This window comes from Nilaparvata lugens, chromosome 7 (assembly GCF_014356525.2).
Source record: "Nilaparvata lugens isolate BPH chromosome 7, ASM1435652v1, whole genome shotgun sequence".
Lineage (NCBI taxonomy): Eukaryota > Metazoa > Arthropoda > Insecta > Hemiptera > Delphacidae > Nilaparvata > Nilaparvata lugens.
In genome coordinates, this window is record NC_052510.1 from 3609393 (window position 1) to 3731288 (window position 121896).

At 34.2% G+C, this 121896-nt stretch overlaps 5 protein-coding genes across 10 annotated transcripts in view; 4 read left to right on the forward strand and 1 right to left on the reverse strand.

The window, feature by feature from the left end:
- Window positions 1-23316, forward strand: part of LOC111059558 (dual specificity protein phosphatase 10) — a 249354-nt gene extending 226038 nt beyond the window's left edge. For all 4 annotated transcript variants that reach the window (XM_039433439.1, XM_039433441.1, XM_039433440.1 and 1 more), the window contains one exon: window positions 19518-23316. In XM_039433439.1, coding sequence (XP_039289373.1) covers window positions 19518-20026 — 509 coding nt within the window. In that variant the 3' untranslated portion in view covers window positions 20027-23316. The remainder of the gene's footprint in view (window positions 1-19517) is intronic.
- A 2273-nt stretch (window positions 23317-25589) lies between these two features.
- Window positions 25590-47909, forward strand: LOC111057988 (prostatic acid phosphatase). 3 transcript variants are annotated; one of them, XM_039433447.1, is made up of 7 exons: window positions 25590-25854; window positions 33823-33921; window positions 35426-35671; window positions 37632-37814; window positions 40059-40185; window positions 46101-46300; window positions 47693-47909. In XM_039433447.1, the coding sequence occupies exons 3-7, from the start codon at window positions 35441-35443 to the stop codon at window positions 47843-47845; spliced, it is 894 nt and encodes a 297-aa protein (XP_039289381.1). In that variant the 5' UTR covers window positions 25590-25854; window positions 33823-33921; window positions 35426-35440; the 3' UTR covers window positions 47846-47909. The 3 variants fall into 3 exon arrangements, with proteins under 3 accessions (XP_039289381.1, XP_039289379.1, XP_039289380.1); XM_039433445.1 differs by lacking the exon at window positions 25590-25854 and adding an exon at window positions 26909-27174; XM_039433446.1 differs by lacking the exons at window positions 25590-25854; window positions 33823-33921 and adding an exon at window positions 26932-27174.
- Window positions 47910-57338: 9429 nt separating this feature from the next.
- On the reverse strand, window positions 57339-118076 carry LOC111057986 (60 kDa SS-A/Ro ribonucleoprotein). Its single transcript, XM_022345475.2, has 11 exons — window positions 117926-118076; window positions 104445-104644; window positions 100480-100672; window positions 98728-98874; window positions 95150-95379; window positions 92890-93110; window positions 88456-88570; window positions 81585-81731; window positions 74864-74986; window positions 67714-67925; window positions 57339-58877 (listed from the first exon to the last, which is right to left on the reverse strand). Exons 2-11 carry the CDS (start codon window positions 104613-104615, stop codon window positions 58745-58747), a joined length of 1692 nt encoding a protein of 563 aa, XP_022201167.2. The 5' UTR covers window positions 104616-104644; window positions 117926-118076; the 3' UTR covers window positions 57339-58744.
- Window positions 114458-114793, forward strand: LOC111061826 (nucleolar protein 58-like). Its single transcript, XM_022349520.2, has one exon. The coding sequence runs from the start codon at window positions 114458-114460 to the stop codon at window positions 114791-114793; it is 336 nt and encodes a 111-aa protein (XP_022205212.2).
- A 23-nt stretch (window positions 118077-118099) lies between the features above and the next one.
- Window positions 118100-118969, forward strand: LOC111057985 (probable small nuclear ribonucleoprotein G). The gene has a single exon (XM_022345473.2). It carries the CDS (start codon window positions 118441-118443, stop codon window positions 118669-118671), a length of 231 nt encoding a protein of 76 aa, XP_022201165.1. The 5' UTR covers window positions 118100-118440; the 3' UTR covers window positions 118672-118969.
- Window positions 118970-121896: the final 2927 nt, after the last annotated feature.

Sequence of the window (121896 nt, forward strand, 5' to 3'; positions counted from 1 at the left end):
AATTTATAATGACAGTGGAGAAAGATAATAATTTATGAAATTTTTGAAAAATATAATTTCTTGCTCAATAGAATATAGTTGATTATTTTAAAGGAGAATGAATCGTTAATATTACATCAATAAACTTGTATATAGATGGAATTGACAAGACAGAGGATCGGCAACGTTGTTCTGCTATCTTTCTTCACTGCCATTATAACGTGGACCTCACTTCCATAGTCTAGTGTAGTGAGGTCCACGTTATAATGGCAATTGAGAAAGATAGCAGAACAACGTTGCCGATCATCTGACTTGTCAATGTCTTCTATAGACGGTAGCTGATACAGGTTTATTGATGTCATATTAACGGATCATTCTCGTTTAAAATAATCAACTATATTTTATTAAGCAAGAAATTATATTTTTCTATAATTTCATAATGAATTTCCATAATCAAGGTGAAATATTTTTGTTAATTATTATTAATTCTACATTGTTAAAAGACGATCTGGCAACAGAGTAAAGCGAGAAAGAGATAGCGCTATCCGCTTTGTTGAATGATAGACAAGCATATAGTGAGGTCCACGTTATAATGACAGTATTTGATCAACTTTGGTTTTGCTATCCTTGTCAATCATTCGACAAAGCCGGTGGTACTATCCTTTTCTAGGTCCACAACGATGCCAATTAAGTTTTTGACAGTGTAGAAATATAATTAAGTAATGCAGAGAATCGGCATCGCTATTCTTCTATCTTTATCCACTGCCATTATAACGTGGACCTCACTATAGTATCACGAATTCATTGAAAAGTTACATACATGTCTCAACATCTATTATGACGTCATCTCTCCCGTGTAAAAATTCAAAACTTGAAAATCTTGTAAATTAAAATAAAAATAATTATTAATTTATATCTTGTAAATTAAAATAAAAATAATTATTAATTTATAATGTTCAATTTTGAACAATATCCTGTCCTAGAACCGATAATTTTCAGTTTATCTGTCACTGCGGAGCTCGACCCATTTTCAAGCACAAATCCACACCATTAAAGCAGCTACCACCATTCTAAATATTACTGGGTGACTCATCTAACTCCCTCCACCCCTCTACTCCACAACCCAACAGTTGCGTTCAACCACCTCACCTACCCCTCCTCCTCCTCCTCCTCCTCCTCCTCATCAATTCAGATCATATTTAAAACATCATTTAAAAATATCTTCGACGAGTTCATCCGCTAGCATCTGCCCGTTTTGGAATAAGGAATCGTCTACTCTTTTAGACTTAGACAGCCTGGTGCCAAGCTTAGAGCTACTACTAAATATAGGCCCACACTGCTAGATGACTAATAAAAAGAGAGAAGATATAAAAATATAAAGAAAGTAAGAGAGATTAAACAGAGGAGAGAAGGATTTTTATTCATTTATTGTACAAAATACTACAATCATAATATAATTATGACTTTGAAGGGAAAACTAGGCTGAGCCTGTACTGTTTCTCTCCAAAAATGTTGATAAAAGTTAAAGTTGTCCTAAGGTTGAGGTTATGTAATAACACACTGCTTCGTCACTTGATTTTTGTACAGGAATAATGATTTGAAGGTTTAGAATTTTAAAATACATTTTAGAATTTAAATTTTCCAATACATGGAGGCCAGGGCACAAGGCAGACGACCGATAGGAAGACCACGGGTGACATGGGAGGCAACTGTTTCACGGATAGCAGCAGAAAGAGGCAAGACCGTGAATCAGTTGAAGAGAATGGCTACGGACAGAGAGCAGTGGAGAAGATGGATCCGAGGCGACCACCCAACGCTGTGAAAACGGCACATTGGGATAGATGAAGAAGAAGAAGAAGATTTAGAATTTTGAAGGTTGATATAATACTACAAATGAATCACAGAATGTATCACAATGAATAAAAAACTTGAGAAAGATTGCACTTATTTGAAAAAAATTTTGAAAGGAGGGATGTAAGTAGAGAGATATTATTGGAAGATTTTGAGTGGATTGATGAAGAGGAATATTAAACATTTGAGTGATTGTATGAGAAGATAATAATATTTTAAAAAATATAAATAGGCTCACACTGCAAGATGACGATTGAGGAGAGAGATGAAGAAGAAGAAGAAGAAGAAGAAGAAGAAGAAGATGGGAGAAGGATTAAAAGGTGAGAAATCATTTGAAGAAGCATTATTGGAAGAGTTTTAGGAGGATTGTAGGAGGATTCTACGAATTGTAGAACAAAATTGAAGATGAAAAATATTGTGGAAGCTGAAGATACAGAGAAGGAGAGTATGGAAAAGCTAAAGAAGGAAAAAGACAGATAAAGATGCGCAGAGCATAGAGGAGATAAAGTGGAAAAGAAACAGATAAAGGTAAGCTGAGTATGGATAAGATAAAGAAGAAACCAGACAAGAAAAAACTCAATAAATTGAGGAAAAATTAATAGCAATACAGCGCTAATTCGTATTATCTGTAATATAATAAAGGAAAGAACTAGCTTTAATACGGGATAGGAAAATTGCATAGCCATCACTAGAGCTGCTTTATGTATGTAAGCAGCATGAGCACATTAAAAAGTTAATGATAATTAAGTAATCTATACTATAATAAAGGAAAGAGCTGACTTATACATGTACAAGATAGGAAATTCTGATGGAGAGGAACAGATGAGAAGCAGAGTATAGAGAATATAAAGAAGAAAAGTGGCAGATAAAGAGAAGCAGAGCATAGAGAAGATAGAGAACAAAACAGACAAGAGAAAAAACCAATGAAATAAGGAGATACATCAATTCATTTGGAATAAATGTTCAAGAAAGTAAGACATATGTAAGGCTGAATAAGAATGAGGGAGAATGTGTAATAATAATGTAAAAGAAAGATAGAAGAAAAGTGAGATTTAAAGGTTTCTAGCTGGTGATTCCACTTTTCGTTGGAAACCAACCACTCTATTCTTAACAGATTCTTCAATTCAACAAAAATGTATTTGTTGCACAAACATAGTTTCTCCAAGTTACAACAAACTATGTCATTTGACCAAGCTCATCAGCCTACTAGAAACATGTTGACATTAGAATACCCGTCTCTAATGAGTCACTGATCTATTTTTAGACGATAGAAATAGACTATTTTCAAACACGACTATTAAAATTAATTCCAAACACGGAGATCCTTGACTACTCAAAGTCTATATTTGAATAAATTCTAATCCTTACTGGATTCCACATTACAATAAGATAACTCGATTTAAACAAATAGATTAGAGACTAATATTGATTACTAGCAGGTAACCCGTGCTTCGCAAGGGTCCAATTAAAAACTTCACAAACTGAAAACTTCACCTACTGATGTATTTAAAATTGACCTATAACCATCCACGGTAAATTAAGAATCAATATGCAAAATTTCAAGTGAATCAGTCCAGAGTCATTCTTGAATAATTTCCTATCCCGTACGTGTATAAGACGATTCTTTCCTTTATCCTATACTATTAAACAGAATAAATACAGAATAAATTATCATATAAACAGAATAAATTTCTGTTTATATGTTTAGATGTTTGTATTTCACCGGATCTCGAAAACGCTCTAACGATTCTCACGAAATTCAGAATATAGTAGGTTTATAATATAAAAATTCGATTGCACTAGGTCTCATCCCTGGGAAAACTCGCTGAAGGACATTAGAAGGATAATTATTATTCATCCTTGGAAAAACAGCTGATAATAATTATTTCGTCGTATGTTGATGATGGAAGTGAGTGAGCGAGTTCATGTGTGTGGGACTGTGTCAAAATTATGACTCAGCTGTTGAACTTTTGTAATCATTCAATCAGGTACTTAGTGCCGGTTGCAAAAAAGCCGGGTTATTTTCAATCCTGATTAATTCCAGTAGATCCATCTTTTTGAAATGGTCTTCTCTGATTTGGTTCACGTGAGATTAATCAGGACTAAAATTTAACCGGCTTTTTTGCAACCGGGCCTTTGTGAGGGAAATTCTTGCATTCCTCAGGCGTTGTTTTTACCTGCATTATATCTATTGTCTATGAATAAATGAAATGAAATTAATCTCAATTTACTGTGATTAGATAGAACATTTCTGTATGAACTATGAATGTTATTATAATTTCTTCTCTCGTAATAAATTTTTCATGCTTCTGTACTCCAGAGCGAAGCTCGGTCCCCGATATTTATTATTATAGATACTATATAAGCATAAATAATATACTAAATGAATAAATAATAAGTGACTTTCGTTGTAGATGGAGAGGAGAAATTAATTATTAAATGACTCACCAAGCTGGCTGATTGTCAGAAGGTGAATAGGCTAAATCTGAATGTCATCTAGATTATGACTCAACTATTAAAAACACTACAGTATAAACAATAGTTGGTAGACTGCCTCAATCACATTGAATTATATAACGTTAATCCTTGGTTGTGAATGAGAAGACAAGGCTAGACCAGATCTTAAGCAATTATATAACCACAAAAAGCACCTGGTGACAAATCAATCTTAATCACAAACCAGTTTCATTACTACAGCTCAAAAAAATGTAATCCAATTTGATGTTATTCGACAAAAAATCATTATTTTCCTTAGTTTATTGTTAAAGTTAGCATTCATTCTATTTATGTATTATTTTATTATTTGTAGGCACCTGCTGTAAAATCTTTCAGGTTTAGCGGAACCAATTTTGTAATTCATTTTGCTGAATAAAATGATTGATTGATTGATTGATTCTTAATAATCATACAAAACTATTGATAGATCTTTTATGTCTTGACAAATGAATATTACACAAACCAGTTTCCACTACAACTCGAAAAAATGTAATGTAATTTAAGGCTGTGCAAAGGCTGAAAATAACTTTTTACTCATGATATTTTTCAAAGTTTTTCGATTTGTATATCATCAATCTATCAAAATGAAAAAGTTTTCTCAGGAAAACATTTTTTTTCGATCATTACTTTTTGAGATATGAGCGCCTAAAGTTTACATTTTTGGGACAGAACATTTCAAATTCGGTACTATATAAATCCATGAGATTTAGAGGATGGATTCTTCATGGTATTGTTGTTCTAGTAGAACAAAAAATTTCTGGAAATCTCAATTTTGGAAAAGTTATTCAATTTACCGAAAATAAACAAAAAATTCTGGAAATCTCAATTTTTGGAAAAGCTATTCAATTTACCGAAAATAACTCAACTAAAAGTTATTTTTAGTGAATTGAATAACTATCTTAAAAGTTGATATTTTCAGAAAATTTTTGTTTCACTAGATCAACAATACCATGAAAAATCTATCCTCTAAATCTCATGGATTTATCTCTTACCGAATTTGAAACGTTCTGTCCCAAAAATTTAAACTTTAGGCGCTCATATCTCAAAAAGTAATGATCGGAAAAAAAATGTTTTCCTGAGAAAACTTTTTGATTTTGATAGCTTGATGATATACAAATCGAAAAACTTTGAAAAATATCACGAGTAAAAAGTTTATTTTTAGCCTTTGCACAGTCTTAATTATTCGGCATCTTTAATTGTTCCTAATTTTATGTTTTCACAATAATTATACAAAACTACTAATAGATCTCGTATGTCTTCGAATAGTAAGATATGATTAGTTAAGATGAAGTATTTTGTTAATTATCAATTCTACATTGTTAAAAGACGATCTGGCAACAGATCAATGCGAGAAAGAGATAGGGCTATCCGCTTTGTTGAATGATAGACAAGGACAGCAATACCATTGCTAATCAAACACTGCCATTATAACGTGGACCTCACTATAGTGTTTCATTCTATAATTATTATTAGGCAAAAACCGTAAAATACTACTTTGCTAAGCTATATACGACACGCTTCTTTGCCTGTTCTTAAAATAGACGTTTTTTGAGTTCAACGATAGGAGAAATATTGAAAATGTCAAGTTCACGTCAGGGTGACAGATGACAGAAAAACTATTTGGGCAGAAAAAAGGGGACCAGATTGAAAACAGCCTAGATGTCAACGTTAAAATAGCGGCGGATTTCGGTTGAACGTACTGAGGTTGATTAGGGTGAGTGAGTGAGAGAGGGGATGACACAAGTTGGCAAAAGGAGGATGTGGAGGAGGAGGATGAGGAGGAGAGATTGACAAGAGAGGGACAAAAATAAACGCAGCCCAGATGATGCGTTTTTAAAGCCAGGAAAGACCAACTGAGAGAATGTAGAGCTCATCACTCCTCTGCTACAAATAAGGAAATCTCTGCTTTGAATAAGAAAACCTCCTTAACTTGACAAAAGTCTTGGAAAACTCTTCAAATCCTGGATATTACCATAGAAAAAAGATAGAATAATTTTATGATATGGCTGCTCAGTACACTTTTATTATTATTTAAATTGGATAATCTTTTTCAATATAATTGTTAAGATCATTATAAGAGTGAGAAAAAGTGGCAACTGAAATTTTTAAGTGGTCTAATAAGCGAGTTATGGGTTGTTGAAGTGCTAACTCCGTTTTCTTTCCAGATCATAAACGGTTTCGACCATATTATTAGAACTTCTCTTAAAAATTCAAAAAATGTATCTTTCCTAACTAAAACATTTATTCCCCATATCGTTTATTAATAAAAAAGTAACATTTCTTGTAAATTTGATAACTTGTTTATTTTGGCATAAATCGCGAAAAACGCATATTACAAGAAATAATATTAGAAAATGAATATTATACTTTTTATCAAAGAGGAGAATCTTATACTTTTTATGTACTTCTATGTTCTTTTATTCAATCGAGAGATGAAACCATAGAGTATATTTACTTAGACCTATTTTGTATTTTTAAATTGAATTATAAAAACACACATTAGACTTGCACATTGCACAAGCCTCGGGCATATGTGAACATCATCACCAACTTGAAACAAAACCGACAGAACTTCTTGAAAACTGTGTCCAATGACGCATTCAAGATATATTTGTATTCAAAAAAATTTTCTTTGTATTTGAGGATTGATTTCTATTCCTGAAAAACCTAGATCCAAACCATATAATAATAATAATAATAATAATAATATCGAGTGACCTAGCTGGCTCAGGTCTGGTGTCAGAGTTTTCAGGTCGCAACTGATCAATTTCAGGGCCTCTCACATGACCTAACCATATTATGAATAAACCAGAAAAAGCTTTAATTAGTAACATATATTCGTACTTTTCAAGAGATTCAAATTTAAATTTCGTCTTTCGTAGTTGATATCGTTCCTTTTGAAGAGATTGATTTATTTATTTCCTAGTTGATATTTTCAGTTTTGACTGGCTCAAAATAGTATATTTCGCACCTAGGGTCGAAAATGAGATATTTCCGGCTCGAAATCGGTTTTTAAGTCCGAGGCCGTAGGCCGAGGACTAGAAAAGATTGAGAGCCGGAAATACATTTTTGCCCATGGTGCGAACGCTATTTTTCGCCACACCAAAAAAAAACTTCCCAATATATAAGAAATTAAAAAATAAATAAAATTCAAACAGCCTATTTTGATAGTTTGAATCTTGGTTATGACAACTTTCACTGTCAATTAATTTCAATATTACTAATTAATGATTTACAATAGTGACAATATTTTTATATTATTAATATTTCGAATAATTGTTTGAATTTTTATAGCTCGCGCTTTGCGCCTGGTGCAATATCTCATGGATAGATGGATGAATAGAATTTTCATTACTATTGTGAAATAATGTGATTAAAAATTAATATAATTGCATATTTCACAGTTTTGTCTCAAAATATATCTAAAAAATTGATTGAAATTTAAATTACGGTAACTAATATAAAAAATAGCTAATAAAAGTCGAAATTCATCGACAAAAAAAATGTCACTGACCGAGGTTCGAACCTAGATCATGTTTGTAATTCACTGAGCTTAGAGCTTTTGAGTACACGCCTTACACTCTCGGCCATTGCACCTTTGATCGATCTGGCCTGTAAGTCAGGTAACGTATGTAGGCTACTATAATATAGTGTAGCCTATAGCGGCAAACTTTAAGCAGGTTTGCCGGCATTTTCACAACAAAATATTGCTCTGAAAATAGTTAAATCATAGAGAAAACATTCGAAGATTCAATCTTGAGTGGGCCTAATGTTTTCTCTATATGGTTTGATATTGAAGAAAAATTATCTAAAAGTTTTAATAATGAATTACGGAAAAATTACTAGGAATTTTTTAGTCAAGGCTGAGTTTCACCAGTAGGCTTACCTTAAACTTTAGATCTCTGCTGTATTTTCCTATTATATTGTTGATTGTATTGCATTAAGAAGTGGAATTCGATAATGAAAAAGAAACAATTATTACTCTACCTCACTTTTAAATATCGATACAATTATTGTACTTTGATTTCAAATTCGATTCTTCACTTTTAAAGACTTGCGATACGTACCTTTCTGACAATGGACAATGTAGCCAACATTATATTGTTGAGGCTATGGATATATCATCGTATTCTATTGTTTGATATCAAAAACACAATAATAAATATTAAATTATGAAACAGTAATTTATAAATATATTATTATAGACATAATACCGCGATTCACGATACATAATTATATAGATTATTACAGTCATTATGAGATTATCTCTCCATGATTTTTGTGAGATCGGACACGATCAGCTGTTATTCAAGGTCATTTTACAGCCCTAGGGCTGTAAGTTTTACCGGCCTGGTCGGAAAACAATCACTTTCGGCCTCCATATGACGCACGTAAACCAGCTCATTACATCCAAGTGTGGCGAAAAATAATTTACTTTACACTTCCTAGTTGATATTTCGAGACTTTGACTTGCGTTCAAAGGACGAAGGCTGGTCCCAATTTAGATCGAAAAAACTGAACTAAATATTATCTAAATACGATCAGATTTAGCTGATCTTCTATTTAGAACACAAATACACACACACACACACACTGTTCCAATTACCATTAGGGGAAGCAGTATCATCACACTCAAAAGTCCACTGCTACGTACTGCTCATCTCTGGATTTAGACACACACACACGATAAAGAGGGACGAGAAAGAAGACGAAGAGGAAGAATAAGGGTAGGGGGAGTGGAGTGGCAGTTTTGAACAGCAGTTGAAAAATAGATTATGTGATTTGAACACGTGGGTTTGAAGTTTCAACGTCCCTCTTCCAAATTTTCTTCTTTTTCTTCTTCTTCTTCTTCCTCTTCTTCTACTACTACTTCTTCTTCTTCTTCTTCTTCTTCTTCTTCTTCCCTTCTTCCCCTTCTTCGGTTTCTTCTTCTTCCTCTTTTTTTTATTAGTTTTTGATGAAGTACTTGGCCAGTGAACTACCCTCCGTAATATGTTTCCTCTCTCTTATATGTAGTCACTCTCTCTGTCTTTACTGGCTAGAGTATTTGGCCTAGTTGTTACTGACAGTGGAGATTAGTATATTTTGTAAACAAGCTTAGCAGAATATTCTATATTTTATTTCTGTAGTTAACACCCTAAGGACCGTTTGCACAGTCAAAGCTTAAACTGAATTGAATCAGCTGGTACGTATTTAATCTGGTTTAAAATTAAATTTAGTTTTAAATGTCACTGTGCAAACGGCTCTAATTTATCATCATATCTAGAAATTATCATCATTTTTCAACTTATATCTATCGTTGGTTCTCGTATTCGCCTCAGTCTGTTCTGAAAGTTTCCTGGAGAAATTTCCAAAGAAAAACATTATAAATTTAAAAATTATATTTTCCAACACTATGAAACCTCGAACAATTTATTCATTCTATTCTATTCCTCAAAATTGAATGACTATGACAAAATTTATGTATATTATCTATCTCAAGACTATCATATATCCTATGGAGTTCTCAGAAATTATAGTATATCCTATCACAGCTTTTACTATCACCAACAGACGACAAATAATTGTTATCAGATGTTTTTCCAAGGATGAATAATAATTATCCTTTTAATGTCCTTCAGCGAGTTTTCCCAGGGATGAGACCAGTGCAATCGAAACTTTATATTATAAACCTTCTATGTTCTGAATTTCGTGAGAATCGTTAGAGACGTTTTCGAGATCCAGTGAAATACAAACATATAAACATCTAAACATTTAAACATAAATAAACAGAAGTTGCTCGTTTAATAGTATAGGATTCAAGTAGACAGCTGACTCCTATACGCACATGGGCGCCGAAGGCAACATATGTATATGTGTTGAAAAGAGAGAGTATATATAAGTATACGCGTAAAAAGAGAGATAGTATAATATATATATATATATGTGTGTGAAAAGAGAGAGAATGTTGTATGCTGACCTTCCTACTCAGTTTAGTATTATTGTTGAGTCGAAGCATGAGTCATACGAAGCATGAGATGCGAAGTACGGTTGGAAGGTCGGCTCCTATGACTAAGTTCAGTTGCTTCTTAACAGGAAGTTACTTGGGCCACTTGTCTACATTCGAACAAAGTAACATATACACACCTGAATTATTGTGAATAATCGTATACTCAGTCAAGTCAAACTAGAATAATACAACTATAATATTATGAAGGAGTGAATCTATATATATAAAAGCGAAATGGCACTCACTCATTGACTGACTGACTCACTCACTCACTCACTCGCAGAACTAAAAATCTACCGGACCAAAAACGTTCAAATTTGGTAGGTATGTTCAGTTGGCCCTTTAGAGGCGCACTAAGAAATCTTTTGGCAATATTTTAACTCTAAGGGTGGTTTTCAAGGGTTAAAGTTCGTCTTTTAGCATGTATATTCTTCTTATTCTCTTAATTATAATTGAAAAATGTCCATACCATATGTTAATATAGAACTATAATCTAGAGAGGCTACCTCTTCGAAACAGTTGTTAACTGGTAACTAAATTAATAATTTTGTCAGGTTGGCATTAAGTTGAATTGACTTTGTTAGGTTGGCACCTAATTAGTAGGAAATTCATGAATGACGCATCATCATGTCTGAAGTACTTGAATGATCAGCTTGAAATTTTCCATATAGATTTTTATTTACCAAGGATGGTTATAGACCTATTTTAATTTTTAATCATCAATTTATTATTATATCAGTAATTGAAACAAAATAATTCAAATTGTAATACAAAGTCTACGTGATATATAAGCCCAAAAAATGTTATATTGTGAATCATTACAATTCATTCATATGATTAGTAATTGTATTTACGAATAAATAAATAAATTGTTAATACTTTTCACGTAGATTAAACAAACAAGTAAATGAATATGTGCTCTTAATATCAGCATGGAACCATTAAACTAAATTCAATCTATTTGTGCTTAAAACAGCCCCTTGCGAAGCACGGGTAATACACCTGCTTAGAATATTACAAGATTAACGAACTGTTCCAAGGAGACTTATTAAATAAATCTAATGAACCATTACCTAAGATTTAACGGTCCATTTGATTTAATAAGTGTCCTAGAAACCGTTTATTAGAATAATAATTATTATGAATATTCAAATACCCAATCAAGTCAAACTAAAATATTAGGTGTAATGATATGCAAAGTAGTTAATATTTAGTAAACTTTGAGACAATGATAACTTTTAATTTTTTTCGAAAATCTAGTCTACACTTCACTCTAATCCAACCTGCCAACCTCATTTCGTTCAATTTTTGAACTCAGCAAGTAAAAATCACGTCACCGCTTTTAAAGATTCAAAATAGAGATGACCCAACTTTAGTGTACAACTTTTGGCTCCTACTCTACTACTTATCTCTTCTTCTTCTTCTAGCTTCTTCTTCCGTCTTCTTCTTCTTCTTCTTCTTCTCCTTCTCCACCTTCTTCTTCCTCCTCTCCTTCTTCTCCACCTTCTTCTTCCTCTTCCTCCTCTCATTTTATCTTGATCTCTCAATCTTTCGGAACACATCCTACACTCGCGAAAATAATAGTGACTCTCGGGTGGATTCCAAATTGTAAGTTTTATTCCAGTGTCGTAGTGTGGAGGTGGAGCATTGTATTGGAGGAAGGAGCAGCAGGCTATTAAATGATGCAGATCGCAATAATTGATTGTATTGCTGCCGCCCGCCTCTGTTCAATATCACACATTATCAGACATTAACTGCTGCTGCTGACTGAGTGCAAAAATCTAAATTTTGTCTGAACAGAGTGCAAGACTCTATTTGCAGGCACTGATCTCACACGCGGTGGGTTCGAAAATAACTGAGAAAGAAGAAGTCGAAGAAGAAAGATAATGAGGGGTAGCAGAACAATAAGAAGTAGGAGATGAAGAATAAGTAGAAGAAGAAAGATAACGAGAGTAGCAGAACAAGAAGAAGTAGGAGATGAAGAAGAAGAAGAAGAAGAAGAAGAAGAAGAAGAAGAAGAAGAAAAAGAAGGTGGAGAAGAGAAAGACGAAAAAGAAGGAGAGGAGGAAGAAGAAGAAGATAATGAAGAAGAAAGTTTGAGTTTGTTGTCAGGTCTATCAATAACCCCAGTTGTTTTCTTTTATTCGATTCTCTGTGAGAGTTCCAATTAAAAAAATAGTTCCAAATGTTGTTTTATTGGGGTGTTGGTTTTAGTTGAGAATACTTATTTTATATTAAAATTATTTTGAAAAACTATGACAGTCATTGTTAACGTTCCAAGGGTCATATGCTAACACTACATTTAACGCTAAACCATGTTTACTTGTGGATATGGTTTCATTTATCATAATGTGTTTCATACGGGGTTTAAACAAACAGCTGACATTTCTCCGTTTAAACCAAGTAAATGAATATGTGCTCTTAATATCAGCATGGAACCATAAACTAAATTCAATCTATATGTGCTTCAATCAGCCCCTTGCGAAGCACGGGTAATACACTTGCTTGGAATATTAAAAGATTAACGAACTGTTCAATGGAGACTTATTAAATAAATCCAATGAACCATTACCTAAGATTTAACGGTCCATTTGATTTAATAAGTGTCCTAGAAACCGTTTATTATAATAATATTATGAATATTCAAATACCCAATCAAATTAACCTATTTCGGACTATGTAACCCTATCTAAATTAACCTATTTCGGACTATGTATAACCCTATCTAAATTAACTCATTTCGGACTATGTATAACCCTATCTAAATTAACCTATTTCGGACTATGTATAACCCTATCTAAATTAACCTATTTCGGACTATGTATAACCCTATCTAAATTAACCTATTTCGGACTATGTATAACCCTATCTAAATTAACCTATTTCGGACTATGTATAACCCTATCTAAATTAACCTATTTCGGACTATGTATAACCCTATCTAAATTAACCTATTCGGACTATGTATAACCCTATCTATATTAACCTATTTCAGACTATGTGTAACCCTATCTAAATTAACCTATTTCGGACTATTTATAACTCTATCTAAATTAACCTATTTCAGACTATGTATAACCATATCTAAATTATCTTATTTCGGACTATGTATAACCCTATCTAAATTTGGGAGAGAAATAGCACAAGGTTACCTTATTTTTTCTCTCCCTATTGTATGAATTTGCAATAAACAGAGATTTGTATTCAACGCAAATTAGTTCCCAAGTTGAAGTTACATAACTGATCCAACTGATTGTTCCCCACACCCTTGTCTAAGTAACTCATCCCTTGACTAACAGACACCCTCTTTAGTATCAGACAACCCCTAAGTTCTACCAGACTATCAGTTACATAAACTATTGTAGGGATTTACTGTGCTGTCAAGCTATATACTTGAGCCACTGTAAGAAGCGACATACATCCAAGGATTTTACCTTGTTACTTATGTAAACCCATGTCGATTCTTATATATTCCGACTGTATAAGTAATGTTCTAAAACTCATTCTATAGTATTATATTTTCCTTGTAGTGTTACATATTTCGGACTATGTGTTACCGGTATCTAAATTTGGGAGAGGAATAGCGCAAGGTTACCTTATTTTTCCTCTCCCTATCATTTTGATAATGTACTTATTGTATAATTGAATAAAGAATATATAATTATATGTTCCTGAGTAGTGTTATATGGATCTGCTATCATCTAACACTAGTGGGTTTTAAAACATAGCGACCCGATTTCAGTTGTTCCTCACTTACGTTTCACTTTGCCGGCTTCGTCTGGGATTAGTTTCTGCTGATCTTGCTAAAATAATTTGCGGGTTTCCGTCTTGGTAATGCTTCCCTTCACTCTGCCTTCCACATTCCTTTCTATTCCCTTCCTATATTTGGCGACTAGAAATCCAATAAAAAGGGAGAAATTCGATTTGAGAGTATCATAGAAGCTACGGGAGTGTCCCTATTATTAGAAGTAGATTAATTGACCGAACGAAGTGAGGTCTAAGATTCAAGTCGACGGTTTGGCATTTCTCTTAATGTTTAAATGTTTATATGTTGCGCATTTACGGCGAAACGCGGTAATAGATTTTCATGAAATTTGACAGGTATGTTCCTTTTTTAATTGCGCGTCGACGTATATACAAGGTTTTAGGAAATTTTGCATTTCAAGGATAATATAAAAGGAAGAAGGAGCCTCCTTCATACGCCAATATTAGAGTAAAAATCAGACTATAGAATTATTCATCATAAATCAGCTGACAAGTGATTACACAGATGTGTGGAGAAGCCAGTCTATTGCTGTATTTCCATAAGGACTATAGTTTCAATCAGGTACTTGTAGATGAGAGTACTGCGTGATGTCTACTGTTCACAGAACAACTAGTTTTTTATCCATATGCCTGTATCACTATATTACTGTATGAATAAATATAACTGTATAAAGGCGACTATAATGAGGTCCACGTTATAATGGCAGTGTTTGATTAGCAATGGTATTCCTATCCTTGTCTTTAATTCAACAAACCGGATAGTGCTATCCCTTTCTCGCTTTGCTCTGTAGCCAGATCGTCTCTTAAGAATGTAGAATTAATAATAAATTGGCAAAATATTTCATCTTGTTATGTAATTCATTATGAAATTATTAAAAAATATAATTGATTGCTTAATAAAATATAATTGATTATTTTAAACTAGAATGAACAGTTAATCAATAAACCTGTATCTGCTACCGTCTATAGAAGGCATTGACAAGACAGAGGTTCGGTAACGTTTTTCTCCTATCTTTCTCCACTGCCATTATAACGTGGACCTCACTATACAAATCAATTATGGGAAAAAATTCTATTTGAGAGTAGGCCGGCCTATCATAGGAACAACGGGTGTGTCCCTATTAATGATAGTGAACTAATTTTCGGCCTCTTTTACTATATTACTGTTTAAATATAACTGTATAAAGGATCTAATACTGTATGACTGTATAAAGGGAGTGGTCTCTTATTTGTTTTATCAGTTCCGCCCAGGAAGTCTTATCATAAATCATACAGTACGATCGGAAGTACGGTACTGAAGTTGAGATTTCAATGAAATCATCATTGGTAGTTTTTTTCTCTGTTCTACTCTCTCCTTCTTCTTCTTCTTCTTCTTCTTCTTCTTCTTCATCTTCATCACTATAATTCTTCTATCAGTTCCGCTCCAGTTGTTCCACTATAAACTGTTTCTCCTCTCTCTTTTACATTCTTTCACTCTTCTATTTTATTTTGTACTCTTCTTAGTTCTTACTCTTGATTGCGTTGATTATGTTCATTTACATTTTTTCGTTCTTGTGTTTTTTTCGTCTTCTAGGATTTCGTATTTCTCTTCGTATTCTTCTTCTTCTCTCCTTGTATATCCTTCTCTAGACCTTCCTCCCCTTGCCTGTTCTATTCATCTTAATTTCTCCCAAGTCATTTTAGGTTTTCTCATCCATGTTTAATCTATATTCTATTTTCTTATTTCATGCATGTTTCGATTGTTTCTTCTTCTTCATATCCTATTTCCTTCAAATCTTTTTCCAGTCGTTTTAGGCTGTTTCTAATCCAGGTTTAATCTTAATTCTATTTTCTATTCTCTTTTTTCATATGTTTCATCTTCTTCATATTCTATTTCCTTCATATCTTTCTCTGTCGTCTCCCCCTTTTCTCTTCTCCTCCTCTTAGGCCCAGTTGCACAACAGCCGGTTAAATTTTAACAGTGATTAATTTCACGAGAACCAATCTGAAAAGTCGTTTTTGAAAGACGGCTTCTCTGATTGGTTCTCGTGGAATTAATCACGGTTAAAATTTAACCGGCTGTTCTGCAACAGGCACTTAGTCCCCATCCTTTTTATTTTTTGTATTTTTGGTACTTATTTCGGTACCCTTATTCTATTTATACATTTATTTACTTATTTATTTTATACATTGATATATACATTATCATTCTCAATTTATTATACATGATTGGGGAAGAAACAACAGGCTTAAAGCCCAAAACTGTTCCTTTCCCAAATTTAGATAGAAATTGTCCAAAAATAGGTTATGATTTTTCTTATCTTTTACTTCTTTTTACCATTTTTTTGGCTTCATTCTCACTCTTTGAATACTTCTTTCCTAGTTATTTCTAGAGAAAGTTCAACACATAATATTTTTTATTAACACATCAATTTTTTCTCTCTTCAGTTCTCATTTTAAACCTTTAAAACTTATAAATCAACTTTCTAATCGTTCTAACCATTGATTGCGGTCGTTTTTTGTAGCTCAGTTGGGATATTTTGCGTTGTTATAATTTGCGGTTGGCAACAGTGCAGGGCACGTGTTTTGCCGAGTCATGAGTCATCATCTGTCAGACTTGATCTTGTCATCATTACATCTATCAACTTCACTTCACTTCAATCTGTCAGTATTAGTTAAAATGTGGAGCATTGATGCAATTCATAGAGAATACTGACAGTGGAAATAAATTTATCTATCACATCGTTTCACTTTAAACTGTCAGTAATAGTTAAATGGGGAAGCATTGATGCTATTCATAGAGAATACTGACAGTGGAGGTGAATCTCTCACTTCACACTTGGCATGCAATTCAATACCAAATCGTGTCTTGTTATTTATACATATATAGCTATTTTAAATAGCTTTTTGAGGCTATAGTGAGGTCCACGTTATAATGGCTGTGTTTGATTAGCAATGGTATTGCTATCCTTGTCTATCATTCAACAAAGCGGATAGCGCTATCTCTTTCTCGCTTTGCTCTGTTGTCAGATCGTCTTTCAAGGATGTAGAATTGATAATTAATTTCAACAAAATATTTCATCTTAATTAGGAAAATTCATTATAAAATATCATTTCTTGCTAAATAGAATATAATTAATTAATGAACAGTTAATATTACATCAATAAACCTGTGTCAGCTACCGACAATAGAAGGCATTGACAAGACTGAGGATCGGCAACGTTGTTCTCCTATCTTTCTACACTGCCATTACTAGTAGTTCTGTGAACAGTAGACCTCACGCAGTATTCTCATCCACAAGTACCTGATTTAAACTATAGACCTTATGGAAATACAGCAATAGACTGGCTTCTCCACACATCTGTGTAATCACTTGTCAGCTGATTTATGATGAATAATTCTATAGTCTGATTTGTTTTACTCTAATATTGGCGTATGAAGGAGGCTCCTTTTTCCTTTTATATTATCCTTGAAATGCAAAATTTCCAAAAACCTTGTATATACGTCGACGCGCAATTAAAAATGAACATACCTGTCAAATTTCATGAAAATCTATTACCGCGCTTCGCCGTAAATGCGCAACATATAAACATTTAAACATTAAGAGAAATGCCAAACCGTCGACTTGAATCTTAGACCTCACTTCGCTCGGTCAATAATGTGGACCTCACTATAGTTATATAGCTGTGTTGAAGATGGTTATGTATTGCTGGCTATAGTGTTATAAAAGCAATGTTAATGACTAATTTCCACATAGGTTATATAACTGTATTGAAGTCAGTTATATTATGTAGTTGTATATATATGTTTTGAGGCTATATATAGCTGTGTTGAAGATGGTTATGTATTGATGGCTATAGTCTTATGAAAGCAATCTTAATGACTAATTTCTACATAGGTTATATATAGCTGTATTGAAGTCAGTTATGTGTAGTTGGTGTTGGCTATAGTTCTAGGAAGATGCTAATGGATAATGCAGTCGGAATTTGAGTGATGATGACATTGGAATTGTAAAATAGGCTCAATTTGAGGTCAAATTTACTTGCGTAAGCAGATTGAATTGATATTTACAGTGATTTGAACTTGGATGAATTATATGAGTAATGATTGAGTTATGGCATTATAATTTATTGGCATTGATCTTGTTCGAAATTCTTGTGGGAATTTAAAAGGGAAGATTTATATTTTTTAAAACAATAGTTCAACTTCGGAAAATTTAATAATAAACCTGATTCTTTTTCTTCTAATTTCCATTCCTCTTTTCCTGCATGCAATTTTTTTTATTCTCCATCCTCTGTTCTCTCCCCATTTTCGTGTTTATCCACTTCTCCCTCTTACCCTTTTTCTTTCTTTTTCACATCATTCATTATTCCTATGTCTTCTTCCTTTTCTTTTTTTTACGTTATACATCTTTTATTCAAATTTAATTGTCATTTCCTTGAATAATTAAATGATTATCTTTTATGGAATATTAATGTCACTGACATCATGTTCATAATTTTCTGCTTTTTGTGTACCTTCAATTTCACCAAAATGCTGATTCTTCTGAATCCCTTAAATTTTATATTTGTTTTCTAATGTCTAATCCATTTTTCCAGTTTATTGTACATTATTTACTATCACAAACATGAATCCCTGTACTTTAGATTGTACAGATTTTTGAATCTGTACAAACTGTTCAGGAGCTGAACAAATTTTTGAATCTGTGTACTACAGATTTTTGAATCTGTGAATACAGATTCTCAGTGCCGGTTGCACAAATGCCGGTTGAATTTTGATTGTGATTAATTTAACGAGAGCCAATCACAGAAGGCCTTCTTTTTTATAAGACTGCTTCTCTGATTGGCTCTCGTGGAATCACGATTAAAATTTAACCGGCTTTTGTGCAACCGGCACTTTGGCTTGAATCTGTGGTACTATTCACTCCAGTTCACTGTACACTACTTTCACTAAATTATTGTCCTTCTCACTCTCTCTCTCCCTCTTCCTTCTCTCTTCCTTCTTCATCATATTATGTATCTTAATATTTTTCAATTGTAATGAGGTTATACTTTTTTTGTCTTACTTTTATATTTTTCAATTATTCTTAACTTAGTTTACTTATTATTTCTTCTTTTGTACATTTAGAATAATATTTTTTTCATTTATTAATTTATTATCATTTTGTAAATTCGCAATGCTGTAATGTTGTAAATGCAATAGGTTTTTCAAGACCTGGCATGTGATAAATAAATCAATCAGTCAATCTCTCTCTCTCTCTCTCTCTCTCTCTCTCTTCTCTCTCTCTCTCTTTCTCTCCATTGTGCATTAATGTATGATTATTCCATAATGTGGATTCCATCTGTACTGTATTATGTATTTTCAACACTCTTATTATTTTCATTTTATTGTAATACTTTATATATTGTTATTGTGTATCATTGTTACTAATGTTTGTGTATTTGTTGTGTGTTGCAGAAGAAGCAAGAACGTCAGGCTCGAGCGTGTTGGTCCACTGCCAGGCGGGCATCAGTCGGTCACCCACAATGGTCATCGCCTACATCATGAGGCATCGTCAACTCGGCATGATGGACGCCTACAAACTGGTCAAATCCGCACGGCCCATCATCTCACCCAACTTCAACTTCATCGGACAACTGCTCGAGTTGGAACAAGGCCTGCGAGCCGAGCTGGAACAAGGCCTGAGGAAAGCTGCGGCCGAACAAGGCCTGCGCGCCGAGTTGAAACAAGGCCTGAGTGCCGAGCTGAAGCAAGGCCTGCGCGCCGAGCTGGAACGAGGCCTGCGTGCCGAGCTGGAACAAGGCCTGCGGACGGCCGCTGTCAAACAAGGCCTGCGAAACGAACAAGGCCTGAGGACCGCGTCGGCTGTGACGTCATCTAGCGACTGCAAGCCACTTATGCACCATCAGACGTGGACGACCATTCAGCCAGTGAGTGAGGAGGTCACCTCTGGATGTAGCGTTTAAGATTCTATTAATCATTTATTGTAATTTTTTCAAAAGGAACCGAGGTGGTTTCTCAGAGAGAATCAAGGATATTTACTGTAGTTTTCTGAGAAAAACTAGGTAATTGTTGTACTTTGTCGAAGAAAATTGATTGTAAACACTTCCTACATCAAGGAAGTTTGAAGAATATTGTCAAAACCTTAAGAATTCCTGTCAGATTCGAGTGAATTCATTGAAGTTATCAAAGAAAATTGATTGTAAACTTCGAGTACATCAAGGAAGTTTGCAGAATATTGTCAAAACCATGAGAATTCCTTTTAGATTCGAGTGAATTCATTGTAGTTATCAAAGAAAATTGATTGTAAAACTCTGAAACTCTGACAAAATCAAATGAGTTTATGAAACCAACAGATTTGTTCTAATTCTCAATAGAAATCGAGAATATTTATTGTAGAGTCAGAAAATATCGTGAAGGTTTGTAAATTTGATCGAAATTGAGTGAGTTTTGCAAATACTTGAGGGAATTTAACTTGAGTTCAAGCAAAATGAAGGTTTGTAGATCTTTGATCAAGGAAATGTTTGTATACGAAACAACCAAGAGAATGTAATGTAAACCAAGGAATATTAAGATAGTTGGTAGATTTGTGAAAGGTCAACCAAATTTTGAAAAGTTCTCAAAGGAAATTGAGGGAGCTTGTTGTAGTTTTTGTAGATAATTGAGGGACTTTTTTCACAGTTTTTGTCAACAAAGTCAAGAGAATTTGTTGTGATATCTGTGGAAATTGAGGAATTTGTCAAAAATATAAAGTAAATCACTTATATTTCTCAAGTTTTGCATCTTTGAGTAACATGTATTGAGTAAAAGTGAGCTTCAGTCTGATGCTTGTACTAGAAATTTAATTTAAAATAAAGTTATATTTTTTAAGAATATTTATTGATTAACACTATAGAAATAAGAAATTGAAATTATAATTTAATCACCTGGAAAAAAATGGAAATCATTTCATAATTTATGATGAAAAGTTGAATGTGGACCTAGAAACCCAGATAGATATTGTATAGAATTGGAAGATATGTTTGAAAGTAAACATTTTTCAAAATTGTTCATGATGAAAATAAGTTAATGGTGAGACATTTTTTTTATTATTTTCTAATAGCAGCAACGTTCTTGTATCATGTTGAAGTTGTATTCTTGTCAAATTCTTCTTGAAAACTCAATTTTTTGTTTTAATTTTCAAAATCAGTTTCTAGTTCTACATAGTTTTGTAGAAATTTAGTTGATAACTTCACTACTAGTCATCAGAAAATCTAAAGGTGCGTACAGATATACGGGCCGCGAACATGAGCAATTCACTTTTAATCAGCTGACTATATCTGTATTTTTACAGAAACGGTAAGATACAGATATAAAAAGCTTGTCATCAGCTGATTAAAAGTGAATTGCTCATGTTTGCGGCGCGTATATCTGTACGCACCTTTAGACAAGTTTCAGGCATCAGACTGAAGCGTTGTATATCAAAAGGCCCATATGCTTAACAGCAGTTTAATCATAAGCCCAGTTTAAACTTAAACCATCAGCTGACCCAATTGAAGCATCATAATAAATGCGACCAACGCTTGATTTAATCCTGGATTAACTTAAACTAGATTTAAACTGCTGTTTAGCATACGGACTGGTTAAGATAAGATATCCTCGCGCTGATTGTAATCGATTTGAGATTAAGATAATCTAAGATTTGTTTTAAGTCAATGAGCCCCATATTGTCAGGGGTAAGCCTTAACAATTTCCCGATCTTCTGTCAGTCTTGTCGGAAGTATAATAATTATTGTCATGTATATAGAAAACTCGGAATGTATATTATTTTATCTCTTTGTAAAATGTTGTATTGAAACGAAAATTTGAGTGGAGATTTTAGACAACTTGCCTTATCAATTTGACCAGCTGTAGAAAGCTTAATTTATTTTTAAATATTTAGTGATAGCCCTTGGAATCGTGTCTGATAATCATATTAAGAACAGGACTTAAATTGAAATTCAGATAAGAAAACTTAGTTTCATTTGAAATTTCAGGTTTTATCATTCTATCTTCAATGAGAAATATTCTTTTCAACAAATCATTTTTCTTATTGAACTTGATTAATGTATCATCAAAAGTATGATATAGCTTACTAAGAAACAATTTGAACAATTCAACACACTGTTGATAAAATATATTAAATTTGTTTCTTAATCCAATTCTGATATTCATTTCAGTTTATTACTAGTTTTCATGATCATATACTGTATTTTCATCACAAATCATGAACTTTTTCTGAATATTTTTATTCCACCGAAAATGAAGCACATTTTTCACAATCATTTTTTTCCACTTTCAGTTATTTTCAAAAATATATCTAACTTCAGTTTCATATAATAACATGTGATTGTTCTTATAGACTTTGCTGGCCTTTCTCTGGACCAATATATACAGCTTTAACGCTTTTCTAAATAAATGAATGGGTGAATTTTCACAAGAAACTCGTTCATTATTGGTTAAATCACAAAAAATATAGAATATTTCTGTTCTCTTGCCTTGTATGAATGTGAAATTTGTATGATGAAATTGTAAATCTGATTGTGTTTTGACTCTTGGATGTGAGTAACAATACAAGATTGAAGGGTTATTGCTTTAGATAATAATAATACGTAGAAATGAGTCATCAACTATTATATTGTTGTAGTTTCTAGGTGATAATCTTATTAATATCATAGACACTGTGGCCTGTATTTTCAAGTATGATGTTCCATGTAATGATTTTGAGTTTTTACTATTGTATTTTATTTTGAGTCAATTTTAAACTGATTTATGTATAAAATATTGTAAAACTAATTGGCAAGCCGGTTTGGTTCAAGTATTATTATGAAAATGTGTGAAGGAAGTAAACAAGGATTTGTTTTATGAAGTGTAAGATTTTCCTTTATTTATTGACTGTATTAATATAATAATTATGTCTACACAATCGTTTAATATTGTAGGAATTTGTATTATATATTAATAATTCACTTGTGTATATTGTTTTTGTGGACCTGTCAATGGAGCCTGTATAATCACAATAATATTCTAAACTATATCAAAATTTTACACATCTTACCATTTTCATAAAATCAAACCAAATAAATGAAGTGTTGTTGTATATGGGAACGTGTGTTTATGGAATTTGTAGACTTCATCAGTTAGTGCGTATTATTAATATTTGGAAAGTTTATTTTATATCTTGAAACCTATTTTTTGTAAGAAAAATAAAATGTTACCAAAGAGTTTAAACTTGAAATGATGTTGTTTTATAATTTCTTTCAGTTTACCTCAACTCCCATCCTTATTTTCCTGGATTTAATTCCTTCATAAAGCCATGCTTTCCAATACATTACTCACCTTGGATTTTAGAATACCAAAGGTTCTTATGGACGTTGGACGTGTTCATACATTAGCAGACAACATATTGTGAAAAATCCCATAATATCCAATGTTATTCATTTCAACCCAGCAGAATAGAAACTGATTGGAAAGTTCAGCTTATTTCCAGATGATGTGACAGATGTACCTGAAGTTCTTATGGACGTTTTCACACATTGGTAGGCAGCATATGTGTGAACACTCACATAAGATCCAATGTTATTCATTCCAACCCAGCAGAATAGAAAGTTCAGCTTTATTTCCAGATGATGTAACAGATGTACCTGAAGCTCTTATGGACGTTTTCACACATTGGTATAGTGAAGTCCACGTTATAATGGCAGTGGAAAAAGATAGGAGATCAACGTTGCCGATCCTCTGTCTTGTTAATGCCTTCTATAGATGGTAGCTGATACAGGTTTATTGATGTAATATTAACTGTTCATTCTCATTTAAAATTATCAATTATATTGTATTGAGCATGAAATTGTGTTTTACAATAATTTTATAATATCAAGATGGAATATTTTGTTAATTGATTATTAATTCTACATTGTTGAAAGACGATCTGGCAACAGCAAAGAGAGAAAGAGATAGCGCTATCCGCTTTGTTGAATGATAGACAAGGATAGCAATACCATTGCTAATCAAACACTGCCATTATAACGTGGACCTCACTATAGGCAGCATATGTTTAAACACTCCCATAAGAATCAATGTTACTAGTAGTTCTGTGAACAGTAGACCTCAAGCAGTATTCTCATCCACAAGTACCTGATTGAAACTATAGACCTTATGGAAATACAGCAATAAGACTGGCTTGTCCACACATCTGTGTAATCACTTGTCAGCTGATTTATGATGAATAATTCTATAGTCTGATTTTTACTCTAATATTGGTGTATGAAGGAGGCTCTTTGTGCCTTTTATATTATCCTTTAAATGCAAAATTTCCAAAAACCTTGTATATACGTCGACGCGCAATTAAAAAAGGAACATACCTGTCAAATTTCATGAAAATCTATTACCGCGTTTCGCCGTAAATGCGCAACATATAAACATTAAGGGCCGTTTGCACAGTCAAAGCTTAAACTCGATTTAATCAGCTGGTGACTTTAACTCAAAATGAAACACATTATAACAAACTAGACTTGATACGGATTTAATCCAGTTTAAAATGAAATTTAGTTTAAACTGTCACTGTGCAAACGGCCCTAAGAGAAATGCCAAACCGTCGACTTGAATCTTAGACCTCACTTCGCTCGGTCAATTAATTTCTACCCAGCAAAATACAAACTCATTGGGAAGCTGGGCTTTTCAGATGTAAGATGTAACTGATCTACTAGTAGTTCTGTGAACAGTAGACCTCACGCAGTAATCTCATCCACAAGTACCTGATCGAAACTATAGACCTTATGGGAATACAGCAATAGACTGGCTTCTCCACACATCTGTGTAATCACTTGTCAGCTGATTTATGATGAATAATTCTATAGTCTGATTTTTACTCTAATATTGGTGTATGAAGGAGGCTCTTTGTGCCTTTTATATTATCCTTTAAATGCAAAATTTCCAAAAACCTTGTATATACGTCGACGCGCAATTAAAAAAGGAACATACCTGTCAAATTTCATGAAAATCTATTACCGCGTTTCGCCGTAAATGCGCAACATATAAACATTAAGGGCCGTTTGCACAGTCAAAGCTTAAACTCGATTCAATCAGCTGGTGGCTTAAACTCAAAATGAAACACATTATAACAAACTAGACTTGATACGGATTTAATCCAGTTTAAAATTAATTTTAGTTTAAACTGTCACTGTGCAAACGGCCCTAAGAGAAATGCCAAACCGTCGACTTGAATCTTAGACCTCACTTCGCTCGGTCAATTAATTTCTACCCAGCAAAATATAAAATAATTGGAAAGCTGGGCTTTCCTTCACAGATGTAACTGATCTTTAAGAGCGTCACTGATGTACTTAACAAGGAGTTAATGGCAAACAAACGTTTATCACAATGCACCACTAATGAGGACCCGAGTAAACATTTTATACTGACACTCACCCTGTCGGCATTGGTTGAATGAGCAATAAATCGATGTTATACATAAGGAATGCTGACGATTCTAAGTGATATCGAAAGACTTAGAACCGATCTGTGATTTGCACACTATCATTTCATCTGAATGACTTGGTGCGGTGACAGTTTCTTGTGTAGAAAGGGAGATTATTTCTTGTGGAAGAGAGATACTGATTTCCTGTAGAATATAGACGCAGTTTCTTGTGAAATATAAATCTGGATGAAGCGCCATGAGAGTGGAAGTTGTGGCAACTTTTACTCTAAATTTGTGCTTAGTTCTGATAGATTTGGCACCAGGATTAGTGTTGGATAAATCGACTGTCAAACTGTTAATATTGTAAGTACTTCATAATACCATAGAGAAACAATAGCATAAGTAGATATCCCATGGTATAGGGTGTTTATGTCGCAAATTTTACTGTTATCTCAAAGCCGATAGTCCACATAGTTCTATCCCGTGAAGCTGTGTGACGCTGGTAGTCTATCATATTGTGCCGTTCATACAGTCTCACCCCAACAAAACAGTAGAATTCGACAATAATCAACAGTAATCGGCTTGAGATAACAGTAAAAGTTGCGACATAAACACCCTATACCATGGGATATCTACTAACGCTATTTTTTCTCTATGATAATACACGATTCCTATATAAAGGTGTGGTTTTGTTTGCTTACGCGATTAGTCTTAATAGAAACTATTTTTTCAGTGTGTTTCACGATGGTTAGTTAGTCCATGGGTTTAATAAATTTACTGTTAAAAAAATCGTTTAAACTTCGTGATCTTATGTTCTTTCATGCGAGAAACACGAATCTGGAATCATATTTGCAAAATTCCTCACCGTTCAGGAGTTATGACCACTTGAAAATTTTATGTTTGCAGCTTTATTACTCATCCTGTATAGTGACTGGGGGTGCCAAATTCAACTCTGACCTTTCTCATGTCAAGCTTCATATTTGGTGCTCATTTCAGCCAAATCTGAGATACTCTTTGTCTCAGTGTGGTTCACAATGTGTATTTCAGTCCATGGGTTTGATCAATTTTTTGTGGAAAATAAAAATCGCTCAAACTTTGTGGTCTTATGGTTTTTCATGCTAGAAACACGTATCTGGAATCATATTTGCAAAATTCTTCACCGTTCAGGAGATATGACCATTTGAAAATTTGAAAATTTTATGTTTGTAGCTTCATAACTGATCTTTAAGAGCGTCACTGATGTACTTAACAAGGAGTTAATGGCAAACAAACGTTTATCACAATGCTCCACTAATGAGTACCAGAGTAAACATTTTATACTGACACTCACACCTTCGGCATTGGTTGAATGAGCAATAAATCGATGTTATACATAAGGAATGCTGACGATTTTAAGTGAATATCGAAAGATTAGAACCGATCTGTGATTTGCATACTATCATTTCATCTGAATGCTTTGGTACGGTGACAGTTTCTTGTGGATAAGAGGAGATTATTTCTTGTGGAAGAGAGATACTGATTTCCTGTAGAATATAGAAGCAGTTTCTTGTGAAATATAAATCTGGATGAAGCGCCATGAGAGTGGAAGTCGTGTCAACTTTGACTCTAACTTTGTGCTTAGTTCAGATAGATTTGGCACCAGGATTAGTGTTGGATAAATCGACTGTCAAAGCTGTTAATATTGTAAGTACTTCATAATACCATAGAGAAACAATAGCATAAGTAGATATCCCATGGTATAGGGTGTTTATGTCGCAAATTTTACTGTTATCTCAAAGCCGATAGTCCACATAGTTCTATCTCGTGAAGCTGTGTGACGCTGGTAGTCTATCATATTGTGCCGTTCATACACTCTCACCCTAACAAAACAGTAGAATTCGACAATAATCAACAGTAATCGGCTTGAGATAACAGTAAAAGTTGCGACATAAACACCCTATACCATGGGATATCTACTTACGCTATTGTTTCTCTATGATAATACACGATTCCTATATAAAGGTGTGGTTTTGTTTGTTTACGCGATTAGTCTTAATAGAAACTATTTTTTCAGTGTGTTTCATGATTTGATAAATTTACTGTTTAAAAAAATCGCTCAAACTTCGTGAGCCTATGGTATTTCATGCGAGAAACACGAATCTGGAATCATATTTGCAAAATTCCTCACCGTTCAGGAGATATGACCATTTGAAAATTTTATGTTTGCAGCTTCATAACTCACCGTGTATAGTGTAGCTGGGGGTGCCAAATTTGGCTCTGATAATTCTCATGTCAAGCTCCATCCATGGTGCTAATTTCAGCCAAATCTGAGATACTCTTTGTGTCAGTGTGGTTCACGATGTGAACCACAGTCCATGGGTTTGATCAATTTTTTGTGGAAAATAAAAATCGCTCAAACTTTGTGATCTTATGGTCTTTCATGCGAGAAACACGAATCTGGAATCAGATTTGCAATATTCCTCACCGTTCAGGAGATATTCCAGCCAAATCTGAGATACTTTTTGACTCAATGAGGTCCATGAATTTTATCAAGTATTTGTGAAAAATAAAAATTGCTCAAACTTTGTGATCTTATGGTCTTTCATGCGAGAAACACGAATCTGGAATCAGATTTGCAATATTCCTCACCGTTCAGGAGATATTCCAGCCAAATCTGAGATACTTTTTGTCTCAGTGTGGTTCATGAAATCCATGGACTAACCATCGTGAAACACACTGAAAGAAAAAGTATCTCAGATTTGGCCGAAATTTGCACCATAGATAAAGCTTGACGTGAGAAACTTCAGAGCCAAATTTGGCACCCCCAGCTACACTATACACGGTGAGTTATGAAGCTGCAAACATAAAATTTTCAAATGGTCATATCTCCTGAACGGTGAGGAATTTCGAAAATATGATTCCAGATTCGTGTTTCTCGCATGAAAGACCATAAAATTACCAAGTTTGGGCAAATTTTATTTTCCACAAAAAATAACTGAAATACATATCGTGAACCACACTGAGATAAAGAATATCTCAGATTTGGCTTAAATTAGCACCATGGATGGAGCTTGACATGAGAATTGTCAGAGCCAAATTTGGCACCCCAGGTACTAAACACGGTGAGTTATGATGCTGCAAACATAAAATTTTCAAATGGTCATATCTCCTGAACGGTGAGGAATTTTGCAAATATGATTCCAGATTCGTGTTTCTTGCATGAAAGACCATGAGATCACTAAGTTTGAGCGAATTTTATTTTTCACAAATACTTGATAAAATTCATGGACCTCATTGAGTCAAAAAGTATCTCAGATTTGGCTGAAATATTTCCTGAACGGTGAGAGATTTTGAAAATATGATTCCAGATTCGTGTTTCTCGCATAAAAGACCATAAGATCACGAAGTTTGAGCGAATTTTATTTTTCACAAATCAATGACAAAATCCATGGACTTTTTATTTAACCATCGTGCATACAGTGAGAGAAAGAAGTATCTCGGATTCTGCTGAAATTTGCACCATAGATGAAGCTTTAACTGAGAAATGTCGGAGCCAAATTTGGCACCCCCAGCTACTATACAGGATCAATTATGCGGCTTCAAACATAAAATTTGCAAATTTTCAAACAGCCATATCTAATGAACGGTAAGGAATTTCGCCAATGTGATGACATTATATTGTTTCTCTTATCAAATAATTATATCATTGATGAGAGTTTGAGCGATTTATTAATTTTTGGATTCATTGAAAATGAAATTCATTACCTGTTACATTTTTCTGCTGTGCTGTTCTATTTCTCATCTAATACAAATGAGCTCAGTAGTCACAAAAATCCTGAGAAATTTGAATTTCCCGCTCAGTTACAGTATTATATCATAGAGAAACAATAGCTTCAGTAGATAACCCATGGTAAAGGGCGTTTATGTCGCAACTTTTACTGTTATCTCAAGCAGATTACTGTCGATTATTGACGAGTTTTACTGTTTGACCGGGTAAGAGTGTATGAACGGCACAGTATAAGAGACTACCAGCGTCACACAGCTTCACGGGAAAGAACTACGTGGACTATCGGCTTGAGATAACAGTAAAAGTTGCGACATAAATACCCTATACCATGGGATATCTACTTATGCTATTGTTTCTCTATGATAATACACGATTCCTATATAAAGGTGTGGTTTTGTTTGTTAACGCGATTAGTCTTGATAGAAACTATCCTTTCAGTGTGTTTCACGATGGTTAGTCCATGGATTTGATAAATTTACTGTTAAAAAAATCGCTCAAACTTCGTGATCTTATGGTCTTTCATGCGAGAAACACGAATCTGGAATCAGATTTGCAAAATTCCACATCGTTCAGGAGATATTCCAGCCAAATCTAAGATACTTTTTGACTCAATGAGGTCCATGAATTTTATCAAGTATTTGTGAAAAATAAAAATTGCTCAAACCTTGTGATCTTATGGTCTTTCTTGCGAGAAACACGAATCTGGAATCATATTTGCAAAATTCCTCACCGTTCAGGAGATATGACCATTTGAAAATTTTATGTTTGCAGCTTCATAACTCACCGTGTATAGTGTAGCTGGGGGTGCCAAATTTGGCTCTGATAATTCTCATGTCAAGCTCCATCCATGGTGCTAATGGATGTTTACCTCTAATTTTATTCAAAATTACCTCTTGCATGTTTCTGTTGCCCTGGTATTATTTCAGTTGGTTTTAATTTTGTACCAGGGAGTCAGAAAACTTGAAGAGGTAGCAGGTTTTTTGCAACGCCTTCCAATGCACGCATAGGCAACCCGCAACACTGATATAGTTTGTGTACCTCTTCAATGTTTCTGATGCCCTGGTAGAAATCTGGTCATTTCTAATATGCAAATGAGCTACTACTTTACTATTTGAGCGGGAAATTCAAATTACTCATGATTATTTGAGCGGGAAATTCTAAATTCTCATGACTAGCGGGAAATTCAAAATTCTCAGGATTTATATTATTTGAGCAGGAAATTGAAATTTCTCATGATTTTATTCTATTTGAGCAGGAAATTCAAATTTCTCATGACTAGTGGGAAGTTGAAATTTCTCATGACTAGCAGGAAATTCAAAATTCTCATGATTTATACTATTTGAGCGGGAAATTAAAATTTATCATGATTTATACTACTTGAGCGGGAAATTCAAATTTCTCATGACTAGCGGGAGATTCAAATTTCTCATGACTAGCGGGAAATTCAAAATTCTCATGATTTATACTATTTGAGCGGGAAATTCAAATTTCTCATGATTTATACTATTTGAGCGGGATCATATTTGCAAAATTCCTTAATGTTCAGGAGATATAACCATTTGAAAATTAGAAAATTTCATGTTTGCAGCTTCATAACTCTTTGTGTATAGTAGTAACTAGTGGTGCCACATTTGGCTCCGACATTTCTAACAAATAGTATAAATCATGGAAATTTGAATTACCTGCTCAAATAGTATAAATCATGAGAAATTTGAATTTCCCGCTCAAATAGTATATAAGTCATGAGAAATTTGAATTTCCCGCTAATCATGAGAAATTTGAATTTCCTGCTCAAATAGTATAAATCATGAGAAATTTGAATTTCCCACTCAAATAGTATAAATCATGAGAAATTTGAATTTCCCGCTCAAAGCATGTTAGAAATGACCAGATTTCTACCAGGGCAACAGAAACATGCAAGAGGTACACAAACTATATCAGTGTTGCGGGTTGCCTATGCTTGCATTGGAAGGCGTTGAAAAAAAACCTGCTACCTCTTGAAGTGTTCTGACTTCCTGGTACGGAATTAAAAACCAACTAAATACTTACTACCAGGGCAACAGAAACATGCAAGAGGTACCGACTGATTTGAGCGGGAAATTCAAATTTCTCATGATTTTTGTGATTACTGAGCTCATTTGTATTCTAGAAATGTAACAGGGAGCTAGAACTTAGCAAGAGGTAGCCGAAGCTGATTATTGCTTACACACATTAAATACTATGTGTGTTTGTTTCAGTTGATTGATATGTATTTATTTTCAATGTTATCAAATGCATCTTGTTGTATTTTCAAGATCTATCATCATTTGATACCAAAATCAAACAAATCCAACCATCCTTTCAGAGTTTTCCTTGGGACAAAAAGTTGTCCTTAAAGACAAAAAGTCCTTAATTTTTTGTTTGAGAGAAACTGAGGTATCTCAGATTTGGCTGAAATATGCACTATTAATAGAGCTTGACCTGAGAGTCTAGGCCAAATAGCCCCTAGCTACTATACAGAATGAGTTATGGAGCTCCAAACAAAATTTGCATATTAGTAAAAAATTAGAGTATGGTCAGGTAAAATATTAACTGCACGAATGAATCCAAACATCAGAATAATATATTATTTATTCATTGATCATTTGTACAGTGTCACTCACATTCAACAAGCAAAAATATTTTCTCAATCACGACATAATATTTCAAACCCGATTACAAAATCTTGATGAGTGATTTTGATATGTACAATAATAATTGAAATATCAGATAAAGTTTGATCAATTTAGTGCCGGTTGCATAAAATCCGGTTCAAATTTAATCGTGATTAATCCAACGAGAAGCCGTCTTATCAGAAATTCATTCTCTGATTGGCTCTTATGATTGGCATTATGCGTTTCCTGCATTGCAAGCACATCAATCTCTTACTTTAACATTACTGATAAAAATTCTGTTTTAGCTTTTGCTCAAGCCCTCTACTGTCAGTGATGACGTCACGACGTAAACAGTGTACGTGTGTATCGGAGCCATGCATCACTCCCATATGACCGCTGGGCGCTAGTTGTTTATGTCCGTAATAATAGCATAGTCTAGTCTGGAGAGCACAAATGCAAAAAAATCTGGTGTGGCGCACTCACACAACTTTCCTTGCTCATATTTGAAACTATGATCAGACTTCTGTATATGTGTATTATATATGATTGTTTTCAGAGTACTTTTTCTTTGTGTGAATTGTGAAATTCGATGATTTTTTTAGTCGTCATTTTTTTAAAGACGTCAAAACAGCTGTTCTACAGATGAAATATCTCGACTATGTGTTCTTTTTATGAACTGCGCTACCTACCCACCTCATGCACGAGAAGGAGGTTACTAAGTCCATTTCCCAAGGATGGGGTGGACCCCCATTGGTTTCCCAAAAAGAAGACTCATGCCAGTTGATAGAGCTAATGAATAACTATACAGGGTATGAATTTGAAAAAAAATCGGTCAAGTTATTTTTGAGAAAATTGTGAAAAACATGGTTTTTTAGTACGCCGCCATTTTTCTCAAGAATATTACGGAGCTCCTGCAATTTTCCCAGAAGAAAAACTCATGTCATTTGATAGGGCTTATAAAATAGCTATCCATGGTATAAATTTGAAGAAAATCGTTAGAACCGTTTTCGATAAAACCGTGGATTTTTAGTCATTATCCGCCATTTTTCTCAAGAATATTACAGAGCTCCTGGAATTTTCCCAGAAATAAGACTCATGCCAGTTGATAGGGCTTCTAAATAGCTATTCATGGTATAAATTTGAAGGAAATCGTTAGAACCGTTTTCGAGAAAACCGTGAAAAACATGGTTTTTTAGTCATTATCCGCCATTTTTCTCAAGAATATTACGGAGCTCCTGAAATTTTCCCAGAAAAGAGACTAATGTCTGTCGATAGGGCTTATAAATAGCTAAATAAATAAATAGTTATAAATTTGAAGAAAATCGTTAGAGCCGTTTTCAAGAAAAACGTGAAAATCATGGTTTTTTAATAATTATCCGCCATTTTTTCCGCCATCTTGAATTGAATTTTATTGAATTTCTTATTGTCGGATCCTCATGGTATAAGGAGCTTAAGTTTAAAATGTATACTCAATCGGTTAATTAGGATTTAGGAATGGAGTTATCGTGTTCACAGACATACACATACACACACACACACACACACACACACACACACACACACACACACACACACACACACACACATACACACACAGACCAACACCCAAAAATAATGTTTTTGGACTCAGGGGATCTTGAAACGTATAGAAAACATGAAATTAGGGTACCTTAAATTTTTTTGGAAAGCAATTATTACTTTCCTTACCTATGGTAATAGGGCAAGGAAAGTAATAAACCGTCATGCTGAGAGTAAAAGGGCATTTATTCATCTTGTTCAGCATGACGGTGCACCATCTCATTTCCACGGAGAAGTTTGGGATTTTCTAGACATTCACTTCCAATAATTGTTATGCTGAGCTTTATTTTGTTTTTTTTTCAAGTGCATGCATGTGTGAAATAAATTTGAATTTGATTCTTTATTAGTTGATAGTTTTTCAGACATGGAGCTAGAACTCCCGTGGCTAAGATTCCAAAAAATGCTGATTTCAGCGATCATGTTTGGGTAGAGGGTCCTGGTCAACTTACCAAGGTATGGTAATTTCTCTGCAAAAGGTAATAAATACATGACATGTTCTATGAAAGTACATAAATTTTGGAATTCATAAAAACCTATAATATATATTGTATTGTATTTCTCTTTTCATCTTCTGTTGTATAAATAAATAAATTAATAAATAATTAGAAAAATTCTAGGTCCGAGATTAACTGAGAATGGTTATAGATTACAGAAAAATAGCACAGTTGAGCAACATTCAAATATTGTAACAGACATGAGAAAAAGACGTCTAAAATTCCATGGTCATATCATGAGGCTCCCTGACCATAGAATCACAAAAAAATAGTAAAATATGTAGCTTCGCTTGCCTATGGAGGAGAATGGATTAGGAATGTTAAGAAAGATCTAGTTTTGGCAGGAATTACTGATGATGAAATTAAAAATAGAAATAATTTCAAAACAAAAGGGAAATTATTCCAGAGATAAAAGCACCAAGAGTTGGCACAAGATGGAGTGAAGAAAGAAAAGCTGCATTTTCTCGGAGAATGAAAAGCTGGTGGGCGAACAAGGAAACTGCCAAGTCTAATAAAAATCGATGATCATGATTTTACTCAGCGTCTTCCACTTCGGGAGCTCTACGACTAATAATAATAATAAATTAATAAATAAATAGGCCTATATCGTAAATAAATAAAAATACACTTTATATACTATACCATAGTATATAATAGGAACTATACCATGACTATTATTACACCTTTGCAGTTCCATATCCTGAGGAAAACCAAAAGTATCTCAAATTTGGCTGAATTTGCACCATAAGAATAAAAGCTTGACCTGTGAAATGTTAAAGACAAAATGCTGGCGCCCTTATAGTGAAGTCCACGTTATAATGACAGTGTTTGATTAGCAATGGTATTGCTATCCTTGTCTATCATTCAACAAAGCTGATAGCGCTGTCCTTGTCTATCATTCAACAAAGCGGATAGCGCTATCTCTGTCTTGTTTATTTGCTCTGTTGCTATATCGTCTTTTTAAGAACAATACAGCTAAATCTTTTTCTATTCTAAATTTAATAGTATTCCCTATAATATTAATTTTTTGAATATAAACCCCTTAGAAAACATATTCACCTTTAAATTTGCAATTTTAAAATCATTTTTGAATATAAGGTTTAGAAAAACAGAGAGGATTTTAGAACAATGTAGAATTCATAGTTAATTGAACAAAATATTTGATCTTAATTATGAAATGATTGAAAAATATAATTGCTTTCTTAATAAAATATAATCTATTATTTTAAATGAACAGTTAATATTACATCAATAAACCTGTATCAGCTACCATCTGTAGACAGCATTGACAAGACAGAGGATCGGCAACGTTGTTCTCCTATATTTCTCCACTGCACTGTCATTATAACGTGGACCTCACTATAGCTACTGTACAGGATGAGTTAAAAGTTTGTAAGTTAATTATAGTAAATTATGAGTTTTTTTAGTTATTATGTTCATATTATTATCCTCTGTGTTTCCAGGAGGGCAAGCTACAGATGTACAGAGTGGGAACACAGCTGAGAGACTTATATGACGGATTTGTGGACACAATTTACTCGGACAAAGAGCTGTTCGCCACCAGCACTCAGGTGCCGCGCACTTTTATGAGTGCAGCCTGTGTGTTGGCAGGCCTGTACGAGCCAGACAGACATCAGAAGTGGAGTGAGACGATTCTGTGGAGTCCAGTGCCTGTATGGACTGATGACCACTACATCGACCAGGAATATGTGAGTTGTGACCACATATTAGTTCTGCGAACAGTAGACCTCGCTCATGAATACAACTCAATTAATGAGAAGGGCCATTATGAAAGTACAGTACCTATATTATAAAGATTTAGCAATGTCATCTAATATTTTTTCCATTGAAAATGCTAGTGACAATGTTCCCAGGGACATCGGACTTATAGATTTCTTTCGCGGAAGTACCTTCACATCATCTCCTTATTTACAATATTAACTTTTTCATAAGATAATGGTCAACTGACGGAAAAATGGAATATATGCAGTAGGCAATTTAGACGATGAATCGTTCCACAGATGATAGTGAGACAGAAAATGATAAGATGGGTTTGTTGGTGTCAATGACAGGAGGCTGCTAATGATGGTTATTTTAATGAAAAATGTTTTTAATGTTATAGCTTGTTATGCCTATGCAGAATGTTAAATGCTCACTACTCGGTTTCCGATCTCATACTAAAAGGAAAAACAAAAGCTAATAGTTTTCCAGAAACTATTCGTCTATGAAACAGGGAAATTTCGTGTTGAAAAGGGAAAAAATTGTGCAGTCAAGTGAGACGTTTTCTACAATTAATAAATGCAGCACATTTTAGAGCACAAGTTCTATTATAAAAAATAAGAGCCATTTTTTTACTTATATTTATTTTGGGCAAGATTTACTCTTAACATATTGTAGATACAATGATCTTTCATTTTGAAAAGAATAAAAACTGCTGTATCTTGCAAAATAACGGCGCTAGATACGAAAAAGTAACTTTCTGGAAGGAGGTTGGTCTACGGTTTCTCAAATTACAAAAAAACCGGAGGTCTTATCAAAAATCGTTACACATAAGTTTCTACGCCTTGTTTCAAAGAACTTGTATACCAAATTTTATCCAAATCAGACAATAACTGCGACTGTAACTGCGGTACAAACAAACAAACAGACAAAAGCTGATCGAGTCGAAACTAAGACCTCAGTTTTGCTTCTGTATGGTAGCTTTACTACCATAGCCACCTCTAATACAAGGCCTTGGCCTACGATATTGCAACGTCGCAGTGTAGGCCTAGAATCTAATACATGATTGGTAAAAAGATTTTTAAAAATACCAACTGATCTTTTTTACCAATCATGTATTAGATTCTAGGCCTACACTGCGACGTTGCAACATCATAGGCCAGGGCCTTGTATTAGAGGTGGCTATGATAGTATATAGTGTCCCACGGAAGGTGTAACAGCCGATTCTACATTGAATCTACATTGATTCTACATTTTTGCTACAAAAAATGTCCAGTAAAATTTTCTTATATCAACGTTATTTTTGAGATATATCGATTTTTCCATATCTTCTTAAAATGTATGAATTCAGGGTTACTTGTATTTATTCATGAACCGTTTCTTTGAAATAAATAAAATAATAGATGAAAAATACAAGTTATAATTTGTATCAATTTCAATCTATTATTTTATTAATTTAAAAGAGGGTACTTTAATTCTATTTTATAAATAGATTATTCCATATTTTTGAAAAACGTCAATAACTAGAAAACTAACAATTAAAATCCAATGAAATAATTGGAAAGAGGGAGAAATTTCCAATAAGATTAATATAATTTGTTTCTTCGTGTGATGTTTCAAAACTTTTTATGGTAGGTTATACGGTTTTTGGCTTTGAACTCAACGAATGTATTTTTTTCAACTTCAAGTTTAAAAACGTAAAGCAAAGGAACTAGTATTTATAAGAATCTTATTGGAAATTCTTCCTCTTCACAATCATATCTTTAGAACTGGATTCTGGATGATGAGTTTTTGGTTATTGACATTTTTCAAAAATATCGAAAAGTTGTTATATATCTACAATATACTTTTATTATTACCGTATATAATTTATGATTTGAATTATTATATTTCCATTTTTGTTGTGTATCGAATAGGTACCTAATCTATTTGAGACCCATGTTTTTACAGTTAGTAAACGCGAAAAACAAGTGCCCCAATTACGAAAAGGACCAAGCAATGTCCATATCAACGTTGAGGAGAGAAAATATGCAGAACTATACAGATATTTTCGATTATGTGAGCTTGTATGGAGGAAAGCGCATATACGACTATTTCGATTTGTTCGAAATTTGGGATAATCTTGAATGCTTGGTAAGGTAACTACAATTCTATTATTAATTGAAAGTTATTTACTTTAATAGATACCTTTTTCAATTGTTTGTATGATTTAGAATTTAAAAAAAAACATTGATAGTGGTATTGACTCAATACTTTTATATTACTAATATAATCAATGCCTTTGTTTTATGGAGAAATAGCACCACATCTTCTCCCATACAATATTTTTTTTATTTAAAATCGACTAAATTTTAAATAGAAGAATTTTTGGACAAGCATCTTCTCATTAATAATATAACCAAAGACAACCTTGAATAATCTGTGATAAAACTGAAGGATCAAACTAATCATCACTTTCTTATTATGGTACTGGTAGTGTTTGTGATTATGTATAGTGAGGTCCACGTTATAATGGCAATGGAGAAAGATAGGAGAACAACGTTGCCGATCATCTGTCTTGCCAATGCCTTCTATAGACGGTAGCTGATACAGGTTTAGTGATGTAATATTAACTGTTCATTCTCGTTTAAAATAATAATAATTATATTTTATCAAGCAAGAAATTATATTTTTCAATGATTTCACAATGAATTTTTATAATTAAGATTAAATATTTTGTAAATAACTATTAATTTTACATTGTTAATTGTTCTTTGTCCTCCAGTTGATTGTAAATGATAAGTAAATAAATACATTTTATAAACATGAAATATTTTGTTAATTAATTATTAATTCTACATTGTTAAAAGACGATCTGGCAACAGAGCAAAGCGAGAGAGAGATAGCGCTATCCGCTTTGTTGAATGATAGACAAGGATAGCAATACTATTGTTAGTCAAACACTGCCATTATAACGTGGACCTCTCTATATAGTATTATATAATGATGGATGATTAATTGAGAAGGTTGATAAGAATTTGATTGAAACGTCTCTGGATACACATCTGATTGATTTTTCAACATAGCGTACTTTTCTTATCATTCATATTTTTATAGCATTTTAATTCCACATTCCTCTTGTTCAGAAATACTGGCAATCGTTTTGTTTTTTTAAGGAAGCAGTCATTGGTAAGCTAGTCAATAAAAGCTTGCCTCAGTCGAAAAGCACAACTAATAAGATTGAATTTCATGAAAAGACAGTATCTCAAGAACCTATCATATAAAATCGTATTCCTCATAATTTTCTTAGGCCGGTTACAGAGCTCGACCGACCGTCAGTGCGTATGTACCATCCTGACCATACGCATCCGTACATCAGTTTTTCTGACTCACAAAATGGACGCCTTTACAGATTGTTTAATTGCAGCTTATTATCTTCGTAAACGAAAGATTAAAAGATGTAGATATCAAGTTCACCCGATGGTCGCCCAAAGAGTATTTCAGAGGGAATTTAGTATCATTATAATACATCATTGCTTGGGGATGAAGATACATTTTTTAACTGCCTCAGAATGTACATCAGAAATTTTGATGAATTATTTCGAGCTTGTATCACCATTGAGAATACTTGCCGTCACTTTAAGCTACGTATCAAATAAATGTAGATAATATTAATAATATATGATTTTTCCAATAAAAAATTAGAAATGATTGAAGAAATGTATAGAAAAACTCAAATATGACACTATTAATTGAATTCATTCATTATGCTATTCAATTCAATATCAGCTGATTGTCGGGCAGAGGTGTCAGCACATTGGTTATGTTGCGATCGGGCTACTGATCAGTACAGCTCTGAAAGCTTCTATTTGTTTCAATAGCGCGTCAGTCGACCGATGTAACGGATGCGCACGAGCTTGACCGATGGTCTTCGTACGCTGTGTGAAACGCATGGTCCTGACCGTGCGCATGCGTGCCGTCAGTCCTGCTCTGTACGGATACATGGAATATCTATGGAAAAGACAAGCGCGACTGACGTACGCACTGACGGTCGGTCGAGCTCTGTAACCGGCCTAAATATTATCATTGATGATATGTGATAATCGTTGAAATACAGAAAAAATAATTGATCCTGAATTTTTAAAACACTTATGAAGTGAAAATGCACTTACCTAGTAGGCCTAGTGACGATCGTTTCGACCTGGTGTGGGTTATCATCATCATCATCATCATCAGACTGTCTGATTGTATCTCCTCATCACTTCATAAGCGTTTTTAAAATTCTAGGTTTATTTCATCAGTGAAAAAGTATGGGTATGCAACAGAGTAAATAATAATTTATTATTCATCAATTATTATTGATGATAAATAACAATAATATTGCAGTTTTTGATTTAGAATCACAATCATCTACCCCTGCCATTGTGGGCTTCTGAGGTTTATCCGGAAAAATTGAGAGAAATTCAAGCAAAATTGTTGAGATCTTACATTGTTGGAACGCCAAGAATGGTCAAGTTGATGGCTGGTAAGACTAGTTTACAAACAAATAATAAGAATATTTATAGGAAATAGTATTATTACCTACTCAAGTATTATCTAAATCCAGGCCTCTACCATTCAGTTCATACCTGAGCTAATCAATAACAAAATTCATTGAATGATATAAGAAGGAGCTCCTTCACCTCATAGTGCATGAATTTCAAGCAGTAAACTCCGAAATAATTCATAAACCGTTAAGCATATGGAATGATATTATTAGTAAAAAGATTTTTACCATTATAGCAAGATTTGAGATTAAATATTATTTTAATTGACTGAGCAAAGTGAGGTCTAAGATTCAAGTCGACGGTTTTGCATTTTTCTTTATTTATGTTTTTATATGTTTATATTTATGTTCTGCATTTACGGCGAAACGCGGTAATAGATTTTCATGAAATTTGACAGGTATGTACAAGGTTTTTGGAAATTTTGCATTTCAAGGATAATATAAGAGGAAAAAGGAGCCTCCTTCATACGCCAATATTAGAGTAAAAATCTGGTGTGGCGCACTCACACAACTTTCCTTGCCGTTATGAAAATTGATCAACTGACGCTAGTGTTCCCGCGCATCTAAATTAGTCTACTATTCGAAGATCTAAGCCAGTTGGTGCCAGGCAATAACGCTGCAGACACATGGGAGTCTGCTATCTGTTCATAGTGAAAGATTTAATAGAATCAACACTTGCCAACAGTTTGCAAATTGAATAATCTTATTTTCTCGAACTTCGAGCTTATTTCCAATTTTAGGTGAAAATGTTACTGGACATTAATTGTAGAGATTTTCATGCCCAATCTTTTCCACTTGGATTTTTTTGTTTAAACTGTATCTGAAGCCTGATAATTGGGAATCTAAAATCAAACTTTGCATAGATGGGGCGGAGCTCCTGAAATTTTTACAGATATGGGACTAGTGGCAGTTGATACGGTAATGCTTATCAATGACTTTTTTAGGTATGAATTTGATCAAAATCGTTGGAGCAGTTTCGAGAAAAACGCGAAAAACCCTGTTTTTGACAACATTTTCGCCATTTTAGCCACCATCTTGAATTGCATTTGATCGAAATTGTTCGTGTCGGATCCTTATAGGGGAAGGACCTTAAGTTCCAAATTTCAAGTCATTCCGTTGATTGGGAGACGAGATATCGTGTACACAGACGCACATACACTCATAAGGTGCGTACAGACTTTCGCTCTGCTCCGCAACCGAACGTCACTCCAGCAGAGCGATTGATGATCGACCGGCGAGCAAGAGTGGTTCGACCGGGGAACGCGAGAAGATCTAACATCTTCCGTAACGTTCATGATTGGTGCGTGGGCGGAGCGACTGTGGTTCGATGGTGGTACGAGGGCGGTACGAGGGAGGAGCGTGCTCGGTGCGGGTTGGAAGCGCGAATATGTGTACGCAGCTTTACACACACACACACACACACACACACACACACACACACACATACAGACCAATACCCAAAAACCACTTTTTTGGACTCAGGGGACCTTGAAACATACAGAAATATAGAACTTGACCTCTTTGTCCAAGGTATGGGAGAGAGCAATATATGACCCCTTGCTGGCTCACTTCCTGAATAACAATCTTTTAAGTGAGTGTCAATATGGTTTTAGAGCTGGAATGTCAACCGTAGATGCATTGGAGAGTTTCATCAGTGATATCTATTCATCATTGGATCAGGGTGTTAAGGTCATGGGGTTTCTCGTTGATATGCAGAAGGCATTTGACAGCCTGAACCACAGCATTCTCCTAAGGAAGCTTCATTACTATGGAATTAGAGGTAATTTCTTGTCGATGATTGAGTCTTATCTTAGTAACAGAAGCCAGATGGTTGAAATAGAGGGCGATAATGGTGTTGTCATTAATGGTAAATTCAGGTCTGAACTTCGTCCTGTTGGGAGAGGGGTCCCACAGGGATCAATTTTGGGCCCCCTTCTGTTTCTGATTTACATTAATGACCTCCCTGCAAATGTACATCATGCCAAATCAGTTCTCTTTGCTGATGATTCAAATTTCCTAATAACAGCTAGGAATAGTGATGAACTTCAGCTGACTGCAGACTCTGTGCTTAGTGAGGTGGCTCAGTGGTGCAAGGCAAACTTGTTGGAGGTAAACATTAAGAAAACCTCATTTATTGAATTCCAGATACAGCGATCACAGCTGGGCTCTTTTCAGTTTGATATTGATGGTGAGGAGGTTCAGCCCTCTACCTCGGCAGGGTTCCTGGGAGTGACTGTCGACCGGAATTTGGCATGGTCAGTTCATGTGGAATCACTGATAAAAAAACTCAATTCAGCAGCCTTCATTATCTCAAGATTATCTGGGGTTCTGGCAAGAGATGCTGTGATTGCTGCCTACCATGGGTATTTTGAGTCACTACTCTCATATGGCATACTGCTTTGGGGTGCTTCAAGAGATGCACTGATGGTTTTCAAAGCCCAGAAGAGAACTGTTAGGATCATATTTGGGAAGCCCCATAGATTTTCTTGTCGGTCCATTTTCAAGTCATAAAGAATCATGACAGTTCTTGCTCTTTATATTTACAACCTGGCTATTTTTGCTTATAAGTCACATGACAGTTGGACAACAGGATCTGATATTCATGATCATTTCACCAGATCAAGAAATGTTGTAAGAATTAATCAGCACCGAACAGCATTTTATGAACAAAGTACGGAGCATAAAAGTATAAAGGTTTTTAATTCATTGCCAACCCGGTTAAAGGAGGCTCAATCACTTGGCCTGTTCAAAAGAATGACTAAGGACTGGTTGATTGAGGAGTGTCCGTATAGTTGGCAGGCACTCATAAATTAAATCCTAGGCCTTCCTTTCAACATTTTCAAGATTAATTACTATGTGAAAGAGGCTGATAGACTGACTATATTTTAGTACCGTACTCTACTATTCTAATTTTATCTATAAATGTTTGTTTTTTGTGTTACTGGTATCTATAATAGTGTGCATCATAGTCATAGTTACTTTTGTCATCTTAATATAATGCATTGTTTACAAATAAGAACTTGTATTGCTAGATTAAGTTATGTTTTTATTGACTGATTTTTGTATGACAATTATTATTGTCCATGCTTTTCTTGTAATGGCCTATGACATGTATAAACAAATAAACAGGAAATAAATCAGTTGTCGAGTTGACTATAAATTGCATGCCATGACGCATGCAATTCAATATCTCAATGTAACTTGGTAAAAAATTAACAGCTGTGTAGACTATAAAATGCATGCCTCATTGAATGCAATTTTTATGCACTATTAAATAGGATGCAAAGAACTTATAACAGATCGACTGGGCGCCTAGATGTCTTCTGGTTTTCTCGCGCTAAATTCCGGAAAGCGTTATATGATAATTAAATTTTGTGAAAGCATGATCTGATCAAATAAATAGTTAGTGTATCAGTGTGGATGTGCTTATGGTTTGGGACGTCGTTATAACTGCGCGAGGTCTACTATTCACAGAACTACTAGTAATAATAATAAATTTGACTTTATTTCTGCGTGAAAATATACAGAACAATTAGTACCGGAATATCTTATGTAACTGTTCATTCTTAAAAAAATTGTCTTAACTTTATTTTCATTTCCTACATTTCAACTTGAAAATTACCTAAGTGAGGGTCGAAACTAGTGTTGTTGAACTATTTCAACTTTTTTTTAAATAAAGGGTTCTACAAGATTTTGATATTGTTTTTATTAATCTTTTCATTCTTATTTAAAATAATCAATTATATTCTGTTCATCAAGAAATAATATATTTCAATGATTGACTAAAACATCTTCATAATTATTGAGATTAAATATTTTGTTGATCAATTCATTATTTCTACATTGTGAAAAACGATATGGCAACGTTGCGGAGTTAGAAAAGTAATAGCGTTATGTGCTTTGTCGAATGGTAGACAAGAATAGCAAAACCAATGTTAATCAAAAATGATACTGCCATTATAACGTGGGCCTTACTGTACTAGTTCAAAGCTCAGTGAATTATAAAAAGTAACAACTTAATATAAAAAATAAAAGGTAATCAACTGTGTTCAAATTCCAACACAGGTACCGGAACGTTCTGTACAAAAAATGAAATCTATATTATAAATAAAAATCGAGCCTCAAATTTTGACATTCAATAGCTTTTTTATGTGTGCACCGAATTTGATTATTTTTTTCATTCGTGTTCGTTATGTTCAGGACCAGGTTTTATGGCCTATCAAAATTTATAATCCGACTTCAGGACTCTTTCCTACGGTCCTACAAAGTTTACATGTAATCCTTATGGGAGATTTGTGAGCTGGCCACACACAGAAATAAAAATCAGCTGTTATAATCATTATTGTTTCATCCAACAGCCGTCGGTAGATAGTAGACAAGAGTGTGTGCTGCTCCATAACCACCCATGCATTTTTTTTCTAAAAACAAAATGACTGTTCTGTGTGTAACCATCCAGCAGTGCGGCCTCAGTTTAGACTTACATGCTCTAAAGACATTGCTCTGTTTCGAATAATTGTTCTGTCTTCGGTGTTCAGAATTAATTGATTTTTAGAAAATTATTTATTTTTCCTACAGTTACGTTGAAAAGTGGCCATTGCTGCACTGATTACAGAACGCAAAGAATCACTTTTCCGCTCTAGTGCGGCAAAAATTTTTCTGCACTCCAGATTTGCAACATGGCAACGCAAAATACTTAGTAGGTTATATGGAGCACCAGTGCAGCAAAATCAAAATGAAGTTGGTAACAGTGACTGCTGTGGCTGCTATAGTGAGCAGAGGTGCAACGAAGCACAACGAGCTAATTATTACTATTATATATTATAACCAAGGACAACATTTTAATTCAATTTGACAATAAATTAAGGTTTTTATCAATAATAAAATTACACAGAAAAACATTTGATGCATTTCAGGCAATTTTACCCATAATTACCCACTTTTCATATTCAATGGTAACTGTAGGAAAAACTTAATGTGCGCAAAGTTCCTCTGCTGCACTCAAGAAACCTTTCCGCCCTCGCCTACGGCTCGGGCGTAAACGTTTCTTTCGGTGCAGCAAACTGTCACTTTGCGCACTAGTTGCACAAATAACTATTGCAGTTGGAAAATTATCTATATAAATAAAATGCCGCATCGCGTCTCCTCAGGAGTGCATTCAGCTACAGTTTGGCATGAGATGCATTAAATATTTGGCGGTACGAAGTTCGCCAGGCCAGCTAGTTTTAATGAAATTAAATCAAATTAAGATGGGATCTTCCATCAACAACTAAAAGTAGCTACGATGATAGAAGAATGCTTTTTATAGATTCATAAGTTTCATAACTTCGAATGAATAAAGAATAATGGCGAAATACACTACACTAATTTGTAGCAAGAAGCAGACTCCACTAGACATATCAAAGCCCCACTAATGACGCAATCAAAATATTATGAATAGACTGCTCTTTGAAATAAGACAACTTAATAACAAAAGCTTTAGAAATGTGTTAGAAAAATTTCTCGTTGATAATCCCTCCTACTCTGTCAAATAATATATGGAGAATAAATTATATCCAAGGGATTTTGAAATTAATGAAAAATAAGGTATATTCTTGAATAATTTGTTTCATTGTATATTATGAATTGTATGTAATGTATATTTGAATTTGAGTCCAATTTACTGTGACTGTTTATTGTAGTGTTTTATTGACCGTTTTAATTGTGATGTATTGTATTGTGTTGACTGGCCTATATGTCAAATTGTGATGTATTATTGAGACTAATAAAGATATTTTATTCTATTCTTTATATGAAAAAGATGGAGAGTTATTGGTCTTTGTTTTGGAGTTATTTGTCTGAAAAATAATATGTATTATAAAATGTAAATTGGTGATGTTTGTAATGTATTTTTGCAGGAAATTACATGAAAAACCTTCACGACCAGTTTGAAATGGCCAGAGAGGGCAAACAGACTCACAAGTTGGTTTTGCATGCTGGCCACGACTTCTCAATGACCTCAGTGATGGCGGCTTTGGGTATTTTTGAGCGAATTATCAACCCAAGTGATGCTGTTATCCTGGAGCTCCACGAGACTGCAACGGGCCATATTGTTCAGGTGAACAGCTATCAAAAACTAACAAAAATATTATCGAATAAAACGTTGTCACAACCAGTAATCATTGGCAAATATACAAATGAAATACAGTTATTCTAAACTTATGCCAAGACCAAGAGGGTTATGTAACAGTAATTATTGTTTGAAATAATTGACCGAGCAAAGTAGGGTCTAAGATTCAAGTCGACGGTTTGTCATTTCTCTTAATGTTTAAATGTCTACATGTTGCGCATTTACGGCGAAACGCGGTAATAGATTTTCATGAAATTTGACAGGTATGTTCCTTTTTTAATTGCGCGTCGACGTATATACAAGGTTTTTGGAAATTTTGCATTTCAAGGATAATATAAAAGGAAAAAGGAGCCTCCTTCATACGCCAATATAAGATTCAAATTCAAAATCTGGTGTGGCGCACTCACACAACTTTCCTTGCCGTTATGAAAATTGATCACCTGACGCTAGTGTTCCCGCGCATCTCAAGTCTACTATTCAAAGATTTGAGCCAGCTGGTGACAGGGCAATAACGCTGGAGACACACGAGGTCTGCTATTTCTTCATAGTGAATCATTTAATAGAATCAACAGTTGCCAACAGTTTGCAATTGAAATAATCACATTTTCTCGAATTTCGAGTTCATTTTCAATTTTAGGTGAAAATTTTACTGAACACTAATTGTAGAGATTTTCATGCTCAATCTTTTCCTCTTGAATTTTTTTGTTTAAATTGTATCTGAAGCCTGATAATTGGGAATCTAAAATCAAACTTTGCATAGATGAGGCGGAGCTCCTGAAATTTTTACAGATATGGGACTTGTGGCAGTTGATATAGCTTATCAATGACTATTCTAGGTATAAATTTGATCAACATCGTTGGAGCCATTTTCGATAAAATCGCGAAAAACCCTGTTTTTGACAACATTTTCGCCATTTTAGCCGCCATCTTGAATCGCATTTGATCGAAATTGTTCGTGTCGGATCCTTATAGTGTAAGGACCTTAAGTTCCAAATTTCAATTCATTCCGTTAATTGGGAGATGAGATATCGTGTACACACACACACATACACTCATACACACACACACACACACACACACATACAGACCAATACCCAAAAACCACCTTTTTTGGACTCAGGGGACCTTAAAACGTATAGAAATTTAGAAATTGGGGTACCTTTATTTTTTTCGGAAAGCAATACTTTCCCTACCTATGGTAATAGGGCAAGGGAAGTAAAAATCAGACTATAGAATTATTCATCATAAATCAGCTGACTATAATACTATATTTTCGTGTTAAAACTAGATGTAACATAACATACAGCAGTTCGTAATGGATAGAAAAATTCAAGTAAATCATAATTCAAATGTGAGTAACATAAATTGATTTTTTTACAGTTTCTCTACATCGACGTGGGTGGCAGAAGAATCTCAACATTCAACATTCCCAGATGCGGCAATCCTTGTTTTCTAGACACTTTCATTAATATTACAGCGCCAATCATTTTCTCAGACTGGAAAACGGAATGTGGCAACAAAATTGATACATAATATCTGCTGCCTGCTAAATACATTATGGATAAATAAATGGATAAACAGAAAAATAAATTAAGATGAATATTGTTAAATCCTACCATAGAGAAACGATAGCATAAGCTATTGTTCCTCTAAGATCCTACGTCTCCTATTACACTAGGACGCCAGGTTGAGACACCACTATAATATACGGAGTGAGTCATATGTATGGAAACCCTTCAATAAATTGGAGACTGTTGTAGATATAATACTGTAACTTTCAGGATAAGTTTATTGGTCGAATACTCCACCTTTTGACGTACAACTGAATTTCAACCCCTCATAAGGGGGTGACTTAGGAGTAGTGACTCAAATATTTTAAATATGAACACCTATTGTGTGGTACATAATTTCAAAGGCATTTACAAAACAAGAAAGATAACATCAATTAAAATATTCTATGATACTTGTATCCGAAATGGAATGAATGAGCGACGCGAATTCTATGTTTCAAGTAAATCGGCGTTTGTTTGTTTGTACCGCAGTTACAGTCTGATTTGGATAAAATTTGGTATTCAAGTAGGCCTACTTTGAATGAAGTTTTAGTTTCTAAGTAAAAGAGGGGTTGTAACTCAAATATTTTAAAAGCTTACACCCATTGTGTGGTACATCATTTTTAAGCCCTCTCTAAAACAAGAAAGATGACATCAATAAAAATGTTCTAACTTATGATACTTGTGTACAAAATGACGGCTGATTGAAGTTTTAGTTTTTAAAGAAATAATTGAATAAGTTCAATCAGCCCCCATTTTGGATAAAAGTATCATAGAACATTTTTATTGATGCCATTTTTCTCGTTTTGAAAAGGACTTGGAAAGGACTTTTTCTCGTTTTGAAGGAAAATGATGTAACACACATGAATGTTTGCATTCAGAATATTTGAATTAAACCCCATTATTTCCTTAAAAACTAAAACTTCAATCAGCCGCCATTTTGGATACAAGTATTATAGAACATTTCAATTGATGTTTTTTTCTTGTTACAAAAAGTTCTTTAATATAATGTACCACACAATGGGTGTTTACATTTAAAATATTCGAGTTACAAACCCGAGTCACCTCCTTATAAAAGGTTGAAATTCAGTTGTATGTCAAAAGGTAGAGTATTTGACAAATAACTTATGCTGAAAGTTACAGTATTATATCTACAACAGTCTCCAATTTATTGAAGGGTTCCCATACATATATGACTCACTCTTATTTATCTCTTTCCTGTATAGGGCTACTTGTAATATAAATATAAAGAAAATAATTGAAAATCTCAGTATAAGTGACTTGAAAATGGCATAATTGACCGAAACATGTCGTGATAAAATATTTTTAAAAAAGGGTACTGAGATTTTCAATTATTTTCTTTATATTTATGACTCACTCTCTATATATAGGTGTGCTGATTAAAAACGAGTCCTATAGTGAGGTCCACGTTTCCAATTGCAATGTAAACAATGCTTGAAGGAATAAAAACATTCTTATTCTTCTTATTCTTATTCTTATAATGGCAGTGTTTGATTAGCAATGGTATTGCTATCCTTGTCTATCATTTAACAAAGCGGATAGCGCTATCTCTATCTCGCTTTGCTCTGTTGCCAGATCGATTTTTAACAATGTAGAATTGATAATTAATTAACAAAATATAATGGATCAATTTTCTTCGGTCTCACTCAAATTGTGAGATTGCTGAGTCTCACTGCATAAATGCAACACAACACAACACAAAAATCATCAACTTCTCTTATAAATTAGAAAAATAGTAATTGAGAATATTTCATCTTAATCATGAAAATCCTTTATGAAATCATTGAAAAATATAACTTTTTGCTTAATAAAATATAATTGATTATTTCTAACGACAGTCTATAGAAGGCATTGACAAGACAGAGGATCGGCAACGTTTTTCTCCTATCTTTATTCACTGCCATTATAACGTGGACCGCACTATAAACGTATTTGAATTTGATATAATTCTGGTATTAAACCTTAGTTTGAACTAGATATTATAAGCAAGTTTGATTTAAAATCGAGGAGTTTCATTTCATATCCAAACTCCAGATTTAATAAATCAAAATACCATAATAAAGCGGCCTGCACACAGGGACAGTAGTAGGGCAGCTTAGCTTGCACTAGCTGCCATGGGAACACGGAATTAGAGATGTTTGAAACTGAAATGTACACGATATTTCCAATTCCGCATTCCCGCCGGAGCTAGAAGAAAACTTTGATTGTCTCTGTGACATCTACACAAGTCGGGCCTTTTTTGAAGTTCCCGACTCATATATATATATAATACAAAACACTATAATCATAATAATATATAATTATGACATTGGAAGAAAAACTAGGCTGAGCCTGTACTATCCTCTCCAAAAATTTTGATAAAAAGTTAATGTTTCCCGATCAATATGATAATCTATAGTGAGGTCCACGTTATAATGGCAGTTGAGAAAGATAGCAGAGCAACGTTACCGATTCTCTGTCTAGTCAATGCCTTCTATAGACGGTAGCTGATACAGGTTTATTGATGTAATATTAATTGTTCATTCTGGTTTAAAATAATCAGTTATATTTTATTAAGCGAGAAATTATATTTTCAATGATTTCATAATAAATTTTCATAATCAAAATTGAATATTTTATTAATTCTATTAAATTATTAATTCTACATTGTTAAAAGACGATCTGACAACAGAGCAAAGCGAGAAAGGGTTAGCAATATCCGCTTTGTTGAATGATAGACAAGGATAGCAATACCATTACTAATCAAATACTGCCATTATAACGTGGACCTCTCTTTATAATAAATTGTGTTTTTCAATACCTTCCTCAGATAATCAAGAGAAAATTGTGTTTTTATTGCTTTTATTAATACCTATTTGCTTGAAAAAAATATTTACGTTTCTTCAATTCTTTTGATGGGCATCAGAACGTTTTCATACTTCTACACGTTTCTCAAACTTCAAAACATTGATAGATAATGTTATTCTTCTAGAGACAATTCTTCTTCAGGGAAACTGGCTTTCCGATTCTCCTGAAATCGATGAGATGATTAGAGATCTGTGACATGTTCATTATTAATATGGAAAATTGCATGACAAATTTATTTAAAAAATTGTACAAATATACAGAGTGTTTACGAACTTCCTACCAAAACTCTAAGGCATTGTTCCTGGGAAAAAAACATATCTAAATATCATATTTAAATTGTCCGGAAGTCTTCAGTAAGCCTACTCACACAGCGGCCATTTTGATTTTTTCACTAATTATTTTTCTCTAAATAATGGTTGAACATACGAAATTGAAACTTTGCACAATCATTCATCACAACTAGACAAAGCTACAGAAAAATTAAAATTTTTTAAATTCATAAAACAAAAGGCGGCCATTTAAAATTTTGTTTCTCAAATAACTCAAAAACCGTTGGTTTTACAAAAAAATTACAAGAATAACTTTTTTTAGTAAATTTAATTACCTATCGATTGGTACCAGATTATTTAAGATTGGGCCAATATTAACTTAGATATGGCCGCCTTAGTGATAGGTGACCACTGAAAGTTTGCTGCAATGCAAACCAAGGCATATGCTAATAGAGCCGCCTCAATGATGCAACAATATCAATGAATGTTAATAGTAAGCGATTTTAGGTCATTTCAAACAATAAAATAACGTTACCATAACCCTCTAAAGGTGGGTCACCAACCACTAAAGCTGCCATATATCAGTTAATATTGGTCCAATCTTTAAAAAAATCTAGTACCAATCGATAGGCAATTAAATTTACTAAAGAAACTTACCCTTGTAAAGTTTTTGAAAAACCATCGGTTTCTAAGTTATTTAAGAAACAAAATTTTAAATGGCCGCTATTTTGTTTTATGAATTTGAAAAATTATCATAATTTTTTGTAGCTTTGTCTAGTTGTGATAAATGATTGTGCAAAGTTTCAATTTCGTATGTTCAACCATTATTTAGAAAAAAAATTAGTGAAAAAAGCAAAATGGCCGCTGTGTGAGTAACTGAAGACTTCCGGACAATTTAAATATGATATTTAAATATGTTTTTCCTACAGTTACGTTGAAAAGTGGCCATTGCTGCACTGATTACAGAACGCAAAGAATCACTTTTCCGCTCTAGTGCGGGAAAAATTTTTCTGCACTCCAGATTTGCAACATGGCAACCCAAAATACTTAGTAGGTTATATGGAGCAACAGTGCAGCAAAATCAAAATGAAGTTGGTAACAGTGACTGCTGTGGCTGCTATAGTGAGCAGAGGTGCAACCAAGCACAACGCGCTAATTATTATTCATTATATATTATAACCAAGGACAACGAGGACTTTAGGATTTTAGGATTAAGGTTTTTATCAATAATAAAATTACACAGAAAAACATTTGATGCATTTCAGGCAATTTTACCCATAATTACCCACTTTTCATATTCAATGGTAACTGTAGGAAAAATTAAATGTGAATACGTGCGCAAAGTTCCTCTGCTGCACTCAAGAAGCCATTCCGCCCTCGCCTACGGCTCGGGCGTAAACGTTTCTTTCGGTGCAGCAAACTGTCACTTTGCGCACTAGTTGCACAAATAACTATTTTACCCTAGATGATTGGTAGGGAGTTCGTAAAAACCCTGTAAATCTACAACACATAATGTTCAATGAAAAATAATAGTAATGAAAACACAATAATATTTTCTAGTATCACGAATTTACTTTGGATATATTATCAAAATAAATTCGAGGTATTAGTCAATATTCTTGTGTTTTATTATGGATAAGTATCACTATATCTCGCCTATTAAGAAAATCTAATAATAATATTGATAAAATATCGCTGCTCGCCATAGAAATAAATAGTTAGAGAACTAGGGTATAAAAACCAATGATACACTAATGATTATTTGAGTATAAACAATTAACAAGATATCCCTGCTCCCCATAGAAATAAATAGAGAACTAGGGTATATAAATCAATTATACACTAATGATTATCTGAGTATAAACAACAATTAATAAAATATCGCTGCTCGTCAAAGAAATAAATAGTTAGAGAACTAGGGTATAAAAACCAATGATACACTAATGATTATTTTGAGTATAAACAATATCTATGTATTTATACCTATGACTTTAACAATCTGTAAAAATATAAAACCTGTATTTTTCAATTTAGCATGTTTCAGTTTATATGAATAACAATTAAAAACTGAAATAAATACCAACATGGAAAAAAATTACAGTAAAATATGAACAATGCCATAATACACACATTATTAAAAACAAGTTAGGCTACATGAATCATATGGATTTATAATAATATAAAAAGCATTAGTTTAAATGATTAAAACACACCGTCAAATAATATACTAGATAATATAATATTATTTATGTTTAAATAATAGTTGAAAATATTACGTACTAAATAATATTGTTACTCAATAAAACATATATTAATTCACAGTTTACATTAATTAATTAATGCCTTTACAGTCTAACTTCGAGTTATTATTTCTGTATACTATTTAAATAAACTAGAGTTAGGTGGCAGTATTACAATAGATAACAAGGTGTTACCTTTTATGGAAAGATAATAATCCTTACACAAAATGGCGACTCATGCACACGTTAAGGCAACCGGTATTTTAAAATTGAAAATTAAAAATAATTGTAGGCACTAAAAGCACGGTGAATCACAGAATAATAATTGTACAGTTGCATATTGTAATTGCTTATGTGTTTATGTCTCTGTTGAATAAATGGATAAAATAAAGTTTAATTATTAGTTTCATCAATATCATTGTAGCCTACATCAAATACAGTAAAGTGTGAAAAAGCGTTCGTAATTTGTCTAATTTATTTTGTAGAAAGTTAAAATTACGAAAGAAAACATTATTTGAAATAATTTCAGTTCAGAATATTTCAACTTTGTAGGCTACCAAAAAAAATAGTGTAGAAATTAAAAAAAAAATTGAAATAATTTTGAAGAATTATAGTTGAGAATATTTCAACTTTGTAGGCACTAAAAAAATGTGTAGTTTTTCAAAATTTAAATTTGTTAAGAATTGAAATGAATTTGTACTGCACTGAGTACATTAAAAAATAATCCTGATTGCTGATTTAAATCAATGGCAACATAGAAATACGATAACTTCATTTTATGAGTTATTCAGTTTATTTACAAAAATATTTATATTTTTTAATGTTTGTCTAATCATTTGAAAAATATTTGAACTATGGGGTTATTGATAATGCAGTTGCATTACTTAAGTTTTAATTAATCTATGGATATATTTTTCTAGTAATGAATTACAGTATTAATCAGTTACTGACAAGTCGCCATCTATTTGACCAGTGGTTAAACTTTAATCATCGGTTAAACCTTAATCATAGTTTGAAATTTAATCAGTGGTTAAACTTTAGCCAGTGGTTAATTTTTAATCAACGTTTCAACTAACAAGACCTATCTTTGAAACTGCTCATGCTATTTTCAACATATTTATATATTGTTATTTGATAATTATACAAAAAAATAAACAATTATATCACAAGATGTACAGATTAAGGCATTGTTTGGAAACTTTATAATGGATGGTTAATACTTTGATTCTGATCAATCATAGTTCATCTCAATCAAACGGCTAATCAAGACATTTTCCAGTATTTTATCAACTTATCAGGATTTTCGAGATCATATTATGATTGTGTTGAATAAATAAATAAATTGATTGAAAAACTGTTGAAGAATCAACAAGGTAGTAGCAAAGTTTCTGGAATTATTCTTGCTGAGGGTGATGCCCACAAAAGTTCTGGACTTGTGCGTAGGCAATGGGAATAATCATAGAAAAAAGTCCTACCGTATAAGGTAAGTTTTAAAGTAATGAATATGATTTTTTTTTACTATTTTTTAATTAGTCATTTTTCAAATCTTGACAAAAACTATTGTTTTCCTACCAGCGGAAAATAAGCCCTAGGCTAGTGTCGGCTAAGGTTAATGACGACGATAGATGATTGTACATCATATTTGAATTTTGTTATCAATTCGGATCTTAATCTTTCTAAATTCAAAATTAATTGTTTCAAGTGTTTTGTGAGAAAATTAGGCAAAATTTTATAAAGTGAAGAAAACATAACCTATTTTCTGGACTATTTCAATGAATCAAAATTCGGGGAGGAACAGTTTTGGACTGTGCCTGTTGATCCTCCCCATATTATTTCACATAATAATTTTGTATCATTGAATCAATAAAATAATAATAATATTTTTTAAAATTGTGGTAGAATTTTCTTGTTAGGTTTCATGTTTGGGAGTAAATTAATTAAATAAATTCAAAATTCTAGCAGAAAATTTTTTTTTTGGACTTGAAATTGTGTGTAAATCAAATCATGAGCTCTACATAACCTCTGGACTGTTCATTTTTAATTAAGGTTTGGAGGAATGCCTGCATTTTCCACCTGGATTGTATCTATTGTATATGAATAAATAAATAAGTTTTAGGTGAGTTCTGAACCACCAATAAGATATTATAAATCGATTAAAGATAATACAGTGATAATATATTTTTCTGCACGTACATAACATAGTATGTTTCACAGTCGTCATAACAATAAAATAAATATTTCATTAAAGATTGAAAGTCTCAGATTTGAAACGATGAAGATAAGAGGTTTTGTCTTCTTCAACTTGAAATATATTTAAAACCTTTGAATTAAAAAAGTCTAAAATAAAATTATATGATCTCGAAAATTCTTCCTATTTATTCTTCACTCAGTGTCATACTTAGCCAGCTAGTTTAAATATTCACTCCACTACACTAACATGCATTTTCAATACAATAATATATGAATATATTATCATTATGCATACTTGGATATACCCCTTTTTTTGGATTTTATTTATTTTTCGTACTAAATTTCTAATACGCTTAACTTAGCAATAATTATACGTTGATGAAAAACGTTCTTCGTTAACGTTGGTTCATTAAAACATTTGTGTAACATACTTCGAAATAACTTAATTAAAATAGTGAGATAATAGAGAAACATAGCGAAGCGAAAATTGTAGCTAAATTATCACAAATTAGATTCAAAATTTATCAAATGAAATTCTGAATTTAACAAGAAAAGAATTGGAACGTTCTCGAGAAACCAAAATTTAAGACAGTTACTAGATTATTTACAAAGGTGGAAGCATTTAGGCCTACTATGGGAAATCCATTAAAAAACTCACTTAAAAGTCGACAACACACACCCTGTATAATAACTTTCACACAAGGTTAATCCAAAGTTAATAGATATCTATTATCTATTAAGCCTCATTCACACTATTTCGAGAAATTCGACATCTGATATTAAATTAAAATAAGTATTACAAGTTCGATTTGGTTTATTAAGTTAGCTGATTTATCCAACAATAAAAACTCCAGCCTTCTGTTAACCAGAACAGAAAATAAATATTTTTACAGAACCTTTGAAAATTAAATCCTACAAAATTAACTATAAACCGTTTTAATAATTATTATTAAACGAAAATCCCAATTAAATGCTGTAATTCACCCCGAAGACTTCTGCTACTGCAAATATTGACAACAGGAAGTCTTCGTGGTAAATAAAATTATATCAATTAATTTGGATTTTCGTTTAATAATAATTATTAATTCATTAGCATTTGAATAATTGCAATATCAAGGTAATTTCCATCTATAAACCGTTTTCATACGGTTAGAAACTCAGTTCAGTATTCATTCAGTTTACGGTAAGGGAAACTTAATTATCCTGTCATTAAACGTTAGTTAATCTGACATAGAAATCATATATTTTTCAATGTTTTGACTAAATGATCTTCATGTTAAACCAGCATGTTAACTCATCCAAGTATTACATACATTGAATATTCTAAATATTCCTGTAAATAAACGGTAATATAATCGGTATAAGTTATATGGATACATACGTTAAATAGGCCTACATTACAGTATTAAATACATTAAAAATCCTAAATATTCATATGAATCAACGACACTATGTATCCTTATAACTTAGGCATAGTCACTTTTTCGTATTTACATAAAAATTAAAAATCAAATTACAGTTTTCTTCAACTTTATGTTATTTCTCACAATATGTTCAATTAATCAACTAATTTTTATTCATAAAATGTACAAGTACATTGAATAATTATTGAACATGTTTCGACCTTTAATATAATTTCCCAGTAAATGTCATTTTCATTTCTGAAAATTACATTAAAAGTAGAAACATGTAAGGAATAAATAAAAAAAAGGGTTCTTTGTTTTTTAATTTTTATGTAACTTATGTATGCTGTAAATTATATTAATAAAATATGCATTTTATGTATTCACTAAAACCCACTGTGATTTCAAAGTCTATTGAAAGTATTTATAGTCTAAATTAAAAATATTCATAACTATTAAATAGTTTTGAAACATATAACAGGAACAATGAAGTAACTCATGTGTTGAATAAATAAATGAATACTTCATCAGAAATCAACTCAGTTGAAAATATCAGTTAAAAGAAAATCATTAAAATTGATAAAAATTCAGTAAAGTAATTTATGTGTTGAATAAATAAATAAATACTTGATCAGAGATCAACTCAGTTAAAAGAAAATCATCAAAATTGATAAAAATTTAGTAAAGTAATTCATGTGTTGAATAAATAAATATATAAATACTTGATCAGAAATCAACTCAGTTAAAAGAAAATCATCAACAATGATAAAAAAACTTGGGGTTTTAAGATTGAAAATATGAATTAGTTTTCAATAAATTCAACAGCTTAATCTACTCTGATAGAGGTTATTTTCAACTTGGTGAATTTCACAAGTATGCTCAGAGCTTCAATAAAAACTCTTTTTTTACAAGTTCTTAAAAGACTATAACTTCATTCGAGCTTTAATATACAATATTTGTTGAACGTTAATTTTTGTGAACTTCAAACCTTTTAAACTTCTGGTCTTCAAGTTTAACTTCATAAATTCTACTTTGATATAATTTGTGTGATTATCTAAAATCAATGATTAAGTTTTCCTTGCCCGAAGTTTACACTCAATTCTACTTTGGAACCAGATTTTCCAATAGCTACAAATGTGCTTCACACTTTCTTTCACAGTTAAACTCGGGGAATTTCCTTATGAACTTTGATAAAATTTGTTAACATCACGTTTTAACTACAAAAATAACTCAAGTAAACAATGAATATAGATTGTTTGCCACAAATAATGAACTTCCACTTTCCACTTTCTTCCACAGTTCAACTCTGGAATCTTCATATAGAACTTTGATAAAATTTGTTAAATTGACCTTTTAACTCAATAATTAACTCAAGTCAAACTTGAATATAAAATGCTTAATAAAAATAATAAACTTCCTACTTACTTTCACCGCTAAACTCGGGAAACCTCATACTGAACTTTGATGAAATTTGTTAACTTGACCTTTTAACTCAATTCAACAACCTTAAATATAGATTGTTTTGTTGGCTACACATATATGAACTTCTCACTTATTTTTAACGCTGAATTCAGCAAACTTTGACAGACTGTGTTAACTTCAAATTTTGACTCAAGAATTTGCTCAAATCAACCGTTTGTATAGATTGCTCTAGCCACAAATATGAATTTCACTCTTACTGTAAACTCCGAAATGGTAAACTTCACTTATAACTGTGATGGACTTTGAAATAATTAACTTTACTTTGATAGACTGTGTTGACTTTACTTTTTGACTCAAGAATTAGCTCAAGCCAACAACCTTGAATGTTTTAGCCACAAATATGAACTTCTCACTTACTGTAAACTCCGAACTTCACTTATAACTGCGATAGACTTTGATGAGGCTCGACTAAAGTGTGTGGCTCGAGCCCTTAGAAGGCGCCTCGAGCGAATGCCTCGATCACTCTCGGTACGTTCTTGTCAAATCCATGTATGGCCAACAGTCCATTGCCCCTCGATTTGTCTGCTACCTTAGCGGGGCCGTTCAGATGCACGTGAACCAGTCTGAAAAACAAACATGTCACTCGTAAATATAATTTAAATTATAAATATTAATAAACTAGCCGTCAGGCTCGCTTCTCTCGCCATATCCATCTAGCCAGGAGGCTCCGCCCCCTGGACCCCTGACTGGATCGTTCAAAAATGAGATCAGCGGGCTCGCTTCGCTCGCCTAATTTTTCAATTGGGCATGCTTCATTCCATCAGAAAGTCAAAGTACTGAGAAAACGCAGAAAAGCTGAGAAAAACGTTGGAAAAACGCTGATTTTGGGCGTATCTTTGATTAAATTAGTCACCTCATCACAAAATTTTTAGACCCTAGCTAAACCTCTGTACCAAATTTGAAAATTTTATTTATTTATTTATTTATTTATTTATACGTGGATACAATAACAAATCATATAAATATGATTGGGAAGGAACAACAGGCTTGACCCAAAACTATTCCATTCCCAAATTTTGATTACATGTCCAAAAAATAGGTTATATTTTTTAATATTTTCTGTCTATTACTTGATTAAATAACTGAGAAAACGCTTATTTTGGGTGTATCTTTGGCGTTATTTCAAATTCCTTCTAACACAACATTATTACACTCCAGCTGAGCTTCTGTAATAAAATTTAACATTTTCTGTTCATTTGTTCTCGATAAAGCTGAGGAAGCGCAAAAAAAACGCTGGAAAAACGCAGATTTTGGGCGTATCTTTGACGTTATTTCAAATTCCTTCTAACACAACATTATTACACCCCAGCTGAGCTTCTATAGTAAATTTGAACATTTTCTGTTCATTTGTTCTCGATAAAGCTGAGGAAGCGCAAAAAAAAAAAACGCTGGAAAAACGCAGATTTTGGGCGTATCTTTGGCGTTATTTCAAATTCCTTCTAACACAACATTATTACACCCCAGCTGAGCTTCTGTAGTAAATTTGAACATTTTCTGTTCATTTGTTCTCGATAAAGCTGAGGAAGCGCAAAAAAAAAAACGCTGGAAAAACGCAGATTTTGGGTGTATCTTTGACGTTATTTCAAATTCCTTCTAACACAACATTATTACACCCCAGCTGAGCTTCTATAGTAAATTTGAACATTTTCTGTTCATTTGTTCTCGATAAAGCTGAGGAAGCGCAAAAACGCTGGAAAAACGCAGATTTTGGGCGTATCTTTGGATTTTTTCAAATCCGTTCTTAGTGCGCCTCTAAAGGGCCAATTGAACATACCTACCAAATTTGAACGTTTTTGGTCCGGTAGATTTTTAGTTCTGCGAGTGAGTGAGTGAGTCAGTCAGTCAGTGAGTGAGTGCCATTTCGCTTTTATATATGGATGTAGAAGCTATAGTGAGGTCCACGTTATAATGGTAGTGGGAAAATATAGGAGAACAGCGTTACCGATACGTTAAGCCGTCGGTCCCGGCTGCCTAAAAAGCAGTCGTTAGGTCAGAGGCCCTGAAATTGATCAGTTGCGACCTGAAAATTCTGACACCAGAACTAAGCCAGCCAAGTCACTCGATATTATTATTATTATAGGGTTGCCGATTCTCTGCCTTCTGTAGAGGATAGCTGATACCGGTATATTTGATGTAATATTAACAGTTCATTCTTTTTTAAAATAATAAATTATGTTTTATTCGCCAAGAAAAAATGTTTTTTATTGTTTTAATAGGCTAATAAATGTGTATGATTGAGAACTAATATTTTGTTAATTAATAATATCTCTACATAGCTAAAAATGTTGGGGATCATTGGCATCGTTGTGGAGATCGCACGAGGGGCGATCCAGCTGCTAGACAATGGAGGATTGGTGCGGAGGCTCAAAAAAGGAAACCGTTTTAACTAGTGTAGTGATATTTTCAACAACATCCAAGGGCCGGTTTCCGAGCTCAGGATTTAGCTAAGTTCTAGACTTTAAACAGCTGGAGTCAGAAAATTAGCTTTCCAAAACGGGGCGTAGTCGTAGTCATTGTCAAAGTCACGTTTGAATTAAATTTCAAAAAAAAAACTAGAAAATAGTGTAAGGTTTCAGCTATTTTGAATTATTTAGAAATAATTTAATTTCGTCAAAAAAAACGTTTCCAATAATTATAGAAATGAGAAAATAAAAACTGCGACTACGCCCCGTTTTGGAAAGCCAATTTTCTGACTCCAGCTGTTTAAAGTCTAGAACTTAGCCAAATACCGAGCTCGGAAACCGGCCCCAAGTGTTTTCATAGTGTAGAGCTTGATCAAACAGTGTCCATTGAAAGAGCAGAGCGGTGATTGAGTGGAATCTAGCTTTTAGTGCAGTAAATAAGTGTACATATTGACTCAACAGTGAGACCCGGTTGCACAAAAGCCGGTTAAATTTCAACCATGATTAATTTCACGAGAACCAATCAGAGAAGGCTTTTTTGAAAAGACGGCTTCTCTGATTGGTTCTCGTGGAATTAACCACCATTAGAATTCAACCGGTTTTTGTGCAACCGGCAATAAGAGTAGAAATAGGAGTAATTTGACTACTTATCGGTATACCTATTCTAGTACACAAAAAACATTTTTATTTTTATCAATAAAATTGTTTAATTCACTTCCTGAAGATCTTAGAAATATGGAGAATGGAACTTTTAAAATTCATATGAAACGTTTCTTAGCAGCTAACCCTTTAAACAAGATTGAAGATTTTTATACATTAGCTAGGAATATTCGGTTATAAGTTGAAAATCAGGTGACATATTATCATAGGGTACTGATAGTGTAACTTACTGATGTAATATATTTTTATTTTGTATCATGTTGTATATATTTGACACTTGTATTGTATCTGATGACCTCAGATATTGCTGCAATAAAGATTCTATTCTATTCTAAGAGCTGTTTCTAATGAGAAATCGCTGTTCCATTTTTCAATTAGTATGTTAAGACAGAAAATTAGCTCATTAGTTTTTATTTATTTATTCAGCAGAGACAAAAACACTTAGGGCTGGTTTCCGAGCTCAAGATTTAGCTGAGTTCTAGACTTCAAACAGCTGGAGTCAGAAAATTGGCTTTCCGAAACGAGGCTATTCGCAGTCCACGTTTAAATAGAATTTCGAAAAAACTAGAAAACTGAACACAAACTGAAGAGAAAATAATGTAAAGTTTCAGCTATTTTGAATTATTTAGGAATATTTTATTTCGTCAAGGAGAAAAGTTTCCAATTACAGAAATGAGAAAATAAATATTATTATAAAAACTGCGACTACGCCCCGTTTTGGAAAGCTGTTTAAAGTCTAGAACTTAGCCAAATCCCGAGCTCGGAAACCGGCCCCAAGTGTTTTCATAGTGTAGAGCTTGATCAAATAGTGTCCATTGAAAGAGCAGAGCGGTGATTGAGTGGAATCTAGCTTTTAGTGCAGTAAATAAGTGTACATATTGACTCAACAGTGAGACCCGTTGCACAAAAGCCGGTTAAATTTCAACCATGATTAATTTCACGAGAACCAATCAGAGAAGGCTTTTTTGAAAAGACGGCTTCTCTGATTGGTTCTCGTGGAATTAACCACCATTAGAATTCAACCGGTTTTTGTGCAACCGGCAATAAGAGTAGAAATAGGGGTAATTTGACTACTTATCGGTATACCTATTCTAGTACACAAAAAACATTTTTATTTTTATCAATAAAATTGTTTAATTCACTTCCTGAAGATCTTAGAAATATGGAGAATGGAACTTTTAAAATTCATATGAAACGTTTCTTAGCAGCTAACCCTTTAAACAAGATTGAAGATTTTTATACATTAGCTAGGAATATTCGGTTATAAGTTGAAAATCAGGTGACATATTATCATAGGGTACTGATAGTGTAACTTACTGATGTAATATATTTTTATTTTGTATCATGTTGTATATATTGACACTTGTATTGTATCTGATGACCTCAGATATTGCTGCAATAAAGATTCTATTCTATTCTAAGAGCTGTTTCTAATGAGAAATCGCTGTTCCATTTTCAATTAGTATGTTAAGACAGAAAATTAGCTCATTAGTTTTTATTTATTTATTCAACAGAGACAAAAACACTCAGGGCTGGTTTCCGAGCTCGGGATTTAGCTGAGTTCTAGACTTCAAACAGCTGGAGTCAGAAAATTGGCTTTCCGAAACGAGGCTATTCGCAGTCCACGTTTAAATAGAATTTCGAAAAAACTAGAAAACTGAACACAAACTGAAGAGAAAATAATGTAAAGTTTCAGCTATTTTGAATTATTTAGGAATACTTTATTTCGTCAAGGAGAAAAGTTTCCAATTACAGAAATGAGAAAATAAAGATTATCATAGAAACTACAACTACGCCCCGTTTCGGAAAGCCAATTTTCTGACTCCAGCTGTTCAAAGTCTAGAACTTAGCTAAATCCCGAGCTTGGAAATCGGCCCTGAGTGCCGCTTGCACAAAAGCCGGTTAAGGTTTAATCGTGATTAATTCCACGTGAACCAATCAGAGAATCCGTCTTTTTGCAACCAGGCCTTAGAAATTATTTTCAAAATAGAGTTATAGTACCATTTTTTGAAAATAAGAAAATAATTGATTAAGTATATAATTTATAACAAATAGTTTCAGTGTTAAATGAATTTGAAATTTATTTTTCCTACAGTTACGTTGAAAAGTGGCCATTGCTGCACTGATTACAGAACGCAAAGAATCACTTTTCCGCTCTAGTGCGGGAAAAATTTTTCTGCACTCCAGATTTGCAACATGGCAACGCAAAATACTTAGTAGGTTATATGGAGCAACAGTGCAGCAAAATCAAAATGAAGTTGGTAACAGTGACTGGGCTGCTATAGTGAGCAGAGGTGCAACGCGCTAAATATAGGTGCAACGCGCTAATTATTATTCATTATAATATATTATAACCAAGTACAACGAGAACTTAGGATTTTAGGATTAAGGTTTTTATCAATAATAAAATTACACAGATTTACATTTGATGGATTTCATGCAATTTTACCCATAATTACCCACTTTTCATATTCAATGGTAACTGTAGGAAAAACTTAATGTGAAATACGTGCGCAAAGTTCCTCTGCTGCACTCAAGAAACCATTCCGCCCTCGCCTACGGCTCGGGCGTAAACGTTTCTTTCGGTGCAGCAAACTGACACTTTGCGCACTAGTTGCACAAATAACTATTTTCCTACAGTTACGTTGAAAAGTGGCCATTGCTGCACTGATTACAGAACGCAAAGAATCACTTTTCCGCTCTAGTGCGGGAAAAATTTTTCTGCACTCCAGATTTGCAACATGGCAACGCAAAATACTTAGTAGGTTATATGGAGCAACAGTGCAGCAAAATCAAAATGAAGTTGGTAACAGTGACTGCTGTGGCTGCTATAGTGAGCAGAGGTGCAACGAAGCACAACGCGCTAATTATTATTCATTATATATTATAACCAAGGACAACGAGGACTTTAGGATTTTAGGATTAAGGTTTTTATCAATAATAAAATTACACAGAAAAACATTTGATGCATTTCAGGCAATTTTACCCATAATTACCCACTTTTCATATTCAATGGTAACTGTAGGAAAAACTTAATGTGAAATACGTGCGCAAAGTTCCTCTGCTGCACTCAAGAAACCATTCCGCCCTCGCCTACGGCTCGGGCGTAAACGTTTCTTTCGGTGCAGCAAACTGACACTTTGCGCACTAGTTGCACAAATAACTATTATAACCTGAAGAGGTTATACACTGTCACAACAAGAAGCATGGAATAAACATCCAAGATTTGGTTGGTTACCATGGTTACCATAGGAACCATGTATAAAGTTTGTTTACGAGAGTGCTGGTTTTGGATCATGCCATGTTGCCAGATTCATTGAACAGATAAATCGTTCCATAGCTATGGATTCTATGAATATAAAGAAAATAAAAATCTCAGTACCCTTTTTTAAAATATTTTATCACATGTTTCGGTCATTTATGCCATTTTCAAGTGATATGAATTAAATAAGTACTACTGGAAGATTCTTATTTTGATCATATGTTAGTGTATTCATTGTTTTTATGAACTAGGACTGTAAATTTTGGTAAATATGTAACATATGATCAAAATAAGAATCTTCCAGTAGTATTTATTTATTTAATTCATATCACTTGAAAATGGCATAAATGACCGAAACATGTTGTGATAAAATATTTTAAAAAAAAGGGTACTGAGATTTTTATTTTCTTTATATTCATATTACAAGTAGCCCTATACAGGAAAGAGATAAATACAGCGTGTCTATGAAAGAACTCCGGGGTTTAAAAAATTAATATTTTTTCAACTATAAAAGATAGCAAAATTTGATCAATTCCTTTGAAACAAGCAGCTCAAAGAGTTTTACTCATACCAATTGGGAATGTTTCTCTCAACAGTTGGCAGCGCTGCGGAGCGTTGACCTTGAAATGACGTAGCGGCTGCGGCAGGCAGTCAGTGTCGTCTGGACTGCCGCGCTATGGCGACGCCTCAACAAAAGGCTCAATGTGTTATTTGGCTCATAGAAACTAATTCTGTTGTTACTGTACAAAGAAACTTTCGACGTAGCTATGGTGTTGACCCGCCTACAGACAAAACAATTCGTCAGTGGTTAAGTGCCTTCAAGGAAACAGGAAGTGTTTTGAAGCAAAAGTCGCCGGGTAGGCCGCGTGTGTCTCAAGAGAATGTGGACAGAATCCGAGCTTCATGCACTCGAAGCCCTAAGAAATCGTTAACAAGACGCAGTCTGGAGTTGGGGTTACCAAGATCAACAGTCCATAAGGTAATTCATAAAAGACTTCGTTTAACTGCCTACAAGATTCAACTTTTACACCATATCAAACCGGCAGACAAGGTAATATGACTCCGTTGGACTTTTTCTTCTGGGGGCATATCAAGAATCTTGTATATGGGGAGAAAATTCAAAATGTTCGCCATCTCAGGGAACGAATAGTGAATTGCGTGGCGTCCGTTCCCCCAGACATGAGAAGAGGTAGAATACCGTTTCGACGTGTGCCGTGCCACTCACGGAGCTCACATTGAACTTTACTAAGTTGTTAAAAAATCTTGAAAATATAGGCTTTCTAATCATGTATAAAACATGTATGTACGTTTTTTAGTTTATTAAAATATTTTGTCTTAAAACCCCGGAGTTCTTTTATAGACAACCTGTACTATGGATTCTATTAATATGTTTGAGAAACCAATAAAGATTTATTGATTGGATAAAGTTATTGAATCAATAGCTATAGCGTTGTTTCTTCTTCTTCTTTGGCTACCGTACGCCTAATCCCAATCATATGGGATAAGCTATAGCTTTGTTTATTGAACGAAATAATGCTAAAATCCAGCCTATAATAATATATTTATATTGAATCGATAAATTAAAGAGGAAATGGTACACACAACAATAGAACCAAAATTATTTCAGAATCACAATCATTATTATTATTGTTTGATTATTATTATCATTCAATTCTTTTATGATGATTTGGATAGAATTATATTCTTCTCTCACTGCATCCCATGCCTTGATTTCATCTTTTATTGAATATTTATCTGTCTTTTTATTTTCTATTACATTTTTGTATATTAGGCAGATTCTACTAATTGTTCTCTTTCAACCTCTGCAAAATTCTTGTCCCGTTCTCGTTTCTCTGCCATAATAATTATATAATAATAACTCAACCATAATTATTATAATAATAACTTTAGAAAAATGACAGTACCGTAGGAAAAAATAACCTTCAACTTGAACTTCACAAAAAGCAGCAAGGAATAAACAACCAAGATTTAGTTGGTTACCATGGCTGCCATATTAAGTTTGTTTACGAAAGTGATCGGTTTGGAATCATGCCATGCTGTCAGATTCATTGAACAGATGAATCGCTATGGATTCTATAAATATGTTTAAGGAACCAATAAACATTTATTGAATCGATAAAGTTATTGAATCAATAGCTATAGCGTTGTTTATTGAACGACTGAGAAACCGGGCATTAATCTATTAGTTTATTATTTTCAAAAAAAGGTACTATAATTATATTTTTTATAAATAAAAATCTGGTGTGGCGCACTCACACAACTTTCCTTGCCGTTATGAAAATTGATCACCTGACGCTAGTGTTCACGCGCATCTCAAGTCTACTTGAGATCTGAGCCAGCTGGTGACAGGACAATAACGCTGGAGACACACGAGGTCTGCTATCTCTTCATAGTGAATGATTTAATAGAATCAACAGTTGGCTACAGTTCCCAATTGAATAATCACATTTTTTTCGAATTTTAAGCTTATTTTCAATTTTAGGTGAAAGTGTTACTGAACATTAATTGTAGAGAACTTCATGCTCAATCTTTTCCACTTGAAATGTTTTGTTTGAATTGTATCTGAAGCCTGATAATTGGGAATCTAAAATTAAACTTTGCATGGATGAGGCAGAGCTCCTGAAATCTTTACAGATATGGGACTTGTGGCAGTTGATAGAGCTTATCAATGACTATTTTTGGCATAAATTTGATCAAAATCGTTGGAGCAGTTTTTGAGAAAATCGCGAAAAACACTGTTTTTGACAACATTTTCCCTATTTTAGCCGCCATCTAGGATTGCATTTGATCGAAATGGTTCGTGTCGGATCCTTATACTGTAAGGACACTAAGTTCCAAATTTCAAGTCATTCCGTTAATTGGGAGATGAGATATCGTGTACACAGACGCACATACACTCATACACACACGTATAGAAAATGGGGTACCTTAATTTTTTTCGGAAAGCAATACTTTCCTTACCTATTGTAATAGGGCAAGGAGAGTAAAAATGAGTAGCCCTGATTTCATACATTGTTAGAAATGATGTTCTGTGGCCGATTGAGCGTGACTTACTTAGCATTGGGTGCGTTGACCGCGTTGCGGTACTTGTTGATCTGGCAGTTGAGGTTGACGGTGGTGAGCTGGCTCTCACCTATGGCCACAAACACATCGGCCACTACCCCTTCCGTCTCAGCCCACTCCAGCATCTGCGACGCCAGCGGCACTTTGGCGCCGCCCGTCTCCGCCCCTGCCGCAGCCGCCCCGCCCGCTAACATCGCTGCAAGCTACGCACACCAAACCAAAACAGTATTACGCCTCTCAATTGCTCCAAACATGTTATTTTTAATAATAATAATTTTTATTGCCAAAATTAATACACATGTTACAATTCATCATGTTACAGTACATACTAGTAGATACAGTATAAAATCATTCTATAAACTCCTTAGAATAATTCGATAATGGAGAACAAATTCAGAGAAAAAAATCAAACAAAATGATTGAGGCGGTATACGGAAAAAGGGCACATAGAACTATAATAATATTAACTTTTTCCGGAGATTGCTTTATTAGATCGGCCATCTTGTTCTGCATATAACCTGAAAATCTCAAACAAAAATCTTGAAAACTGATGTTGGTACAACTGTTTATAGACAGCTGTGTCAAGGAGGGATTTGGTGGTCAGTGAAACTATTGCTTCCTATGTTTCTGTCAAAACCTTCATCAAAGTCAAATAAGTTCACTATAATGAAATAATTTATTATAAAGATAAAACAAGATGGTTCTTTGCTGTGCTTCAATACTGTGAATTTCAAACCATTCAAATACTTGAATGGTCCTGTTCACGACATTCAACCACAAGTGATGCCCTACCCTGAAGTGAGTAGTGAAAAATCAAAGATGTGAGATCCCTGTTTATATTCCTCAATAATGAAGATAAAAACTGGATTGAGAACTATTTAAGTACAGAATGATTGATTTAGCATTGAATAACATGTGTTTTCCAGTTGATCAACCCAAATTTGTACAAATAAATTTGTCTTTGGAAAAAGGGCACATACAGGCAACTTTTCAAACATATTTATTGGAATAAATTACAAATATAATCATGTATCATTCTTGATCAACATGAGATCAATATAATGCATTTTGATTTGGTACTAACAGAATGTTTAGTTTAATTATTGAATACATTGATCTATCCAAACTAAAAACTTAAATGCGATTTTCTCAGAACACAATTTTGCTCTATGTGCCCTTTTTCCGTATACCGCCTCAATTTAAATACACTTGGCATCACCCATCAAAGGAAAAATCCTGTCTGCTGAGTGCAAGCACCAACTCAAAACAAAATCAAGCTAACATGAAACAAAAAGGAAACCAAAGGAGTTAATAGTGAAAAAATAAATTACATAATTTACTGAGGTCAAAGAAAAAGTTTTCAACGATCCAGTCTATGACTACCGTTCCCATCCTTCGCCTGCCCACAGAGAAAAAAACATCAATTCTGTTACCGGGGATGAGATTGTTCATCATAATGGCATTAACCAAGAGTCAGAGCATGCAGTAACCAATCAGAGCATGCAAGTTAAGATTAAGATTGGTCCCCCAGGCAATCAAATCAAATCAAATCAAATTTATTTGTTTCCAACATTTACAGTATAAACAATATATAAAAAGATATAATTGAAACAACACTCACATGGACACGCAGGTCTGTTTGTGAGTTGTTTGAGTTCGTAATTACATTATTTAAATTATTATAACTTGAGAGAAATTCCTGGAAATTAGATTTGGCTAGGTACATTGTATTGAAATGAAAAGAATAACTTAAATAAAGAAGTAAATTGAATTATGATATGTTAGATAATAGAAATTATTATTCAATCATAGAAATATTGTAGCACAACTACACACATACAACTCACACATACAGGGAGGGGGAAGACAGCCACACACACACACCACACACATACACACACACCAACATTCTAAAATGGCTGTTAAATGCATTTAAATTCATTGGTTGATTACTGATGGAGGTAAAGAAGATGAAATTTGGAAGCTCAAAATAATAAATATATAGAGGAATAAAATTTGTATAGAATATAGGTCTACAGTAGAATAATTTGAAGCGTAAGCCTGGAGTTTAACCAACCGCGTTTGCGCGCAGCGGGGCTAGACGTACGCAGATCTCAAAATCAGATCACATTCGTCGTTATTTAAGGCAGATAACCACCCCCGCAATACTCTTTTGTAATGGTATATTGAGCATTCCCCCGGCTGACTAACAAACAAAGGTGCATTCCGCAGAATTACGTGAACCAGATATGTCACATTTCTGTCGCAGACAGATCTCATATTACGTGAAACACCAGAATGATGGAGATGTGAGCCGCGGGTCAGGTAATTGTGTTGAGAGGAATTATTGAAAACAATCTTATTTTTAAATGCATAGGTCATAACAGATTTGATGAAAAGTTTTTTTATGGTGAGAACATTGAAAAAATTGAACAAGAGATCTGATGAATAAGTCCTTTCCAGACCTAGTCCAGCCTTGATAATTGCTTTCTGAGTTATAGATAATTCTTTAATGTATACATCACATGCACCGCCCCATGCAATAATACCGTATGTCATGATGGACTGTGCAAATGAAAAATATACCATTCTTAATTCTTTAACATTGAGGATACCATGTAATTTAGAGAAAACGAAGATCAACTTTCTCAACTTATTTTTCAAGTAGGCTATGTGCTGCATCCAACTCAGTCTATTATCAAAAATGATACCCAGATATTTTATTTCATTTACAGACTCAATTGACCTGCAGTCACATTCAACATCCCACTCACGACCACACATGTGAAGTTTAAGATCCAACTGGGGAGGTGGGGCACGTTTTTTGTGAAGAAAAATAGGCATGACTTTGGTTTTACTAATATTCATACTAAGGATATTGCTATCAAACCACTTTTTCAGTCTCACTACACCACTATTTGCGGTCCTGTACACTTCTCTCCAGCTATCCCCCTCAAAATACACAGCAGTGTCGTCAGCAAATAACAAAATTTTCCCGATAATATTGCTTTCAATTATGTCATTAATGTACAGGAGAAATAGAACCGGACCAAGGGTACTACCCTGGACTACTCCATAGTCTATTCCCTGAACATTACTATATGTATTGTTGATACTCACAATCTGTTTACGCTCAGACAAGTAGCTATTGATCCATGAATGAGCTATCCCAGCAATACCATATTTATACAGTTTTCTCATCAAGATGGAGCGGTCTATAGAATCAAAAGCCTTGGTGAGGTCAACAAATAGAAGAAGAATGTATTTATTATTATTAATACCCACCCTCAAAAAGTCGCTTAAGCGATAAAAGCAGTTTTCTGAGTTGCAATCGTCCCTGAAGCCGAATTGAAACTCAGTGAGTAGGTTGTTACTTTTTATGTAATTAGTTAATTGTTTTTTAAAACATTTTTCAATAACTTTTGAGAAAATACTCAGTAATGATATAGGACGGTAATTATTAAGGTCAACTTTACTACCTGACTTGTGGAGAGGGATTACTTTGGCAAGCTTAAACAAATCAGGGAAAATTCCGGTTCTGAAACTACAATTTATGATGTGGCAGAGCGGGGTGAGAAGAATATCAATATTATTTTTTATCAAGTTAACGGGAATATCATCACAGCCAGGGGCAGAGCCCCCCCGAATCAAAATGGAATTTAATTTGAAAATTCCTCCTTTATAGGAATTTTCTAATTAAATGTGATTGATTTTATTTAATTTAAAAGTATTTTTTTCAATTCAAAAATGATTTTTGTGTGTTCAAATTGTAAATTGAGTGTGTAATTGAAGAATGTTAAGTGACACATAACCTAGCTACATTTGGACTGTTGTATGAATTAGAATTAAAACCGTTTTGGGCATGAAGCCTGTGGTTTTTTTCTGTAACTTGTGTAATTCTGAATGATTAAATAAATAAATAAAATATAATTAGGAAATATATATATATAGGAAATTATAATTTTATTCTCTAATGATGGATAATAAAAGCCAGATCACCAAGAAGCCAATTTAAGCTGACTGGAATTTAAAATAAGCCTATAACCATCATCGGTAAATTAAGAATCTATATGCAAAATTTTCAAGTTCAGACGTGATGATGCGTCATTCTTGAATTTCCTATACCGTACGTGTATAAGCCAATTCTTTCCTTATTTATATTATAGACTAGCTGGCCCGGCGAACTTCGTACCGCCAAATCGTTAATGCATCTCATGAAAAACTTTAGCTGGATGCACACCTGAGGAGGCGCGATGAGGCATTTTGCATCCAGGTGCTTCTTGCTTATTGGTTTGAATGGAAGAACTCACATATACTGAATTGGGCATGGGGTGGAACGCTGTGATAAGGCAATCTCCAAAAGATCAACACTTTGTATCACCAAGACGCGCCTCCTCAGGTGTGCTTAGCCTTAGCTTAATCTGATGCCCTATATTTTTATGAAAACTATTCAACAATCAGTATTTACATTCATATCTCAATATGGACTTCCTATGTGCTTAGTTAGTTGTGCAGACGTTTGTATTTTCAGTTATATTTGAATGCAGCTTGCTGGGTATTGGATGGTATATCTCTCCTTGCTGCTGATTTTTTCGTGTATATTCTAAAATTTACAGGATTTCGAGTTCTACGACCCATGTTTGGACGTCGTTCGTACCGCAGCATTATGGAGAATTAAAATTTTGTGAATCAGTGGAAAGAAAATTGAAAAATCTGGTGTGGCGCACTCACACAACTTTCCTTGCCGTTATGAAAATTGATCACCTGACGCTAGTGTTCCCGCGCATCTCAAATCTACTATTCAAAGATTTGAGCCAGCTGGTGACAGGGCAATAACGCTGGAGACACACATGAGGTCTGCTATCTCTTCATAGTGAATGATTTAAAAGAATCAACAATAATTTGCAATTGAATAATCACATTTTCTCGAATTTAAAGCTTATTTTCAATTTTAGGTGAAAATGTTACTGAACATTAATTGTAGAGATTTTCATGCTCAATCTACTCCACTTGATTTTTTTCGTTTCAATTGTATCTGAAGCCTGATAATTGGGAATCTATCTGCATTGATGGGGCGAAGCTCCTGAAATTTTTACAGATATGGGACTTGTGGCAGTTGATAGAGCTTATCGATGACTATTTTAGGTATAAATTTGATCAAAATCGTTGGAGCCGTTTTCGAGAAAATTGCAAAAAACCCTGTTTTTGACAACATTTTCGCCATTTTAGCCGCCATATTGAATTGCATCAGATCGAAATTGTTCGTGTCGGATACTTATATCGTAAGGACCTTAAGTTCCAAATTTCAAGTCATTCCGTTAATTGGGAGATGAGATATCGTGTACACAGACGCACATACACTCATACACACACACACACACACACACACACACACACACACACACACACACACACACACATACAGACCAATACCCAAAAACCACTTTTTTGGACTCAGGGGACCTTGAAACGTATAGAAATTTAGAAATTGGGGTACCTTAATTTTTTTCGGAAAGCAATACTTTCCTTACCTATGGTAATAGGGCAAGGAAAGTAAAAACAGATCTACAGACGGCTGTTGGATAACGCAATGATTTTAACAGATGATTTTTATTTCTGTGTGGGGTCAGCTCACATATCTTCTCCCATAAGGATTACATGCAAACTTTGAAGGACCGTAGGAAAAAGTCCTTAAGTCGGATTATAAATTTGATAGGCTATAAACCTGTTCCTGAACATAACGAACAAAACTAAAAAAAAATCATCAAATTCGGTGCACACATAAAAAGTTATTGAATGTCAAAATTTGAGGCTCGATTTTTATTTATATAGATAACATTAATGCTAACTTTCCTCTATGATTCTATTTAAAAATGCTATTAAATTAATGTTATGGTATATTATACAGTAACAACATTTTTCAAGAACTGGATATTGGAACCTGATTGACGTCCTAGTGGTCACAAAAAAATGTTAACTTATGTGGTCACTAATTCAATCGAAAATAGGTAGTGTACCACTTGATTTTTTCAGTCATAGCCGCCACTGGGAATGAATGAGCAATGATAAAAATATAAATGAGAATAGAAATCTAAGTTCCCTTTTTAAAATTATTTCGTCACGACATGTTTGTACTTAAATTTCTATTTTTATCTACAGGGACCGGCATATTAATCTGACGATTTTGTAGTAATTGTTATGTTTGAACCACTGTCATTGAAAAGGCGGGAATGTTGTACATCGACAGGTCTATTCTTGCCATTTCAGTAGCCAGTATGTCGTGGTCAAGTGAACATCAAGCTATTGTGATTGAAGCTTATTTTTAAAATAATGACTCAGTTATTTTAACACAGCGTTTATGTCGCAGACATTTCAATAATTTAAATCGACACGCGCCTGTTTCCAGTAGGAATACGATCTTGTGGGTAAAGAATTTCAGGAACACGTTGTCCGCTTTAAAATGGAACTAACAGGACGAAAACGAACCGTGAGAGCGCCTGAAAAACGCCCGAGTAACTGTTACACGGTCTCCACGACGTTCAGCAGCGAAACATGCTGTTGTGCTAGCCATTTCTTATCGAAGAGTACGACGAATTCTTCATTCCAACCGTATAAGATAATGTTAGTGCAACAGCTTAATGCAAATTATTGGGCACATTGCAAAGCCGCTTGCGAGTTCATTCTCGAAAATGTCCACCAGGATTACGTTATTTTTTCAAGTGACGAGGAACATTTTCATTTTTCGGGATTTGTGAATAAACAAAATTACCGTTATTGAGCAGCCAATAATCCACAGAACTAAAGGAAGTCATTCAACGATAAATTGGAGCAATTCCACAAGTGATGATTGAGCAAGCAATGACAAATTTTAGAATTAGGTTAATTGAGTGTGTGAAAAGTAACGGAAATCATTTGGATGACATAATCTACGAATAAAAAGCGTTGTAAGTAATCTATGTAATTAAAAAAATTACTATAAATTCCGAAATTTGATCTTTAATTTGATATATTATATGATTTAATTGTACAAAAACACTTTAGTTATCCCTCAAAAATCGTCAGGTTTTTATGCCGGGCTTTGTATATTCAAAAGTAGCCCTGAAGAAAAAAAACAATAATTGAAATGTTTGAAGTATCTTACAATGGATGCATCGTCGGTCTGGTATGCTTTCATCTTAGCAAGCAACGAATCGAGTGACTCATTTGTGCCCAACTGCACAGGCTTGAAAGGCGCTTGTGATCCACCGTACAGGCCTACCGTCACCTGCAACAAGCCGTTTCCACATTATTTACTATGCTGTAAAAATAAGATATTGATTTGTCACACGCATGTTTCTATGATCACCAAATCGTGACATAATTATACACTTATTCATTCATTGATATACACAATTACTTATGACATGCCATGAGAGTATATGAAAGGCACAGTATGAGATCCGATAGTAAGATCCACGCTATAATGGAAGTGAAGAAAGATAGGAGAACAACGTTGCCGATCCTCTGTCTTGTCAATGCCTTCTATAGACGGAAGCTGATAAATGTTTATTGATGTAATACTGTCATTCTCGTTTAAAATAATCAATTATATTTTATTAAACAATAAATCATATTTTTCAATAATTTCATAATAAATTTACATAATTAAGATGGAATATTTTGTTAATTATTCATGAATTCCACTTTGTTAAAAGACGATCTGGCAACAGAGCAAAGCGAGAAAGAGATAGCGCTATCCGCTTTGTTGAATGATAGACAAGGATAGCAATACTATTGCTAATCAAACACTGCTATTATAACTTGGACCTCACTATATCATCATCACATAGCTTTGAAAAATGAGAAACGTGGACTATAGTCAGGTCCACGTTATAATGGCAGTATTGAATTGGCAATGGTATTGCTATCCTTGTTTATCATTCAACAAAGCGGATAACGCTATCTCTTTCTCGCTTTGCTCTGTTGCCAAATTGTCTTTCAACAAAGTAGAATTCATAAATAATTAACAAAATATTTAATATTAACCATGAAAATTTATTATGAAATTATTTATTATTTACATTGAAGGGAAATCAGGCTATGGGATGGGTATACAGTGATTCACCTAGATCACAAGTTTATGCAAGTCTGGGACAACACTGCACCATCTTTCTGGCAGAGATTTGGGGCATCATGGATTGTGCCAACATGGGCATTGCCAGGCGCTACTGCAATAAGCATATAGTAATCCTGTCAGACTGTCAGGCAGTTAAGGGACATCGCCGGTTCGGCGCGGCTGTCTTGCGGTGGATCAGAGGTGGTGGACTCGGCTGGAATGCTCCCTAACCCGTAATTCAAGTCTGTATGTGTGTGTGTGTGTGTGTGTGTGTGTGTGTGTGTGTGTGTGTGTGTGTGTGTGTGTATGTGTGGTTCCTCTCTTTCTTCCTTCTTTCTCTCTTCCTTTTTCTTTTCTTTCTTTTCCCTTCTTCCCTTTCTTCTACCGGAATAATCTATGGATTTTGACTGAAAATTCTCAACTGTATTCACTTTTCTCTTCTACCTTTTGGATAACCCCTTTTACGTACTTAAATTCGAAAGAAGTTCAAGTTTTCTTTTTTATTATATTTATATATAATTATAAATAATTATAATATAATAAAAAATTAAATATAATTATTATATTTATATGTATTTTTTTCTTGTTAATTTATTTTCTAAGTTATTGTTTTCTTTACTTTAGTTCCTTGTTTATGATGTTGTTTTAGTTGTAACTTAGAATTGTATGGAGGGTTAAGTGTAAGAGAGGGCCGGCTGCGCCCTAACTTCGCCCTCCTAGGTTTTTAATAAAGGCAGCGATTCAATTCAATTCAATTCAGGCAGCCCTCAAGGCTCTTGACTCCAATGAAATCAAGTCCAAATTGGTGTGGGAGTACCACAAAACACTCAGCAGGCTTGTAACGCTCAACTCTGTGCATCTTGGTTGGGTACCTGGCCATGTAGGCATAGGAGGTAATGAGTGTGCAGATGAGCTTGCTAAGCCACAGAATAGGTACAGAATGGAAACTTGTAATCAAACGCCTATCTAACCAATGCTTCTCACATGACGCAAATACTAGACACGTCACGTGACCTTGGGAAGTTCCAATCCTGGTCTTCTGATTGGTTCGTGGCAGTGAATGAGATCAATTGATCCGGATCATTAAAGTGATCCGAACCTACCATCGATACTATTACAATGCGGCGCTTCCTAACAAGATGGCGGATTTTTGCGTCAGGGCACTAGCCAAGTTTCCATACTGTGGCTAAGCGGGGTTATAGTATGCCATTCCTTGGCCCAAAGCCAGGCTGTGGCATAAGTAAAACAACTAACTGCCTTCCACACAATAAGTAAATGGTCCAGGGACTTACATCACCAGCAATGGCAGGGTCACCCTGGTCAAGCACTTGGCAAAAGGCTGCTGGCAGACGCAAGCCCTCGCTTCACCAGCTGGCTGGTGAGTCTGGGTAGAGGTCAGGTCAAGCAGGTAATTGCCCTGATAGCTGGACATGGCCACTTCAGGAAACATCACCACACAATTGGACTCAGAAATGAAAGTCAGATGTGTAGGCTTTGTAATTTATCTATTTATTCATATGGCTTTTATCGGCAGAGAGATCCTTTTGGATGTTCTGCCTCGCCGTATTACCCAATGTCATTTCCTATTAGCACTCAAGTTTAGGCTTTAGTATTAGGTTTTGTAATCAGTCTGAAGAGACTGCCACGCATATCATACTGGATTGCGAAAGTCTTGGAGCTAAAATAAGGGCTCTGTTAAGCTGCAAGCAACCAGGTGAGGAATGGGATGTTGGTATAGGGAAGAAACTCCTGGACCTTGTAAAGGACACGGGAGTTAATTTGCCTAACTAACATATTTTGGGACACACATTAAGCTTCGGTTGACGTGTGGGGTTCTTTAAACCTTTGGATCTTTGAATCCGCCCCTTCAAAAACATAAACATATTATGAAATTATTGAAAAATATAATTTTTTGCTTAATAAAATTTAATTGATTATTTTAAACGAGAATGAACAGTTAATATTACATCAACAAACCTGTATCAGCTACCGTTTATAGAAGGCATTGACAAGACAAACGATCGGCAACGTTGTTCTCCTATCTTTCTTCACTGCCATTATAACGTGGACCTGGTATGTGCCAGCCTCTGAGGCGTAATACCTATAAGGTCCACGCTATATGGCAGTGGAGAAAGATAGGAGAACAGCGTCTCCGATTCTCTGCCTTGTTACTGCCTCCTATAGAGAATAGCTGATACTGGTATATCTGATGTAATATCAACTGTTCATTCCTGTATGAAATAATCCATCATATTCTAAGCGTCAAGAAAGTATATTTTACAATGATTGAATAATAAATTTTCATAACTGATATATTTTGTTAACTAATTATATACCTTCATTGTTAAAAACGATTTGGTAAGGTTGCATAGCTATAAAAGGATAGCGCTATCTGCTTTGTCGAATGATAGACAAGGATAACAACTCAAATGTTCAATAAAATACTGTCATTATAACGTGGACCTCATTGTAGTATAGTCGTTGCTCTCATACGCACAAAAGTGCAAAGAATAGAATAGAATATTTTATTTGCCATCAAGTAAACAGTGTAATATAGGCTTTGTCACTTCTATCCCTGTAAATAAACCTGTATCAGCTACCGTTTATAGAAGGCATTGACAAGACAGACGATCGGCAACGTTGTTCTCCTATCTTTCTTCGCTGCCATTATAACGTAGACCTCACTATAGTACAATGAAATTTGGAACATAAACGGCTTCTACCACGGGTTATCTTCTTAGGCTGACTACTAATGGTTGAACTTGTATGCGCATACATTGTCACAGTATACATACAGTATGGAAACTCGGCTAGTACCTTGGCGCAAAAATCCGCCATCTTGTTAGGAAGTTCCGCATTGTAATAGTATTGATGGGAGGTTCGGATCACTTTACTGATCCGGATCGATTGATCTCGTTTACTGCCGCGAGCCAATCAGAAGACCAGGATTGGAACTTCCTAAGGTCACTTGACGTGTCTTGTATTTGCGCCATGTAAAAAGCATTGGTTGGATAGGCGTTTGATTGAAAGTTTCCATTCTGTACCTATTCTGTGACACTGTCATGAACGAGAGGCTTCTAACATAAAATAAACAACCAATAACAATATATAACTGGAAAATTACAATTTATAATGATAGAATAGGTATTTGTATATCTAGAGTGAAAAGTACGACTTTTTCTCCCTGTGGGAAAAAGTTTGAAGCCCGAGGCGAAACCGAGGGCAACAATTTTCCTGAGGGAGAAAAAGTATTTTTCGCTCGTGATGTACACAACATTTTTCCTCCATCTACATTTTTTTATAGAAACTGCAAATAAAATCATTCTAATAACTTACATATTGGTGACAATGATTCCTAACAACATAACCTAAATATAAAACCTAAAAACCGGTCGTCTGATTGGCACTGCTGATTGCACTATCTATCGGCAAAAGTTGTAACAATTATATCAGCTGAGCAGCTACCAAAAATGGCTGACTCCAGATCACACGGTTCAGATTTGAATTGCAGATCAAAAATATTTGTTGGCTGGTATTTTGAATAGAATAAAATATTTTAAAAATTGTATAAATTTTTATCATCTACTAATATTAAGAATATAATAACTATCATACAAATATATATTTCATGAGTTAATCAAATTTCTGGTTGTGGTATTGAATTCAGTTGACTCAATGACAGACACCTCTATTATGCTTTCTCATCTGAGCTTAGACCTTCTAACCTATTACAATGTAAGTTTCAAAATAGAGATGCTCCCCATGTTATTTAAATGGAGTCACTTTTACTCCCTAGGGAGTTTTTCTGTTTTTTACTACTGAGAGCAAAAAAGTGACACTTTATTATTAGGATTCAGTGAGTAAAGTAAGTACTTTTAACATAATAATAGAGTGTCACTTTTTCGCTCTCAGTAGTAAAAAACAGAAAAACTCCCTAGGGAGTAAAAGTGACTCCATTTAAATAACATGGGAAGCATCTCTATTTTAAAAACTTACATTATAATAGGTTAGAAGGTCTAAGCTCAGATGAGAAAGCATAAAGAGGTGTCTGTCATTGAGTCAACTGAATTCAATACCACAACCAGAAATTTGATCAACTCATGAAATATTATGTTTGTATGATATTATATTCTTAATATTAGTAGACGACAAAAATTTATAAAATTTTTAAAATATATTATTCTATTCAAAATACCAGCCAACAAATTTTATTTGATCTGCAATTCAAATCTGAACCGCGTGATCTGGAGTCAGCCATTTTTGGTAGACACCCAGCTGATATAATTGTTACAACTTTTGCCGATAGATAGCGCAATCGGCAGTGCCAATCAGACGACCGGTTTTTAGGTTTTATATTTTAGGTTATGTTGTTAGGAAACATTGTCACCAATACGTCAGTTATTAAAATGATTTTATTTGCAGTTTCTATGAAAAAATATAGATGGAGGTAAAATGTTGTGTACATCACGAGTGAAAAATACTTTTTCTCCCTCAGGAAAATTGTTGCCCTCGGCTTCGCCTCGGGCTTCAAACTTTTCCCACAGGGAGGAAAAGTCGTACTTTTCACTCTAGATATACAAATAACTATTAACCTCAAATAGAGCAGTGAAGAAAAAATAACAAGTTAGAAATACAAAAACCTAACCTCAAAAAAATGTTGCTCAAAGCGTTTTGCTGTGATCACAGCTGTGATGACACAACAGTGTAAGAAGACTGTGCATGGCATGAATGTTCAACCGTTAGTGGCCAGCCTTGCATGCACTTGTAACATTTACAATGTATTTATTTATTACATTCCACAATCACAATATCAAAATCAATGATTGGGAGAGAAACACAGGATAAACCCAAAACTTTTTGTGTTGTTGAGAAGTTGATATTGTGGTAATTATTCATATTGAATGAAAAAGACTAAGAAATTGTCAAAATTTAAACACATCATATCATATTTGACATAAAAGTGGGGTGTACAAACTTGAATGTGGTGATTGTAATGCTTGTTATGTGGGTCAGACTGGTAGAAGTTTCAAAAGTAGAAGTAAATAACACATCAGAGATTGGAATAAACAAAATGGGGAATCTAACTTTGCAGAAAATTTGATAACAAATAATCACAAGTTCACAGTTGAGGAGAATGTTGAGTTTCTGCATGTTAATAACAAAGGCAGATCTTTGAATATTCTAGAGGCTTTAGAAATAACAAGAGTAATTAAGGGAAATTCCCAGTATAGTTTAAATAACCAGATTCATTTCAACCAATACAACACTACGAATTTAGTTTTATCATTACATTGTAAGCATACACTAGTCAATAGTTTTTCCATTTACATATTTGTTTTATTATATTTAACTTGTTTTCTTGGTTCTTATTTTGTACTGAAAGTGAATTTTGTTATCATGGCGAGTCTGTTGCTTAAGCCCCCATTTTGTGACAAGTGGGAGGAGAGTGTCTAGCTAAGCCAATGGCAGGCGTTCATGCCCTTGACCAATAGCAGTACTCACCTACTAGCATAAATTCTGCTGCTCTTGTATTTAGTTTTAGTTTATCAGAGATTGACAATGGTGTAATAACCGAAACCGGTCTTTCTGAGTATCAATAAATCTGTGGTTTTTTGACAATTTCTTAGTCTTTTTCATTCAAACCCAAAAATGTTTCTCTCTCTAATTTTGAAAAAAATATTCATTGAGTGTAATGAAACTATCATTACACTGATAGGCTATGATTTGAAATGATTATTTTCATGACTGACAGTAAATTGACAATTACCTCCCGCTCGCAACGCACAAGACTCAATGCCAGCAAGGCTGCAGCATCAGCGCAGTTCACGTAGCGATTTTTCCAGCATCGTCTCGCAAACATAAGTATTCTTGCATCCAATCCCACCACGTAACGTTGACCGGTCGGCACCAGCAACTAAAAACACATAAACAAACTTATATTATTTAAATTTATTTATAATTATATTAAAATTTTCTTGATGAAGAAAATATAATTATTTTTTCCTACAGATACCTTGAAAAGTGACCATTTCTGCACTGATTGCAGGCCGCAAAGAATCACTTTTCCGCACTAGTGCGCAAAGTGAGTACTTTGCGTACTCCAGATTTGCAGCATGACAACGCAAAATAGTTAGTAGTTTAATGGAGCACCAGTGCAGCAAAATCAAAATTAAGTTGGTAACTGCACTCATAGTGAGGCCCACGTTATAATGGTAGTGGAGAACAGCGTTGCCTTGTCATTATGTGCCTTGATTATAGTCATTTCAATGCTTACATAACATAAACCCCCTTCAAGCAGTCACAAAAATTTTCAATTGAATTACTAATCATTATAATTCAATTATTATTATTCAATTTTAAATAAATTAAGGTTTTTATTAATAATAAAATTACACAGAAAAACATTTGATGGATTTCAGGAAATTTAACCCATAATTACCCACTTTTCATATTCAATGGTAATTGGTAACAGTAGGAAAAATTTAATGTGAAATACGAGCGCAAAGTTCGTTTGCTGCACTCAAGAAACCATTCCGCCCGAGCCGTAACTTTTCTTTCGGTGCAGCAAACTGTCACTTTGCGCACTAGTTGCACAAATAACTATTTTAATAAAGAATGAACAGCTAATATTACAACATATATAGTATACTAGTAGTTCTGTGAACAGTAGACCTCGCGCAGTTACAAACTGCAGCCTCCTCTTATACTGTCCATCAGAGTAAATCCTGTCTGTATGTCGTGCCGGCGAGATATCGGTGTGAAAACGGCTAATGGCTGTTCGGGTTGGTGAATTAAAAATGCTAACATCAAAACCTAATCTCCTTCAAGACATACTGGCAACAGGACAGCCCGAGTTCAAAGCAGAGAAAGGTCGAGAGACAATACTATGTTATTTTAGTTATTAATTGCATGCGTTATTGCATGCAATCAATAGTTCATTTAATAGTGCATAAAAATTGCATTCAATGAGGCATGCAATTAATAGTCTACACAGCTGCTAATTTTTTACCAAGTTAAATTGAGATATTGAATTGCATGCGTCATGGCATGCAATTTATAATCCACTCGACAGCTGATTATGATAAATAATTCTGTAGTCTGATTTTCATTCACTTGAATCTTAGACATCACTTCGCTCGGTCAATATTATAACTGTACAGGGGCGTATGTATAATAATAATGAATATGAAGAAAATAAGTTCAGTAATTACAGAAAAAAAGTACAGTAATCTGAATTTTTAACGGCCTGACGGTAAAGTAAAAAGAGCGTTCAGCGCAAATTACCCTCTGAATATGAGCAGCAAAACTGAAATCAAGTAACATGGGGAGTTACTTAAAATCACTCAACATTAACCTTGGCCTCCCCCCCCCCCAAATATACAGGGTGTCCCACGAAATGTGTAACAGCCGAAGACCATGGATTCTACATTGAATTTGGAACAAAAAATGTCCAGTAAAATTTTCTTATATCGATCTTAGTTTCCGAGATATTTTGATTATTCGATAGAGAACTATTAGTCAAAATCCAATTCCAAGGACATGATTGGAAAGAGGAAAAAATTTCCAATGAGATTCATATAATTTGTTCCTTTGTTTGCCATTTTTGAACTTTTTATGAGCGTTTAAAGTTGAAAAAAGTACATTCGTCGAGTTCAAAGCCAAATTTCAAACAGTTTTGAACACTCATAAAAAGTTCAAAAAACGTGAAATAAGGGAACAAATTATTCTTCAATGTTGTTTTCCATCACGAACTGCTTATTATAAAATCACTTTTTCTATTAGAAAAAACGACTAGCAGTCAGATTCTATTTTTAGAATTCGGCAGGCTTCATATCTTAGTTCATCATTGAATCTTGATTTTCAGAGTTTGTATGTTGTAGTCCTAACTTACTTACTTTTTTTACTTCCTAGGTCCTCCCGACGGTCGTGTGTCCGTGGAGTCGTCATAGTTGTCCCGGGTTAGTCCAGGTGTGTAGCAGTGTGTTCCCCAACATACTCTGCTACTGAGTAATAGGGTCTTGTCAGCAGGTACATCTTCAGTGTTCTTGGGAATGTCCCAGTGTTGACCATTGATTTTACATGCAGCGGGAGCAGATTGAAGAAGAAAGCCCCAGTGTAGGCTGGTGATTTTGCAGTCTTAGTGAGTCTGTGTTGGGGAAGATCAATATTATTCCTGGTTCGGGTGCTGTAGGTGTGTTGTCCGCATCTCAGCCTGGGGTTTGTTTTCACCACCGCTAGTACTGTTTCCATGATATATAGTGAGATCACTGTCAGGATATTATACTGCACAAAGAAGCCCTTACAGTGATCCAACATATTTCTTCTCAGTATAGTGCGTATAGCTCTCTTCTGTATACACAGTACTCTGTTAAGGTTTGCTATTGTTGCCGATCCCCATGCAACAATGCCGTATTTGAGATGAGATGAAAATAGGGCATGGTAGGATGTAAATGCTGTCTTCTCATCTGTTATATTGCGTATTCTGCGGATCACATACAGTGCTGAAGATAGTTTTTTACACAGGTGATCTATGTGGTTTTGCCAGGTGAGATTTTTGTCCACTAGAATTCCGAGGAATTTTGTATTGTCGGCCTCCATTATTTCTCCATTCAGGGTTCATGTTGTTGATTTCTATTTGTGAATGTAATACAGACTGTTTTTGTAGTGTTGATGGTAAGGTTTAATTTATTGCAGATTCCTTTAATTTCATTGAATGTAGAATCGATTACTTCATTTTTAGACATTTCCTTGCTAGTGGGCATAAGTATTGTTGTGTCATCTGCAAACAAAATGCATTTTTTATCAGGTTGTAATTCCTTAGAAAAGTCGTTTATATAAATGAGGAATAGCAGGGGGCCCAGTATCGATCCCTGTGGTACGCCTTTAGTGACTGCTTGTATGGATGATCTATAGTTGATTACATTGCTATTGATTTATGTTCTACTTCAACATATTGTTGCCGGTTTGTGAGGTAGTTTTCTAGCCAGGCAAGTGCATTTCCTACAATTTTTAGTTTTTTGAGTTTGCTTTTTAGTATGTTGAAGTCTATTGTATCAAATGCCTTTTGTAGATCAATAAAGAGTCCACAGGGGGTTTTATGTTCTTCCCACATTTTTGTAATCTCATTGTGTAAATTGATATTGCAGTCATTGTGCCGAGGTTCTTTCTGAATCCATGCTGCTGTTTCACAAGTAAATTGTTGTCTTCAAGATGGGATATTATTTGATTATAGGCTGCTCTTTCGATTATTTTTGATGGTGTAGGCAGATTAGCAATCGGTCTGTAATTCCTGGGATCAGTTTTGTCACCTTTTTTCAGTTTAGGATAAATCTTTGCCACTTTCATGTATGATGGAAATTTTGCTTGTCTTATAGATGAGTTAGCAATGTCAAGAAGTGGCTTTTTCAACTCGTCCTTGCAATACTTCATTATTTTTCCTGTAATCTCATCATATCCAGCTGAGTTACTTGGTTTTAGGTTGTCAAGAAGGCAGTCAATGTCTGATTCTGAAATTGTGGAGAAATCACTGAATAATGGAGCATCAAGCATCTCATCCTCACTATCTAATGCGTGCATATTTGACTTTGGTGGCGGTTGAGTGAATAAAGAATTGAAGATATCACTAATATGCTTGGGGTTTACTATTTTTCCGTTTTCCCAGTTCAGCACTAGGTTGTCCTGTACTCCTAGCTTGTTTTTGTTTCTTTCATTATTGATAATCTTCCAGAGAATTTTTGTTTTATTATTAGTCTTTTCAATTCTACTTCTTATCTGCTGCACTTTCTTCTCTCTCACTTCAGTGTCATAGGCCTTCTTAAATTAGAGCATTTTTCTTTATCTTCCAGAGAGCCTGTTGCCAAGTACTGGTTATTTGCTTGGAGTAGTTTGTGTCTCAATGTCAATGTGTTATTGTCCCAAAAGATATTTTTTTCGGATGTAGTAATTTTTTTTAATTCTCGAGGCATTGCACTATCCATACTTATCCGCATTATCTTCAGAAAGTTATTATATTTGTCGTCTACTTGAGGAGAGTTTGTCACCCTTGTCCAGTCAGCCTGCTGAAGCAATGTCTTTAGTTGATTTAGATTTTCTGTGGAGAAGTTTCGGGTGTGTTTATATATAGCATTTTCATATTCTACCGTACTAGTTACTTTGCAGATGACAGTGTGATGGTTGGAAATTTGGTTTGGGTATGCTTTAGTTTCTATTGTTTTTGTGTCCATATTGTGATAACATCCGTCAATGCTAGTGGTTGAGTTTTGAGTGATTCTTGTGGCAGGCATCCTGTAGATTTGGCAGCCATGCTGTGTCAAGATATTTTCTAGGTCCTTACAGATTTGGCTCTCTGGTTTTAGAGTGTCTATGTTGGTGTCTCCAAGGACAACAATCTTGAAGCGCTTTCCAGAGTATTTTTGAAGTAGACTTCCAAGTCTGGATAGGAATTCATCTTCTGTTCTGGGGTATGGAGATCGATAGGTGCCAATAATGATTAGGTTCATCTGCCTCATCCGTACTTTCACCACTACTGTTTCAAAAAGCTGTTCTGCAGGTGCATGTGACTGGTCTAAGTTTACTTTCTCCATGTTCAGTTGAAGGTTGCTTCTTTTATACATGGCAATGCCGCCCCAGAGAAGAGTTTTACGACAATAGTTTGCTATAAGAGTGTAGCCAGCAATATTGGTGTGTAGTAGGTCTTCCTCTCTGAGTCCATGCTCCGAAAGAACAACGATATCAGGGGTGTACAGACTCAGATCCAAGCTCAACCTCTCCAGTTTTGATTGCAATCCCCTTTGTAGATTCAAGTGGTAGATGGTGAGTGACTTATTTTTCCTATTGCAAGTCTGTTTGAAGGATTGTTGATTTTTTCTGTGTTCCTTGGTATGTGGAGTGTGGTTCACATACCACATAAAACCACCTAATTCTGTGTCAATAATTATGTCTTTTTCAGTTTTTGTGTTGGTTTTGTATTTTTGAGGTTGTGCTTCAGTCCTTTATTTAGGAGATTCATTTCAGAGTCAGAGAAGGTTACATTTGTCAGGTTGATTGGTCTGGGGCTGAAGTTGTGGTTAGGTTGTATTGTTTGTGTTTTGTTTTGAGGTTATCAATTTTTTAGCATGTTTCTTCCTAATTTCTTCCATTTTTGGTTGAATCCAGTTATTGGATGCTTATTTTTTATTTTCAAAGTAAACATTGCCATATGTGTTTGTTATTTTCAGGTGGAGTTTCAGAAGTTTTGCATTCAGTTGGTCTTTCTGTTTGTATAAGAGTTTGATGTTTTCTTTTATGAAAATTTTTGAGCTTTTTGTTGTGTTTTTTGAGTTTGAATGGATTTGTTTTTTATTTTTGCATATGTGGGTGTGATTCCCGTACCTACTTAAACATGTTTTGTTGAAATTTATGTGTTCTATTGCCTTCCTAACCCTAAAAGCTACCTGTCTGTAGAGTGTGGAATCAGCTTGTCTGGCAGAATAGAATTCTTCAATGTTGTTTTCCATCAAAAACTGCTTATTATTAAATCAATTTTTGCTATTAGAAAAAAGTTAACAAATTATATGAATCTTATTGGAAATTCTTTTCTCTTTCCAACCATGTCCTTGGAATTAGATTTTGGCTGATAGTGGACTAGTTATTAACGTTTTTCAAAAATATCGAATAATCAAAATATCTCGAAAACTAAAGTCAATATAAGAAAATATTAATGGACATTTTTTGTTGCAAATTAATTTGATGTAGAATATATGGTCTTCGGCAGTTACACATTTCGTGACACACCCTGTTTTCTATATACGCCACTGTAACAGTATAGGATATTTCGCACCTAGAGCAGAAAATGAGATTTTTCCGGCTCGAAATCGGTTTTCAAGTCCGAGGCCGTAGGCCGAGGACTAGAAAAGATTGAGAGCCGGAAAAACATTTTTGCCCGTGGTGCGAACGCTATTTTTCGCCACACACAAAAATAAACAGTATATATATGAAAAATGTTTTTTATTAAGTACTTCCGAAAGCAGAAGTGGAAGGTGATTGCTCTAGCAAATCTGAGGTAATCTGAATATCAGGAAATTGTCCAAGTACTTTTATTTTTTATTCTGATTTGTCTAAATAACCTAAAAGATGACGTTCAATTATGTGGGAGGTTGAGTTTATACTTTTTTATTCTTTCAAATGACAATAAGATGATATTATTATAAATGTTTTAATTATTGAATAATGATCACAAATAATGAAAAGTTTTTTGATCAGTTGTTTTTTGATCACCTTTCTTAGTTCCATGTTAGCGGCTGGAAAGGGTACTTTTTCCGGCCTAGGCCGGAAAGAAACCTGTTCTGACGTCAGACGAGAGTCGTCTGCAAACAATGTCTTTCAGATCTACGTAGGGACTGGAAAACAGCTGCTTTCTGTGCAGTGTGGCGAAAAATAGTATTGCTATCAACCTATCAGTATCCTCTACAGAAAGCAATGACAAGCAGAAGCATATAAAGACAGAGAAATCAAACATAAAACCTGTATCAGCTACCGTCTATAGAAGGCATTGACAAGACAGAGAAACGGCAACGTTTATATCATGATTAATATTGGTTAGATAGATTGCAATATTATTCTAGTTGATAATTTTGGAAAACCAATATAAATTGACTAACCTTGAATGCAGAGTCCATGAGTTTACCGAGCTCTTCGATGATTTCCTCATTTGGAGGAGGTGGCTTCCGAACCACAGCTGAATGCTTGAGTTTTGCAGCAAGACCAATCTTTTCTCTAAAAAAAAAACAGATAAATTATCTTGAATAAATATAAATAAGTGATAGGGCAAAGCTCTAAATAACTAAACAAATGGATAATCCTCATATCAATATGAAGACATATTTCATAGATAATAGATTGGCATGTACTACATTATATATAGTCTTCGATTTACATTTTCAGAATAATTATATAGTCTTCGATTTACATTTTTAGAATAATTATATAGTCTTCGATTTACATTTCTAGAATAATTATATAGTCTTCGATTTACATTTTTAGAATAATTATATAGTCTTCGATTTACATTTTTAGAATAATAATATAGTCTTCGATTTTTATTTTTAGAATAATTATATAGGCTTCGATTTACATTTCTAGAATAATTATATAGTCTTCGATTTACATTTTTAGAATAATATTATATAGTCTTCGATTTACATTTTTAGAATAATTATATAGTCTTCGATTTACATTTTTAGAATAATTATATAGTCTTCGATTTACATTTTTAGAATAATTATATAGTCTTCTATTTACATTTTTAGAATAATATTATATAGTCTTCGATTTACATTTTTAGAATAATTATATAGTCTTCGATCTACATTTTTAGAATAATTATATAGTCTTCGATTTACATTTTTAGAATAATTATATAGTCTTCGATTTAAATTTTTAGAATAATTATGCATACTGTATAAAATAGAATGGACCTGAGACTTATTTCCGATACTCCTACAACACTATAGTGAGGTCCACGTTATAATGACAGTGTTTGAATAGCAATGGTATTGCTATCCCTGTCTATCATTCAACAAAGCAGTAGGGGTAAAGTGAGACTTCTGAAGAAAACCTGGCTCAAAGCTGGAGAAAAGCTACCCCCAAATCTGATTCTTGGTTCTAACCTTGCCCAATCCAATGTAATCTGAACTAACCTAGCCATACCCCTAATCTCACAATAAATCTCAAATAAAGATCCTCATTCCCACTTTTTTGAAAAAAAGCTGGATCTAGTTTTTTTTTATTTCTTGAATAACTAAGAAACCGTTAATTTTACAAAAAAATTACAAGAATAACTTTTTCCAGTAAATCTAATAACGAATCCATTGACACCCCATTTGTCAAGATTGAACAAAAAATAAGGATCTTATGGGAAAACTAGATCCAGCTTTTTTCAATTTCTTCAATAACTAAGAAACCGTTAATTTTACAAAAATCTACAAGAATAACTTTTTCCAGTAAATCCAATTACGAATCCATTGACACCCCATTTGTCAAGATTGAACAAAAAATAAGGATCAGTCCACCTATAACAGATCATGATTTCTTGAATAACTAAGAAACCAAAGATAACTTCTTCCAGTAAATCCATTTGTTAGGATTGAACAGAAAATAAGGATCAGTTTTGATCCATAATAAAAATAGATCATGAGTATTGACAAATTTGGTCGATATTTGCATGATAGAAATAATAATGATATTAATGTTGATATTAAAAATTTTATTCAGAATTTTTTCTATGTTCTACAAATCATACCATTAGCTGCACCCTATATTCCAAACATTAATCTCAATAATGAAAAAGAGTGGAAGTATATGTCTGATTCAAACTTGATCCAACAATTCTCACTTTCTTCTGGAATCTCTTTTAAAGAATGGTATGAAAAAAATGTAATAAATATAGAAGAATAGATTATCTCCCACCCCACCTGGATACCTCAACTTTGTATATTTAAAAAGGAATGTCCACAAGAGAGAAACTTGCACATGAGCTACATGGTAGAGTCAGACGTAATTTCCTCACACGTCGCACTGAAATAAAAGGTCTAACAGATTTATATCAAGCTGATATTGTTGACATGTCCAACTATAGCACATTAAATAAGAACTTTAGATACATACTAACTGTGATTAACTGTTTCAGTAAATTTGCATTTGCAATACCAATGAAAACTAAAACTGGAAATGAGGTGGCAGCAGCATTGAAACCAATACTCCAAAAACATAAGATTATCAATTTTCAAACTGATGCAGGTAAAGAGTTCTACAACACAACTGTTCAGAATCTCTTCAAAACATATAAGATCAACCATTACAGTACATATAGTGATAAGAAAGCTGCAATTTGTGAACGTTTCAACAGAACTCTTAAAGAGAATATGTTCCGTGAATTCACTATACAGGGTAATCATAAATGGTTGGAACTGTTACCAAAACTTATCTTAAAATATAACAACACCACACATCGTAGCATTAATATGAAACCAATTGATGTAAATAAAGAAAATGAAATAAATAAATTCGTATGGCTTTTGTTGGTGGGGAGTTCCTTGCGGGAATGTTCCACCGCCTGAATATATAATTTAAGCCGTCAATGGGCCTTACGACTGTCATACTTCAGCCGGGACCGACAGTTTAACGTGCCCATCCGATAACACGGGAGTGATCTGTTTAAAAAACTTTTGGCTCTCAGTGGGGTTTGAACCCGGGATCTCTATGCTGCTACGCAAGCACTCTATCCACTAGACCACGGATCACTCCAAGAAAATGAAAAATATGTACTAATGAATTTAGATAAAAGTGCACAACGTAAATTGGCAATCAAAGTAAACCAAAGTATAGAATTGGTGATAAGGTACGCATTAGTCGATACAAATCAATATTTGAGAAAGGTTATCTCCCAAACTGGACAAATGAGATTTTCACCATACAAAATGTTCTCCCTACTATACCCTTTACTTATAGATTAAAAGAAATGAACAATGAAATTATTAAGGGTACATTCTATGAATATGAAATAAATAAAACAAAATATCCAGATATATTCCTCATTGAAAAAGTATTAAAGAAAAAAGGAAAGAGATAGCGCTATCTCTTTCTCGCTTTGCTCTGTTCTCAGATCGTTTTTTAACAATGTAGAATTAATAATTAACAAAATATTTCATCGTAATTATGAAAATTCATTATTAAATTATTGAAAAATATAATTTCTTGCTTAATAAATTATAATTTATTGTTTTAAACGAGAATGAACACTTAATATGATAGACATAATATATAACAGTCACTGTCATGATAGATCGGGTAGCCGCCAACCTGTCTCCCTGACAACTAGTCTCCTCGCTATTTTGATTAATCTAAAAATTTATCGCTAATTTATCTACAATAGTCTCAAACTTATTGAAGGGTTCCCATACAATAATATGACGACTCACTCTGTTTATCTTTCTATCTATCAATCCATCAGTTTTTTTTAGTCCATAAAGGCTCAAATCACACTACCTCGACTCAAATCGTACGACTCCAGTCTCTCGACCTTACGACTTTCTTACTCATTGTCACTACTTCAGTTCCATGCTACTCCATTTTCTAACATTACTTTATTAAAAATATAAGATCTAATTCGTCACTACTCAGCATGTAACAAATTTTATAATAATTATTATAAATATATTGTCTTATCTAATTCTTATTATTGTCTTATCTAAAATGATAGAACATCACTGTCATAAAACATAACCTTACTTTCATTAAAAATGCATGGTACTGCACAACTCAAGTCGAGGCTCGAACAACATGTCAAGTCGACGCTCGACTCAGTCTCACAGTCGTGAGGTCGCGGAGACTAGAACCATAGAGAAACAATAGTGTAAGTAGATATCCCATGGTATAGGGAATTTATGTCGCAACTTTAACTGTTATCTCAAGCCGATTACTGTCGATTATTGTCAATTTTTAGTGTTTTGTTGGGGTGAGAGTGTATGAACGGCACAATTTGAGAGACTACCAGCATCACACAGCTGCATAGGAAAGAACTACGTGAACTATCGGCTTGAGATAACAGTAAAAGTTGCGACATAAACGCCCTATACCATGGGATATCTATACTTATGCTATCGTTTCTCTATGCTAGAACCGACTGGTCTGAGTGTCACCATTTGAAAACACATACTCTCGACTAGGGTTGAGTCCCTTCTCGACCTGAGTCGCGTAAGGCTCAACTCACACTTACACAACGCAGGTCGAGAAGAGACTCGACTCTAGTCGAGAGCATGTGTTTCCAAATGGTGACACTCAGACAGGTCGATTCTAGTCTCCGCGACATCACCATTGAAAACACATGCTCTCGACTAGAGTAGAGTCTCTTCTCGACCTTAGTTCGCGTAAGTGTGAGTTGAGCCTAAGTTTTTAGTTCAAGTTTTCAGTTTATCAAGTTTTTAGTATGTCATATTTTCAGTATTTCAAGTTTAGTGTTTACTCTCTCCGAGTATCTCTCTACCTATTGGTATTCGAATCTTCTTAACATTTGAGAGCAGGTTTAGAGCACCTACTTGGCAATGAGCTGGTAGGTTGAGCGTTCGATTAGTATGCGCGCAGGATGTACGTTGGACTCGGCAAGCGTCTTAGTGTTGCCGAGCGCGTCGCAGTAGCGCCGAGTCAGCAGTTTGCTCTGGCCGCGCGGCACGGCGCGCAACATTTGGTGACGCGACACGTACTGCAGGTTGTCCAGCATCTCTTCCAGGGGCATGCCCGTCAGAAGCGAACACCACACCTGAAAAAATCGACAAATTCCATCAGACTATTGATCGATTCAATCAGGTAATTCAGAATTACACAACTTTCTGAAGAGTATCACAGGCTTAAGCCACTACCTCCGAAAACAAAGCCATAGTGCATTCGTGTGACGTCAGCACAGGTGGGGCTCCTACACCAATAAAAACACTAGCTGATATAGATCAGCTGAAATCAACAAATTTTTATTGGTGTAGGAGCCCTACCTGTGCTGACGTCACCAGAATGCACTATAGCTTTGTTTACGGAGGTACTGCTTAGGCCGGTTATAGAGCTCGACCGACCGTCAGTGCGAACGTCATTCTCGCTTGTCTTTTCCATAGATATTCCATGTATCCGTACAGCGCAGGATTGACGGCACGCATGCGCCCGGTCAGGACCATGCGTTTTACACTGCGTACGAAGACCATCGGTCGAGCTCGTGCGCATCCGTTCCATCGGTCGCCTGACGCGCTATTGAAGCAAATAGAAGCTTTCAGAGCTGTACTGATCAGTAGCTCGATCGCAACAAAGCCAATGTGCTGACACCTCTGCCCGGCAATTAGCTGATATTTATTTATTTATTTATTTATTTATTCAAGGTGATACACATACTATAATTAGGAAAGAAAAAACAGGCAATTGCCCAAAACTTCTTCAGTTGAATTGAATAACATAATGAATGAATTCAATTGATAGTGTCATATTTGAATTCAGAATAGAATAGAATACGTTTATCCACCAATAAATACAATTTAATGTACATTAGGTGTCGTCAAGAATAATCCCATAAAACTACTGAGCCATTATAAATATATATTATCACACAAAATAAGTATTCACTACATCGACGGGCAAATTGAAAAATTCAAGAGTTTTGCTATACATTTCTTCAATCATTTCTAATTTTTTTATTGGAAAAATCATATATTATTAATATTATCTACATTTATTTGATCCGTAGCTTAAAGTGACTGCAAGTATTCCCAATGGTGATACATGCTCGAAATAACTCATCAAAATTTCTGATGTAGTTAATAAATGTATCTTCATCCCCAAGCAATGATGTATATAATGGCACTAAATTCCCTTTGGGCGACCATCGGGTGAACTTGATATCTACGTCTTTTAATCTTTCGTTTTCGAAGATAATAAGCTGCAATTAAACAATCTGTAAAGGCGTCCATTTTGTGAGACAGAAAAACTGATGTATGGATGACTATGGTCAGGATGGTGCATACGCACTGACGGTCGGTCGAGCTCTGAATGTGTAAAACTGATTTATGGATGTGTATGGTCGGGATGGTACATACGCATTGACGCTCGGTCGAGCTCTGTAACCGGACTTGGGCCCAATTATATATCAATCGGCCAGAAAATATATTTTTCAATGATCAAATAATTAATTTTCATAACAGATAGTAAATATTTTGTTTTGCTTGGATAAGAAGATTGAGCGATGCTGTGACCCGTACTGGGTTGTGAAGCCAAACAAGAAGAAGAAAAAACTGATTTGTTAAAGTTGCGGAGGTAGAAAAGGATAGCGCTGTCTGCTTTCTCGAATGATAGACAAGGACATTCCAAAACTTTCCCCCCATCACTCCACTGAGTTGCAGTATCAACCGAGCAATGGTTCAGTCTTTAAGTGCCATTTAGTTGCCACAGTGCATAAGTCGCACTGCGCATAAGATAGGGAAAGACTGTATAAGGGGACTGTAAACGAACCAATAACACAGAATTGATGGCTTTGCTTGATGTACCTTATTGGGCTATAAAATGGTAATCATCCAAATGTTCATAGGCGTGAAATAATCCAAGAAGATTGAAAAAGTAATTATATAAAAAATACAACACACGACTGCTCGTGTGATTGAGTAGGGCGCGACTACCGGAGGTTAAGTGTGAGTATTGCTTTGAATGAGAGCCAACTCACTCACCTCCTCAGACTGCAATATCTCCTTGGTGCGCTGCTGCATGTAAGGTTATGTTAGGTTAGATTAGGTTAGGTGTATTGCCTAGAATGAGAGCCAACTCACTCACCTCCTCAGAGTACAATATCTCCTTGGTGTGCTGCGGCAGATGCCCCAGTGACAGCGAGTTGGCCTCAATGGCACGTGACACCGTCTTGGGGTCCTTCGAGTAGCGCACCTCGGACGCCACCTTCAGGTACTGCAGCACCGGCGCCGCCTCTTTCACGCCCTTATACTTCTCCTTCAGTTCTTTTATGTTGTTGCCGTTCTTAAATGCGTACGCTATCACCACTTGTTTCGCTGCAAAAACAAATCATCAACCAATGTAACTAATGTAAATATTTCTTAATATATATTTGTATATCTGCTGTCATTTCTGTGGTGCTGAAAGTGTATTGTAAAGTGTATTCTTATTTTTATGGTGTACCACGGTAATCGCTTGTATAGTCCAGTCAATATAGACATAAAAAAGGGGGTTTGCTTGCAATTTATATAGTAGTTCTGATTTTTTAATATATTATGTGGGTACATAAGAGAAGTCCAGAACCAATTTCTTCATGCAAAATTTCCTTGTGCTAGATACAAGGTGGCCCAAAAACCTCGTATTTTCGACTCATTTTCCAGTTTTCATCTATTTCTGCCAAATCTCCTAGTCGGACAGAAAAAGTTGCTCCCACCATCATCACCAACTACATATTCTTCACATTGATATTTCGCACAATGACATAAGTTCATAAGATTATGTTCTATGAGAAGTGTTTGAAATTTTGATCCTTCCGGTGTCCTTAAGCGCGCCTCTCCACTAGGAAATACTGAAATGAAGTGCATCTTACGGGTGATTCTCAAAGAACATAATCTTATGAACTTATGTCTTTGTGCGAAATATCAATGTGAAGACTATGTAGTTGGTGATGATGGCTGAAGCTGAAAATTAGGTGTTTTTCACAATACAAGGAGCATTGTTGTCAGGTGTACCTGGAAATCTATATTAGATAAAACGCTCTACCTGATCTCAGATTGTAGGGCACAAAAATACGCCCAGAGGGATTTTGATTATACATCTAAATAGTAACAATCGGAAGATATTGTTGATCAAAATCTAAAATTCATCAAAAATTGATTTTCTCTTCAAATTTCACTCATTTTTGAAAAATCATAACTCAGTACTCATTGGAGATAGAGAGTTCCAAATGATCTCATTTGATTCAGAATTTCATATTCTAGAAAGGCGTGAGCAAATGTTTCTGTCCGATCACGAGATTTGGCAGAAATAGCTGAAAACTGGAAAATGAGCTGAAATTACGAGGTTTTTGGGCCACCCTGTATCTAGCACAAGGAAATTTTTCATGAAGAAATTGGTTCTGGACTTTTCTTATGTACCCAAATTATATATTAAAAAATCAGAACTACAATATAAATATTGCATGCACCAATGTATATAGTGACTGGACTATGTATAGCTTATGAAATAAACAACTTTTGAATTGAACGAAACACCAATCAATTAAGTGTTCATTTAATTGAATGGCATTTTTTTTGTGAAATTATAAGAGTTGGTACTACAAGGTGCGCCAGAGAAACTTACTTATTTGAAAAAATTCCCGCACGAGGAATTGGTCGTGTAGAGGGGAAGGAGGGGGCGCATCTGGAGAGAAGGGAAGTTCCCAAATTCATCCTCCCTCACGTAAGTAGCCATCATGCTCTGGCCTAAAGAGCAGCGGGCCTTCGCAGTTGAGTTTTTTCCAAAGGGTCGATCACTTGTTGTTGCTACGCAACGTGCCTTCCGCGCTCGATTTGAAATTCCTCCTCACAGACTCACAAATTGAATTTGGTGATCATATATGATTTTACGTTTAATGTATTATTATAGAATAAGTATCTTTTGGACCAAAGTATAACTGACTGGACTACTTTTGAGTCCTCATGTTTTATAGAAGTGACAAAGCCTATAGTACACGGTTTACTTTTTTCCAATTCACTAGAAATTTACAAAATAACACTTATCAACTAATATACATTGGTGTGGCTGGAAAAAGAAACCTTGAGCTCCAGCCACAAGTTCGAAAATATTCTTAAAATTATTGGTACATTTGCCGTGATAATATTCTTAAATACAAACCAAAAGATAGTAAACCAAAAACCAAAAATATGTATAAATAAACATACAAAATCAATTCTTGATGGCAAATAAAGTATTCTATTCTATTCTTTGCACTTGTGTGCGTATGAGAGCAACGACTATACTACAATGAGGTCCACGTTATAATGACAGTATTTTATTGAACATTTGAGTTGTTATCCTTGTCTATCATTCGACAAAGCCGATAGCGCTATCCTTTTATAGCTCTGCAACCTTACCAAATCGTTTTCAACAATGAAGGTATATAATTGATCAACAAAATATATCAGTTATGAAAATTTATTATTCAATCATTGTAAAATATACTTTCTTGACGCTTAGAATATGATGGATTATTTCATACAGGAATGAACAGTTGATATTACATCAGATATACCGGTATCAGCTATTCTCTATAGGAGGCAGTGAGAAGACAAAGATTCGGAGACACTGTTCTCCTATCTTTCTCCACTGCCATTATAACGTGGATCTTATAGGTATTACGCCTCAGAGGCTGGCACATACCATCTATAGTGAGGTGCACGTTATAATGACAGTGGAGAAAGATAGAATAACAACGTTGCCGATGCTCTGTTTTTGTCAATGCCTTCTATAGACGGTAGCTGGTACAGGTTTATTGATGTAATATTAACTGTTTATTCTCGTTTAAAATAATAATCAATTATATTTTGATAAATAAACATATGAATCTTTTCAACCTGCGTGTTTCACCATATAACCTCCGTCCCTCATCTATTACCTTTCAAATTACAGATACTATTTTATCAATTTGTAGAAAACAATTTTTATATCAGGTATCAAAGCTCATCAATGTTATTCCTAACCATTTTATCACTAGTAAATTGAATAGAAAACTGCTAATTAAAATTCATACATGGATAATCTCGAACAATGTAATTTTGGCAATGTAATTTCCTCATAGCTTAGTATAAAGACTTCTAATGTTTTTTATGTAATCTTCAACTATTCTTTACTTTCCCCTATGCTTTCACTCTGCTCTTTCTCTTCCCTTCCTCACTCACTTTTTCTTTTCCCTATTTCTTAATAATATCCCATTATTATTTTCATGTACTGTTAAGCATTGCCTCTGCGCTCAGGTTCCTCGAACCTTGCAGGGTCTTCCCGTTTTTAATATACATATGTATAATCCTATTAATGGTATTTTTCTTTTTCATTTTATATTGTATTTTACTTTTTTCATTTATAACCATTTTTGTCATTGTAATTATGTTTTTGGGACAAATAAAGATTTGATTTGATTTGATAAGCAAGAAATTATATTTTTTCATTTTTTCAATTATTTCATAATACATTTTCAGAAGATGAAACATTTTGTTAAGTATTAATTCTACATTTTTAAAAGACGATCTGGCAGCAGAGCAAAGCGAGAATGAGATAGCGCTATCCGATTTGTTGTATGATAGACAAGGATAGTAATATCATTGCTAATCAAACACTGCCATTATAACGTGGACCTCACTATAGATCGACTTATCAGATCAACTCACCAGGGTCATCCGTCTTGATATGTGCTATCTTCATTAGATCGACATGTGACCAGTGAAAGTAGCCTCGTTTTTTCGAAACTATCTCAGCGAACTCCATCACGTCTCTCTTCAAATACCAATCGGATATCAATCTTCTCAAACCCTTACCTGAAACAAAGCCAAAACATCAAGTTAAGATAAATAATAATTCTATTTGCTCACGGACTAGCCATACAGAGTAAATAGAGATATACTTGCACAATATTATTATTCTATCAAAACATCAAATTGAATGGCAAACAAAATGAAAACATAGTGAATTCAGACAGTATTACATGTGAGCTGCTTCATTTCATGTTATTTATTTAAATAAAAAATCTCAAAGAATAAATACATGAAGAGCCTTATTCACATCAACTAGTTTAGTCACATATATTTGATGCAAAAATAATGAAAAAAATAAAATACAATAGTTTACACTATTTTTGAAAACCATAACCATACCCATGTTATAGGCCGGTTTGAAATTTGAAAAGTCTAGAACCAATAAATAATAGGATGTTATATTCACTAGTTTTGCATAGAATTTATGTAATGTAGTGTATCTTAAGGTGCGTACAGATATACGCGCCGCGAACATGAGCAATTCACTTTTAATCAGCTGACTAAATCTGTATTTTTACAGAAACGGTAAGATACAGCTATAAAAAGCTTGGCATCAGCTGATTAAAAGTGAATTGCTCATGTTCGCGGCGCGTAAATCTGTACGCAGCTTTACAGTACAGTGTATTTGGTGTACAAGCTGTTAATATACAGAGTGAGTCATATGTATGGGAACCCTTCAATAAGTTGGAGACTGCTGTAGATATAATAAGGTAACTTACAAGATAAAGTTATTGGTCACTCTACTTTTTGACATCCAACTGAATTTCAACCCCTCATAAGGGGGTGACTTAGGGGTTGTGACTCGAATATTTCAAATGTAAACACCAATATTGTGTAGCACATCATATTAAAGGCCTTTTCAAAACAAGAAAGATGACATCAATAAAAATGTTCTATGATACCTGTATCCAAATTGTGATCCGTGGTCTAGTGGATAGAGTGCTTGAGTAGCAGCATAGAGATCCCGGGTTCGAACCCACTCACAACCAAAAGTTTTTTAACCAGATCACTCCCGTGTTATCGGATGGGCACGTTAAACTGTCGGTCCCGGCTGAAGGCCCATTGACGGCTCAAATTATATATTCAGGCGGTGGGACCTTCCCGCAAGGGACTCCCCACCAACAAAATCCATACGAATTTACTTTACTTTGTATCCAAATTGTCGGCTTGAACTCATTTTGGATACAAGTATCATAGAACATTTTACTGATTATCATCTTTCTTGTTTTGAAAATGCCTTTAATATGATGTACTACACAATAGATGTTTACATTCAAAATATTCTAGTTACAACCCCTAAGTCACCCCCTTATGAGGGATTGCAGTTAAGTTGAACGTCAAAAGGTAAAGTATTCAACCAATAACGTATCCTGAAAGTTACAGTATTATATCTACAATAGTCTCCATCTTATTGGAGAGTTACTAAGGAGTGAGTCAATTTGTTGTCCAACGAACTTAACCAGTAAAAAGGTTCAAAAAATACGTGTTGAAAATTTGAAGCTGATTGATCAATTCTTAATAAAGAACAGACGGACAACGACTTTAGCCTTGAGCCAAAAGAACAAACTCGCTAACGCTCGTTCAGCGAATAATTGAAAGTTGACCTACCCGAATTGAGTTTGTTATTGTTGAGCTCTTGCAGATAGACGAAAAACAGGAACAAATCCTCGGCTTTGGCGCAGACCGTTTTGACGCCATTGTAGATCATTTCCCTGAGGGTGTCTGACTTCTTGTTGAGGGCACAGATGGCCATTGCGTATAGCAGGGCCTCCCTGCGTACTGCGTACCCATCGCTGTGTGCCTGAAATTGAAACAAAAAATAAGTGTTGCCAATTCAAAACTGTTTTTATATACCAAGTCATAGGCATCTCATAGTGACAGTAAACAGTGAAAATAATTGACCGAGCAAAGTGAGGTCTAAGATTGAAGTCGACGGTTTGGCATTTATCTTAATGTTTAAATGTTTGAATGTTTATATGTTGCGCATTTACGGCGAAACGCGGTAATAGATTTTCATTAAATTTGACAGGTATGTTCATTTTTTAATTGCGCGTCGACGTATATACAAGGTTTTTGGAAATTTGGCATTTCAAGGATAATATAAAAGGAAAAAGGAGCCTCCTTCATACGCCAATATTAGAGTAAAAATCAGACTATAGAATTATTCATAATAAATCAGCTGACAAGTGATTACACAGATGTGTGGAGAAGCCAGTCTATTACTGTATTTGTATAAGGTCTATAGTTTCCAAGATGTAAGCATCTTTAAGCTGGGTTTACACCAAAGTTATTAAAAAAATGTTAACAAAATCAGTTAACAAAAATTTTAATAACTTTATCCTTATAGATTCTATTAGATTGAACGCAAGTTGACAAACACACACATGTTCATCATGTATATGATAAGTTATGTTCAATCTAATATAATCTATAAGGATTGAGTTATCAACATTTTGTTAATAAATTTGGTCTAATCGCAGCTTTAAGGTCTTTTGTTTCAATATTTTGTTTTGCAGTCATGGTATTATTATGCGTGTCCATCAGTATCAATATTCTCACATTCGAAAAAACTAATTTAATAGGTGATTAAAAATAATCAAATGAACTAAATAATGCTGAAGAATTATAATATTTTTGATTGAAAAAAATTAATTTTCATTAGATGGAAAGATTATCACGGAACTGGATGAATATTATATAAATTCTGGAATAGAATATATTCTATTCATTATTTAAATTAACATAAATATTAATAAATTATGGAATACAAATTCAAACGTGAACTGATTTTGTTAACATTTAAAACAGTTGACATCAGGTACTTATGGATGAGAATACTACGTGAGGTCTACTGTTAACAGAACTACTAGTTTATAAATATCGGGGCACCGAGCTTTGCTTGTTATTTTTATTTATTGATAAACAGAACACAATTCTCTAAAATGATCGTGTTTTTATTTTACAGCTGGCTATACGTCAGCTTATGAATTTCGAGGATGCGATATTTTGATTTTCCACAGAATCACTCACTCACTTTTTACCATCCACAGACGACGAAAGTCTCAGCTGTTTCAGCCAAGGATGAATTATCCTTTCAATGTCGTTCAGCGAGTTTTCCCAAGGATGAGACTTAATGCAATCGAATTTTTATATCATAAACCTACTATGTTCCGAATTTCGTGAAAATTGTTAGAACCGTTTTCGAGATCCGTTGAACATAAATAACCAGATAAAAAAATACAAACAGATATACAGAAATTGCTTGCTTAATATAATATAATAGGATGGCATTATACACACTCACTCGGGCGGGCTCAGTGGGAATAGTCCAATCAGAAATCGTGGGATTTATATTTTCACTCTTTACTGTTAAGCCAGGAACCTTTTTACATAATATTGTGAAACCAATTGATTTATATTTATGGAAATTTTCATGTGTTTCACATGTATATTGTACATTACATTACATGTTATATTGATGAGATTTTTTTGTTTCAGTTGCGTTGGATGCTAAGGAAATTGAATAAGACTTGGAAAAGAGAAAAAATTATCAAGTGAACTTAGTGGAGATCTATATACTTAAATAAACAACGCATTTTGAAATTGTGGAATTTATATTTTTACTGTTCCAAGCATTTACACCTGAACTACTGTTAACTGTTAACCAGAAAATATGACAACAGAAGATACAGTATATATAATGATGTCCACGTTATAATGGCCGTATTCGATGAACATTGGTGTTGCTATCTTTGTCTATCGCCCGATAAAGCAGATAGAGCTATCCTTTTCTAGCTCCGCAAATTTACCAGATCTTTTTTAACAGTGTAGAAATATAATTAACAAATTATTTAATCCCAATTATGAAAATGTGTTATTTAATAATTGGAAAATATACTTTCGTGACGAATAAAATGTAATTGGTAATCCTTAACAAGAATGAACAATTAATATTACATCAGATATACAGGTATCAGCTATCCTCTATTGAAGGCAGTGGCAATGCAAAAAATTTGCAACACTGTTCTTCTATCTTTCTTCACTGCCATTATAACGTGGACCTTACTATAGGTCAACTGCGTAGGCAAACCTCTCCGGTATACCGTAACCAAGAATCACCAGTTCCAACACAAGATGACATTTATCATTTTTTCGTAATTTTGTTTCAAATTTCTCATTTATTAGGCTAAGCTCACAGCCCTTACACATCTCCTAGATTTACCCTAACCAAAAATCACCAGTTTCAACACAAAATATATTTTTCCTAGAGGTACCTTGGAAAGTAACCATTTCTGCACTGATTGTAGGCCGCAAAGAATCACTTTTCCGCTCTAGTGCGCAAAGTATTACTCTGCGTACTCTTTATACTTTGCGTATTATCTTGCAGCCATCCCAATCAGCTGTTGACATTGTTGGCGTGTATTTTGAATGCGAATTTGTTCTATCTATATTTTTTTCTGATTTTCAAATAAATGAAGATGAGAACTCATTAAATTATAAATTTTGAATATTATTACCTAATTATTCATTATTTAAAATAATATTTTTTATTCATAAATTAATTGGTTGAAAATTATTTAGAAATATTAAAATTTACTCAAAATTATTAAAATTTTCAAATTAATTGGATTAATTTAATTGTTAATTTGAATAATTTATAGATTATTAATTTTCAATTGGATTATAAAGTTTGAAATAAATTAAAGTTGTCATTAATTACAAAATCATACAGACAAACATTAATTTGATGTATTTCAGCCATCATTTTACCCATAATCAATCACTTCTCATATTCAATGGTAACTGTAGGAAAAATTTAATGTGAAATACGTGCGCAAAGTTCCTCTGCTGCACTCAAGAAACTATTCCGCCCTCGCCTACGGCTCGTGCGTAAACGTTACTTTCCGTGCAGCAAACTATCACTTTGCGCACTAGTTGCACAAATAACTATTTCCGCATTTTTTTTAAATTTCTCATTTTTGGGCCAAGCTTACAAACCTCTTTGGTATACTGTAACCAAAAATAATATAACTCACTATATTAAAATATACACTTATATTCTACTGAGTAATAAAAGTACTGGACTGCCTTTTTTACAATTTGTTACCTGGAGCAATATTGATATCCTTTCGGATGATTGTAAGTTCAAATTTCTTTGTCTCCTACATAAGGATAAGAATTGTATCCTTTGTATTCACCATCACAATTGCAAGCTGGAATTTCTTGAATATATTTTACTGTAACTTACTAACAGTACGAACTTACTGTTCGGTATACTGTAAATCAAACACAAGATGATATATCTAATTTTTCCGCAATTTTTTGAAGTCCAAGGCTAGGCGCACACCAGTTAGTCAAGACAAGACAAGACATGATCAGAAACGTTCAGTCACAATACTTCACATAGTTGCTTATGAAGACATGTCTAATTGCAATGACTAATTGGTGTGTGTTGCGTCATAAGCAATTATGTGAAGTATTGTGACTGAACGTGTCTGGTCATGTCTTGTCTTGACTAACTGGTATGCTCCTAGCCTTAATATTTTGGGCCTAGCCCACGCCAAGATGCTGACCTTAACAATTTGCAGACCGACTTCCTTATCCTTGCCGGCTTCTATGAGTGTGGGAATTGAGGGACACGACTTGTCGGTGAAGGTGAGCAGTCCGCGAGACGCGTTGTAGACAGGAAGCTCACTGCCGTAGTGCAGGAAACGCTTTAAACGGACTTCGGGCGAAGCAGCCATGCTGCTTTGCTAGCTTCAACAACGCAAATCTGCAAACATAAATCAAATAAATTATACAAAACTTACAAAACTATAACACACAGACAATGGAAATGACAAATTATGGCTTGAAAAACACAAATTTACAGTGAAAAATGTAAAGAAAAAAGATGAAAAACGTCTTAGGCCGGTTACAGAGCTCGACCGACCGTCAGTGCGTATGCACCATCCTGACCATTGTAATAGAACTACATAATTTTTATTATTTGCCATGAATTTTCACAATGAATAGATAAAATTGTTGACGGTGAAAATTCATGACAAGTAAAATTATGGAAAAAATGAGAGGCTCTAGGCAGTCGGTGGTAAGGACGGGACCTGGAAACATCTACAGCAGATCAACCAGCCCGACTTCTCCCTACTGAGAGGGTCTCCCATTTGGGTAGAGTGAGTGCCAAATTAATTATATTATTTTTATCTGAGGGTATATCTTGTCAGTATTATTTGAAATCATATTTTATCTTTTGAAAATAATTCTTTTTAAATTATCAATAAATATTATATTATTCATTCTACATTTAATTATTTTACAATTAAAACCTTTCTCATGAGATAAAGAGTAAGATCCAAATTTAACCTCTCGTTAGCCAAGCGATATTTAACCCCTCATTTATTTGATCAGTACATCTTATTTATCAATTATAATATAACAGCATTATCTTTTATTAATTTCTGTATCCAACTCCTAGAGAGTTAGGACCTGTAATTCTTGTTAAATACAATCAATATTAATTATTTTAATAATGATAAGGAGGTAGTGGTACACACAGATGCTTCTCGAGTTGGAATAGGGGGCATTATCTCGCAGCCAGATGACAATGGAAAATTACATCCAGTAGCTTTTGTTTCCAGAAAACTGACAAAACATGAAGAAAATTGGGCAGTAGGAGAGATTGAACTTCAATCAATAGTGTATTGTGTAAATTATTTCAGACAATACTTAATTGGCCGATTATTTACAATCTACACAGATCATGCTAGTTTGCAATACTATAAAACTTGGAAAAACCCCAGTATTCGAGTCAGTAAGTTACTTATGAAATTAACGGAGTTCACGTTCGATTTGAAATATAAACCAGGAGCCCAAATGCACGTACCTGATGCCCTGAGTAGATATCCACTAGAGAAGGATATAACTGATCTCACAAAGGACGAAAACTACAATATATTCGAAATAGAAGAAATAGACATAAAGACTTTACAGAAAAATGATGAGAGTATAAGAAAAATATATGATGCAATACGAAACCCTAATCATAGTGATACAGCTACGATTAGAAAGGCGAGAAAATACACGATCGAAAAAGACATTGTCTATCTGAAGAAATTTGATGGGCATACCAATCAATTAAAACTTCTCGTACCCCGATCTCTTATCAATAAAATCCTTGAAACATTCCATGATGATTCCTTAACAGGTGGACATACCGGCATTTATAAAACCCATGAGAAAATATCATCGAAATATTATTGGGAAAATATGTATGAAAACATTGCGAATTATGTAAGATCATGTAAAAATTGCCAAGAGAGAAAAACCCCTACTACGAAGCCTCAAGGTTTCTTATCACCCATCAAGTGTGATAGTAAGCCTTTCTCAAGTATCATGATGGACTACATCGGTCCGTTAGAGAGCTCAATGGGCTATTCATACATTCTAACGATTGTTGACTTAACGACCCGATATATTTTAGCTGAACCTTGTAAACACGCCGACGCAAATAATACCACTAAATGCTTATGGAAATTAATAAACCGATTTGGCGTTCCAAAAGAAATTCGATCCGATAGAGGTACACATTTTGTAAATAAAAAAGTCGATGACCTTATGGTTGAGCTTGGAATCAAACACATAATAGGATCATCAAGTCACCACCAAAGTCAAGGTCTGGCCGAAAGAGCCAACCGGACAATTCAAGAGATGCTAACAGCTTACGTAACCGATAATAGGAAATTGTGGGTACAAATGCTGCCGAAAGTTTTATTCGCATACAATACTTCGAAACAATGCTCTTTGAAATATACACCTTTTTTCTTATTGCACGGTTTTGAAGCCACTTCTCCTTTAGATTTGAAAATCTTTCCCGAAAATGACGACGTCACTTATCATTTAGACGCGAGATTAGCAAATCTTAAAGAAGTGCGAGAACAGATACCATCAATCTTATCAGATGCACAAGAAAAACAGAAATACTATTACGATAGGAATAGAACAGATTGCATTTTTGAACCAGGAGATTTAGTTATGGTCCACGATCCTGATGTAAGACAAGGACAGTCTAGGAAATTAGTCAAAAAATATTCAGGCCCATATGAAGTAGTAAAGAAAGTAACAGATGAAGTCTATGAGATATTTTTTCCGCTACGAGGTACTTATAAAAATGTAGCTTTTCATGTAGATAAATTGAAAAAATATTTCATACGAGATCCCATCAATTAAGTGTTTATTGTTTTATTGTCTAACTGTATTCTTTATTCCAGCACTTTTCTTTATGCTAGCAATTATACCTCGCTCATCCTAAATCTTTGCCTTTCATTAATTTAAAAGACAATTGATGAGAAGAAATCGAGATGAAACATTCATGTAATTATTTATTTTCCAAATCATTGAAAAACAATATCATGCTTACAACTGAATTTTTAGAGAATTTTGTTTGCGAGATCAGTATTGACTTGTGAAGCGAACAAATCCATTTTCTCACGACTAGATATCGAGATGATTCTCAAATCACAATAGTATGCAGTTTTCAATCAATCAATTAATTAATTGGATTTCTACTTCGATGAAACAATGAAATATAATTGAGCTCTGATAGACAATTTTACTAGACATTCTAACGATGATTCATTATTAAAAGATGTGAATTGTTCTCACGTTTTTGTTTATGAATGAATGCTATTTGAAAATCATCAAATACGATTTATGCTTGAATATTATTTTCTTGACTCGTATGTAATAAAATGTTTCTCTTTTTCAGAAACGGATGATTCTTGATATAATAATTTATTTATTTATAAGATTATTTATGTGAAAACGTATATTTTAATAACAATATTATCTGTATTGATGTTAAGGAAATAATCAATTCCAGTAGGTGATTACGATTGGAATATAAGAAATAGCTATTAATTTGACAATTTACATAATCTATTTGTAGGGTTTTTGGGGATTTTACTAGTAATTATTGTTTATAAAATTGATATCTTATACGAACTGTTCATTGATAGATTAATATAGAGTACTAACTGATATAATATTTTTAAAATGAATACCATAATACTTTGTTCCTTAGCATTTGTAGAAATATGTTGTACGGTATTGTCTCAAGAAATTTCTCTTTTTCACGGAGCTCTATTTAAAGAAATTCACAATGTAGTATTTTACGAGTCCACAGTTCCAATAACATTCAGTATTCCTAGGTCAAATCCTTTATTTGTTATGAGGAACCTTCTGAGTACTCCTTTAAAAATTGACTCATGTCCTTTCCCTTCCTCATTGGAATGGTCATACCTGCCGTTTGACCTCCCAACATCACCTGATACTTAGAGAAGAAAATAAACTGCAAATCCTGTCAGATGACGAAGAAGACGATTGCCAGTTCAAGCAGAAAGGCCTCTGCTTGATTCCGAGGAAAAAGATGTCGAACTCCGCCACCCAAGCCACTTGTCTCCACCTTCTAACATCAGAAGCAGACGTATCGGAGCTACGAGAAGTCTGAAAATTTGATTGTAAAGCAACTGACAATCAAACCCTAATCACTCGCCTACGAGAAGACACCTTCCTATTCCACAACACCGGCAAAAAGACGACAATTCGCTGTAAAAACTCAACAACTGAGGTCCCAAGCAACAGTCCAGGAACCCTATCACTCCACATCCCTTGCAACTGCGAACTTCAAGACGACAACGGCGACGTACTGATAAGCACTCTTTATCCTTGCGACTCCCGTTCCCATCCTTCTCCAGCTATTAATAACTTAATTCCTCACATGTGGACAAATTTATCTAAATTGAGCATCCCAATTTTTAAACATGAGACTCTGCCTCAGTACTTAAACCTTTCAGAAATCTTAAATGAAAATTGGCACTTGAATTTTTGAAGAGCACAACTCATTCTCAGAAGACATTTTCCATCATGTTGAAATGCCAAATAACTTTGATTTGTTAGGGGTGAACAATAAACTGATCATTTATATTATTATTGTCTGGCAAACACTGATAACTGTTATATTCTTGTATTTATGTCTTCAAAATTATATTAAGAAGAAATCAAATCAACTGAGAGTCCCGAAACGTACTCCAATTGTGGACTACCCACAGGAGCTTTAAGAATATATTGTGTTTTAGTAAAGTAGTATGTAATGAAATCATTAAAATAATGGGTTAGGATATAGGAAACTATGCAAATAATAATTACTTATTCACTATTATTGTATCCATTTACTCTTTTATGCTATCGATTCAAATATTTTCCCAGATAAGAAGATAAACTATTTCAATTATTATTATTATTCTTATTTTCAAGGGTTCCACAATATTATTTTGCTTACTCGAATACTATTCGGACTTGATGTTTAATTTTTGCATTATGATTCAATTTTATAACTTTCGTAGATTTTGTAGGTTTAATTTTATTCATCAATATAATTGAAATTTTTTCCATTCAATTCTTATTCAGATATGAATGTATTGAATTGTTGATTTGAAGTTGATTGATGTGTTAAGTTTGATTTTTATGAATTAGTTCACTATAATGTAATTTATATCACTTGCATTTAGCTTATGCATTGGCACTCACATAGATTTAAGGTATTCATTGAAAGTTATGTTACATATAAATATCCAATTAGAATAATATTGTGAATAATAATAATAATAATTTTAGCTTGCGGTAATTTTAACTTTAATTTTTGAAATATTATTGAAATGTGTAAAAATTAACTTAGAGAGATGCCGTTTTTTCGATAACTTCGGGTCGAAGTTTAGGGGGACCCGGGGATGTAATAGAACTACATAATTTTTATTATTTGCCATGAATTTTCACAATGAATAGATAAATTGTTGACGGTGAAAATTCATGACAAGTAAAATTATGGAAAAAATGAGAGGCTCTAGGCAGTCGGTGGTAAGGACGGGACCTGGAAACATCTACAGCAGATCAACCAGCCCGACTTCTCCCTACTGAGAGGGTCTCCCATTTGGGTAGAGTGAGTGCCAAATTAATTATATTATTTTTATCTGAGGGTATATCTTGTCAGTATTATTTGAAATCATATTTTATCTTTTGAAAATAATTCTTTTTAAATTATCAATAAATATTATATTATTCATTCTACATTTAATTATTTTACAATTAAAACCTTTCTCATGAGATAAAGAGTAAGATCCAAATTTAACCTCTCGTTAGCCAAGCGATATTTAACCCCTCATTTATTTGATCAGTACATCTTATTTATCAATTATAATATAACAGCATTATCTTTTATTAATTTCTGTATCCAACTCCTAGAGAGTTAGGACCTGTAATTCTTGTTGAATACAATCAATATTAATTATATTTATATATAATTATTAATTATATATTTAACCCCTCATTTATTTGATCAGTACATCTTATTTATCAATTATAATATACAGCATTATCTTTTATTAATTTCTGTATCCAACTCCTAGAGAGTTAGGACCTGTAATTCTTGTTGAATACAATCAATATTAATTATTTTGTTACAAATTAATTAATATATTTATGCATCCATACATCAGTTTTTCTGACTCACAAAATGGACGCCTTTACAGATTGTTTAATTGCAGCTTATTATCTTGTAAACGAAAGATTAAAAGACGTAGATATCAAGTTCACCCGATGGTCGCCCAAAGAGCATTTCAAAGGGAATTCAGTACCATTATATACATCATTGCTTGGGGATGAAGATACATTTTTTAACTACCTCAGAATGTCCATTAAAAATTTTGATGAGTTATTTCGAGCTTGTATCACCATTGGGAATACTTGCAGATACTTTAAGCTACAGATCAAATAAATGTACATAATATTAATATTATATGATTTGTCCAATAAAAAAAAAAATGATTGAAGAAATGTAAAGCAAAACTCTGAATTCAAATATGACACTATCAATTGAATTCATTCATTATGCTAATAATAGACCAACCAAAGAGATCTCATAATAAATATGAATATTGTAAAATTGGATTTAACTCTTCTACAAAGTGCCTTCTGAAACCTAAAACAGCAGATAGTAGAATTGGAATTGGACTGAAGCAGCGTTCCAAGTCACTGCATGGTGATGAGTTTCAAAATGCTATTCAATTCAATATCAGCTGATTGTCGGGCAGAGGTGTCAGCATTTATTGTTTATGTTGCGATCGGGCTACTGATCAGTACAGCTCTGAAAGCTTATATTTGTTTCAATAGCGCGTCAGTCGACCGATGGAACGGATGCGCACGAGCTTGACCGATGGTCTTCGTACGCTGTGTGAATCGCATGGTCCTGACCGTGCACATGCGTGCCGTCAGTCCTGCTCAGTACGGATACATGGAATATCTATGGAAAAGACAAGCGCGACTGACGTACGCACTGACGGTCGGTCAAGCTCTGTAACCGGCCTTAGGCTGGCCACTAACGGTAGAACATGAATTGAATTTGAAAAAAAACATGAATTCTGTACCTCAAAGTTAGAAGGGCGTAAGTCTCAAACGGTTGATTTTACAGGGCTAAACGAGCGTAAGTCGAATCAGCATTACACTTGTCAATTATTATTGTACTCACGTTGTTTCAGTTTTAATGCTTACTGGACTTACGCTCTTTCAGCTCTGGCTTTCTTCAAAACAATCAACTGCAGAGGACTTAAGTTATCTTGAATCAATAGAGTGTTCGAAAAACTGAACAAGACCTACTAAAAACATAATTTTGTCAAGAAATGGACTTACGCCTTTCTAGCTCTGAGGTACAGAAAATATCATACACATACATTATGTTGTAACATAAAATAAAGAACCAATCTATATATAAAAAAGCGAAATGGCACTCACTCACTGACTCACTCACTCACAGAACTAAAAATATACCGGACCAAAAACGTTCAAAGTTGGTAGGTATGTTCAGTTGGTCCTTTGGAGGCGCACTAAGAACGGATTTGGAAAATTTTCCAAAGATACGCTCAAAATCTGTGTTTTCCAGCGTTTTCGAGAACAAATGAACAGAAATTGTTCAAATTTAGTACAGAAGCTATGCTAGGGTGTAATAATGTTGTGTTAGGAGGAATTTGAAATAACGCCGAAGATACGCCCAAAATCTGCGTTTAGGCGAGCGAAGCGAGCCCGCTGGTCTCATTTTTGGACGATCCAGTCGGGGGTCCAGGGGAAAATTACAAAATATGAAAGAAAAATAATTTAACCTCAAGTAGAGCAGCGGAGGAAAAATTAACCAAAAAATCGGAGATACGAAAACCTAAACTCAAAAAATTTGCTCAAAAGCAAAGCTTTCTAGCTCCGCAACAAATCTGTTTTTAACAATTATTTAAAAATACTAGTAGTTCTGTGAACAGTAGACATCTCGCAGTTTTCTCATCCACAAGTATCTGATGTCACCTGTTCTAGTTGATTCAGTTGAATCATAATTTACTCTTAAACACTCCACTTGTCAGCTGATTGATTATGAATAATTCTATAGTCTGATAAGTCCTATCTTCAAAATCAGAGTATGGAGGAATTCCTTTTCTTTTCATTTTATCCTTAAAATAGAAAATTTCAAAAAAACCTTGTGTATACATCGACGCGCAGTTGAAAAAGGAACATTCCTGCAAAATCTCATCGAATTCTATCATCGCGTCTGGCCGTAATCGCGTTACATACAGACAGACAAAAGCAAATCAAGTTGAAACATAGACCTCACTACGTTCGGTGAAAATTAACTAGTAGTACTGTGAACAGTAGACCTACGCAGTATTCTCATCCACAAGTACCTGATTGAAACTATAGACCTTATGGAAATACTGCAATAGACTGGCTTCTCCACACATCTGTGTAATCACTTGTCAGCTGTTTTTTTTTCTATTGGTCAATACTATAGCCATCTAGTCTATAGGCTAATGAGCTAATTTTTTCTATCCTAAATTACTACTTGAAAAATTGAACAGTGAATTTCTCATTAGGAACTGTTACTGGTATTGTTTAATTAATATGTACACTTATTGACTGCACTATAGAAGCTAGATTCACTCAATCACTGCTCTGCTCTTTCACTGGACACTACTTGAACAAGCACAACACTAGTTCAAACGGTTTCCTCCTTTTGAGCCTCCGCACCAACCCTCCATTGTCTAGCAGCTGGATCGCCTCGACGTTGTCATGTTGGTGCAGTCGCCCCTCGTGCCTCTCCGCATGCCTCTGGATCTCAGTGGACACCAGGTCGACGTGCAGGTCTCTATGAAGATCGCTGTTCCTGACATACCAAGGACCATCCACAATGTTCCGTAGCACTTTGTTTGGAAACGTTGTATGACATTGATGTTGTTGTCTTTGGTACACCCCCAAAGTTGTATACCATACGTCCATACTGGCTTTAATATATGTTTGTACAGAAGTACTTTGTTCCGGATTAAAAGGATGGAGTTTCTTCCGATCAGCCAATACAGCTTCTTATATTTGATTATAGCTGATTTATGATGAATAATTCTATAGTCTGATTTTTACTGTAATATTGGCGTATGAAGGAGGCTCCTTTTTCCTTTTATATTATCCTTGAAATCCAAAATTTCAAAAAACCTTGTATATACGTCGATGCGCAATTAAAAAGGAACATACCTGTCAAATTTCATGAAAATCTATCACCGCGTTTCGCCGTAAATGCGCAACATATAAACATTAAGAGAAATGCCAAACCTTCGACTTGAATCTTAGACCTCACTTCGCTCGGTCAACAATTTAGAAATATAGTTAATCAAGGCAGAGAATCGACAACACCGTTCTCCTATCATTAACTACTGCCATTATAACGTGGACTTCACTATAGGTGCTCGTACACTGAACGCGCCAGCAAGTGCAAGCGTTCAGTGTAAGTGTTGATAGACAACACTCTTTACAGGTTTTGTTTCTCATTAGCGCGCTTGGTCATACCATAGAGAAACAATAGCGTAAGTAGATATCCCGTTTATGTCGCAGCTTTTACTGTTATCTCAAGCTCATAGTTCATGTAATTCTTTACCGTGAAGCTGTGTGACACTGGTAGTCTCTCATATTGTGCCGTTCATACACTCTCACCTCAACAAAACAGTAATCAATAATTAAAAATAATTAAATATTAAAAATATTTCAACAGTAAAAATAATTCGACAATAATCAACAGTAATCGGCTTGAGATAACAGTAAAAGTTGCGACATAAACGCCCTATACCATGGGATATCTACTTACGCTATTGTTTCTCCATGGTCATACATAACCAAGCGTGCCGAGCATAACCAATCATGTTCTCCGATGTTGGAAAACACATTCCAACATTAAAGGACATGATCGGGTTCACCTGAAAATTATAATCATAGAGAGAGAGGACAGATTCAAGAGCTATCTGTTAGCCAATCCATACTACTCGGTAAAAGAGTATCTACAGAGTGCCGACCACGACGCAGCAGTGTTTCCAGTGGGATAACTACAAGTATCAAGTATAACGATTCCCCGATCCAAGGACCGTGCCGAAGACACAGGATGTAAGAGGTAAGTGCACTCTTGCACATTTGCAACTTACACATTCAATGTGATCACGCCCTATAGTGAAGAAAAGAGATGAAGAAAGATTGTAAGAAGGATGATAAGACGGAGAAGGTTAAGTTATGTTACTTACAAGTATCAAGCAAGGAACCGGAAAACAATGACGATGAGAAGAAGAATAAGAATAAGGGTGAGAAGAAGGATGTACAAAAGGAAAACAAGGAGGATAAGAAAAAGGATGTGGAGGAGAAACACAAAGAGGATGAAAAGAAGGGTGTGAAGAAGGAAAACGAGGAGGATGAGAAGAAAAATGTGAAGAAGGAAACCAAGGAAAATGAGGAGAAGAGTGTGAAGAAGAAGGAAAACAAAATGGGTGAGAAGGAAGCAAAGAGGCATTCTCACAAAGAGTAACTACTTTAGTCTACTAATAGTAATAATTATCAGTCTACTAATAATAAATGAGTAATGATTATCAGTCTACTAATAATAATTGTGAGTGAAGAATGTTGAAGTGACACATAACGTAGCTACATTTGGACTGTTTTATAAATTAGAATTGGAATCGTTTTGGGCATAAAACCTGTGGTACTTTCACTATTATTAAATCAATAGTGTACGCCATCAAAACTTCAAATCTGGATACTTTGATAACGGCCTAACTTATTTATACAAAGTCTACTATTAGGTCTACTAATGGTGTACGCCATCTAAACTTCAAATCTGAAACTTTGATAACGGTCTAACTTATTTATACAGAACTAATTATCTTATTTATTTTGAACTAAACAAAATGAATGTAATTCAAACATTGTTATCAGTTAATGACAGCATTTAATTATTGGAAACTCCTTGTTTGGTAGTAAATTAATCAGATAAATTCAAAATTCTAGATGTTTTTTTTTTTCAAATTGTGTGTGGGCCTAAATCAAATTGAGCTGAGCTTTAATGTTTACAAATTTGTGTTTCTTCAATGGTTCCAAATTTTCCTCAATATTATTCTTTACAAGTGGTAATTGAGTGGAATATTTCTAATCAATTTATTAATTCAAGCCATCTAAATTCAAAATTTATAGTTTTCATGTTTATTTTGGACTAAAATTTTTAAAAAATTGTACACGTGGAATTCTAACCTTATCTTGTACTTTGTCACCTATAAATTTGGAAGAAAAATAGCACAAGGACTACTGTACCTTATTATTTTATCTACCAATGTTATTACATTAGTGTCATTTGCATTGTAAATAAAAAATAAAAAAAACCATAAAATCTACATAGCCTCTGGACTATTTATTTTTAATTAAGGTTTGGACGAATGCCTGTTGTTTTCACCTCAATTGTATCTATTGTCTACAATTAAGTAATAATAAACTCAAGAATTTCAATTTTTTTTGTGTAGTTGAGAAGTTGATATTGTGGTAATTATTCATATTGAATGAAAAAGAGATTGACAATGGTGTAATAACCGAAACCGGTCTTTCTAAGTATTAATAAATCTGTGGTTTTTTGACAATTTCTTAGTCTTTTTCATTCAACATTTCAATTTTAATGAGAAAAAAAGCGGATACTCTCATATTAGTATATGTGTCCGGTAATGTGAAAATATTACTGTGGGTAATGTTTTAATGTAATTAATTATTAAAGTGTGAGTAATGGATGAAGAAGTTATAAGTTTATTATTCCCATGAGTTTCAATAGGACTATTCACACTGGCTCGGCCGGGCTGAGTGGGAATAGTCCCATAAAAATGTATGGGAATTATAATTTCACTGTACCCAACACGTACACTGATACTGGTATGTGGGAATCCAGCCTGAAGGTTTTATTCTATACTAGCAGGTAACCCGAGCTCCGCAAGGGTCTATTTAAGATCTCGACAAATTGAATATTTCACCAAATGGAATCTTTATGCTCCGCAGGGGTCTAATTAAGAGCTTGACAAACTAAAAACTTGACCTACTGAAATCTAAAAAGAATTAAAATAAGCCTCAACATCGTAATTAATTGCCACAGGTTGGTCAAGTGGACTAAGGAGTTACACCGTTCAGTCTGCTAGCATTGCCAGGTCGAAAAATGAATACACGACCTACTGGAATCTTAAAGAATTAAAATATGACTCAAGATAGTAATTAATTTGCTGGCCAGGTTGTCGAGTGGACTTAGAAGTTACACCATTCAGTATGATAGCATTGCCAGGTCAAGAAATGAGTACACGACTTACTGGAATCTTAAAGAATTTAAAATATGTCTCAAGATCGTAATTAATTTGCTGGCCAGGTTGGTCGAGTGGACTTAGAAGTTACACCATTCAGTATGCTAGCTTTGCCAGGTCGTGACTTCAAATCCCGTTGTAAGTATATATACGTTCAGAGTCAAGCCAACCGAGGCATTTTCAGAAAAGTCGGCAGGGCAGGAAGCTCTGCGATTAGCTGATTATTAGTTAATTATCAAACGGCAACCCAATTAGCCAATCGGAGAGCTTATTGCCCTGCCGACTAGTCTGGAAACGCCTGAAAAAACGCATATGAAAACTCGCCCTAAATCTTATTTTTAATGACTTATGCACAAACATAGAGTTTATGTAACTAAGGTATCATTCGCAACAGAAAAAATATAATAAAGCTTTAATTTACGAAGTAACTTGACTCGGCGCACTTTTGAAGAACATTAAATACTTCTACTGCAAACCATAGATATGGTTCATTGAGTTAAAATCTGCCAAACAAAATAATGTAGGGAGAATTATTTGAACTAATTCACCAAAACAGCATAGCACTTAGATAAAAAAAGCTCGAATGAGCAGCTCACAAATAATTAAGCCTATGCATTTTGGAAGAACCAAGATTCAAATGACAAAAATCGGCAAAAATTATAAGAGGAGTAAAGTTCCAAACAACGGATAAATCTATTTAATAAACAACAAGCTTTTATAAAAATATAAGATATCAAAGTAAGAACATTACAACTAATAATTACTAGCCATACATCTTCTAACAGGTTTAATGTGAATATTTTTGTAATTAACTCTGTAGCTATGAAATAAGTGAATTAGGCTACCTCAAAGTTAATGTTGTTGTTGATTATGATATTCAATATTGCTAAGTGAGATCTAAAATTGTCTTAACCTAGAATTTTCTTGGACATATAAAAGTTTGATCAGCGTTAGTGTTGAATACAGAGATAACAGCTACAAGACTTTCAAGTAGATACCGTTATCAATAATGCAAGATGGTTTCAAATAATAAGAGTAACTTACTAGAGTTACAATTATTGAGGTGACGTCGTTATGTGGCATAGCACAAGGTGCAAGTTTATAAAATGCCGTATAAATAAAATACTCTATGATAGCCAGTATAAACTTACTAATTGAAATCAATGTTCTGGAATTAAATGGGTAATAGTAGCAATGCAATTAATGTCAGCAAACCATTTTTCAAGAAAGTAAAGCCATAAAACTTTGCGAACTTCTCTCAACAATGCATGAACGCTTTTGTATGTTTATACTAACAGCTATAAAGTTAAACCAGATAATGGAAAAATACTTACAAAAATGGAGTTATCCGATTTATAATTACTATCTAGTTTAAAATCGTAGTTGTAAATTTCGTTTCGTTCGTATCTCAAATTAACAGAATGATTCATTCAAAGTTCAACACAGTCTGCTGAGTGGTGATTTCCAAATTTTCTCGTCGCCTGCACAAACAGCTGACAAGACAGACAACAGCCATTTTGAATCAGTTTTGCTTTTATTGAGTTTGCATTGTTGAAATTTTCATGTTGGAAAATAACAGATAGTAAAAAATGAAGATTACAATAACTACATGTTGAGAATTACTAAATATTGACGATGTATCAAGATTGTGGATGAATTTTGTTGTAATGAAATGATTGAAAACATTTCTTTACAAGTTTGGCAACACTGATTATTGTCACTTTCCGTCAAGTCGCAAAGGATCGTTGTGTTTTCTAACCAAAGCTTGTTTATTGTTGTGTGAAAACTATACAATTGTCGATTTTTCTTTGATTTTTTGTGTTTTTCCTCGCTTAAAAACCTTATCAACATGAGCAAGGCACACGCTCCCGATCTCAAAAAGTACTTGGAATCGCACTTGTCGGTGAAATTGAACAGTGGAAGACAGGTGACCGGCATCCTTCGTGGTTACGACCCTTTCATGAACATGGTATTAGCCGACGCTGTAGAAGAAAGAAAAGATGGAGAAAAAGTGAACATGGGTATGGCTGTGTTGAGAGGTAACAGTATCATCATGATGGAAATTTTGGACAGGATATAATGAAGGTGTATCAACTCGTCAACTGTATGTATTCCCAATACCTCTTCAAAAATACCTTCTCTACATAAGGAACAATTCAATGTACGGTATTCAGTTTACTCTACTTTTTTATTACCTGAAAAACTCAATAGTAGTATCCCTCATCTATCTCTACTTCTCTCAAATCTATGAACTCTCAATATTGGCAATGCTCATTTAATTATAGCCAACCTGACGTCATTCATGTTACCCCAATTTCTCTTGATTATTGTGATTTTTCTAGTTTCCTGTACAAGTATAAAATACATCTTTTTATAATGTAAACGTTGTTTTCAATTACATTGATTTCTCTTCTAGGCTATTATTTGAAGTTTATTGATTTACATGAGTCAATTTTCGAAATAGAAGTTCATGGCTCGGTTGCACAACAGCCGGTTAATTTTTAACCATGATTAATTTCACAAGAACCAATCAAAGAAGGCCTTCTTGATAAGACGGCTTCTCTGATTGGCTCTGGTGGAATTAATCACAATTAAAATTTAACCGGCACTAAATATCAGATTTTTTCTCTAGTGTACAATAATTGCATTCTCTAGAATTCATTATGCTGGTTAAATACTCTATAGTGAGGTCCACGTTATAATGACAGTGAATAAAGATAGAAGAATAGCGATGCCGATTCTCTGCATTAATTAATCATATTTCTACACTGTCAAAATCATAATTGGCACTGTTGTAGACCTAGAAAAGGATAGTACCACCGGCTTTGTCGAAAGATAGACAAGGATAGCAAAACCGAAGTTGATCAAATACTGTCATAACGTGGACCGCACTATAGTATATTGGTCACACTGTTGAGCTAAAGGGTATAATTGCAATATTTGCACTTATTTGAAAGCAATACCATTCATGACCACGCGTGTAGATTAGAATTAAAATGTGAAAAAAGTCATGGGATCACCTTGTGACTTGTCTGATGCTGCTCACACTGAAGGCCACCAGCAAGTGCACGCTATAGTGTAAGAGTTCATATAGCTCTTTCCAGATGTTGTTTCTCATCTGCACGCATGGTCTTGCGTGCAATTGCACAAACGTGCATTCATGACTGAGATAGATCCTGACTGCCATTTGAAACAATGGAATCAGGGACCATGTCTTGATGAGCTACATACAAAAACGTTTGTAATTTAGTCTTAGAGTAGTAAGATTGAATTGGCAATGTTCATCTATGAAACCATGGTTTTATTCTGCGGTTTTTGTTTAATAAAATTTACACTAGACAAGCATAATATAATAGCCTATTACAAAGTGTTATTGCTTGTAATATTATAGTCCGGTTTTCAACCCCACATTTTTATGATCAAGACCCAGTTGCACAAAATCTAGTTGAATTTTAATCATGATTAAATGACAAAAGAACCAGAGAAGCCTCTTAAAAAACCTTGGTTCTCGTAGAATTGAAACATGATTAAAATTTATCAGATTTTTGTGCAACCGGGCCTCAGCAGTGCTCTAAGGCACACATACTGGGAAAAATAAAAAGTTCGCATAGATACATCTGCAGTCAGACTGACGTTTGTGTTCCAACATTTGCTGGGCTTGCCTCAGCTCGAAAAAATCGGAGGGATGGTCAACGAAGGCCAGTTCTGACAAACTACGCATCCACACTCTGGCACTGGTCGTCATTTGTTCGCATTGGGCCAACATGTGGATGTAGCATGCTACTCAATTTGACTAATGGTAGGACATGCATGATGAACATGTGTGTACATGCTCATCATGTACAAGTACCACAAAGTAGAAGATTCTACTCTTCTCTGGGCACGTTAAACTGTCGGTCCCGGCTGTAGTATGACAGCCGTAAGGCCCCATTGACGGCTTAAATGATATATTCAGGCGGTGGGACCTTCCCGCAAGGGACTCCCCACCAACAAAAGCCATACGAATTCACTTCTACTCTTCTCAGTGCAAGCACTAAGCTGTTTATCGGCGCGCGCGCACACACACACATTTTCATCATACCTGTTTTGTCATCAGCGAAAGACTTTGATCAAAGAAACAGCTGTTTGACAGCAGCATCTAACATAAAATAAACCGTTGGAAAGTTACAAATTTTAATGATAACAAAATAACTTGACCTCAAATAGAGGAGTGGAGAAAAATAAACAAAAAATCGAAGATACAAAAAGCTTTTGCTCAGTTCAATATTTCTTCTGTCTGTAACCAGTGTATATACCGGATAGACATTGTTTATTTATTTATTTTACAATATCTCTGGAGACAACAGGTCGAAACCCACAACTGCCTCCTTAACTTAAATCATTGTCATTTAATAAAAACACAGACTTCAAATATTTACACTAATATCAAGATGGCCGATCAAAGAGACTGACTATAAGCCAACAATCTCCTCCTCATTCAAAGAATAGAGAGGGAGGTTAATCAGTTTCTCTTGGAGCACTTTACTGAACACTTATTCATCCTGTTCCCGCAGTTGCAGTGGAAGTCTGTTGTAAATTTTCAATGCGCGCATTAAGCTGCGTACACATATTCGTGCTTCCAACCCGCACCGAGCACGCTCCTCCCTCGTACCGCCTTCGTACCACCATCGAACCACAGTCGGACCGCCCACGCACCCATCATGAACGTTACGGAAGATGTTAGATCTTCTCGCGTTCCCCGGTCGAACTATTCTTGCTCCCCGGTCGATCATCAATCGCTCTGCTGGAGTGACGTTCGGTTGCGGAGCAGAGCGAGAGTCTGTACGCACCTTTAGATAGCAGGTGTGCAGCTTAGCCAATCTAGAGTAAAGAAGGTCAATGTTGACTCGCCCTCTAGTTAAGTCGTTATTGATCTGATCTCTTTCTTTGAGTGTGTGTGTGAAGTTGACCTTTCAGAAGCACAAGGGAGCTCAGCCACTACATCCGTAAACAAAGCCATAGTGAAAACACTAATTTGAAATTGTCAACCACTTTTTATTATTATAAATTATTATAATATATACAGAACCAGGTTTCGTGGCTTTACCAGCCACATCTTCAGCTATTTGTTTACAGTAAAGCCACGAAACCTGGTTCTGTATATATTATAATAATAAAAAGTGGTTGACAATTTCAAATTTGTGTTTTCATTATGGAAAAGTACCACAACATCACTCACAACACAACTGTAAGGTTAAAAGCCATTCTGGTGACGTCAGCACAGGTAGGGCTCCTACACCAATAAAAACACTAGCTGATATAGATC

What these genes read in the sequence shown, in the direction of transcription:
- LOC111057988 (XM_039433445.1), top strand. Translation starts at nt 27,067, where the DNA reads ATGAGAGTGGAAGTCGTGTCAACTTTGACTCTAACTTTGTGCTTAGTT. An exon ending in GTCCTGGTCAACTTACCAAG is followed by an intron (nt 33,922 to 35,425) that starts GTATGGTAATTT and finishes CTGTGTTTCCAG; the next exon opens with GAGGGCAAGCTACAGATGTA. An exon ending in ACTACATCGACCAGGAATAT is followed by an intron (nt 35,672 to 37,631) that starts GTGAGTTGTGAC and finishes ATGTTTTTACAG; the next exon opens with TTAGTAAACGCGAAAAACAA.
- LOC111057986 (XM_022345475.2), bottom strand. Translation starts at nt 104,615, where the DNA reads ATGGCTGCTTCGCCCGAAGTCCGTTTAAAGCGTTTCCTGCACTACGGC. An exon ending in CAATAACAAACTCAATTCGG is followed by an intron (nt 98,875 to 100,479) that starts GTAGGTCAACTT and finishes GCTTTGTTTCAG; the next exon opens with GTAAGGGTTTGAGAAGATTG. An exon ending in TTGTGCGTTGCGAGCGGGAG is followed by an intron (nt 74,987 to 81,584) that starts GTAATTGTCAAT and finishes GGCTTGTTGCAG; the next exon opens with GTGACGGTAGGCCTGTACGG.
- LOC111061826 (XM_022349520.2), top strand. Translation starts at nt 114,458, where the DNA reads ATGAAGAAAGATTGTAAGAAGGATGATAAGACGGAGAAGGTTAAGTTA.
- LOC111057985 (XM_022345473.2), top strand. Translation starts at nt 118,441, where the DNA reads ATGAGCAAGGCACACGCTCCCGATCTCAAAAAGTACTTGGAATCGCAC.